The sequence below is a fragment of the Leguminivora glycinivorella genome, chromosome 24 (assembly GCF_023078275.1).
Source record: "Leguminivora glycinivorella isolate SPB_JAAS2020 chromosome 24, LegGlyc_1.1, whole genome shotgun sequence".
Lineage (NCBI taxonomy): Eukaryota > Metazoa > Arthropoda > Insecta > Lepidoptera > Tortricidae > Leguminivora > Leguminivora glycinivorella.
Window position 1 is genome coordinate 7,864,276 of NC_062994.1, and position 132,759 is coordinate 7,997,034.

Consider the following 132,759-nt stretch of genomic DNA (forward strand, 5'->3'; position numbering starts at 1 on the left):
AGGTTCGCCGTTTAGCCAGCCCAAAACTGCTGTACTGTCAGACCAGCAGACCGTTTTGATTTGGTTTTCTGACAGAGATAGCTTGACCTTCTCCATGAGGGCTGATAGAAGTAGAGCTGAACACAGTTCTAGTCTCGGCAAGGACACAGCTTTTTTCGACGGTACAAGTCTTGATTTTGCTGCTATCAGTACCGGCGGTGGCGGCGTTGCTTTTTTGTCGTCGGTGGAGATAACACGGCAGTAGATTGCGCATGCGTATGCTTTAGTTGATGAGTCACAATAACCGTGTAGTTCGATTTCTTGATTCTTGCAGGTATTTAGCCAACGCGGGATTTTGATATCTTTGATAACTTGGAGGTCTTGTGAAATTGTGAACCATTCTTTCTTGATATTTTGGGGTATTTGATCGTTCCATCCGATGTCATTTGATATGACATTTTGAAACAGTAACTTCAGTTTCGTGGTTACTGGTGACAGCCATCCCAGAGGGTCAAATACTTGTGCTATATTCGACAGCAACTCTCTCTTCGTCATTGTGATTGATGTTTGAGTTGGGAGTGGTGCAATTTTTAGTTGGAAACTGAATACATCTTCCTGAGGATGCCAGCGTAGACCCAGCGTTTTCGTTGTTTCTTGATCTTTAAATTCGAACGTTTCTTGCTGATCTTGAGTCTTACTAGCTCCTTGCAATAGTTCGGGCGTGTTTGATGCCCATTTGCGAAGATTAAATCCTCCTGATTTTAATAAATTGATCAAATCTTGTTTCATTTTCTTCGCTGATTCGAGATCGTGACAGCCGTGTAGCAGGTCATCCATGTAAAAACTCTCTTCAACGACTTTAGCCGCTTGAGGATAGTTGTGGCGTTCGTCGTTGGCCAGCTGTCTTAAAGTCATCATAGCTAACCATGGAGCAGCCTTGGTGCCATATGTTGTTGTTGTTAGAGCGTATTCACGGAACCTTTGATGTTCATTGTCTCTCCATATGATTTTCTGATATTTTTGATCTTGAATGTTCATACCAATCATTCTAAACATTTTTTCAATGTCTGCCACGTACGCCACCTTATATTGTCTCCACTTGATGATGAGTGACAATAAGTCGTGTTGTAAATTGGGTCCGCTGTACATGATGTCGTTCAGACTTGTCCCATTTGACGTTTTGGCAGACGCATTGAAGACCATCCTATGAGATGTAGTTGCTGACTCAGGTCTTTTTACGCAATGATGTGGCAAAAAGCACTCCTGTGTCGAGTTGGGTGGCCCGTCGACTTCGTCTGTACATTCGCGCATGTGGCCTAAACTAATGTATTCTTGTATAAACTTCTTGTACTCCTTTTCGATATTTTGATCCTTTCGAAATTTCATCTCGAGTTGCCTGAACTGTGCTATGGCTATGTTCTTTGAGTATCCAAGCGCATCTTCCTTCTCTGGCTTCAACGGCAATCGAACAACATATCTTCCGTCCTCTTGTCGAAAAGTAGTTTCGCGGTAGAAGTCTACACAATGTTGATCTTCTGATGACAAATTTGATGTTTCATTGATGTCTTCAATGGTCCAAAAGCGCGAGATATCACTCATGTTGTTGACGATGGTGCAGCCTTGTTGATACGATGGCAATGGGACCTTTCCGTTAATGATATACCCGAGTTTCGTTTTCTGGGCTACGGGGAGGTCATCGTCTTTTACTATGGTTCCATTTTGGACGAATTTGGCGTAGATTTCTGTTCCTAATATGATATCAATCTGTCGGCTGATGTTGTAATCCGGATCTGCCAGTGGTAGTCCTCTTAAATATGACAAATCGGGCTTGACGAAGGTTTGATTCGGCAGTGGCAGAGTGAGTTTATTCATGATAAATAACTCGGCGTCAAATTGAAAGTCACAATGCAGTGATGACAAAGAGACGTTTATAACGCCGTTACAGGAGTTTCCATTAATTCCCAGGCCGTACATAGTGTCATCACAGCTTTCCCGGGGTGTTTGGAGAAGTTGAGCCGCAGCCTCCGTGATCAATGACATCTGTGCTCCAGGATCAATAAACGCCCTCAAAGTGTGATACTTTCCATCTACTGCCCTTACTTTGATGAGGGCGGTAGGTAATAAAACTTCTATATTTTTTCTACATTCTTGCGTAATACTTGCAACAGTTTTGCGCTTATTAAGTGGATCGGAAGTCTCTTGTTTCTGACTGTAGGCATCATGCACGAGCGTGTTATGTCGTTCATGACACGTGCGGCATCGACTCGTTGAAAAACATTCCTTATCGTAATGATTATAAAGGCAATTTTTGCATAGATTCAATCTTGCAATAGTGCTTCGTTTGCTTTCTGGTCTTGCACTTTGAAATGTTTCGCAATTAAATATGCCATGATTTTTATTACAAACCGGGCAATGTTTTCTTTGATAATAACTTGATTTAACATCATTTGATTTATTTTGTGATAATGATGAATCTTTTATGCCCATAAATGATTTGTAATAAGGTTTTCTTGGTGCTTCTGATTGATGAGATGTTTTTGGTGTATCCAACTTGCGGCGGCTCGCTTCATATGATGTAAATTTCATTTCTAGAAAATCTAGGAAGTCCTTTAAGGTCGGCAAGTCACGTGGGTTCTTCAATGATTCGACGTACTCCGTATGACTTTCCGGGTCCAATTTTTGTGATAGAATATGGACGATAAGGGGATCCCATGACACGATGTCCACGCCTAGGTTCCTGATGGCGTTTAGGCACTCGTTGGTGGTGTCATGTAGGCGCTTGATTTGTTGATATGATTGTTGTTGCATTGTTGATAGCGAAAGCAGGTTGTTGAGGTGTGCGGTGAAAATTAGTTTCGTGTTGTTGTACCTGTGGTTTAGGATATCCCAACAGGTTTCATAGTTTTCTGAGCTGATGTTCAGATGTTGAATGAGTTTTTCAGCTTCACCTTTAACCTTATTTTTCAAAAATTGCATCTTCTGTGCATTAGACATCGAGCGGTTATGATGTATGGCTTCATTAAATAAATCCTTGAATGAAACCCACTGTTGATAGTTTCCACTAAAGGGTGGGATGTCCATGACGGGGTTGATTTTTCACGGTGGACCATGGACCATATTTTGGAATTGATAGATTTTTTCATATCTTGGAATTTCTTCTCATATTTGCAAAACGTTTGATTATAAGTTTCGTCGTTTTCGAAAAGTTCACTGTCGATGTCCCAGTGAAGAGTGTCAATAGTTGTCCAACGAGACTGTACTGATTTAAGTAAATCTTCCAATTCCCACTTTTCATTTACTGTGGAGAGGTCGATGTAATGTAGAGTACGTGCGAAGGCCTTGAAGTTGCTCTGTTGCTTTCTCATCTTTTCTGACAACTTGGCAGCATCGACGCTTGGTTTTTCGGTGATATTGAAAATAGGTGCAATTGCGAAAGCAGAATTGATTGTAGCCTGGGTGGCCGACCTTTCTTGATCTACAGATTGATGGGTAGGGACGGCGCGGCTTTGAAGATCCGATGGCCCAGGTTGCTTTTCTTCATTTTTGGTTCTTTCTTCAGCCCAGTTGGGCATCTCTGACGAAGGGAGTGGTGAACGTTCTGTTGGTTTCGGTGAAATTGGTCTCGGTCTCGGTGATAAGGCAGCCTTTTGAACTGTATCCAAATGATCAAGCAATAAAGACCGAGCTGATTCGTAGAAGGATTTGGTTTTGATGTATGTTTTTTCGGCAAAAGAAGTGCAGTCCTCGTTCTGGTTAATTCTAATAACTTTGCATGATTGCTTTGAAACTCTTGCCAGAACCCGTCGAGGCCGGCCAACTTGTTATTGATGTTAGACATAGTCCGACGGCTTGGACCATCTTTCTTGTAGTTCTCAAATAGCCTGTTCATATTGGCCATGAGCTGATTTTGATTACTGCAAATTGCTTCCATTTCCTTGTCTAAACTCATCTTGATTTATTGATATATGTAGTAGAGTAGATTGATAATTTGATAGTGAGTATTAATCAAAATATTTGACAATACTGTGGCCACTGATGTATGATATTGATATTGATTACCTTGGTTAACTGATTAAAAATTGATGATAATTTGATAATAGCTGCAGCACTATAATGATGATTTTACAAGTTCGAGATTCCTCTTACTTGAATTGATAGTAGACGTCTTCTGTTGATCTTGATATCTTCGATGATGAACTGATTTTTCTATGACAATGAATATAGTCAGGCTTTGATGATTCACTACGCCTGTTTCATCCGCACGGTGAGACCCGCTTGTGGGAGGCCGATTGGACGAAATCACTGTCACAGTCACTGATGGCTTCGAAGGACCATTAAGATGTACGAGCCGTACACCTTAGATGATATGATTCTTGATGGTTGATTGTAGTCTTGATAGAAACACTGATTTTGATACAGTTATAAATTTATTGATAACCAAGGTATATTGAGTACTAGCTAGGAGCACGTATAAACGTAAACTAATGCATAAATCGATGTATGGCGTAATCGCAAATACAGCAATTAAAATAAAGTCATAATTATATTAATTTTAATGCTGACGCGAGAAATGTGCGATGCTTGCATTTTACAACCCGTGACCACGAACATAATGTGATGTCCGAAACGTCCGGCCAAATATAAAAATGTAAGTGTTTACGCGATTAAGTCCCGTTTTGTTCTAAAATTATGAGTGCAAATCGTGTTAGTATAAATCAATTACATTATAATATGTCATTAATTATTGCCGTGGCCCTGAATCTTGAGTAGTTTCATGTGCTCTGTCTACCCCGTTTAGGGAATATAGGCTTGAATTTATGTGTATAACATTAATGTTTTATACAAATGTCACATATTTGAAAATAATTGGAAAATAAACAAAAACGAACCATATTTTAATTGTTTACACAATTTCTTACATTATTCAAGATTTTAGAGATTATTATTAGAGGTAATTAATAACCTTATGTATGGCTATTTATCGATAAAAGGATTGTCGATGTTTTTTGTTTGTCAAGCACTAACAACTTCACGTTCGTGCCAGCAAAATATCTAGGTATACAGATAATGTAGTTGCCAGGAATTTGGAATACCTACGTAGTTACTCGATAGTGTTGTTTTTTTGTATATCTAGTAATAATTAATATTCTCTCTAACCAGCCAGGTATTCCCATACCTTTTTTCATCGCATCGTTAGCGTTATCGTTTTATGGTAGGTAAAGTAATTACTTAGGTCCATGAATTATTTAACTTTCAAAAAGTACCTACGTCGCAGCTTAAAAATGTTCATATCAGTCATAATCGTTTCTTATATATTTTTCAAGATTTTATTACAAATGTGCTAATGTGATTTGAAATAAAGTCGTGAACTCGTGATGCATTAAATATTCATTCGCGATAAAATACGTTTCCATACTTTAATTTTTCATTCAATTGTATACATCTTTATCTATTTGTTACTTTTAGATGTTTCATTTGTATATTATATATATCATTATCTGAGTACCCACAACACAAGTCTTTTATGCTTAATTTAAGGGCATTCCCTGCGCCAATGACCTTCGATTTGAATCCATAATTTCTAATTTCGTTAAGTAGTCCTTTATTATTGTTCAATACTTAGTTGTCCAACGGGTCTATATTAATTCGCATAACTGAATACTACTAATATGAATTGGCATACCGTTTATTACGCATAACGTTTAATACGCATATCATTATTTCGCATAACAGATTTCGTATAATGCTAATGCGCATAATGTAAATTGTTATAACGATGAATTGGTATAAGTATAATAAGCATAACTTTGTTTCGTAGAATGTTTAAATGGCATACAAGAAAATCGATAGCAAAATTGCATTTTATCCACAAGAGTGAAAAGTAATTTCATACAAATTTTAACTTGATGTCTTAAGCTAGCTGATAGAATTTTACCTATAAATGATGATTTTGAATCATAAATATTGATGAAATCGATGGATTTGATTTAGTTTGATGTTTTACAGCCAGTATTTTGTTCGTGTTGGGGTGGTGAAAAATTTTGTGTTTCAAACTCGGTGGCAATGTTTAACGTGCCGTACGAAGGTATTGTGCCTTGATACCCTCGCAACGCTCAAGATTCCACTTTTTGAACCACTCGTTACGCTCGCGGTTCAATATTGGAATCTTCCGCTTGCTCGGGTATCAGTATTGGCACGTGCGATCTGCGAAAATCTGAACGATGAAATAATATTATTTAAATACTATCCATTTTCAATTTCTTTAGTAAGAATATAGACTAAAAATCAATTGTAACTAATCCAATTTTCCATTATTACACTATTTCCATTATTCCATTATTACATGTATCCACTGAACACGCCTATTACATAACTGGTAGACACTTTATTTTCTGAAAAACACTTATGAAAAACGAAAAAACTTAATAAGTAATGTATAAATAAAATAAAGACTCCTTAACTCAAATAATCTTTTTAATTTAAGATTAGCAGTTAAGTTCATAAATGCATGTATGTTTCTTAAAAATAAATAGTTTTCTTTTAATAATGCAAACATTATAAAACATGGAAGAAATTGACCAGTTACATTTGACGACCGGTCTGGCTCAGTCGGTAGTGACCCTGCCTGCTGAGCCGCGGTCCCTGCTGAGGTTCGAATCCCGGTAAGGGCATTTATTTGTGTGATGAGCACAGATATTTGTTCCTGAGTCATGGATGTTTTCTATGTATATAAGTGTGTATTTATCTATTTAAGTATGTATATCGTCGCTTAGCACCCATAGTACAAGCTTTGCTTAGTTTGGGGCTAAGTTGATCTGTGTAAGGTGTCCCCCAATATTTATTTATTTATTTTACATTTGCCCCCTACTCGAGGTTGCCCCGCTGTACCTTAATTACCCCTATTTTTTTCATGCTTAATAAGTGAGACAGTATAAAATTAAACACTCAAAATCGAGCGCTCGAAATTGGAAAATCAGCCCCTGATTGATCCAATCGCTTGCTCCATACAGTTAGTAAGTATGGCAATTCATTTTAGGATAATTAAAGTTATACGAAATAATAGTATGCAAATTTCAATTATGCAGATTCATTGTTATGCGAAATAAGAATTATGCATTTTTAATATTATGCTTATTTAATGTTATGAACAATTATGTTATGCCAAATCTGTTATGCGAATTCAAATTATGCGAATTAATGATAGGCGAAATAGAGGGCACCCGTCCAAATCATTGTAAAGCATTGCTGGAATTACGATTGACAACAGTAAAAATCTCATTTACTTGTAGTTATCATACGTTTTTTTTAAATAAATATTCTATATATTTTTAAACACTTACCAGAAGTAATATATCTAAAAACATGCATAAAAACACGTGTCCAACATCGAAAAAGAAATCGTGTGTCTGTTATACCAGTGGCCCGTTTCTCGAAAGGTACAAGCCTTGTATTACAAGTGTGTTTCCATGACAACCCATACGATTTGACAGTTCGCTCACTTGTAATACAAGGCTTGTTATACCTTTCGAGAAACGGGCCCCAGGAGTCCATTTCTCGAAGCTACAAGTTACTATTTACAAGTGGTTGTCAATGTCTAATATGACAAGTTCGAAAGAGAGATCCGTTGTAACTTGTAACTTTCAGTTTTGAGAAACAGGCCCAACAACCAAAATAAAGTTGTAAGCGGACAGTATGAAGTCCCCTGCTCCTTCTGGACTCCTTGGGAGCTAGGCCAAGAGCAGATGTCAGCATGAACCGCAGTATGCCGATGTACTTGAAATCCAAGGGTGATTTGGCATCACTGAAAACTTTTTAACAAAAAATAAAACCGCCTTCAAAAATAAGCGCGTTACAAAACACGGAGAAACTCAAAAGCAAAAAATAATAAACCTTTGAATTCAGATTTCTTATCGGATTGCAATAATCTAAACATCCAAATTATAAACAAATCAATTATTTTTGGAGTCGGTACCAGACCTGTTCGTCGCCTTGCTCGAAAGCTACAAGGCATTCCTTGTGGCGCCATCTATGTGTGGTGTAGTGTATGCGCGTTCTTAGGCGGTCGCATTTTAATGTACGGGATGGCCCCGTAGTCGAACAGCATTTCTACGACGCGAAACGAAAACGAAACGCCGCGAAAGGTAGTCTGACTCTGTCACAACAATACGCAAGAGCGATAGAGATAGATCTACGAGCGTTTCGTTTCGTGAGCGTTTCGTGATCGTTTGTGCAAATTGGCTACGCACACTGGGCTGTGGATTTGGATGATGGTTTGTCTCTTTAGAATATGATTAAAGTAATTATCTTATTCAATTAAGTGCTGTTCATTCACATTGTTCACATATCCTTCGTTCTTTCTGGTTATTTATGTGACTGGGACATAATGAGAGACATGACTATTGTTTTACGAAATGAGCTAAAACGCGAAAGTTTTGAAATGTAAAAAACATCAGTCTTTATTAGGTACATATATGACTCGTGTACACTTACTACGGCGCAAGGTATCTTACTAGAATTCGCATTCGCACTGTCCTCTAATGGAAACAGAGCCGTAGGCGGGTGTGGAGCCGCGGAAGCCCGCAGCCCCCTGTACAGGCACAGAGCCCGACACGCGGGTAGACCCACGCGCGTCCACAGTTCCATCCACGCCCACGATACCAGTGCCTTCTCCGCCATAAGAGTCGGTGAGAGGCACGTTGATGCTAGGATTTAAACTCGGGGGGCTATTGTTACTAGGCACGCTGGTAGGTCTACAAAAGGGGGCGCCCACACTAACGCTAGGAGTATTTAAAATCGGGGGGCTGATGTAACTAGGCACGCTGGTGGGGATGCAGCTGACGCTTGTAGGGTAGATGGTGGAGTAGTCAGCTAAACTGTAGCTGTCGTAACTAACGGGTAAGCCGTAGCTGGATCCGTATACACAGCTTTGATCTGCGATTGTCTGTGGATATAAAAAAATATATTAATAAAATTAAAAATAAAAATTCATATTTTTTACAAAACACACATATATTTAACTTCTCAGTATTTATTTTCCTTCTTAGGCTAGGTATTTTACAATATGTATATAAAAATAAAATATAAAAACATTTACAAAACAATATAAAAGCATATAAACATATTATAAAAAACCTAACCTAGGGTGCCGCCAGCAGCGAGGCAAGGCCCAAGCTGCCGGTGGTTAGGGCTGCAGAGAGAGGAACCGTCGGACTATCCGCGCCGTGTCCAAGATCACCGCCTTCTGCATCTGGCCCTTGATCCAGCCACCTAGCGTGAGTCTCTTAAGATGTTGGTCGAGACTTCGCTATGAGACCGTTCGCTGAAACGACTATCGATATCGGAACAATGATCATTGATTCATCATCCCACATGGCGGTTATCTCGTGAGCCAAGTCTAGGTACTTACTTATCGCTTACGTATCGTACTTACTTATTTAACTTATTATTACAATAACTAATCCTAAGTTTTACTCATTTAGAATTATTGTATTGTAAGAAAGAACCCGTCTCTACTCGAAGGTGAAGGCCTCATCTAGTTATTTTCAAGCATTTTCCTATGGATATAACAATACAAATATAGATACACACTTCTCACTGAATACACACAATATATTTTTTAAACATGAATCTGATCTGTCAATGTCAAACGTTACGTTTATGTTTGGTCCGATTCATATCTAAATAAAATAGACAAATAACTTAGATTCGAACGCCTGTTAGAATATTAAGAATAATGTTTTAGCTACATTATCATAAGTTCTCTATAATATGCTTAGGAGCGATAAGTATATTAAGAAATGTGTATCTGTTAGTGCATCCTAATTTTTTACGATATCAGCAACCGATATTCTGCTTACATTTAAATTTAGAACATTCTGTTACAAAGAAAGAAGATATGAAGTTCACCGGGCAGTCATTTGTTTCGTTTCAAATATCGAACGTTTTAAAAGTGAACTGACAGTCAAACACTAGCAGGGGCGGCTCACTCCGCGATTCTATCGCCGCGCTACAAGTACATGCCGGCGGCCGCGAGTTCGCGGTCCGTTCACTGGTGACGACCTTCACGCGGCGCAATAGAATTCAATTTCGGCTGCTCGCGTGCGGTCCGTTTGTTAATCTAGGTAAGAATTTAGAATGGCGGCATTTTGTGAATATCAAAGGAGTGAGCCTTCTGTACTTGTACTATTATATATTCTGTGACACTAGTTGATAATAGGCTAGTTTCCTACTAGTCAAATCAGCTTCTTTTTAAGATCTCAAAACGATTTTCTAATATGGAATTATTATACTGAGGAGTGACGTCACGGTCAATTCATCTACTTTATATCTTTCTCTTTGAATTATTAAATAGAAATGATGTTTAAACATAACTACTGCCCATATTTTTCTTCTAATTATGTGGTGCTTTATTTCGTGCACTGCATAAAATATTTTATTTTAAGTATGTGTAGCAAACTAGCCTATTACCTCTTACCTGAATTTGAACAATACCGGTAGCTTTCGATTATACTTGTAGATGGCGTTAAGTGTCACTTTTGACATGGATTTATGGCTTGAAAGTGACACTTAACACCAATATACAAATAATCGATGGCAACAAGGCATTTTTTGTGGCGCCATCTATGTGTGGTGTAGTTGTAGTTGTGGTGTGGTGTAGTTGTAAGGGAAGAGTTGTAACTCCATACATCAGTAAATGCGGGTTATTTGTATAGGCATAGTAGATAAGATAAGATAAGATAAGATATAGGCATAGTTCTGTTATTGTGACATCTAGCGACATTCACGCGTCAACTAGCGAAAATTATCAGTACTGCTACTTGTCAAGAGATGTCGCGACGAAAGAAAAGCTTATCAATTACAATAGTATTAATTAGTATTCCGTTTTCAATTCCTTCTGCTTGTAATATAAATTGTAAACTGTTCTAATATTACATTTTATCAGATGAGACACACTTGTCACCTAGTATCGAGTAGTATTACTGATAATTCACGCTATTTGACGCGTGATTGTCGCTAGATGTCACTTAACTATGCCTATACAAATTACCTGCATTTACTGATGTATGAAGTAACAAATCTTGCCTTACTTATAATATTCCTCTATGGCAAAAAGAGAGTAAATATTTAAATAAGTGAATTATGGATACCGGTACGTAAAGCAAGTTGCTGGCATACACTGCTGGGCTGCTGATTACGGTGTAGCTCCTCCGGGCAACAGAATAATTCACCTGTAAAAAATAAATAAATAACAAAATTTAAATTTTGAAAAAAAAAAATAGGTTATTTTATTATTAAAATATTGAAAAAAACCCACGACCGCGACATAGTAGACCGATTTTCATGAATCATGGCTAAGAACACTCCCGACTAACTCAGTTTTCAGATAAAAAAAAACTAAATATTAATCGGTTCATTCGCTCGGGAGCTACGATGATACAGACAGACACACACAGAGATAGACAAACAGACAGACAGACAGACACGTGAAACTTATAACACCCCGTCGTTTTTGCGTCAGGGGTTTAATATTATAGAACATTAATTACTCAGATTGATTGAGTCCCACGGTAAGCCCAGGAAGGCTTGCTTGCTCTATCCATACTAATATTATAAATGAGAAAGTGTGTGTGTCTGTTTGTTTGTCCGTCTTTCACTGCAAACGGAGGGACGAATTGACGTGATTTTTAGGTAGAGATAGTTGAAGGGATGGAGAGTGACAATAGGCTACTTTTTGTCTCTTAACGCGAGCGAAGCCGCTGGCAAAAACTCTGATATAATCAGAGATCGGACGGATTTGCGACATTCTTAGTGACTTACGTCATTTTAATGACTTTTAGTATGAGATGACGCACAAAAATCCGATCTCTGGATATAATACAGAGTGGGGCCTGTAACAAAGGCGAAGAATTGAACTGTAGGCTATTCTCCTTATACTGATCAACATTTGTTCAGTGACTTTTAAAAATTATGAAGTCTTTAAAATTTTAATTTTTCATACAAAATAAATATTAGCTTCAATGTACGCCATTATTGTTGTCATTGACGTTGTCTGTCACACTTTAGACTTAACAGAATTCGCAATACATTACCTCTTAGAAAAAACTTTCAAGGGTGATAAAAATCAAAATACAAGTTATTTTTAAAAGTCGCCGAACAAAATGTTGATCAGTATAAGAAGAATAGCCTAGAGTTCAATTCTTCGCCTTTGTTACAGGCCCCACTCTGTATATGATATCTGTGATTATTCTATTATTTTACCTGTATTAGGAAAGTGACACAAAGTGCGAATACACTGAGTGATGACATCTTCAACCTTGATGATGATGATGGTCGTCCTTGACACAGATAAACAAACCAAACTCGCCAACGTCAGTCCGTTATGACGAACGTTCAAAAACTACTATTAAAGTAAACAATACCATTTATTTATAAATAAAAACCTAAGTGTAATTATTGATAACTAGCTTTTGCCCGCGGCTTCGCTCGAGTTAAATTCGAATGCTCTATACAAACTTCCACCCCCCATTTCAGGAAATTGGGGTGTTAGAAAGAGACAAAAAGTAGCCTATGTCACTCTCCGTCCCTTCAACTATCTCCGCTTAAAAAATCACGTCAATACGTCGCTCCGTTTTGCCGTGAAAGACGGACAAACAAACAGACACACACATTTTCCCATTTATAATATTAGTATGTGGATGTTGTCAATGCACACGTGGAGTTTCGGTTCTAGTTGTTCTGATATTGGTTTTAGAACGTGCCTTATTAGCAATTACTTAATAATTAAGTAATATTGAAGGATGTCTTAATTTATTTTACTACTTGACCTACTTATTTGTAGTTTTTGGGTCATTCTTTGAGAATCCATACTCCATACTAATATTATAAATTGGAAAGTGTGTGTGTCTGTTTGTTTGTCCGTCTTTCATGGCAAAACGGAGCAATGACTGGATGTGATTTTTTAAGTGCAGATAGTTGAAGGGATTGAGAGTGACATAAATAAATAAATAAATATTGGGGACACCTTACACAGATCAACTTAGCCCCAAACTAAGCAAAGCTTATACTATGGGTGCAAAGCAACGATATACATACTTAAATAGATAAATACATACTTATATACATAGAAAACATCCATGACTCAGGAACAAATATCTGTGCTCATCACACAAATAAATGCCCTTACCGGGATTCGAACCCAGGACCGCGGCTTAGCAGACAGGGTCACTACCGACTGAGCCAGACCGGTCGTCAAAGCTAAGCAACGATATACATACTTAAATAGATAAATACATACTTATAGACATAGAAAACATCCATGACTCAGGAACAAAAGTGCTCATCACACAAATAAATGCCCTTACCGGGATTCGAACTCAGGACCGCGGCTCAGCAGGCAGGGTCACTACCGACTGAGCCAGACCGGTCGTCACATAGACATAGGATTCCCGTTGCAATTCTGAACGTCCTGGCTAAAGTCTTTGAGTCGGCGACACATTGCAAACTACTACCGCAATGTCAGTCGTACATCACCAGTACACAGCATGCATTTCTTCCCAGAAGATCAGTAGCTACAAACCTGCTAACTTTGACCCACACTCTGTCAAGAGAGCTAGACGGGAAAGCTCAGGTGGACGTAGTTTACCTGGACTTTCAAAAAGCATTCGATCGGGTAGATAATGACGTTCTGCTGTTAAAACTTGGAGCCATGGGGTTCACACCCAGGCTCCTAAATCTTTTCGCGAATTATCTATCCGGTCGGAAGCAGTACGTAAAGTATGGTCCGTACGTTTCTGAAAGTTACCCCACGAGATCTGGCATTAGTCAAGGATCTAACTTGGGGCCTTTTCTTTTCGTGCTGCTGATAAATGATCTTCCGGATGACGTGCATCACTGCACAGTACTAATGTTCGCGGATGATGTAAAGCTGATTAAACCGATTCGGAGGCGGGGGATTGTGAAGAGCTGCAACGGGACTTAGAGGCAGTCCATCGCTGGAGTGTTGAAAATAAGCTCTATTTTAATGCCAGTAAATGCGAAATGATGTCATTCACCCGGGCTCGCACAGTACAAATGTTTAATTATACCATAGGCGGCGTTGACGTGTCGCGTTCGGAACAGGTACGCGATTTAGGGGTTCTTTTTGACTCAAATATCACGTTTCGTGAGCATGTCCAGGCCGTGACCAACACTGCGTACAGAAGATTGGGCTTCGTCCTGCGCAATTCCGCGCCTCTGACAGTGGAAGCCACACGCGTGTTATATGCGGCACTCGTGCGTAGTATACTCGAAACGAACGCAGTGGTGTGGAGTCCGCATGAGAGTAAATATATCCTCATGCTGGAACAAGTTCAAAAGGCGTATCTCAGAGCATTATACAAAAAAATACACACGTGCTATCCGTATATGTACCCCACGTTGTTTTTGCAGGGACATCTGGGATACGACTCGCTTCAGTTACGGAGGTTACTCTCTCTGGCGAAATTTACGATCGGGGTTATTAGAAGCACAATAGATAGCGTGGATCTGGTCGAAGCCTTCATGCGCTTATTTGTGCCTAACCAGTACACTCGCGCGCGGCGCCATCCGCTGCTGGCGGAGGGCGCCACGCGCACACGGGCGCACGCGCAGGCGCCGGAACTAGTTTTTTAAAGGTGCGCGGGGCCCGAGGGCCCCGCGGTGTTCTTTTTTTGTTTTGCTTTTGTGCTTTGCTTATGCTTTTGCTTTTTGTTTTTGTGTTTTGCTTTTGCTTTTTGTTTTTGTGTTTTGCTTTTGCTTTTTGTTTTTGAGCTATGCTTTTTTGATTTATTGCTTTGCTTGTTTGCCTTTGCGTGCTTGGGAGCACTCTCTGCCCGCAGCTCGGCCTGCGGCTTCGCGTGCTTGGGAGCCTGTCAGACACGCTCCGGGCCTTCGGCCCTCCGCGTAGTTACTGATGGGGTTGTAGGGAAGTTGGAGCTTAAACACGACCCAATAGTAAAAGTGTCTTGAGTAGCTCACGACGGTTTTCGGTCGTTTCGCTTCTCTAAGGCACTTTTACTATTGGGTCGTGTTTAAGCTCCAACTTCCCGGTCCGCCAGAGAGCCGATCAGGGACGCTCCGGGCCTTCGGCCCTACGCGGAGCTCGGCCTTCGGCCTTCGCTGGGTTTCGTTTCGAAGCTCCGCGTCGGGCCTTCGGCCCGCCGCGTCGCTTTTTAGACACTTTGATTATCGTTCTGCTTGGGAGCACAGTCGGTACGCAGCTCGGCCTGCGGCCTTCGCGTGCTTGGGAGCACTCTGCCCGCAGCTCGGCCTGCGGCCTTCGCGTGCTTGGAAGCCTCTCAGGCACGCTCCGGGCCTTCGGCCCTCCGCGTAGTTACTGTGAGAGTTGTAGGTAAGTTGGAGCTTAAACACGACCCAATAGTAAAAGTGTCTTGAGAAGCTCACGACGGGCCTGCGGCCTGCGGCCTCCGGCCCGTCGTTTCGCTTCTCTAAGACACTTTTACTATTGGGTCGTGTTTAAACTCCAACTTCCCGGTCCGCCGGCGAGCCGGTCAGGGACGCTCCGGGCCTTCGGCCCTACGCGGAGCTCGGCCTTCGGCCTTCGCTGGGTTTCGAAGCTCCGCGTCGGGCCTTTGGCCCGCCGCTTCGCTTATTTAGATACTTTTTGTTATTGTTTTCTTGGGAGCACAGTCTACACGCAGCTCGGCCTGCGGCCTTCGCGTGCTTGGGAGCACTCTGCCCGCAGCTCGGCCTGCGGCCTTCGCGTACTTGGGAGCCTGTCAGACACGCTCCGGGCCTTCGGCCCTCCGCGTAGTTACTGTGGGGATTGTAAGATTTGTAGGGAAGTTGGACCTCCGGCCTGCGGCCTCCGGCCCACCGCGTCGCTTTTTAGACACCTTTACTTATATTTTCTTGCTTGGGAGCACTGTCTGTACGCAGCTCGGAACTTGGACCGGAGCAATGACCGTCGGGCTGTAGAACGCTCCCTCAGGCTGGTAGGGAAATTTGACTTTGTCCCCTCTCGCCGCCGTTTTTGACTTTTCCAAAAATTTTTTTTCTCATTTCTATTTTTGGCCCCCGTTCTTACCAAGTCCCAAATTTGAACGCGCTCGGACCGAAAAAAAAAAAAAATTTCAAAGTCGGCCATTTTGAAATTTTGTAAATGCCATTCGATGGACCACAAATAACTGTACAACATTAGTTCAAGCACTTTTAAACTTTTTCCTACCGTTACGGAGCTATGGGGATTAAAAAAAAACCTCCATACAAACTGGTAGGGAAATTTGACTTTGTCCCCTCTCGCCGCCGTTTTTGACTTTTCCAAAATTTTTTTTCTCATTTCTATTTTTGGCCCCCGTTCTTACCACGTGCCAAATTTGAACGCGCTCGGACCGAAAATAAAAAAAAAAATTTTCAAAGTCGGCCATTTTGAAATTTTGAAATGCCATTTGATGGACCTCAGATAACTGTACAACATTAGTTCAAGCACTTTTAACCTTTTCCCTACCGTTACGGAGCTATGGGGATTTAAAAAAAGGACCTCCATACAAATTTCAATTGGCCTTCAAAGGGCGCCATTTTGAATTTTTCAAAATTTTCTTTTTGTATACTAATCTTGGGGTGGCTGTCTACCCGTGTGCAAAATTTCAGCGCGCTCGGACCATTTTGAAATTTTTCAAAAAAAAAAAGTCGGCCATTTTGATTTTTTTTTAATGCCATTCGATGGACCTCGGGTGACTGTATAACATTTGTTTGAGCACTTTTCACTTCTTTGTACCGTTACGGAGCTATGGTAATTAAAAGAAAAACCTCCACTCAAATTTCAATTGGCCCTCAAAGGCCGCCATTTTGAATTTTTCAAAATTTTCTTTTTGAATATAAATCTTGGGCCACCTTCCACCCGTGTGCCAAATCTCAGCGCGCTAGGACCATTTTGAAAATTTTCAAAAAAAAAGTCGGCCATTTTGAATTTTTTTTAATGCAACTTTTTTCTACTCGGATACCTGTATGACATTTGGTCGAGCACCCCCGGCTATCTCTTACGGTTTAAAAGTTGCCATACAAAATAAAAGTGGCCAGTTTTCCCACATTTGTAGCACTTTTCAATTTTTTTTTATTTCATTCGAATCAAGGCCACTTGGAGATTCTATGACCAAAATTTGAATCTCTACGACAAACTTGAAAAATCGTCAAAAAAAAAGTCGGCCATTTTGAAAAAAAAATGGCGGCGTCAAAAACTGCCCAGGGTCCTCTATGACATTTGGTCGAACACTCCCCGGCTAACTCGAGCCGTTTGGCCAGGCCGTCCAACATTTTTTTACCCGGAACCGGTAGACCGACGGTCTGATCTATCCGGGGTCGCAGGACCAAACTCTATACGACCACACCAAACACTGCCACCTTCAAATCCCCCTTCTGCCTATTTTTTGAAAAATGTCAGTCGGGTTGTAGCTTTATATTATATAGACTAGTTTTTTAAAGGTGCGCGGGGCCCGAGGGCCCCGCGGTGTTCTTTTGTGCTTTGCTTTATTGTTTTTTGCTTTGCTTTATGTTTTTTTGCTTTGCTTGTTTGATTTATTGCTTTGCTTGTTTGCTTTTTTGCTTTAGCCTTTGCGTGCTTGGGAGCACTCTCTGCCCGCAGCTCGGCCTGCGGCCTCGCGTGCTTGGGAGCCTGTCAGACACGCTCCGGGCCTTCGGCCCTCCGCGTAGTTACTGTGGGCGTTGTAGGGAAGTTGGAGCTTAAACACGACCCAATAGTAAAAATGTCTTGAGAAGCTCACGACGGGCCTGCGGCCTGCGGCCTCCGGTTTCGCTTCTAAGACACTTTTACTATTGGGTCGTGTTTAAGCTCCAACTTCCCGGTCCGCCAGAGAGCCGATCAGGGACGCTCCGGGCCTTCGGCCCTACGCGGAGCTCGGCCTTCGGCCTTCGCTGGGTTTCGTTTCGAAGCTCCGCGTCGGGCCTGCGGCCCGCCGCGTCGCTTTTTAGACACCTTGATTATCGTTCTGCTTGGGAGCACAGTCTGTACGCAGCTCGGCCTGCGGCCTTCGCGTGCTTGGGAGCACTCTGCCCGCAGCTCGGCCTGCGGCCTTCGCGTGCTTGGGAGCCTGTCAGACACGCTCCGGGCCTTCGGCCCTCCGCGTAGTTTCTGTGGGGGTTGTAGGGAAGTTGGAGCTTAAACACGACCCAATAGTAAAAGTGTCTTGAGAAGCTCACGACGGGCCTGCGGCCTGCGGCCTCCGGCCCGTCGTTTCGCTTCTCTAAGACACTTTTACTATTGGGTCGTGTTTAAACTCCAACTTCCTGGTCCGCCGGCGAGCCGATCAGGGACGCTCCGGGCCTTCGGCCCTACGCGGAGCTCGGCCTTCGGCCTTCGCTGGGTTTCGAAGCTCCGCGTCGGGCCTTTGGCCCGCCGCTTCGCTTATTTAGATACTTTTTGTTATTGTTTTCTTGGGAGCACAGTCTGCACGCAGCTCGGCCTGCGGCCTTCGCGTGCTTGGGAGCACTCTGCCCGCAGCTCGGCCTGCGGCCTTCGCATACTTGGGAGCCTGTCAGACACGCTCCGGGCCTTCGGCCCTCCGCGTAGTTACTGTGGGGATTGTAGGATTGGTAGGGAAGTTGGACCTCCGGCCTGCGGCCTCCGGCCCGCCGCGTCGCTTTTTAGACACTTTTACTTATATTTTCTTGCTTGGGAGCACTGTCTGTACGCAGCTCGGAACTTGGACCGGAGCAATGACCGTCGGGCTGTAGAACGCTCCCTCAGGCTGGTAGGGAAATTTGACTTTGTCCCCTCTCGCCGCCGTTTTTGACTTTTCCAAAAATTTTTTTTTCTCATTTCTATTTTTGGCCCCCGCTCTTACCACGTGCCAAATTTGAACGCGCTCGGACCGAAAATAAAAAAAAAAAAATTTCAAAGTCGGCCATTTTGAAATTTTGTAAATGCCATTCGATGGACCTCAGATAACTGTACAACATTAGTTTAAGCACTATTAACCTTTTTCCTACCGTTACGGAGCTATGGGGATTTAAAAAAAAACCTCCATACAAACTGGTAGGGAAATTTGACTTTGTCCCCTCTCGCCACCGTTTTTGACTTTTCCAAATTTTTTTTTCTCATTTCTATTTTTGGCCCCCGTTCTTACCACGTGCCAAATTTGAACGCGCTCGGACCGAAAATAAAAAAAAAAATTTTCAAAGTCGGCCATTTTGAAATTTTGTAAATGCCATTCGATGGACCTCAGATAACTGTACAACATTAGTTCAAGCACTATTAACCTTTTCCCTACCGTTACGGAGCTATGGGGATTTAAAAAAAGGACCTCCATACAAATTTCAATTGGCCTTCAAAGGGCGCCATTTTGAATTTTTCAAAATTTTCTTTTTGTATACTAATCTTGGGGTGGCTGTCTACCCTGTGTGCAAAATTTCAGCGCGCTCGGACCATTTTGAAATTTTTCAAAAAAAAAAAGTCGGCCATTTTGATTTTTTTTTAATGCCATTCGATGGACCTCGGGTGACTGTATAACATTTGTTTGAGCACTTTTCACTTCTTTGTACCGTTACGGAGCTATGGTAATTAAAAGAAAAACCTCCATTCAAATTTCAATTGGCCCTCAAAGGCCGCCATTTTGAATTTTTCAAAATTTTCTTTTTGAATACTAATCTTGGCGCGACCGTCCACCCGTGTGCCAAATCTCAGCGCGCTAGGACCATTTTGAAAATTTTCAAAAAAAAAAAAAGTCGGCCATTTTGATTTTTTTTTAATGCAACTTTTTTCTACTCGGATACCTGTATGACATTTGGTCGAGCACCCCCGGCTATCTCTTACGGTTTAAAAGTTGCCATACAAAATAAAAGTGGCCAGTTTTCCCACATTTGTAGCTTTTCAATTTTTTTTTATTTCATTCGAATCGAGGCCACTTGGAGATTCTATGACCAAAATTTGAGCTCTCTACGACAAACTTGAAAAATCGTCAAAAAAAAAAGTCGGCCATTTTGAAAAAAAAATGGCGGCGTCAAAAACTGCCCAGGGTCCTCTATGACATTTGGTCGAACACTCCCCGGCTAACTCGAGCCGTTTGGCCAGGCCGTCCAACATTTTTTTACCCGGAACCGGTAGACCGACGGTCTGATCTATCCGGGGTCGCAGGACCAAACTCTATACGACCACACCAAACACTGCCACCTTCAAATCCCCCTTCTGCCTATTTTTTGAAAAATGTCAGTCGGGTTGTAGCTTTATATTATATAGACTAGTTTTTTAAAGGTGCGCGGGGCCCGAGGGCCCCGCGGTGTTCTTTTTTGTTTTTTTTTTTTTTTGTTTTTTGCTTTGCTTTTTGCTTTTTTTTTTTTTGCTTTGCTTGTTTGATTTATTGCTTTGCTTGTTTGCTTTTTTGCTTTAGCCTTTGCGTGCTTGGGAGCACTCTCTGCCCGCAGCTCGGCCTGCGGCCTCGCGTGCTTGGGAGCCTGTCAGACACGCTCCGGGCCTTCGGCCCTCCGCGTAGTTACTGTGGGCGTTGTAGGGAAGTTGGAGCTTAAACACGACCCAATAGTAAAAGTGTCTTGAGAAGCTCACGACGGGCCTGCGGCCTGCGGCCTCCGGCCCGTCGTTTCGCTTCTCCAAGACACTTTTACTATTGGGTCGTGTTTAAGCTCCAACTTCCCGGTCCGCCAGAGAGCCGATCAGGGACGCTCCGGGCCTTCGGCCCTACGCGGAGCTCGGCCTTCGGCCTTCGCTGGGTTTAGTTTCGAAGCGTCGCTTTTTAGACACCTTGATTATCGTTCTGCTTGGGAGCACAGTCTGTACGCAGCTCGGCCTGCGGCCTTCGCGTGCTTGGGAGCACTCTGCCCGCAGCTCGGCCTGCGGCCTTCGCGTGCTTGGGAGCCTGTCAGACACGCTCCGGGCCTTCGGCCCTCCGCGTAGTTTCTGTGGGGGTTGTAGGGAAGTTGGAGCTTAAACACGACCCAATAGTAAAAGTGTCTTGAGAAGCTCACGACGGGCCTGCGGCCTGCGGCCTCCGGCCCGTCGTTTCGCTTCTCTAAGACACTTTTACTATTGGGTCGTGTTTAAACTCCCAACTTCCTGGTCCGCCGGCGAGCCGATCAGGGACGCTCCGGGCCTTCGGCCCTACGCGGAGCTCGGCCTTCGGCCTTCGCTGGGTTTCGAAGCTCCGCGTCGGGCCTTTGGCCCGCCGCTTCGCTTATTTAGATACTTTTTGTTATTGTTTTCTTGGGAGCACAGTCTGCACGCAGCTCGGCCTGCGGCCTTCGCGTGCTTGGGAGCACTCTGCCCGCAGCTCGGCCTGCGGCCTTCGCGTACTTGGGAGCCTGTCAGACACGCTCCGGGCCTTCGGCCCTCCGCGTAGTTACTGTGGGGATTGTAGGATTTGTAGGGAAGTTGGACCTCCGGCCTGCGGCCTCCGGCCCGCCGCGTCGCTTTTTAGACACTTTTACTTATATTTTCTTGCTTGGGAGCACTGTCTGTACGCAGCTCGGAACTTGGACCGGAGCAATGACCGTCGGGCTGTAGAACGCTCCCTCAGGCTGGTAGGGAAATTTGACTTTGTCCCCTCTCGCCGCCGTTTTTGACTTTTCCAAAAATTTTTTTTCTCATTTCTATTTTTGGCCCCCGCTCTTACCACGTGCCAAATTTGAACGCGCTCGGACCGAAAATAACTGTAAAAAAAAAAATTTCAAAGTCGGCCATTTTGAAATTTTGTAAATGCCATTCGATGGACCTCAGATAACTGTACAACATTAGTTTAAGCACTATTAACCTTTTTCCTACCGTTACGGAGCTATGGGGATTTAAAAAAAAAACCTCCATACAAACTGGTAGGGAAATTTGACTTTGTCCCCTCTCGCCACCGTTTTTGACTTTTCCAAATTTTTTTTTTCTCATTTCTATTTTTGGCCCCCGTTCTTACCACGTGCCAAATTTGAACGCGCTCGGACCGAAAATAAAAAAAAAAATTTCAAAGTCGGCCATTTTGAAATTTTGTAAATGCCATTCGATGGACCTCAGATAACTGTACAACATTAGTTCAAGCACTATTAACCTTTTCCCTACCGTTACGGAGCTATGGGGATTTAAAAAAGGACCTCCATACAAATTTCAATTGGCCTTCAAAGGGCGCCATTTTGAATTTTTCAAAATTTTCTTTTTGTATACTAATCTTGGGGTGGCTGTCTACCTGTGTGCAAAATTTCAGCGCGCTCGGACCATTTTGAAATTTTTCAAAAAAAAAGTCGGCCATTTTGATTTTTTTTTAATGCCATTCGATGGACCTCGGGTGACTGTATAACATTTGTTTGAGCACTTTTCACTTCTTTGTACCGTTACGGAGCTATGGTAATTAAAAGAAAAACCTCCATTCAAATTTCAATTGGCCCTCAAAGGCCGCCATTTTGAATTTTTCAAAATTTTCTTTTTGAATACTAATCTTAGCGCGACCGTCCACCCGTGTGCCAAATCTCAGCGCGCTAGGACCATTTTGAAAATTTTCAAAAAAAAAGTCGGCCATTTTGATTTTTTTTTAATGCAACTTTTTTCTACTCGGATACCTGTATGACATTTGGTCGAGCACCCCCGGCTATCTCTTACGGTTTAAAAGTTGCCATACAAAATAAAAGTGGCCAGTTTTCCCACATTTGTAGCACTTTTCAATTTTTTTTTATTTCATTCGAATCAAGGCCGCTTGGAGATTCTACGACCAAAATTTGAGCACTCTACGATAAATTTGAAAAATCGTCAAAAAAAAAAGTCGGCCATTTTGAAAAAAAAATGGCGATGTCAAAAACTGCCCAGGGTCCTCTATGACATTTGGTCGAACACTCCCCGGCTAACTCCAGCCGTTTGGCCAGGCCGTCCAACATTTTTTTACCCGGAACCGGTAGACCGACGGTCTGATCTATCCGGGGTCGCAGGACCAAACTCTATACGACCACACCAAACACTGCCACCTTCAAATCCCCCTTCTGCCCATTTTTTGAAAAATGTCAGTCGGGTTGTAGCTTTATATTATATAGACTAGTTTTTTAAAGGTGCGCGGGGCCCGAGGGCCCCGCGGTCTTTCTTGTTGCTTTTTTGTTTTTTTTTTTTTGCTTTGCTTGTTTGTTTTTTTGCTTTGCTTTTTTGCTTTTTTGTTTCTTTGCTTAGCTTGTTTGTTTCTTGTTGCTTTTTTGTTTTTTTTTTTTGCTTTGCTTGTTTGTTTTTTTGCTTTGCTTTTTTGCTTTTTTGTTTCTTTGCTTAGCTTGTTTGTTTTTTGCTTTACTTGTTTGCTTTTTTGCTTTAGCCTTTGTCTGCTTGGAAGCACTCTCTGCCCGCAGCTCGGCCTGCGGCCTTCGCGTGCTTGGGAGCCTGTCAGACACGCTCCGGGCCTTCGGCCCTCCGCGTAGTTACTGTGGGGGTTGTAGGGAAGTTGGAGCTTAAACACGACCCAATAGTACGACCCGTCGTTTCGCTTCTCTAAGACACTTTTACTATTGGGTCGTGTTTAAGCTCCAACTTCCCGGTCCGCCGGCGAGCCGATCAGGGACGCTCCGGGCCTTCGGCCCTACGCGGAGCTCGGCCTTCGGCCTTCGCTGGGTTTCGAAGCTCCGCGTCGGGCCTTCGGCCCGCCGCTTCGCTTGTTAAGATACTTTTTGTTATTGTTTTGCTTGGGAGCACAGTCTGTACGCAGCTCGGCCTGCGGCCTTCGCGTGCTTGGGAGCACTCTGCCCGCAGCTCGGCCTGCGGCCTTCGCGTGCTTGGGAGCCTGTCAGACACGCTCCGGGCCTTCGGCCCTCCGCGTAGTTTCTGTGGGGGTTGTAGGGAAGTTGGAGCTTAAACACGACCCAATAGTAAAAGTGTCTTGAGAAGCTCACGACGGGCCGCGGCCTGCGGCCTCCGGCCCGTCGTTTCGCTTCTCTAAGACACTTTTACTATTGGGTCGTGTTTAAACTCCAACTTCCCGGTCCGCCGGCGAGCCGATCAGGGACGCTCCGGGCCTTCGGCCCTACGCGGAGCTCGGCCTTCGGCCTTCGCTGGGTTTCGAAGCTCCGCGTCGGGCCTTTGGCCCGCCGCTTCGCTTATTTAAATGCTTTTTGTTATTGTTTTCTTGGGAGCACAGTCTGCACGCAGCTCGGCCTGCGGCCTTCGCGTGCTTGGGAGCACTCTGCCCGCAGCTCGGCCTGCGGCCTTCGCATACTTGGGAGCCTGTCAGACACGCTCCGGCCTTCGGCCCTCCGCGTAGTTACTGTGGGGATTGTAGGATTTGTAGGGAAGTTGGACCTCCGGCCTGCGGCCTCCGGCCCGCCGCGTCGCTTTTTAGACACTTTTACTTATATTTTCTTGCTTGGGAGCACTGTCTGTACGCAGCTCGGAACTTGGACCGGAGCAATGACCGTCGGGCTGTAGAACGCTCCCTCAGGCTGGTAGGGAAATTTGACTTTGTCCCCTCTCGCCGCCGTTTTTGACTTTTCCAAAAATTTTTTTTTCTCATTTCTATTTTTGGCCCCCGCTCTTACCACGTGCCAAATTTGAACGCGCTCGGACCGAAAATAAAAAAAAAAATTTCAAAGTCGGCCATTTTGAAATTTTGTAAATGCCATTCGATGGACCTCAGATAACTGTACAACATTAGTTTAAGCACTATTAACCATTTTCCTACCGTTACGGAGCTATGGGGATTTAAAAAAAAACCTCCATACAAACTGGTAGGGAAATTTGACTTTGTCCCCTCTCGCCACCGTTTTTGACTTTTCCAAATTTTTTTTTTCTCATTTCTATTTTTGGCCCCCGTTCTTACCACGTGCCAAATTTGAACGCGCTCGGACCAAAAATAAAAAAAAAAATTGTCAAAGTCGGCCATTTTGAAATTTTGTAAATGCCATTCGATGGACCTCAGATAACTGTACAATATTAGTTCAAGCACTATTAACCTTTTCCCTACCGTTACGGAGCTATGGGGATTTAAAAAAAGGACCTCCATACAAATTTCAATTGGCCTTCAAAGGGCGCCATTTTGAATTTTTCAAAATTTTCTTTTTGTATACTAATCTTGGGGTGGCTGTCTACCCGTGTGCAAAATTTCAGCGCGCTCGGACCATTTTGAAATTTTTCAAAAAAAAAAGTCGGCCATTTTGATTTTTTTTAATGCCATTCGATGGACATCGGGTGACTGTATAACATTTGTTTGAGCACTTTTCACTTCTTTGTACCGTTACGGAGCTATGGTAATTAAAAGAAAAACCTCCATTCAAATTTCAATTGGCCCTCAAAGGCCGCCATTTTGAATTTTTCAAAATTTTCTTTTTGAATACTAATCTTAGCGCGACCGTCCACCCGTGTGCCTAATCTCAGCGCGCTAGGACCATTTTGAAAATTTTCAAAAAAAAAAGTCGGCCATTTTGATTTTTTTTTAATGCAACTTTTTTCTACTCGGATACCTGTATGACATTTGGTCGAGCACCCCCCGGCTATCTCTTACGGTTTAAAAGTTGCCATACAAAATAAAAGTGGCCAGTTTTCCCACATTTGTAGCACTTTTCAATTTTTTTTTATTTCAGTCGAATCAAGGCCGCTTGGAGATTCTACGACCAAAATTTGAGCACTCCACGATAAATTTGAAAAATCGTCAAAAAAAAAAAGTCGGCCATTTTGAAAAAAAAATGGCGGCGTCAAAAACTGCCCAGGGTCCTCTATGACATTTGGTCGAACACTCCCCGGCTAACTCCAGCCGTTTGGCCAGGCCGTCCAACATTTTTTTACCCGGAACCGGTAGACCGACGGTCTGATCTATCCGGGGTCGCAGGACCAAACTCTATACGACCACACCAAACACTGCCACCTTCAAATCCCCCTTCTGCCTATTTTTGGAAAAATGTCAGTCGGGTTGTAGCTTTATATTATATAGACTAGTTTTTTAAAGGTGCGCGGGGCCCGAGGGCCCCGCGGTGTTCTTTTTTGTTTTTTGTTTTTGCTTTTGTTTTTTGCTTTTGCTTTTGCTTTTTGTTTTTGAGTTATGCTTATGCTTTTTGTTTTTGAGCTATGCTTGTTTGCTTTTTTGCTTTAGCCTTTGCGTGCTTGGGAGCACTCTCTGCCCGCAGCTCGGCCTGCGGCCTCGCGTGCTTGGGAGCCTGTCAGACACGCTCCGGGCCTTCGGCCCTCCGCGTAGTTACTGTGGGGGTTGTAGGGAAGTTGGAGCTTAAACACGACCCAATAGTAAAAGTGTCTTGAGAAGCTCACGACGGGCCTACGGCCTGCGGCCTCCGGCCCGTCGTTTCGCTTCTCTAAGACACTTTTACTATTGGGTCGTGTTTAAGCTCCAACTTCCCGGTCCGCCGGCGAGCCGATCAGGGACGCTCCGGGCCTTCGGCCCTACGCGGAGCTCGGCCTTCGGCCTTCGCTGGGTTTCGAAGCTCCGCGTCGGGCCTTCGGCCCGCCGCTTCGCTTGTTAAGATACTTTTTGTTATTGTTTTGCTTGGGTGCACAGTCTGTACGCAGCTCGGCCTGCGGCCTTCGCGTGCTTGGGAGCACTCTGCCCGCAGCTCGGCCTGCGGCCTTCGCGTGCTTGGAAGCCTCTCAGGCACGCTCCGGGCCTTCGGCCCTCCGCGTAGTTACTGTGAGAGTTGTAGGTAAGTTGGAGCTTAAACACGACCCAATAGTAAAAGTGTCTTGAGAAGCTCACGACGGGCCTGCGGCCTGCGGCCTCCGGCCCGTCGTTTCGCTTCTCTAAGACACTTTTACTATTGGGTCGTGTTTAAGCTCCAACTTCCCGGTCCGCCGGCGAGCCGATCAGGGACGCTCCGGGCCTTCGGCCCTACGCGGAGCTCGGCCTTCGTCCTTCGCTGGGTTTCGAAGCTCCGCGTCGGGCCTTCGGCCCGCCGCTACGCTTATTATGACACTTTTAATTATTGTTCTGCTTGGGTGCACAGTCTGTACGCAGCTCGGCCTGCGGCCTTCGCGTGCTTGGGAGCACTCTGCCCGCAGCTCGGCCTGCGGCCTTCGCGTGCTTGGAAGCCTCTCAGGCACGCTCCGGGCCTTCGGCCCTCCGCGTAGTTACTGTGAGAGTTGTAGGTAAGTTGGAGCTTAAACACGACCCAATAGTAAAAGTGTCTTGAGAAGCTCACGACGGGCCTGCGGCCTGCGGCCTCCGGCCCGTCGTTTCGCTTCTCTAAGACACTTTTACTATTGGGTCGTGTTTAAGCTCCAACTTCCCGGTCCGCCGGCGAGCCGATCAGGGACGCTCCGGGCCTTCGGCCCTACGCGGAGCTCGGCCTTCGGCCTTCGCTCGGTTTCGAAGCTCCGCGTCGGGCCTTCGGCCCGCCGCTTCGCTTATTTAAATACTTTTAATTATTGTTTTGCTTGGGAGCACAGTCTGTACGCAGCTCGGCCTGCGGCCTTCGCGTGCTCGGGAGCACTCTGCCCGCAGCTCGGCCTGCGGCCTTCGCGTGCTTGGGAGCCTCTCAGACACGCTCCGGGCCTTCGGCCCTCCGCGTAGTTACTGTGGGGGTTGAGGGAAGTTGGAGCTTAAACACGACCCAATAGTAAAAGTGTCTTGAGAAGCTCACGACGGGCCTACGGCCTGCGGCCTCCGGCCCGTCGTTTCGCTTCTCTAAGACACTTTTACTATTGGGTCGTGTTTAAGCTCCAACTTCCCGGTCCGCCGGCGAGCCGATCAGGGACGCTCCGGGCCTTCGGCCCTACGCGGAGCTCGGCCTTCGGCCTTCGCTCGGTTCCGAAGCTCCGCGTCGGGCCTTCGGCCCGCCGCTACGCTTATTAAGGCACTTGGGGTGAGCAGTTTGACCGCGTGGGTTCGCCCCGCGGGCCTTGCGGCCCGCCGGGCTCACGTGCCGGCCCCTCTCAGGGACGCTCCGGGCCTTCGGCCCTACGCGGAGCTCGGCCTTCGGCCTTCGCAGGGTTTCGAAGCTCCGCGTCGGGCCTTCGGCCCGCCGCTTCGCTTATTTATATACTTTTTGTTTTTGTTTTGCTTGGGAGCACTCTCTACCCGCAGCTCGGCCTGCGGCCTTCGCGTGCTTGGGGCCTCTCGTACACGCTCCGGGCCTTCGGCCCTCCGCGTAGTTACTGTGGGGGTTGTAGGGAAGTTGGAGGTTACACACGACCCAATAGTAAAAGTGTCTTGAGAAGCTCACGACGGGCCTGCGGCCTGCGGCCTCCGGCCCGTCGTTTCGCTTCTCTAAGACACTTTTACTATTGGGTCGTGTGTAACCTCCAACTTCCCGGACCGCTGGCGAGCCGATCAGGGACGCTCCGGGCCTTCGGCCCTACGCGGAGCTCGGCCTTCGGCCTTCGCTTGGTTTCGAAGCTCCGCGTCGGGCCTTCGGCCCGCCGCTACGCTTATTAAGACACTTGGGGTGAGCAGTTTGACCGCGTGGGTTCGCCCCGCGGGCCTTGCGGCCCGCCGGGCTCACGTGCCGGCCCCTCTCAGGGACGCTCCGGGCCTTCGGCCCTACGCGGAGCTCGGCCTTCGGCCTTCGCTGGGTTTCGAAGCTCCGCGTCGGGCCTTCGGCCCGCCGCGTCGCTTTTTAGACACTGATAATTATTTTGTTTGGGAGCACTGTCTATCCGCAGCTCGGCCTGCGGCCTTCGCGTGCTTGGGAGCCTCTCCGTCACGCTCCGGGCCTTCGGCCCTCCGCGTAGTTACTGTGGGGGTTGTAGGGAAGTTGGAGGTTACACACGACCCAATAGTAAAAGTGTCTTGAGAAGCTCACGACGGGCCTGCGGCCTGCGGCCTCCGGCCCGTCGTTTCGCTTCTCTAAGACACTTTTACTATTGGGTCGTGTGTAACCTCCAACTTCCCGGACCGCCGGCGAGCCGATCAGGGACGCTCCGGGCCTTCGGCCCTACGCGGAGCTCGGCCTTCGGCCTTCGCTCGGCTCCGAAGCTCCGCCGTCGGGCCTTCGGCCCGCCGGCTACGCTTGTTTAGACACTTTTGTAAGGAAATTGTACGGGAGCACTTTCTGCCCGCGGCGAGGCCTTCGGCCTCGCCTGAAATTACTTGGAATTGGCCCGGGTGGGAGCCCAAAGTCGAGCTCCGGGCCTGCGGCCCTCCGCGGGGTCGGCCTTCGGCCTCCCACCCTGAAGCTCGCCCTTCGGGCTCGCGAAATTACTTGAAAAATTGATTTTGCCATAACGGCGGCCATCTTGGATTTTCGAAAAAAATTTTTTGACATTTGTAATCTGGGGGCCCATACCTCTCCGCATGCCAAATTTGAGCGCGCTCGGACCAACTTGAAAAAAAAAAAAAAAAAGTCGGCCATTTTGAATTTTTTTTGATGCAACTTTTTTCTGCTTGGGCTCTTGTATGACATTTGGTCGAGCACCCTATAGCTATCTCTTACGGTTTAGGAGTTGCCATACAAAAAAAAAGTGGCCAAATTTTCCGCATTTGTAGCATTTTTCAAAATTTTTTTTTATTATTCGAATCTAGACCCTAGAGAGATTCTATGACCAAAATTTCAGGTCGCTGGGACAAACTTGAAAAACGACCAAAAAAAAAAGTCGGCCATTTTGAAAAAAAAATGGCGGCCTCCAAAACTGCCCAGGGTCCTCTATGACATTTGGTCGAGCACCCCCCACCTAACTCCCCCCGTTTAGCCAGGCCGTCCAACATTTTTTGACCCAGGAGTCGGAGACGAAAATCCATATTTTTCCGGACCACGCATCGACCAGCTCTATACAACCCCACATCGACCCCCCACCTAACCCCCCCCGTTTCCAAATAAAACATCTATATATGAAATGAGTCGGGTTGCAGCTATATATAATATTAATTAACTAGTTTTTTAAAGGTGCGCGGGGCCCGAGGGCCCCGCGGTGTTCTTTTTTTGTTTTGCTTTTGTGCTTTGCTTATGCTTTTGCTTTTTGTTTTTGAGCTATGCTTTTTTGATTTATTGCTTTGCTTGTTTGCTTTAGCCTTTGCTTGCTTGGGAGCACTCTCTGCCCGCAGCTCGGCCTGCGGCCTCGCGTGCTTGGGAGCCTGTCAGACACGCTCCGGGCCTTCGGCCCTCCGCGTAGTTACTGTGGGGGTTGTAGGGAAGTTGGAGCTTAAACACGACCCAATAGTAAAAGTGTCTTGAGAAGCTCACGACGGGCCTACGGCCTGCGGCCTCCGGCCCGTCGTTTCGCTTCTCTAAGACACTTTTACTATTGGGTCGTGTTTAAGCTCCAACTTCCCGGTCCGCCGGCGAGTCGATCAGGGACGCTCCGGGCCTTCGGCCCTACGCGGAGCTCGGCCTTCGGCCTTCGCTGGGTTTCGAAGCTCCGCGTCGGGCCTTCGGCCCGCCGCTTCGCTTGTTAAGATACTTTTTGTTATTGTTTTGCTTGGAAGCACAGTCTGTACGCAGCTCGTTTAAGCTCCAACTTCCCGGTCCGCCGGCGCGCCGATCAGGGACGCTCCGGGCCTTCGGCCCTACGCGGAGCTCGGCCTTCGGCCTTCGCTCGTTTTGTTTCGAAGGTCCGCGTCGGCCTTCGGCCCGCCGCGTCGCTTGTTTATGCCTACGGCCTTCGCGTGCTTGGGAGCACTCTGCCCGCAGCTCGGCCTACGGCCTTCGCGTGCTTGGGAGCCTCTCAGACACGCTCCGGGCCTTGGCCCTCCGCGTAGTTACTGTGGGGGTTGTAGGGAAGTTGGAGCTTAAACACGACCCAATAGTAAAAGTGTCTTGAGACACTCTAAAGTAAGTGTCTCTAAGACACTTTTACTATTGGGTCGTGTTTAAGCTCCAACTTCCCCGGTCCGCCGGCGAGCCGATCAGGGACGCTCCGGGCCTTCGGCCCTACGCGGATCTCGGCCTTCGGCCTTCGCTGGGTTTCGAAGCTCCGCGTCGGGCCTTTGGCCCGCCGCTTCGCTTATTTAGATACTTTTTGTTATTGTTTTCTTGGGAGCACAGTCTGCACGCAGCTCGGCCTGCGGCCTTCGCGTGCTTGGGAGCACTCTGCCCGCAGCTCGGCCTGCGGCCTTCGCGTACTTGGGAGCCTGTCAGACACGCTCCGGGCCTTCGGCCCTCCGCGTAGTTACTGTGGGGATTGCAGGATTTGTAGGGAAGTTGGACCTCCGGCCTGCGGCCTCCGGCCCGCCGCGTCGCTTTTTAGACACTTTTACTTATATTTTCTTGCTTGGGAGCACTGTCTGTACGCAGCTCGGAACTTGGACCGGAGCAATGACCGTCGGGCTGTAGAACGCTCCCTCAGGCTGGTAGGGAAATTTGACTTTGTCCCCTCTCGCCGCCCTTTTTTGACTTTTCCAAAAAATTTTTTTTCTCATTTTTATTTTTGGCCCCCGCTCTTACCACGTGCCAAATTTGAACGCGCTCGGACCGAAAAAAAAAAAAAAAAATTTCAAAGTCGGCCATTTTGAAATTATATAAATGCCATTCGATGGACCTCAGATAACTGTACAACATTAGTTTAAGCACTATTAACCTTTTTTCTACCGTTACGGAGCTATGGGGATTTAAAAAAAAACCTCCATACAAACTGGTAGGGAAATTTGACTTTGTCCCCTCTCGCCACCGTTTTTGACTTTTCCAAATTTTTTTTTTCTCATTTCTATTTTTGGCCCCCGTTCTTACCACGTGCCAAATTTGAACGCGCTCGGACCGAAAATAAAAAAAAAAATTTCAAAGTCGGCCATTTTGAAATTTTGTAAATGCCATTCGATGGACCTCAGATAACTGTACAACATTAGTTCAAGCACTATTAACCTTTTCTCTACCGTTACGGAGCTATGGGGATTTAAAAAAGGACCTCCATACAAATTTCAATTGGCCTTCAAAGGGCGCCATTTTGAATTTTTCAAAATTTTCTTTTTGTATACTAATCTTGGGGTGGCTGTCTACCCGTGTGCAAAATTTCAGCGCGCTCGGACCATTTTGAAATTTTTCAAAAAAAAAGTCGGCCATTTTGATTTTTTTTTAACGCCATTCGATGGACCTCGGGTGACTGTATAACATTTGTTTGAGCACTTTTCACTTCTTTGTACCGTTACGGAGCTATGGTAATTAAAAGAAAAACCTCCACTCAAATTTCAATTGGCCCTCAAAGGCCGCCATTTTGAATTTTTCAAAATTTTCTTTTAGAATACAAATCTTGGGGCTACCTTCCACCCGTGTGCCAAATCTCAGCGCGCTAGGACCATTTTGAAAATTTTCAAAAAAAAAAGTCGGCCATTTTGATTTTTTTTTAATGCAACTTTTTTCTACTCGGATACCTGTATGACATTTGGTCGAGCACCCCCCGGCTATCTCTTACGGTTTAAAAGTTGCCATACAAAATAAAAGTGGCCAGTTTTCCCACATTTGTAGCACTTTTCAATTTTTTTTTATTTCAGTCGAATCAAGGCCGCTTGGAGATTCTACGACCAAAATTTGAGCACTCCACGATAAATTTGAAAAATCGTCAAAAAAAAAAGTCGGCCATTTTGAAAAAAAAATGGCGGCGTCAAAAACTGCCCAGGGTCCTCTATGACATTTGGTCGAACACTCCCCGGCTAACTCCAGCCGTTTGGCCAGGCCGTCCAACATTTTTTTACCCGGAACCGGTAGACCGACGGTCTGATCTATCCGGGGTCGCAGGACCAAACTCTATACGACCACACCAAACACTGCCACCTTCAAATCCCCCTTCTGCCTATTTTTGGAAAAATGTCAGTCGGGTTGTAGCTTTATATTATATAGATAGGCTACTTTCTGTCTCTTTCTAACACCCCTCTTCCCTAAAATGGGGAGTGGAAGTTTGTATGAAGCATTCCGCAATTTTCGAATTTAACGGGAGCAAAGCCACGGGCAAAAGCTAGTATAGTATGAATTTTCTGAGATGAACTTTTCGCTTTAGCCGTAATCTGTTAAACAAAGGCCTTTGTGTCTATTGTTGACGGCGGCTAGCTCCCGTTTAAACGGCACGTGCTATAGTCTCAGTGTAGTTAAAAAGCAACTATCATGATAGTAATAAGGTTCAAATCCATAAAAACCCCTTTCGGAGATAACATGTTTTGTCATCTTCAAAAAAAGTTACCTGCATACTGCAAACTGTTTAATAAATTTGAACCTTATTGCTGTCATGATAGTTGCTTTTTAATAACACTGAGACTATAGCACGTGCCGTTTAAAAGGGAGCTAGCCACCGTAACCAATAGACACAAAGGCCTTTGTTTAACAGATTACGGCTAAAGCGAAAAGTTCATCTCAGAAAATTCATACTATATAATATATACTTACAACACAAAGTAAGTACAAGGCCCGAGCAGACGCTTGGAGCGGAGCGTTCGGCGGGGCGGGCGAGGGTACAGCGACCACTCAGGACACTTTGTAATGTGAGCATTTCTTTTTTTTTTGCCAATAATTTTTTTTTATTGTTTTAGGGAATTTTAGGTCAATTGTACTCAGAATCACGAGTACTTTCAATCTCACTGGGAGACAAAAAGTGTTCCAGAATTTCCATACATTTTTTTACTTTCCTCTTTTGTTACCCCATACAACATGTACGGAAATTGGTAACAAAATAAGAAAAAATTGTATGGGACAATTTTTTTAACTACTAGAATTGAAAAGGCTAGTAATTCTGAGTAGAAATAGCATTTTTTTTTTCAAAAATATCACACTTCATAAAAGTGGCAAAAAAAAAAGAAATGCTCTTGTATGAGCTTCAATTGTTTGAGATGCACGCCGCAGCCCCGCCCCCTGCACGCCCAAGGGACCGTCAACACTCAAGAGACGCATGTCCGCCGACGCGGAACGGACGTCAGCGCCACGCCGCCTGAATGTAATTTTAAAAACCGGCCAAGAGCGTGTCGGGCCACGCTCAGTGTAGGGTTCCGTAGTTTTCCGTATTTTTCTCAAATACTACTGAACCTATCACGTTCAAAACAATTTTCCTAGAAAGTCTTTATAAAATTTCCCTACCTACCTATACCTACTTAAAAATGAAAGGGGGGCTCCTTTCCATTTTAGCATTTTCGCTACCGTATCCTCTTAAGAACTTAATAATTCAAGACGTAATTGTTAGTGTTGTTGTGAATTTAGAATATTGTAACCCCCTTATTCATAAACGTTCACTAAAGTTATCAAGCCGATAAAGTTCGTTTGTCCCTTTCCGGCGTATTGGTGTGATAGAAAGGGACAAACGAACATTATCGGCTTGATAACTTTATGAATAAGGGGGTTAGTGTTTTGTCACTAATAAATATGTAAAAAATTTAGAATTATTTTTACAAGCTTTTATTCAAATTGCCTTGTTAGTATGTTAGTTTGGGTCAAAACGTAGAAGCTTAATTTGACCCAGTTTCCGGTTTACTACTACTACTCGTAAATCTTCTTAATGTCGATGTCATTGTCATATGAATACTTAAAAAAAAATACAGAAAAGGAGAAAAAAAAATCTTAAAAAGAATTTGCCACAAGCTTTATTTCTGTTTCAAGCTTTTATTCAAATTGCCTTGTTAGTATGGATCAAAACGTCGAAGCTGAATTTGACCCAGTTTCCGGTTTACTACTACTACTCGTAAATCTTCTTAATATCGATTTCATTGTCATATGAATACTTAAAAAAAAATACAGAAAAGGAGAAAAAAAAATCTTAAAAAGAATTTGCTACAAGCTTTATTTCTGTAAATAATTGAAAATAAATTACCAATTTATTCCTTGTTTTTGCATTAAACACAGAAACTATCCTAGCTGTGGCATTTGTATAAATATAAATCATCTCTCATAAGTTTAACAATTCTTAGTTATAGGAACAATCACTGTACAATTATGTGTTACTATTTTTTTGTTTGTATTTATATTATTTATAAGTGTGGTCACCGCCAGGCAGTCATCTGGACCCAGCCGTAGTAATGTAATGGGTGTAAAAGGTGGCTCGATCATAATGTTGTTACAAGTGCAGCTTGGCATACCATTATTCGTAAGTATGATGTTTAATAAACATCGCATGTTTATAAAATCTGGAACTACATGGTCTGACCAATAAACATTGTTTATTGGTCAGACCATTTTCCACTTATAGTGAACTGTAATTTAGGTTAACATCAAAAATAATTTGACTATAATTGTAGTAAAAATAATGTTCTGTGGGAAGAGAGAGAGATATAGAGGAAATTATAAGTGCGGGACAGTCCTTGTGGTCACCGCCAGGCAGCCATCTGGTCCCAGCCGTAGTCGAGCTTCCACCAGGTCTGCTTGGGCCGCTTCGTGCGCGAGGTCATTGACACCACCCACTGGGACGAAAACCGGATCCGCTTGGTCGTCGGCGAGTGGATCGTGAACTCATGGTAGTTCTCGAATATTCCCGCCACTAGACAAACAATAGTGTGGTTTTAACGCCCAGTGTATAATTGAAAAACGAGCAAGTCAAAGGATTCTATAGTTGAACCACGAGCAAAGCGAGTGGTTAGAGAATGGGATCCTGAACTTGCGAGTTTTTCAACAATAACAACAACAAACACACGAGTGTAACACAAAAATTTTCCCCTCACTATAGCGAGGAAACTACATGATCCATTGAAATCGTATCAATTAAGGGGTGTCGCCTTGCATCAAATGAGGTAGTTCTAATTTGTATTATATGTTATTAGAGATGAAATAGTAATGTCAAATCCAAGTTTTCCACCTCGAAAGCCCATGGGGTCATAATTAAATTCATGAAAATCCGTAAAATTTTATGACTTTTTCTGACTTTTGTTAAATTTTACCACCAAAAACTTTTTGAACGGCAAAAGTGGCTATGAACAATTTGATGTCTACTAAATTATCGTTATTATGAATATAATTTTGTCTTGGTAAGCCATATATTTACTAAGATACAGCCATTCAAAGTTTTGCACAATTTCGACAAAAGGGAAAAGTAGTTGGAGCTGTTCGGAGGTGTATAATCTTTTTTAATCCATACTGAAGATGAATTCTTACGGAGTCCACAAGGCTTCATTTCTCAACCGAAGCTGGAACCACCAACAACTCAGGTTCTGCTTAAAATGAACAATTCTCTGTACTTACAAAGAAGGTTGTACCAGCAGTTCTGGTTGCGAGAAAGTAAGTGTCAACAGCTCAGCTGTTTGCACCTACTGCAGTGGACAATTTTGCGGTAATGTACCAGGTCTGGTGTTTACCAATGTTGGTAAACTACTCGTTGATGATCCACCATCAGATGATGATTTTGACCTTCCTGATCAGTTGACAGAGACATACTACCTCGGTAAGCTTTCTCCTAAAGGAGTGCTGTGGATTCGAAGGTCCAGTCTAGTTCATTTATCGTTAACTACCTTATTTCACTAACTAACCCTACTTCATATTGCGAACCCTTGAGAAGCCGAATCTTCGAAACTATTTGGCGTACCAAGACCAAATTAGTCTCATTTAATTACAAATTGTGTCTACTTTAAATTGTGTATAGTGACTTTTGCCGTACCGTGGGTACTTTGTTGAAAAAAATCACAAATGCTGAAATTTTTAAGGTTTTCGTGTATTTAATAATGACCCCATTGGCTTTCGAGGTGGAAAACTTAGATGCTGCATCACTATTGCATATACAACAATATGAAACACCAATTAGAACTACCTCATTTGATGCAAGGCTGAATGTACGATTTCAATGGATCAACAACGCAAAAAATGCGTGTATCACTGCTTCCAGTAGCTACACAGGTGGTTAATCATCTTTATTACTAGATTCACCTACTTTTATCAATTTTAAAGCAGTTAATTTGACTTTATTCAAGGTCAAATTAGTTTACCCACTAGTGGATAAAATGCGTTTCTACCCGCTGGTATTAAAGGACAAAACACGTGTTTCCGAGCTAGTGAGGGGAAAAATACATACAAAAATACATACTAGAGGTGCACCGAATATTCGGTTACTATTCGGTATCCGGCCTATTCGGCCCTTATTTTAATATTCGGCCGGATACCGGATAGTGACGTACTATCCGGCCGGATACCGGATGTGCTATTTTTGATTGAATGATTTTGGGCTAAACAAATTAAATGTAAAAAAAAAAACATTTAAACAAAAACGGATTCCGCGCGAAGTTCACTACGAAACAAGTCAAAACCTGCACGACGCGCCCGCTCCCTGCTTAAATTGTAGGATTGTAGGTAAAATTCTGCTTTCCGAATATTCGGCGGCCGGATACCGAATATTCGGCCGATGGTTTGGCCGAATATTCGGTATCCGGTATCCGACCAAACAACTATTCGTTGCATCTCCAATACATACAATCACGCCTGTTTCCCAGATCTCCATTTGCTACGATCCTGACAAAACACTTTCCCTTCACTCAGTTTCATAAAGCTGAGTTTAGACCAGCAAGTTATTGCTGCATGTTTTGACGCAACTATAAGTAAGACTGAGTGGCAAATATCTTTATCTCTTTCTTGCATATACTTACTTCTGTTTCAAAAATTGCAGCAATAACTTGCACGTCTAAACTCAGTTTTACGTTCCTCATACATGCCAAATAAAATGTCAGGGAAATTAGATGTTTTTTCGCAACTGGGAGCCGATTTTTGAATGTCGACCATTCGATTTCATGAATTTCGTTGAATAATATCACCACTAGTAATTTAAATTTGATCAAGGACCATATAATACCTACGGGACTGACAAAGCCCATACAAAAAAGCGTACCCTTGAAATGTATGGCCCTTTTAGGCTTAGGTTTTGCAGCCTGAAAGTGGCCAAAATCATATTTTGCACAAATATTTTTGCGTGTTTTAATTTTTTATAGGAACAAATAACATATTTGAGCAATTCTTTTTTTTGCCAATAAAAAAGTTTTGTTTGTTTTATGGAATTTTAGGTCAAAAATATTGTACTCAGAATCACGAGTAGGTACTTTCAATCTCACTGGGAGACAAAAAGTGTCACAGAATTTCCATACATTTTTGTTACTTTCCTCTTTTGTTACCCCATACAACATGTACGGAAAATGGTAACAAAATAAGAAAAAAATCGTATGGGACAATTTTTTTTACGAATAGGATTGAAAAAACTAATAATTCTGAGTAAAAATAGCATTTTTTTTTTCAAAAATATCACACTTCATAAAAGTGGCAAAAAAAGAAGAAATGCTCATTTCCATATTTTTTATTATTTATTTCCAATGTAGTTATGATAGTATTTAATAGATGGCGCTAAAACTTGAGATACGATTCTTAGTATGAATATTGTAAATTCTATATGAATTATTCTTACCCGGAGTAAAAAAAAACCTAAAAAAAATAACTTACTCTTAAGTTTGTGCTTCTTCTCAATCTCATGGAGCATATTCTCGAGATGGTTGATAATCCAGTAATAGTTCTCGACGTATTTGAGGAATGTGATAAGGTCCGTCGTGTGAGCGTCGAAGTTGTACAGGTCTGTGGTTAGCGTAGAGTTGTAGATGTCTATCATTCTCCTGTAGCACTCCTGTAAGCACAGAGGCAGAGTATAAAACCAGTAATAATACAAAGAAAAAATGACCAATGCCAACGAATGACCAATGCAATGTACGGCAACGCCATCTCTGTTCGCTAGCTCGTAATCACATGTGTTGATTCAGTTAGGAGGTCGAACTAGTTTCGGTTCTACCTCAGAGATGGCGGGGGGCGCCAAGCTCTCGGTAATTGTGTCATATACTTGAAAATTTCGACCCTTGCTTTCGTGTACCGATGGCCGAGTGGTTGACTGGTTGAGGCATCCGTCCGGTTAACGGAGTACACTGGTTCGTATCCAGCGTGGAACACAATAACAATTGCATTTCTCTAGCACTTATTTTTTATTAAAATTTAATTTTAAACGAGTTGGTCCTGATTTTCTTTTCAAAACAACAAAAAAATTTAAAAAAAATGCACGTCGGTCAAAAAAATTTTAGGAAAGCGTGGTGAGATAGGGAACAACCCTACCTATCCGCCATTTATCCTACATATCCGGCGCGTACTAGAGATTAACGCCGCTGATTAACTACTGAGTCATCTTTATACTTACAGGCCCTTATACAAATATATGAACGTGTTTCTTCTATCTAAATCAACTTCTGTGGTAGATACTATCGGCCTTAGTGCGTTTTCACATTGTTCGGTACATTGAAGCCGCCATCTTTGATTTTTGCCTTTGAAATCCTTCCGACATCCGATCGGATATTTATTTATTTATTATTTGGAGAACCAACAGCTTACAATTCAGAATAAACAATATCACTACATAGTATAAAACAAAGTCACTTTTTCTGTCCCTATGTCCCTATGTCCCTTTGTATGCTTAAATCTTTGAAACTACGCAACGGATTTTGATGCGGTTTTTTTTAATAGATAGAGTGATTCAAGAGGAAGGTTTATGTGTATAATAACATCCATTAAATAGTGGAGAAGTACTGTTATTTTTGAGGTTTCTAATGTGATGTCGTAAATAATTACATGCGGGTAGATTATATTTATTTGTCTACCCCGAACATTTATATAAATTAATATCGGGTAGTTTTGTGTTGTTTACATCTCCGGTGACATTTTGCTGGGACGTCAGTCTTCCGCGACCACGGCCAGTGCAACCTGGCCGAAACGTTGGGAAAAAAGGTAAAAATAATGTTAATTAATCGCATTCGACCTGTATGTGACTTTAAATATGTGTACAAAGCGCGAGAACTTAGTGTTATCTTGAAAAGGGATAGGGATAGCGATAGGGATAGCGATAGGGATAGCGATATCACTACATAGTATAAAACAAAGTCGCTTTCTCTGTCCCTATGTCCCTTTGTATGCTTAAATCTTTGAAACTACGCAACGGATTTTGATGCGGTTTTTTTTTAATAGATAGAGTGATTCAAGAGGAAGGTTTATATGTATAATAACATCCATTAACACTTTCGCTACCAAGAACCCGACTGTCGGGTACACCGCTCGTAGAAGCGTAGCCGATTACATGGGTTTCCCCGTATGTAGCGAAAATGTCGTAGCGCCGCGTAGAGCCCGGTTTCGAAAGTGTTAAATAGTGGAGAAGTACTGTTATTTTTGAGGTTTCTAATGTGATGTCGTAAATAATTACATGCGGGTAGACTATATTTATTTGTCTACCCCGAACATTTATATAAATTAATATCGGGTAGTTTTGTGTTGTTTACATCTCCGGTGACATTTTGCTGGGACGTCAGTCTTCCGCGACCACGGCCAGTGCAACCTGGCCGAAACGTTGGGAAAAAAGGTAAAAATAATGTTAATTAATCGCATTCGACCTGTATGTGACTTTAAATATGTGTACAAAGCGCGAGAACTTAGTGTTATCTTGATAAGGGATAGGGATAGCGATAGGGATAGCGATAGGGATAGCGATATCACTACATAGTATAAAACAAAGTCGCTTTCTCTGTCCCTATGTCCCTTTGTATGCTTAAATCTTTGAAACTACGCAACGGATTTTGATGCGGTTTTTTTTTTAATAGATAGAGTGATTCAAGAGGAAGGTTTATATGTATAATAACATCCATTAAATAGTGGAGAAGTACTGTTATTTTTGAGGTTTCTAATGTGATGTCGTAAATAATTACATGCGGGTAGATTATATTTATTTGTATACCCCGAACATTTATATAAATTAATATCGGGTAGTTTTGTGTTGTTTACATCTCCGGTGACATTTTGCTGGGACGTCAGTCTTCCGCGACCACGGCCAGTGCAACCTGGCCGAAACGTTGGGAAAAAAGGTAAAAATAATGTTAATTAATCGCTTTCGACCTGTATGTGACTTTAAATATGTGTACAAAGCGCGAGAACTTAGTGTTATCTTGATAAGGGATAGGGATAGCGATAGGGATAGCGATAGGGATAGCGATAGGGATAGCGATAGCCATAGCGTTAGCGATAGCGATAACGATAGGGATAGAGATAGGGATACGGATACGGATACGGAAACGGATACGGATACGGATAATATGGGTATCGTTAGAGGGATACGGATAATCGGTCGGCGGTCTCTTACAATCAAAGTGCTCTAAGACGATCGTTGTTTGCTTGCTTGAAGATTACGTTTGCGATAAGTATAAGCAAAATGTAAAAAATTGTAAGGGATAATAGAAAAAAGTACTTTTTACCCACCGATCATATAGTGTCGAAATACGGGCTATGTGGGATGTTTATAAAGGTTTCCCCAGCGTATATAGAATTACCTACGCTGTGGTCGATGTGTAATATTTCTACAATCATTGCAAGCAAAAGTATTATGTGCAATCGAAATAATCGCAGATAAATATACCAGAGAAACCTAAGGATCCAAATGAAAATCTTAATGAATACTTTTATTACGCGGGCGAAGCCGCGGGTAAAAGCTAGTAAACAATATAACCCTAGTAACAAACAGCCAATTATAGGTTCCCACCAGTAGTAACAGGTTATCAAACAAATGGTGGTTAGTACTACATTACTATCTACGTGTATCTCACTGACACGTGATGATTATTACGTCTTGGAAAAGCAAAACTTAGTACTAAATTAATATATAAGTACATCAACAAGTTATACCTGTATAGTATTCTACATTAACAATCTATATATAATATGTTGTCGCTCGTGGCTATCTATATATAATATTGCTAAAAGGCACTTACTTCCATGGTCCTCAAGACAAAGCCAATTTCGAAGCCAGGGGTGTTGATGTTGTTCTGCCGTATCGGATCCGTCTTGTTCATCTCATACTCGATCTCCAGCAGTGTGGAGCGCACGAAGTTTATTATCATATCCTGTGTGCCCATTGTAGTAGTACCCTCCGCCATGGGGTCTCATCCGGAACAGTGCAAAATTATTTCCAAATAGAAATCATAGATGGCGCTAAGTGTCACGATTGACGATTATTATTTTTTTATCAAATAGATTTAAAGGTATTTGAAGCGTCATAAATTAAGTACATTATAAATTAAATACAAACATCGATGACAACACAAATTTAATGCATTATCTTAGAAATTTTCAAAGAAATAATATCACGTAATATATTGCTACTGACTATGACGCAACAACGTGAACAACCTGCGCGCGACAGTATCGAGCTACCTAAATTTTATTGCATATTGTCACTAGATGGAGGTGTCACTATCTACAGTATACTGCCAACGAAACGGTGCGATTGTGTGCGTTCCGTTCATTGAGATATATGTAGTATGTACTACGTACTATAGGCGACGTTGCCAGACGGAAACTCTGCACAAGCTGACAAATGCGCGGAGTGCGCGAAGCGGTAATTTACGCGTAGTCCACCATCAGATGTGACACATTATTATATTCCGCCTGTCAAAATTATTTATTTATTTATTTACAACTTAAAAAATACAAAGTAAGCGATCACTGCCGCCCATGGACACCCGAAACACCAGGGGTGTTGGAGGTGCGTTGCCGGCCTTTAAGATGGGTGTACGCTCTTTTCTTGAAGATTTATCTTCTTCTTTAAAATACAAATATATACTTATATATAATAAAAGTGCGGTCAGTTTTTTTGGACAAAGCGTAGGTATCCATTGTTCTCTTTTTTCATGACCAGGCCAAAGAAAACAGCAAAAAGTGAGCGTGCTAAAAATACAATTTTACTCAATAACTATTAACAATCAATAAACAAATTAACTTTTTTTTTATATTATAGTAACATAATTCATAAAGTAGTAAGTAGTTACGTAATAATTTTCCAAATTGAAATAAATATATTTCGCAAATCTATTAGAGGTGAAACACATTAGTAGGAACAATGAAAATGGCACATCTGCGCGGTTAACTTTTTAGTCTATGATTGCGTCACCAAAATCGCGCAGCCTCGCTCCGGCTCGCGTGTTCGTAGAATATTCAGCTGTCAGCCGATAATATTTGTTTGTGTACGTTAATAATGTAGGTATACGTTTGTAGTAGTGTGCGTGACAAAAATGTCGTCTATTTCTATTAAACAGCTGCCAATGATCGAAACTCAAATTAGTTGAACAATTTCCATTGAAAAAAAAAGTTTGTAATGCATCGGTCCGAATTGTGGATACTAGTTTTATCATCTTTTAGTATATACAATTGAATGTAAAATTATTTATTTTGCCTGACACTCTTGAGTATTTTTTATGCCGTTATTTTAATTTTACAATATAATATTTGGAATATAGTGCTTATAATTATTAAATATAAAATATTTTTTAAATACTTTTTGATACAAAATCATACTTCATTGATTTGGAACAATGCTTTTTATCGGACCTACAGTCAACCAATTGGAACCCTAGGCCACTGTAGAACTATGTCATAGTAACGTTATAAATCAGATTGTAAGAAACCTCTTACTGCTTGTCATTTTGACATGGTTGTAGAGTGGCCTAGGGTTCCAATTGGTTGACTGTACATCCGACACTATCGGAAGCGTTTATCGGATGTAGGATGTCGATCTGACACCCGATATCGGATCGGATAATGTGAAAACGGCCTAAGCATTAACCGTTAGTGCGTTTTCACATTATCCGATCCGATATCGGATGTAGGACCGATATCCCATACATTGAAGCCGCCATCTTTGATTTTTGCCTTTGAAATCCTTCCGACATTTGCCACATGCACGACCGATGCGATGCATGCGAAATCAAACCTTATCGATATGGAAGTATGAGACGCGACGATTGCCGACTGGCTAGGATTTCCGAACGCACACGAATGCGCGCTCGGTCGCCGATCTGCGGCGGAGTGGGCCTAGACCTCGACGCGACGCCGCACTTGCGTCGCGCGAAGCGCAAGAGCATTTTAAAACATTATTATTGTACAAATATAATTATTTATTAACCACATCACCCCCCCCCCCCCCCCCCCGACCAAACCAAACCAAAACACACAACATTTTTGCATTTTTCCCCTCGCTAGGTCGGAAACACGCGTTTTGTCCTTCAATACCAGCAGGTAAAAACCCACTAGTGGATAAAGTAATTTGACCTTGAATATAGTCATGTAGTGAATCTAGTGATGACGATGTTTTACCACCTGTGGAACTCCTGGAAGTAGTGATAAACGCGTTTTTTGCGTTGTACTTTCTTCGCTATAGTGAGGGAAAATGTTGTTGTGTATCGTGGTTCAACTATAGAATACTTTCGCTTGCTCGTTTTTCAATTCCACACTCGCCGTTAAAATACAACTTTGCACTCTTGTATAACAAATAACTATGTATTTTATATTTTTGAATATATTTTTTCAAACTGGCACTTAAAAAGAGTTTAAACGTTTTTTTTTTTCTAAAAACCTAAATTTTTCAACAAAGGTTTTACTTTTCACTTTTCGACATCTATCAATGAGAAAGGACCTTTTGTAGTAAGAAACAATACGATTTTTTTATTTAAAAACGATAATGTAAAACCGGCCAAGAGCGTGTCGGGCCACGCTCAGTGTAGGGTTCTATTTTTTTTATTTAAACTTTATTGCACAACTAAAGAAACATGTACAAATGGCGGACTTAATGCCAAAAGGCATTCTCTACCAGTCAACCATTGGGTTAAACAGAGACATATATGTTGGCGCAGGAGAAATAATAGCTGACAGAGACAAATATAATCGTGACATCAAACATAAATTTACTAAACTCAGATTGAATACTAATACTTATATAAATTTATATAAAGATAGACTAATATATATAATTACATATATATGATGGTGAACATTATTTGAATTCTTCTGCCAGAAGATGCTTGCGGAGCAGTCGTTTGAAAACGAGTTTGCTTGGGGCTTGTCGAATAGAGAGGGGTAGAGAATTCCAAAGGCGGATTGCCTCGACGGCGAAGGAGTTAGAGACGAAACCAGAACGGTGAGAAGGAATGGAGAGTTTGAGAGAGCGGGAGGAACGTAGTTCACAGCCTGGACGGGGGTAATGAAAGTGAATTTACATTTCAGATAACTGGGAGAGTAGGGCTCGAACAAAATGGAGAATAACATGCTCAGGATTCTAAAAGACCTACGACGACGAATGGAAAGCCAATTTAACTGGCGACGATATGAAGAAATGTGGTCGTATTTGCGTAGGCCGAAGATAAATCGAATGCCATTGTTAATAAGACGGTCAAGTTTGTTGAGATGCTCCTGTGAGATATTGGTCATGCACGCGTCTGCATAGTCAATGACTGGTAAAATTAGCGCTTGCACGAGTAATTTCTTAGTACCGACTGGAAGAAAATTCTTAAATTTATAAAGATAACGGAGCGTTCCACACACCTTACGACTGACTTCAGATACCTGGTCATTCCAAGTAAGGCTTGAGTCTAAAACAAGGCCGAGATCTTTCACTTGCTTAGATATTGGAATGACGGTGCCATCAAACAGGATCGGTGCAACGGCAACAGCACCGAGCTTTACCAGCTGATGTTGGCTTCCTAAAACAATAGCCTGACACTTCGCTGGATTGACGCTGATACCGAAGCTACTGGACCATTCAGCTATGTAATCCAGGTCGTCATTAATCAGCGAAATGGCAGTCTATGTCTTCTACAGGAGCTTGAGTGTACAGCTGCAGGTCATCTGCATACAAGTGGTAAGAGCTACGGATTTTGGAGGTGATTTGATCAATGAAGACGGAGAATAAAAGAGGAGAAAGAATCCCACCTTGTGGTACTCCAGTGTTCAGATCACACCAGGCAGATAAGGAACAACTGGATTTGACTGCCTGAGCACGGTCAGCAAGGTAGGACACAAACCACTCGGTCGATTTTGGCGAGACTTTCAGATGAGAAAGAATCGCAACAAGTAAGTCATGATCCACCGCATTGAACGCATTGGAAAAATCAATGAGCACCAACACCGTTACTCTCGAATTTTCCATGCCGTTTCTTACATCTTCAACCACATTGAGAAGTGCGGTGGTGGTGCTGTGACCAGATCGAAATCCCGATTGAAAAGAAGAGAGCAGGTTATTACTATGAATAAATTTAGAAATTTGACTATGAGCTGCTGCCTCAAGAATTTTTGATAGAAAAGGTAGAATGGAGATAGGCCGAAAATGATTGACTGAACTAGGGTTAGATAATTTAGGTAGTGGAATGACAAAGGCCCTCCGCCAGCATGAAGGAAAGACCCCAGAGAGCAGAGAAGTGTTGACAATATGTGTGAGAATAGGCAAAATGCAGTCGAGAGTAATCATGACTCTACTCACATTATCGTGTCCAACCGCTTTAGACCTAACCGACATAACTATCTTTTTGATCTCATCTTCAGTGACAGAGGTGAATGTAAAAGTGTCAACATTTGGGAAAGGTAAAGATGCGATATAACACAAGGTTTTGAATTTTATTAAAGAATTGAGAACGGGTGTCTGAGAAAAATGTAAATTTAAATGATCAAGAGAAAAAGGAAGTGAGTCAACATCGGCCTTGGTTTTACCAATTCCGAGTGACCGGAGAAATTTCCATGTGTCCGCGGGTGAAGAAGTCGTAATGTTGTCGTGTATGTAACGTCGTTTCGCCGCTCTTACCACCTGGTTGCAGCGATTTCTGGCAACTTTAAAAAGCCGCCAGTTTTCGTCACACCGATTCCGCTTGTAAGCGCGGAACGCTCCGTCCCTCCTCATCATTGCCTTACGCACGTCACTAGATATCCAGGGAGCTGGTGACCTCTTTAGCCTAACTGGTCGAACCGGAGCATGATCATCAAACAGTTTCAGAAGAACAGAGTTAAAGTGAGAGACTTTATCATCAACAGTTTGTGCCAGCAATGTGCCCGACCAGTCAGCCAAAGTGGCATCCTCCTTAAGTTTTTGAATATTAATACGCGCGAAGCCACGTAAGTGAACTACTACTGGTTCCGGTTTTGGCGGCTTGATTTTGTATGAGACATATATCAGGTCATGTCGTGAAAAGCCAGGTGCTAACATTTGACCGAATTTTACTACGTGATCTGGCGACGATGTGAAAATCAGGTCCAGCCAGGAATCAGAGGAGTCGATATTGTGGTGCGTTGCGTCCAAGGGCAATAAAGAAAAATCAGATGACGTGACAATGGATCTTAGCTTGCGCGATCTGGAACTATCTCTCAGAAGGTCTGTATTAAAATCACCCATTACAATGTGATGAGCACATTCAGTACCAATACCAGACAGAAGCACCTCGAGTGTTGAAAAATAATCAATCATTGGTGGGCAGTAAACTGTCCCCAACATAATGCGCACACCAAGAAGCTTCACCTCAACGATTAAGTATTCCATGGAACCGGAATATTGAGAGGGAGAGGAATCAATTATTTTATAAGGAATGTCCGCTCTGAGATACATGGCCACTCCTCCGCCGCCTTTGCCTGTTCGATCGTTACGTAATAGGATGTAACCAGGAAGGCTGCAGGAGGTTGAGGATATATTAGGTTTTAGCCAACTTTCACTGATAAGAATGGCATGTACGTTACACGAAGAAAACGAATCTAGAAAGTCAGTGAAGTGGCTTAAGATACTTTGAGCATTTATATGGCACACATTAAAAACATTTTTATTATTTTGAAACTCGCCCCTCAATGACGTACCAAGGTTAATCGAGTCATCAAGTGAGTGAAACGAGTTAGACAAGCTGCAAGCAGAATAAAATGAGTCGTCACATCCATCAGTAGACATACAAATAAATAAATATAAAAGAAATAAAAATAATATATAAAATATATATTTATAAGAGGGTTCCGTAGTTTTCCGTATTTTTCTCAAAAACTACTGAACCTATCAAGTTCAAAACAATTTTCCTAGAAAGTCTTTATAAAGTTCTACATTTGTGATTTTTTTCATATTTTTTAAACATATGGTTCAAAAGTTAGAGGGGGGACGCACTTTTTTTCCTTTAGGAGCGATTATTTCCGAAAATATTAATATTATCAAAAAAACGATCTTAGGAAACCCTTATTCATTTTTAAATACCTATCCAACAATATACCACACGTTGGGGTTGGAATGAAACAAATATCAGCCCCCACTTTACATGTAGGGGGGGTACCCTAATAAAACATTTTTTCCAATTTTTTATTTTTGCACTTTGTTGGCGTGATTGATATACATATTGGTACCAAATTTCAGCTTTCTAGTGCTAACGGTTACTGAGATTATCCGCGGACGGACGGACGGACGGACGGACGGACGGACGGACGGACGGACGGACGGACAGACAGACATGGCGAAACTATAAGGGTTCCTAGTTGACTACGGAACCCTAAAAACGGCCTAAGGGTTACCAAGGCTCGATCGGCGCGCCTAGTGGACGCCAGGCTTAAATTGTCTGGTCTTGGTGTTTTAATAATTTTATGTGTTTATAGTCGTAATTTATTTGCGAAGTATTAATTTTATATCTGTATTTTTAAATTACACTATGTTGTGGTACCGGGAAGCATATTTTAACTTAAAAGGACGTAATGACAACATTTCATACCATGTTTCAGAAAATAAATAGTTTCGGAGTTTAAATTAAGTTTGCAGTGTTTGCACAATTTTATGAATAAAAATATTACTCTCGAAAATGTTTTATCAAATACGTACTTTACATTTTGTTCATTATGTTTACTACATGTACATTCTTAGCTATTATACTTATGTATTTCTTACATAATAATATTCATTTCCATATTTCTAATTAACTACGCGCCTGCTTTAGAGTGCTTTAAATTTTAACAAATCAATGCATCCTTTGGTCGGGGGCTGGGGCCTCTCAACTCAAGGTCGCCGGCGCCGTGGTCGCGGAGCGCGGGGCGTGGGGCGCGGGGTGGGGCGCCGCGGATCTCGTTCATTCAATTCCGCTTGCATGTATTGCGGACAGAGCGAGTATATTATACGTACGCGGCGAGCACACATACAAGCCGCACGGCAACGCCATCTAGTAATGTTCGACTTTAAACGTCCATGTGACGTTATAGGTTTAGTGCGTGAAAGCTAAAACAGATGTCGCAAGATGTTGCAGTTTGATGACTATTTCGACGTAGGATACTGATAAGAGTTTTGTTGGCCACGCGTGGCTACTGGCGCCATCTAGCTCTTTGAGTGTGGATTAAATTTAGCCTACAGGTCTAGAATACTTAGGACGGCGCCCATTTTTAGTATGGGATTAGGTATCTGTACTAGTATTATTTGATCTGTGCCTCCGCGCACCAACCGGTGGCTGCAACATTCAAATGTATAATAAACTAGCTTTTGCCCGCGGCTTCGCACGCGTTAGAAAGGTACAAAAAGTAGCCTATGTCACTCTCCATCCCTTCAACTATCTCCACTTAAAAAATCACGTCAATACGTCGCTCCGTTTTGCCGTGAAAGAAGAACAACAAACAGACACACACTTTCCCATTTATAATATTAGTATGAATACAGGGTAAGATAAAAAGAACCTTTCAAACTTTGCGTAGTGACTTTTGAGGTCATAATGAACAACTTTTATTATGGGACCAATGCTGGAATCGCGAAAAATTTTTGGCTGTTTCATACATTTCGACTGTCATGATGCCGCTCATTTCTATGGAAAATATATCGCGGGAGCTCGACAAAAATCAAAACTGTTATCGCTTATCCTGTTTCCTGTGTGTCCTGTATAAGTATTTGTACATTATGTATATCGTTGTCTGAGTACCCACATCACAAGCCTTCTTGAGCTTACCGTGGAGCTCAGTCAATTTGTGTAAAATCTCCTATAATATTTATATTTATGACTGTCTAGTGTCTATATTCCGGTCAATATAAGTTTAATAGATATTTCTTTACAAATTCTTTTAGTTTTTCTTAATCTGAAAATGAATAAATGTAAAAACGTGACGAAACTAATAGTGCAAGCTTGGAACAAATTACCCTCTGAAGTTGTGAACTCTACCAGTGTTAATCAATTTAAAAATAGACTAGACAAACTATCTAAGAATTGAAATCGTGCAAAGTGAACTAGACGTACCAGCATCAGCTGCCTGTCTAAAACGAAATAATAATTATAATAAATCTTGGACACGGCGCGGATAGTTCGACGGTTCCTCTCTCTGCAGCAGCCCTAACCACCGGCAGCTTGGGCCCTGCCCCGCTGCTGGCGGCACCCTAGGTTAGGTTTTTTTATAATGTGTTTATATATTTTGTATTGTTTTGTATGTGGTTTTGTATTTTACTTTTATAATCATATTATAAAAGAACTAAGAACTGAAATGAATAAAGAGAATAATAATAATAATAAACTTACAGAATAAGCAGAAAAAAACAACAGCTCCCAACATTGTTCTTGATTATTTTAAGTATTATAATTACGATAATTAATGACCTAATCAAATACACCCAAGTGTGAAATTGCATTTTAAATTAAGTAGGCACTTTTTTATTGGTACTGGGTTACCAAGACGTTCAGTTTAGGTCAAGAGAAAGGGACACAGCTATAGCTATACCTCCGTCTCTCTCTCTCTCAACCTAACCTGAACGGCTATAGCACTTCATGCTAACCCCCCGTCATTTTATCAAGTCTAGATGCGGACAATGTGCCAAAAGTATGTAGACACGATTTTATTGCTTATATGCGGTATGATTTAGTAAACCCTTATTAATTTTTAAATACCTATCCAACAATATATCACACGTTGGGGTTGGAATGAAAAAAAAAACAGTCCCCACTTTACATGGGGGGGGGGGAGGGGTTACCCTAACAAAACATTTTTTTTCACTTTTTATTTTACTACTTTGTCGGCGTGATTGATATACATATTGGTACCAAATTTCAGCTTTCTAATGCTAACGGTCACTGAGATTATCCGCGGACAGACGGATGGACGGACAGACAGACATGGCGAAACTATAAGGGTTCCTAGTTGACTACAGAACCCTAGAAACTGACAATAGACGCTAAATAACACCCCACTCAGCATTTTCTGTGAGCGCTGGTGGCCTAGCGGCAAGTACGTGCGAGTTTCGTTCCGGAGGTCGCGGGTTCGAACCCCGGCTCGCACCAATGAGTTGTTCGGAATTTATGTGCGAAATGTCATTTAATATTTACCAATCGCTTTTCGGTGAAGGTCGAAAACATCGTGAGGAAACCGGACTAATTCCAATAAGGTCTAGTTTACCCTTCGGGTTGGAAGGAAGGAGATGGCGGTCGCTTTCGTAAAAACTAGTGCCTACGCCAAATCTTGGGATAAGTTGTCAAAGCGGACCCCAGGCTCCCATGAGCCGTGGCAAATGCTGGGATAACGCAAGGAGGATGATGACTCAGCATTTTCTGTGAGGACAGGACAAAATCTAAGTTTAGTGGGTTAGTGCCAATTGGGTATTTTTCTCTGTGTCTGTCTGCATCTACGTAAAGTGAATGTTTAAAATCGTATCTCACATTCCATTCAGTTTATAACACTTTAAACAATTAACTTGCCTTATATAATTACTCTTTCTCGAGTCTCGTAATAGATGTATAATAATGTGGCAGATATGCCACGAAATATTTTCAGTACAGATGGTGTTTTTTTACGCACTAGTGCGAGAAGTGGTTCATTATATGTCAGGTCGAAACTTCGGAGGGCCATCTGTACTGAAAAATGTCGTACGATTCACGTGCGTTTTTCGCACTTGTATCGTAACTTACTATTTCTTATGTAAATGAATGAGCATTTCTGTACCATTAAGTATATTAATAAATTTCTTACTTACGTAACAATACAATTATACAATATACAAACTTATATAGATTGCATATGGATCATAAAGCTCTGGTAATAGTAGGTACCTAAATATTAATGTGGCCACTTAAATACACAAATCAAAATATTACATAAATGTAAATACATTTCTTCCCAGTACTTACTGTACCGCTACCCTAAGGTTGTCTGAAACAGATCACTCAGCGATAAGATCGCCTGTTATCTGCCTCTATTTATAATCAATAATTTTATCTCTGCTGTATATTTTGCCGAGGCGTGTCAAGTGTGTCCATAAAGAGTACATATTAATAATATCTACTTATCTACCTAAATAAGCTAATTTTTATTTCTGTGGGTCTAGTGAAAAAGGGTATAACTCAAATTGACTCGGTGAAAAAGGTCATAAGTCCGAAGTGGGATTTATAATATGTTCCATCAGATTATTAAGGTAGTGGCGTATCTGGGGCTGTCTTCTGCTGCGCACACGACGATGAGACAATGCGTAGGATTCGGAGCGGAACGCTCGGGTTGCTATTGTCCAATCCTGTCTCAATGTTCATGTTACACTGCAGGATGCGTACAAGTTTTTACTTCTTGTTTAACCTTAGTCGTCCAATTTTGCAAACTACTTTTTTGTTTACCTACTTTTTAGCTGCGGGAGTATTCCACAAAGAGAGTTAGCTGACTTAGGCGAGACGACTAAAAAAACTAATTAACTAGTCCGTCAGTTAGATTATCAACATACATCGGGGTTTTGGGAGCGGGAATGAATTCGTGTATATAACTCTGTTTATAGTAACTTGAATTACTGAAATATAGATTAAACTGTGTATCTGGCTCCAAATGTACCTAGAAATGTTAAAGTAATGTCTGTTGTTCATCGTTTTCACCCTTTTTGGGCTAGTGAAAATCATTCCCGCTCCCAAAACCCCGATGTATGATTATCAATGAATTTTAGACACGTGTTTTTTTTCTTTTTTCTCGTAAACGAAAAATGATGACAGTACAATGCGTTGAAGTATCGAGTGACGTCACGCCTAGGTACAATTTTTACTTAGAAGTGACGTCACAAGCTACCGCTCCGGAACTTTGACGCTCTATATCTTTGTATTTTTCCATTAATTAGAAAAAGCGAAAAATATGTGTTCAGTATTATTGGACGATCTAACTGACGGACTAAACAGGATTCCATTTTTTTATGTAGTCGTCATTCCTAATGGGGTACCAAGGAAAGTTTCTGAACTATACATTCTCAGATGATTTGAGTATCGAATTATACCGTTTTCCCGTTTTACTGAAATAATTGTTTTAATCCCGCATCCATGAGAATCTTTCAAAGTGAAAACTTGCATTGAAATGTGTAAATTTCCAGAAACTTCCCAATTTTTTTAAACGTTCTGCTACATTGTTAATCCCCGGTACTTTCGAGCAAAGGCGGTGTGATCATTATTACTCTCGCGCTCGCGTTAGAAAGAGACAAAATAGCCTATTTCACTCTCCATCCCTTCAACTATCTCCACTCAAAAAATCACGTCAATTCGTCTCTCCGTTTTGCCGTGTAAAACGGACAAACAAACAGACACACACACTTGCCCATTTATAATATTATTATGGATATTGGAGCAATCACAAAAGCGCTGGTGGTTCAGCGGTAAGAGCGGCTTCAATCCGGAGGTCGCGGGTTCGAACACTGGCTCCTACTAATTCAAATCATTTGATATTTGCCAGTCGCTTTTCGGTGGAGGAAAACATCGCGAGGAAACCGAACTAATTCCAATAAGGCTTGGTTACCCTTCGGGTTGGAAGGTCAGATGGCAGTCGCTTACATATAACTATAGTGCCTCATACTCCAAATCTTGGGATTAGTTGTCAAAAGCGGACCCCAGGCTCCCATGAGCCGCCGCGAATTCCGGGATAAAGCAAGGAGGATATTGGAACAATCACACTGCTTTATAATGTCTTGAAATTTACATTTTAAAATACTTCAATCGATAGCATAAACGTCACAGGAAGTGTAAATTTTCGTTTCTAGAAAGTAATCGTTAGTTAATTCGTTCACTTTCTCGTAACGTAACGATCGAGTAACGTATCCGAAAACGTCAAAAAGTTTTGGTACAAACAGATTTTTGAATAATTAGATAATTGAATAATATGTAATTATTTTATTGACCCGGCCAGCGTCGAAAACAACTCGAACTTATGTAGTTTTGTTGCTAGAACTAAAGACAGCGTGGTGAGGAAAAAAATATAACGAAATAATATAAAATGTAAAAAAAAACAGGCTGTAATTACCTTCAGGCTAAAAATATATATAAAACATGACTTTTTTTACATAAATCGCCTATTAGCTAATTTATAGTCGTTTTTGAGTAATGAAGTACTATTAATTATAGCTTATTAAATTGGAATTCGGTTAAAAACCAAGAAAATCTATCGATGTAATATAAATCTCAGTTCTTGACTACCAGCGTCTAATACGTGATAGACGTCATTTAAATAATGTCAAAGAAAATTTGCACTAGAGTGGTCAAACAAACTTAATACTAAAACGTCATTTTTTTTTATGGAATAGGAGGTAAACGAGCAGACTTGTCGCCTAATGGTAAGCGATCACTGCTGTCCATGGACACCCGAAACACCAAAAGTGTTATTATTGTAATTAATCTTTTAAAAGTTGTTATTTTCTTAAAGTCATCTATTGATACAATTGAACGACTGGTTTAGCCTAGAGAGTAGGAACCCTGTCTACCAATCGGGGATCGAATCTATTAAGAGCATTTATTTGTGATATGAGCACAGACATTTTGTTTCTGAGTCACGAGTGTTATTTATGTATGTATTTTTATCGTTATTTAAGTAAAATATTAGCTTTCCTGAGCATTCCATAGGCGTCAATTAGTGTAAGAATAGGTATCCCTATTATATTTATTTATTTTTTTAATATTTGGCCACCTGCAGCAGTTATACATCGTAAACATTTTTTTAATTACCTTTTACTTCTATGTAAGTAAAAGGTAATTAAAAATAATAATCTTACTCATAGTCTGCATACCTCTACCCTCTATAAATTAGTGTCAAACTTCATACCCTACATTAGTTGTATTAGATCATCTATGGCGGCTGTCTAGTCTATAGCGTCTATTCTATGGCGCGTGCCGGTAAGGCACGCGATGGCGCGACGAGCGGCGCGCGCGCACCGGATTGTAGAGTACGGATACGTCTTGAGATATCTTATAAGACGCAGATATTTTTTTTTTACGGCAACCAGTAATAGTGGCTTTGTGTAGTTATAAAATAAATAGAGTTTTTTATACGTTACTCGATATTAGAAATGGCAAAAATACTTTTTGCGTGGAGAAAATGAATGGATATTAACTGAAACCGAAAGTTTACAAAAAAGGAAAATGTATGTTATTTTCCGTTTCTCTTTATCGACTAAAGTGTTATGTAGTATTGTTCATATCACTTTGTAATACCTAAAGTAAAATCAAATGTAAATTTTAACTTCTTTTCCTCATAGCCCTGAGTTCAAGTCTCACCCGAGACAGATATTTTCCACTTTTAAATTTATTCTAAGCCAAATGTCAATTTGTTTCCCATTCAATAACACATGTAAATCATAAATATTAATTGCTATCGAATGGAGTCTATTTATTGCACTAATTTAAGCAAAGTTTACAACAAAATCTTGTAAAAATTAAAAATCTTAAAACCGTTTCAGTATTTTTAACTATGAATCGCCCGAGAGACTGAAAGGTTGCGGGATCCTCGGAAATGAATCGAAACATGTCGAGCGTTATTTCGACTAGATTAGAAGCGTCAGTAACCCGCTTAAAATATTGTAAATATATTAGGTACTTACAAATCTCGTCGTGATATCTTAAGACTCGTCCGCCGCCGTGTTCGCTGCCCGCCACTCCCTCGTGCCCACCAAACCATGCAGAAAACAAAAGCAACGGAAATATGCCTCCAGTCGACGACAAGAAATAATGCGAGACAGTTTTCTAACCAAAAACACCGTTACGAAAACCCATCCGCTCCGAAACTCGGCTGAACGCGCGAAAGTCAAAGCCCGCGACGTATTAAAAAATCAATCTGTCAAAATTACCCGCGAATAAAAAAACAAGCTGTCAAAATTACCGCGTTCAAAAACTTTAAAATTAGTGATGAACGTATGATTTATGAACGAAAGTTTGTGTTGTAATTTGTGAATGAAGTTTTTCAATCATGGATGGCAGAGTGGTGTTACTTTTTGCTTTCTGCACATGGCATGCGAGTGCTCAGGAGTACTTTAGGATGGTGAGCATTTAGAAAATTATGATTCAGATTAAAAGATAGTGTGTTTACGCGTGAGGAGTTTACACGCACATTTCTAATAGAATAAATAAATAAATAAATAAATATTAGGGACACCTTACACAGATCAACTTAGCCCCAAACTAAGCAAAGCTTGTACTGGTGCTAAGCAACGATATACATACCTACTTAAATCGATAAATACATAGAATACATCCATGACTCAAGAACAAATATCTGTGATCATCACACATATAAATGCCCTTACCGGGATTCGAACCCAGGACAGACTTTACTTCCTGTATTTGATTTAGAGATGGGCCGAATATTCGGTAAATATTCGGTATTCGGCATATTCGGCAACTTTTTAATTGTTCGTATTCGGCCGAATAATTCAGTTGCATTGCCGAATATTTACCGAATAAACAAACTAATTAACTAATGAAGATCTTACGTATTCCATTGGATTATAAGCTCTTATTTTAGTATCTTTTTATGGAACTGCTAAAAAACGAGAAAACTATGCGTCAAAATATAAATACAATTCTTTTTTTTTTTAATTAAAAAACCGTAGTTTAAGAGTTGAGAAGAATTCGGAGTTGTTATAAATAAGTTGTAGTAACATATGTAACCATTATCAATCATTTAATGGTTTTAATGAACATACCCTATAATAATATAACCGAATATTCGGCCGAATGTTCGGTTTGGCAAGAGCTGAACCCAATGTTCGGCCGAATATTCGTATTCGACAAAGTTCATATTCGGCCCATCTCGAATTTGATTAAATATTATATTTAGGCAGATTGTGATAATTATTCAGAAATTTCAGCATTATAATGGCATGGCAAGATACAGAGTATAAGCAAAGTGAGTATGGACTATCAACTGCAAAAGTATATGGCGAATTTATCAATGAATTCATTTATAATTTCTCCATACGCTTTTGCAGCTGACAGACGAGCTCAAGCTTATACAAGATCTGTCTTTTTAATTTAAATTATGACTATAATACCACTAGATTTATCGAAAAAAAATTGTCCATTCAGAACAACTCTGTTAAACGATATTGCGAAAAAATATTTAAAATCGAGGTTCCGCTCTCGACTGTTTCCACCTTCAAAACTTAATCAATCGTAACGAAATTTGAAAATCTGAATAACAATGAAATTTAGTTTTTTTTTGCTAATAATTTTGAATAAAACACCTTTTTTGCGCCATAATCAACAAGACCGTTTTTGGAAATTTTTGATTGGCTCTAGCGTCTTTAAAAATAAGAATATTAAAAAAATAAAAACGGGCTGACACAGATAAAAATAATAATAATCTGTGTTGAAAAAATCAGTGCTCTATCTTCAAAAACCAGGGAGGAAATAGTCGAGAGCGTTTGTATGGAGAATTGACCCCTCCTGTATCGTCTTAATGAAGCGCGCCACTAGTTGTGCAATGCAATAAATAAACAGTGATTGAATAAATTAATCATCAATAATCACCGTAATCGTAGAAATTTTGTCCACTTAAATCGCACTGACATTAGCAGGCAATCTACTTTTTTGTCGATTTTTTTTCAGTCCATATCTAACATACACTGAGTGAAATTTGTATCATGTTTTTTATAGGTATCGTTATGCAATAAATTATATAGATATTTTATTGCACGGAGCACGCAATATTTGAACAGTTTTTATTTATAAGGCTATAAGGAACTTAATAAATAAAAAACTTATTAAATAATGTTTAGAAATAAGTTTTATTTTTGACATGCATGAAATTTAATGTAGGTAATTACTTTTAATTTAATATGTAAGTGTTTTGGTTAAGTACTGTAAACTTACGTATTTGAATAAACAAATTAAAATTAAGAATAATTATATTATTTTTATTCTTTGTGTTGAAGTAGAGGTGACTGTACTTATAATATTTTACTAAAAATTAACATGATATTTTTATTGTCATATAAAACAATCAAAGTAAAAATATACCTATACAAAAGACACTGAACATAACCTACTTACAAAATAAAACTTAAAATAATGAACTAAAACTACCTAAAAATAAAACTTAACGTAATAAACTAAAACTACCTAAAAATAAAACTTAAAATAATAAACCTTGCCCGCGTGGCAAGGTACCCATCACGCAAGCAGCATTCCCGCGCTGTATTGCGATTGCAATCCTTTGCGCGAGAAAACTGCCCGCGCGAGGGTCCCCCGTTGACTCTCTCAACCGCCTGCCCAGGGTGGCTAGCCGAATGGCACAATCGCTCACGAAACGCTCACGAAACGAAGCGCTAGTAGATATCTATCTCTATCGCGCTTGCGTATTGGCGCGACAGAGCCAGCGGCGTATCGCTTTCGTTTGGCGTCGGAGAAATGCCATTCGGCTACGGGGCCAGCTCTCTGCAGAGCCCGCGCGCACCGCCGCCCCACGGACCGAGTGTCTCGACACCAAAAGCTACAAATTCGTAGTTGGTGCCGAGACAGCTATATTTATTTCTTTTGAAACGCTCTCGGGCGTCAGCCGCCGACCTGGCATTTTTAGTGTTAAATGTCCTCCGTTAAAAGTTGTTTTTTTTTTATAATTAGTATGAACTGTTATACCTTGTCAGCCCACAGGCATCTTTTGGACGAGCTCACTCCATTGTAGGCCACGTCTTTGCTTTTGGCTAGTCTGTGGTCAAGAGTAAGCCCGTTTATTAAAAAAAAATATATTTTCATCTCACTTGCACACTAAATGTACTATTGCACGCAGGCGGAGCGGGAGTTATAGAAGAATCGTTCTCCTGTTCTTTAGAGTTATTAATTTTCTAGTAGGTACCGTGTGAGGGTGATGAAAAAACATTGTGTGGAACTCGGGGCGTATGATTATTGCAAACTCGATTATTTAAATCGCTCCCGCAATCCGTCGCGATTTAACTTACTCTCGTTAGGAATATTCAACTTCCACCCCCTATAAAGAACATTTTAATCGGGTTATTTTTTTTATTTTCGAGTTTCGCGGGATTTGTATACTTGGAAAAAATTGAAAATATTTTTTTGGTTATATGTACACCGAAGAGGTGTTATACAGTACCAGTATAAGACTTTACCTGGACTTGGAGGCAACGGATTTTTTTATTAAAGTAAAAGGGGCATCTGATTCTAAAGGTGAATGGGCATTTTGTACCATGGATGTATACAGGTGGGACATGGCTAAGATCCTAATACAGAAAATGTCGAATACAATGATTCTACTAAATATTTTTCGCCAAAAAAGCAGTGCCTCATAATAACAATAACGTTTTGAGTCACGGTCCTAGGCCCTCTAAATGTCAAGCGACACTGTTGCCAACCTTCACGGTACACGACCATAGATTCACGAAACATCACCAGTATAACCTGCCCCCCACTCTCTTGCCAACTATACGAAGTTACGTACCAGATTTTATAGTAACAATTAGGAAATTAGTAATAAAAGTAAGTTGACCGACTTGCCAAATTGCGTAGCTGAATTAAATATGTAAAACCTTGCACGGTCACGACATATGTTCGTTTAACGGGCTGTGAAAATAAATATGAAATAGAGGTATAAAATTCTACCGCAACACTGTGGTTTCCAATGAAATACTCTTAATAAGTATGTACAAGCAAATTGAGCTAACTGTGAGGTTAGGCTAGATTGTGTTGCCTATGTCACAAATATATGAAAGAGGCGCGTTCCTAGCACACATTCTAAGCTCGTGTAGGTGAACGCGTACCATGCTTGTATGAGTGAGGTATGAAAGGTTGACTGTTCGCGTTTTGACAGGCGGTAACTGTGTGGTAACCGAGAGGGGGTGGGCGGCGCTTTCAGCGGAGAGTGGGAGTGGCCATCGCATACTGTACGAATAGTACTCTTTATTATACTGTGCCTATGTGAACAGTTCCCGAATACTTTGTACATAGCCACGTCAGCAAATTTTAATTGATCCTATTTTGTTACCAACATTTAGTGATATAAGTCCAATTTCGTAAGATATACAGGATGTAACATTAATGCTGGTGATCCATTTAAGAGCATAACCGGTATCGAATAGCGGTTACGAATACCACTTCCTTTTTTTTAAATAAACACCATGAAAATTAAAGGTACTATAGAAGGTAATGTATAAGCCGTAGGATTTATCTTCGGCAATTATGTTACATAGTGTATACAGGATAATTGTTATAATTAAGGAAATATATATACTAGAGAACCTTAATGACCAAATAAAACTTACTAAAATCTCAATTCATGATATAAATCTTGGTAACAAAAAAGGAATAATAAAAACAAATTTAACTTTTTCCTTAATTTTTGTACAAACTTTTCGAGAACTGCTGATGTACAGTGTGCCCGAACGATCGGATGGATATTTTGAATACCTACTAGTAGGAATAAAATTTTGTTGGGTTCTAACATTTGTTTGTTACATGATATATATCAATACTCGTATTGTAGTGTACGAGTATACCCATAACGCAATCCTTCTTGAGCTTACCGTGAGACAGTATTTAATTTGGATAAGAATGTCCCAGAATAACGTTCATTTATTTTTCAATAGCAGAAACTAAGACAACATTTATGAGTCAAAAAAAATCTGGTTTTAATAGATTACATTTTATTTACTTATTAGTTCCAACTATCAAGATGTTTTGAGTCTGTATTTTTTACTGTAGTGTGTACTACGTCCCACCTCTCTAGTGACATAGCCTAGACTATAATAAGCATGTTATTTATGTTATTTTAGACATTATAGACTTATACTACGAGCTTGTTGTTTACATTTACATCACACATTACATGGCGACCCTGCCCACAAAACACTACAGACATGATGTATCCCGTCCTCCGGCAGTGGAACACACAAATTAGAATAGAATAAAAATGTATTTATTCAAAAACACAAACAGAAAAAAGGGAAATTGTACAAAAAGACATAAAAACAGAAGGTTAAATCTCATCATAAGTATTGCTGGCGACTTCCAGCGTTAAATTGGCTAATAGGTAATACAAAAAACGGTTTATCTCAGCACCAGAACAACTTTGTCCTTTACAGATCATGTCAGCAAGGTCGGCGTCTCAATTATGATATAATAAAGGCGTCATTTCTTTAATTCGTTTCCTGTCATTTAAGATCGTAGCGTGACTGAAAACGTCTGAACAAGGCGCAAGTGCGCATATTAGACAATGTTTGATGCCTGTGCCCTAATGCACAAACGCTCACGAAACGCTCAAGAAACGAAACACTCGTAGATATCTCTCTATCGCTCTTGCGTATTGGCGCGACAGAGCCAGGCTACATTTTGCGACGTTTCGTTTTCGTTACGCGTCGTAGAAATGCCATTCGGCTACGGGGCCTGTGTGCCCGAATGCACAAACGCTCACGAAACGCTCATGATAATATTTCTTTCGTAGCTATCTATCTCTACCGCTCTTGCGTATTGACGCACTAGAGCTAGACTACATGTCTGCGGCCTGCGGCGTTTCGGTGGCGTTTGGCATCGCGGAAATGCCATTCGGCTACGGTGCCTGTGCAATAACAGAGATGTATAGTCTCCGTAGTTAATAATAAAAATAAAATTAGGGATGTAAAAGATCCTCGATGTTATAATAATAAAACTAAAAAACTAATAGGGACCCCATCGCCCATTGGTTTTACCAGTGCAATCAGTCAACGCAGGGCAGCTTGTGGCGAGCTGTTGGGGAACAGCGACCCCACGTACCCGAGTGCTCCTGGGGAGTTCTGTTACCCGTAAGGCGGGTGGGTGGGACAGTACTCTCTACCTCTGGCTTGCCTTGGCTGGCCGTCCAGAGTGGAGTCGTTAGGGCTACATGCCCCAGGGGTGGAAGTGAAAATTTGCATAAGACGCGAGTTGGTACAGTGGCTTAACAGCCACTGGGCAGAAAGCGGTGTACACCTCTCGACACCCTTGAGTTCTCACACCGGTGTTGCCCTTGAGCCATCTTGAATGTCGCTTTTTGTGGGGGCCCATCTTGTGGGGACGAGTCACCGTCTGCCGGAAATAAAATTGGATACCGTTTTATTAGGCACGCGTCTGGTTTTTTATCCATAGCCCAGTATTTAGTCCATCACTTTCACCAAAATAGACCAGTTCATTTTAGATTCCATTAACTCTCAAATAGTCCTTACACCCTGGCGGGTGTTGCCCTCTGCGCGTGTCCCATGATACGGGCAAGGGCAACATCCGCTCGGTGTACCCCTTACATTTCATTAAATCTGTCGAAAGGGCCTCTACGCGTTGGCTTCGGCCCCGCGCACGTCTCCCAAAGGTCCGGAACACCATTGTTCCGTGATGGGAAAGACAACTAATAAAAACTGGAGGTGTAAAGTCTGTAAAGTAGATGTAGATGGACGCTTATATAGAGTTTTTGCGCAATACACGTGCATCATTTCCATGTCTGTGTACACGTTAACGACCAGCGAGTCGTGTCATCCCGCTCGCACACAACAACTGTATGCTCAATGAGCTATTTGTTTTGAAGTATGTTGCGATGTGGCTAAGACGTATCGTTTGCCAAATCTAACGATTAATTTCGAATTGGTTGAATCGATTAGGCCCTATGTACAAGGAGGCGCTTAAACAAATATACGATTTCTATCAACTTACTGAAATGTCATTTGAATCGAAATGACAGACTCTGCCACAGCACTAGTTTAAAAATAAAAATGAATGATAAATGGCATAATAAGTAAATCCTGCGTTATAAATTAATATCGTAAAATACTCACTAACGAAGATCCGCAAAAATGTAACATGACTGTGTAAGATTATGTTTAAAGTAAGCGAAATATTGTTTTTAAGTACTTGATTTTTTTTAATATTATTACAAGATTTTATTTAAAATTTCATTCGTACGTTTTATGGACGCTGTCATGTGTCAAAAAGAGGTTCTTACAGCTCTGGGACAACTCCGACAATAACAACTGCGACAACTACGCTGACGGCGTGTCCGCTGTTATATGCAGCGCCAGCATTAGAATGTAGGTAACACGTGTGAACTACTTACGCCGCATCGTTTACGTCATTGCATTATTTTATAAAAGCATGTATCTAAGAAAATTTAGTCTAGTCTAGTGAGTAACGTCTAGCTGTTTAATTAGCTCTTAAAATCCTTGTAATATTTAGTGGTGTTGAACGGTATAATAAATAAGTGGTGTAAATTGAATTTTGAGTTTTGTTTGGAAGAGACTCCCCCGGAAGCTGCCCTATAACAAATTGGTGGCAGCGGTGGGATAACGCAAAGAGACAACTCGTAGAGTCGCGTCGCGTTATTCCGAATCCAAGGCCAGCTTCCAGATCGACGGTTAGTCTCAGCCTCTCGCTGAGCCCGCATCATAACGAGATCGACGGTCAGCCTTAGCATCTCCGCCAAGCCCGCATCTCAGCCCCGGATCGACGGTCAGCCTCAGCATCCTTGCTGAGCCCGCATTCGGAACACCCCGTTCAGCCCACACCAGGTCGACGATCAGCCTCGTACACAGACGAGCCCGCACCACACCTAACGCAACGCTTCACGGCAAAACCTCAAAGCATCCAGTTACTGACATCGCCAAGGATGTTCCTGCGCCTAATCATCTTCCTGTGAGTCAATTTCATTATTATCAGTGAAAGTACTTAAGTTTCAAAAGAAAACCAAGTTCAAGTGAATAAGTGCTCAACGTATACTCGCCGTTAAACTTAATTTTACATAATTTAATTAGTACTTACCTATATCTATAATTTAAGACTTACACCTGTTGTCCTGTACGCATAACTAACTTTAATGTCATTAGTGAAAGAAGAACAATCTGAGGACAAATTCGAGTCTGAAAAATCGAGTTCGTTTTCCACAGATAGTTCATCTGACACCGAAAACGAAATTAATCAAGTTCCAGAAATTTCCAAAATCAAAATGAGTGAAAAAGTAACTCTATCTGTTTTGACCAAATTCATCAAACCCTATAACGGGGATCGCGAATCACTTCCGGCGTTTTTAACAAATTGCGAAAACGCCATAAGCCTAGCCAGTACAGAACAACAGAATGTATTATGTAAATATATTGTGTCACAATTAGAAGGCAAAGCTCAACTAGCGTGTTGCCTAAAAACCTTCACATCATGGGCCGAAATAAAATCCTTTCTTAAAACTACATTTGGTGAAAAGAAACATTCCATACATTTACTTTTAGAACTTCAAAAATGTAAGCAACTTATCACTGAATCAGTCACAGATTATTCGCTGCGCGTCGAGTCATGTTTAACTAGAATTTTAGCCGATATTCAATACTCTTGTCAAGATGCAAAACAACTGCCGGGTCGCATAGCCGCCATGGAAGATCTTGCCCTTAATACCTTCCTTCTCGGTCTAAACCCCGATTTCTCACACATTGTCCGAAGTCAAAACCCTTCTACCCTTAATGAAGGAATCAGTTACGCGATTGAGGAAGAAAAGATATTTAATCTTAACCGTAGCACTCCTAAAACACCTAAAACATGCAACGTCTGTCGCAAACCGGGCCATACCTCATCTGAATGTTTCCATTCTAAAAAGGAACGTTATTCCTACTACATAAAACCTCGTCAGCATCCCGATTCTTTCAACAGGCCCCCTACAAACTCAGATTATCCTCCAAATCAATTCCCAAATAAACCAAAGGTCTGTGCCTATTGTAAAAATGTAGGACATACAATAAATGAGTGTCGCAAGAGACAATACATTAATAATATGCGCCTTAACAACGGCGGCGCTTCAAATTTCGCGTCAGCAGCTAATGCCGGTGCTCAAAGTTCAAACACACCGGGTAACCAGGTCAATACGCATTATTGCGAAGTGCAATTAGAAACTAATTATGATGATCATTTAAACTAAATAAGATCCCGGTCGCGTGTCTGCCGAGATCACCTTCATTAAAGGACACGACCACTGTCTCTCGCTGTTTCCCAAATTTGTATACCAATCTCACATCTCCTGAAAATCGGAGTCTTACTATTCCTTATTCATCTCAACCACATATAATGCAGTTGAGTCTTACTAAATCCAATACCAAGCCTACATCTCCACAAATTCGGAGTCCTACTATTCCTTATTCATCTCAACCACATATAATGCAGTTGAGTCTTACTAAATCCAATACCAAGCCTACATCTCCACAAATTCGGAGTCCTACTATTCCTTATTCATCTCAACCACATAGAATGCAGTTGAGTCATACTAAATCCAATACCAAGCTTACATCACCACAAATTCGGAGTCCTACTATTCCTTGTTCATCTCAACCACACAGACTGCAGTTGAGTCGTTCTAAATCTCATGACAATCTCACACCTCCTTCCAAAGGGAGTCCTAGTTCCCAGTCTCTATTGAACCTTAACGTAAACAAACTAAGCCCTTCCTCATCTTTAGAATCAATACCTAAATTATCTCTCACTGAATCAAGCACAAAAATGCCCACCGAGTCTAAGAAAGAACCTGCCCCTGCTCTTCACGATACCGTATCTGAAATACCATGCTACGAAATTCATTCATTGAAAAAGGGGATATCTTTGCCTTACACATACTTGACGATGTCTGACTCTGAACAACCTCTCTGTTTCCTTATCGACACAGGCGCTAGTGTCAGTATTATCAAATACTCCAGTTTCAAAGAAAAACCATGCCTTTCCTCTGAGATTATTAAACTTAAAGGAATAAACGACACAGACTCTTATTGTGAAACACTAGGGTCCTCACAATTACAATTCCCTCTCCTAGATGATACTATTTCATACAAGTTTCACGTCATTAAAGACGAAGTCAATCTCAAATATGACGGCATTATAGGTAACGATTTCCTAAAATTCTTCACATGCAACATAGATTATAGAACTAACACTCTGTCCCTACAGGGCCACACTTTACAAATCCATTTTAATCAACAATCTTACATAATCCCAGCTCGATCCGAAGGCGTAATAGAATGTGTTATTTCCAATCCAGATTCTGAACTCGCGGGTATCAAAGAGGGCCTCATTTTAGATCACAAGCTCAAAGACGGTGTTTACTTAGCCAATTGTATAGTTACTATAAAATGCAACAAACGCGCCAACGTATCTATTTTAAATACTACCGACTCTTCCATCGAAATTAAAGAATGTAATGTCACTATTACTCCAATAGATTACTCCGCTCTTATGAGTGACTCGTCAGAACACACTACTTGTGTAAACAATGTAACCTCAGGTCAGTCCAATCGTATTCAGCGCGTGTTAGACCTCATACGTCACGAACATTTGAACCCAGAAGAGAGAAAGTCACTACTACAATGTGTCAGTAAATACGCAGATATATTTTACCTCGAAGGGGATTCCTTGACTCATACTGGGGTATGAGTCAAGGAATCCCCTTGGGGTATGAGTCAAGGAGCTGGGGCTCTGAAACATTCCATTAACACAGGCAACGCTGCGCCTATCAATGCTAAGTCCTACAGGTTCCCAGAATGTCATCGACAAGAAGTTGATAAGCAAATTAAGAAAATGCTAGACCAAAACATTATCAAACCCTCTATATCTCCCTGGAGTGCACCAGTCTGGATCGTCCCTAAAAAAATCGACGCCTCAGGTCAAAGAAAATGGCGCATCGTAATCGATTACAGGCGCCTGAATGACGTCACGGTAACCGAAGTTTATCCAATTCCACTTATAACTGATATCCTTGATCAATTAGGAAAATCTAAATACTTTTCGACATTAGACCTCGTTTCCGGTTTTCACCAAATTCCAATGGACCCTGCTGACTCAGCGAAAACAGGCTTTACGATTCTCAACCCCAGTGGAATATCGGGCCATTTCCAATTTAATAGAATGCCCTTTGGTCTCAAAAACGCACCTTCTACCTTCCAACGACTTATGAACCTCGTCCTTTCAGGCCTACAAGGCCTACACTGCTACATATACTTAGATGACTGTATCATATACTCACATGACCTCGAGAGTCATATCCAAAAACTTCATCTCGTCTTCGACAGATTCCGAGAATATAATCTAAAATTGCAACCCGATAAGTGTGAATTTCTCCGACGCGAAGTGACGTACTTAGGTCATATAATCACCGACAAAGGCGTGCAACCTAACCCCGATAAAGTTAGGGCTGTCACTCAATTCCCTGTTCCGCGAAACGCTAAAGAAGTAAAATCCTTTCTTGGATTAGTTGGATACTACCGCAGATTTATAGACAACTTTTCTCAAATAACTAAACCACTTACCTCCCTTCTAAAGAAAGATGTGACATTTAATTGGACTTCAGAACAAGATCTTTCATTTAATCATCTCAAAGAAAAACTAACTACAGCACCTCTACTCCAATACCCTGACTTTTCACAACCTTTTGTAGTTACGACTGACGCAAGTAACAGTTCAGTCGGTGCCGTGCTTTCACAAGGTCCTATAGGAAAGGACCTTCCCATCGCGTATGCGTCCCGTACGATGAATAAGGCGGAATGTAATTACTCTACTACCGAAAAGGAACTCTTAGCTATAATCTTTGCAGTAAAATGTTTCCGTCCGTATTTATACGGAAACAAATTCAAAATTGTCACCGATCACCGACCACTCACATGGCTTTTTAATGTGAAAGATCCGGGAAGCAGACTTATACGCTGGAGGCTAAAATTAGAAGAATATAATTATGAAGTTATTTACAAGCAAGGCAAACTTAATTCCAATGCTGACGCCCTATCTCGCATCCCGGTACATGCTATAACCCGAAACCAAATTGCAAACACACCTAACCAAGATACTTATGAACAATATTCTAAAAAGCAATTTATTAACGCTACTGGGCAAAATAACACTAAAATTGAAGAGCATTCTGAAAACTTATTGCGGTCTAAAATTAATTCAATCGCATGTCCTACCTCACTAGATTTTGACCCCTCTATGCCGAACCTCGAAGAAATATTAAACAATTTACCAAACCAAGGCGAATTACGTAACTCCGAACGCGAACCCTATACTGTACTGCCATTTCCTAATAACGGAAAGACTTACTATTTCTTATTCACAAAAATAAATCACTACGAGGAAACAAATTATAAATCTATTTTTAACCTGCTCGTGTCCTTACGAGATATTATTTTACAAAACAATCCCACACTCACCGACTTAGCGATATCAGATTTCACAGAGCCATTCACAAAAATCTCTTACAGCAAAATATATAACATGATTTCCTTTATCTTCCATAATACAAACATAAAAATACACATATACAAGAACAAAATGATATACTCTACCCCAGCCGAAGTCCCTCAAATTCTTAAAGAAAATCACGATTCCACCATCGCCGGACACCCCGGAATGAACCGTATGCTTAATCGAATAAAAGCCTCGTACTATTGGAAAACAATGCGCATGGACATCGAAAATTACGTTAAATCCTGTAAACTATGTCAAATCAATAAGCCACTAAGAAAATGCAATAAGGCTCCTATGGTGATAACTTCGTCCAGTACACAACCATTTGAACGTTTAGCACTCGACATAGTAGGTCCCCTTCCGGAAGCCGGACCTCAGAAATTCAAATTTATCTTAACCATCCAAGATGATCTCACCAAATTCTCATGCGCATACCCACAAGTCACAGCTACAAGTGAAGAAGTAGCTCGTAGCCTTGTACATTTCATGGCCCTATTCGGTATCCCAAAAATGGTTTTAACCGATCTCGGCACCTGTTTCACTTCTGACCTTTTTAAACAGATTAACAATATCTTTAAGATAAAATCACTTTTTTCTACACCCTATCACCCACAGACAAACGGTGCCCTTGAACGAAATAACGGGACCTTGAAAGAATATTTGAAATCGTTTGTGAATGAAAATCAGAATGATTGGCACTGCTATATATTTACAGCTATTCTTTGCTACAACACCACTCCTCATAGTGTAACTCAATACACACCTTACGAACTTCTCTACGGACACAAACCTCATATTCCTAATTCTCTGTATGAAACAAGTGATAATCTGACTTACAATGAGTATGTACGAGCCCTTCAATATCGTATGCGCTTTAGCCGTGAAAAAGCCTTAGAGCATATCCTTAAAAGCAAAGAAACTTCTAAAAAATATTACGACTCTCCATCTCGTGAAATATCGTATAAAACTGGTGACCTTGTCTATTTAAAACAACATCATAGACTACGCAAGGCTCTATCCCCAGTGTGGAAAGGCCCTTACAAAATAATCAAAATCAATAACAAACATAACGTCACTCTTTGTATTAACCGCCGTCATACCAAGTATCATGTAAATGAAATAAAACCCGCTCATCCCTAATTAAACGATCACTTCTACTCAGCATAAATACATTCAACTCTAAATGCAAACGAATTTAAAATAAACATTAAACTCGAGCACATGAACCGAGCCTTACCGGCTCAGGTTACAGAGATAAACGAACAGCTGATCGTTGCCGCGCGTCAACAACCTAGTAAATGTAATAAAGAGTTCATTGATTGCGGCATCCAATTACCTAGATTCTGTCTTGAATGCAATTTTACTTTCCAAAATGAATATTTTACACCCCTCAGTCCTCTCACTCACTAACTTATATAAAGAATTATTAAAAAATAATATCAATTTTAATCATAACTTAGATTTTCCTGTTCCAATAACTTTAGAAAACATACCCACTATAATTAACATTTCTAAATTAACTACTTACTATTTTAACCGAAAGCTAGTTTCTGTTTTAAGTTTCCCATTGATTTATTCCGAAAAATACACCATTTATAAAGCTCTCCCTTTGCCTATACCTCACGAAGTAGAAAATCCTAACAATTTCTCTCTCATACACCCTTCTAGCTCTTTCATGGCGATAACCGATGATAAGTTACATTACGCACTATTTGAAAATCTAGATACATGTACCACAGTCAGTAGCGAATATTCCATTTGCCCGTTAATAACTATTTACTCTAGCATAAACAACCCATGTTGTGAAATACTGAAGTATCGAAATCTTTACCCAAAGAATGTGATTCTAAATTGATTGAATTGTTATTAAATTGATTTGGCATGTCCTAAATAACAATAAATGTATTTATATAACCAAAACCTCACCTTAATGTAAAATGTAATGATAAATGATAATATAAAAAAAAAATGCTATATTTGGCACTGGTATTTTAAAATTAAGATACGATTTGTATTGGATACTCCAAAGCTATCAGTACCTCTAAAAATGTATTGATCCCAATAATATGCGATCAAATTTCAATGAAGATGACTGCTGTAAGGTAAGAAAGGAAAGTTCAATAATACAGTACCTGTACTAACACCCATCTCCCTCAGTAATAATTATAAATCTCGACTATTTAAAATCCGCATCTCATAAACTAGACAGTTTAGAAAACGACATAGATAACTTACAGCAGCAATCTCACCTTATGAAATATGGTTAGATACATACTATTCTAGTGTTACCTTATCTTTAGTTGGTTTTATGATGCTAAGCTTTATATTTAAGTGTTTCAAGTGTTATTATATTAATGGTAATTATAAGCGTTCAGCATCTAACTATTGTACTCAAATATTTAACCAGCGAATGAAAGCAAAAGTAAACCTCATAATAATGTTAACTCCATCGAAATGACAGAAGTTTCCTTTGTACTCAGCTTCATCTATTTGAGATAAAGCTTCGTCTTATCGGGGGGGCTGTTATATGCAGCGCCAGCATTAGAATGTAGGTAACACGTGTGAACTACTTACGCCGCATCGTTTACGTCATTGCATTATTTTATAAAAGCATGTATCTAAGAAAATTTAGTCTAGTCTAGTGAGTAACGTCTAGCTGTTTAATTAGCTCTTAAAATCCTTGTAATATTTAGTGGTGTTGAACGGTATAATAAATAAGTGGTGTAAATTGAATTTTGAGTTTTGTTTGGAAGAGACTCCCCCGGAAGCTGCCCTATAACAGTATTATATGCTTTGATGTGATGAAAGTGTGAAATGCGTGTGATAAGCGCCGAAGCATATCTAATAAACACAATTATTGCTTCCCATCCTGTATGCAAAACAGTGATCAGACAAAAAACAGGCGAAATGGATGTCGTATCACGCACTACAAAGTGTAGCGAAAACAATAATTCAATAATTAACAAAAATATTCAAGTAAATTTGAGGGAGCAATTCTGACAACGGGAAAAGCTAATTATTTAAATAGATTAGATTAGGTAACTTTATTTGGGCCATTTTTTTCAAAGTTGTTCACCCCACTTTTTTTGTAACATGGGTATTTTTTACGCGATTCATACTTACGAAGAATCGCGAGGTCTTTCGATCCTGTTAGGAGAAACAAAATGTCCCAAGATTTCCATAAATTTTTTCGAACCTTCCATTCCGTTACCGCCATACAAAATGTATGAAAAAATGGTAACGGAATGGGAAAAAACCTTGGGACACTTTTTTTCTCCTATTAAAATTGAAAGAGCTCGCGGATCTGAGTGGAAACCACATAAAAAATTCGAAATCCAAAAAAAAAGTGGGGTGGACAATTTTGAAAAAAATGGCCCATTTGGAAATTACATGATATTTTAACTTAAAAGTAACACAAATTCACAAAAATAATAATATTTGAATATTTACATTATTTACTAGAGTGGTAATATAATATATCCAGATCGTATATAGATACAAGGTTTTTCATCACCTAACAGCAGATGGTGTTAATCTAATGAAGTACAGTCGAGATATGTGTACATTTTTTCACCTTATTGCGATGAGTTAGGATGAAGAAATGTACACATATTAAAGAACTCGACTGTACTTAGATGTTTTAAGAGTATTTTAGCGATAGTTTATATTGCTGCGCTATGGTTTACTCAGGTATTGGCTGTTGTATTTATATCTGAATATTTTTCATGCAATGTAAATGTATGTATATCACGTATTATGCCTATTGACTGAGTGTTTGTATTATTTTTTTTCTTGTAATGGTGCTAAAAATAAAGCGAACACAATTCTATTTCAGGGCTCAAACAGTAACACCGCAGAAGCGCAACAGTTCCTAAGAGAATATGACCGAGAAGCATCAGGGATGTGCTACAGGTAACAACTTCATGTTAATTTGATGTATAGCGGGGCGATTTGGAATAACAACACCGGCACTGACGTTAGAACAAAGTTTGTTTTGTATCGGACAAAGTACACAAGGTTTGGTTATTAAACAAATGAATCCAAGCTATATTAGTTAAAACGTAACAGTTTAAACACAATTAAAGAGACAAAGGGTCGTAGGGTCTGACATGCGCAAACGTGTACGTTCGCTAGTAAAGCTACCGGCCACTGTCCCTACAAATGCGCAGCGCTGCCAGCCGCTACGTGATTGAACAAAACAAGTTACACACGATATCCAGCTAAGGTTGGCCCGCGGCTTTTACCGTTAGGAAGCGAGACGGGGGTCTACCTCTGTTGGTCCTATTTGGCAGTCTTCTATTCTCCCTCAGACTGACTCGTACCGTCTCTCTGTCCTCTCTGAGACGCGTTAGGCGTAAAGCCAGTGTCACACGCTATAGATTTTAATCAAAATCTAGAACTCTTCTTCTTCCTAGTCTTCCTACCCTTACCCCACGTCATGTGGGATCAGTACAACATGTCCTCCTCTTCTTCTCTATCTGTCGTCATTTCAACACTCACTAATTTCCTTCTTTCTCATATCTTCTTTCATACGATCCATCCATCGTTGTCTGGGTTTACCCCTTCCACTCCATCCCTCAACAATCTTTTGCCTATATTATGAGATTTGTCAATCAAAATGTAGATCATTCCTTTGTTATCTGTAACGATAACGCGCTAGTCAATCAGTGCTAACCCGTTATACTTATTTGCGTATTTTATACATGCAGTTACTATTTAATTTCAATATTTTTAAGAAGTAGCTGTACGGTAACCACCTCTATAGAAGTTAGGAAATTCTTCTGGTTGTATCCTTATTACCCGTTATACGTACCTATGTAAAATAGGGTACGCAGCACAATGTCGAAAATCATATGTCCGAAGTACGAAATTCCGAAAGACATGATATCGAAACTCAAAATTGCTAAAGATGCATGTCCTACTACACTTTTAATTGACCGATCTCATTTTCGAAATTCAATATTCCTTTGTCCAAAATGCCTTACACCAATACTTCGAAAGCCGATATATCTAGATCTTAAAATTGGGCGTCATCCATATATTACGTCACAGTGTAGGGGGGGGGGGGGGGGGGGGGGGGTCATACTAAATGTGACAATCCCTGTTATAGGGATACAAAAAAGCGTGACATAGGGGGGGGGGGGGTCCAAAAACCTGAAATTTGGTGTGACGTAATATGTGGATGATCCGTTGCTACTTTCTAAAATCCTAATGATTATTTTTCGAAGAGAATTACCATATTTACTTCATGTTCAGTGTAGGAACTTGTAGGGTTCGGTAATACTTAGTTTTCCATAAGACATAACAAGCTTAGAATAAAACTTGAAAATCTTATAAAGGTGTATTTTTAATATGTTTCAACAGACTTCTTGGACATACGACATTTTTCGAAATTTCGTAATTAATTTTTAAACTTAGGTCAACTAAACGTGGGAAAAATGTCGATAGTATTTTCGTACATTAGCTAGCAGTATTGTCCTTTCGGCTTCTTAAAAATAGGCCAATTAATCATAGGACATGCATCTGTAGGAATTTCGTACAATAGCAATTTTGATTTTCGATATCATGTCTTTCGGAATTTCGTACTTCGGACATTTGATTTTCGACATTGTGCTACGTACCCGTAAAATACTTACCTACCTAACACCTCAATACTAGAGAGCTGACAAGTCGCCGGTGGATGTGTCACAGTTGTTAGCTCAATGAGCATATATAGCAGTGTCCATCTCCATGTGTGTACGTGTGGGTTGAAATACAAATTGCCCGGCAAGTCCGATTTCCTTCCTTCCTATATCCGTGATTGAAACAAAGCTTTTAAAATTTCAGAGTAACAATATCCCAATGGAAGTTCGTGACCAACATAACCGAGATGAACCGCCGACGGATGCTTGAGGAGCTCGCCATCAGCTCCAAGTTCGAACGGCTGTCGTGGCGGAAGGCTGCAGCCTTCGACGGCAGTCGGCTGCCGGACGCTCAGGGCCGGAGGCAGTTGGCCAAGATCGTGCAGGGCAGCAGAGCTGCGTTGCCTGATGATAAGTTTGCTGAGGTGAGTTTAAAGGCCTCCTAAACTCATTAATCAATCCATAATACCCAGAAAGGGGATACCCCCATTTGCCAGAATTTCATTTGCCATAATTTTATTTGCCACCATATTCAACAATCATAATATTGTTTCTCATAACATCTTATGCCATAATCATTGTTTACTATATTAATCAAGTGCCAGAAACTTTGTTTCCCATAAAGTCAGTTTCCATAATGTCATTTGTCAGAATCATCGAAATCAGTAATTACCACATTCCATACCATCATTTGTCATCCAAATTAGCGACCAGAGAAGTCAATTTCCATAATGTGATTTGGCAGAATCATCAATATGAATCATAAATTCGTCATTATCACAGAGACGACACTACTAGAAGCACTAGAGAATGAAACTGCCATCAGAAAGTAGGTTAGGTTAGGTTAGAACTGTGACCCCCTGGAAAATGAAACTGCTATCAGAAAGTAGGTTAGGTAATAATATGGACAACAATTAATATGGCAATAATTGCTTATGGCGTTTGAATATTATATTAAACCATATTATTGCACTTAATAATATGGCTAACAAATAGTATGGCATTGTATGATTATGGAAGGTAATGTTCGGATAAACAACCAGTATGTCATACAATTTTTATGGTAAACAAATCATTTGGGCAAATGAAATTCAGGCAAGTTAGATTCGGGCATATGAATATTATGTTAAATGACTGTCGGGCAAACAATAGACAACCCCCAGAAAAACTAACCTTCAAGCGACTGAATGGCACAGGACCGAAACAAATAGCGAAGTCTAGTGCTGGAGACATCAACTTCAGGTCGTTTCATTTTCTTATTTCCGTGGCCTACAAATGGTCTCGCCTGAAGACAAACGCTGACTTTATGGTTAGCAATATGCCGAGTTGGAACCATTTCGTGGTTACTAAATTTACTTAAATTATGATGAGTGTTTGTTTACCTACGCCGAGATCGAAGAGTTAGTGGCCGAACCCAATATCATCGTCGAAATGAAAGCCCACAGACTTCGCTGGTTCGGTCACTTAGAATGGGAAACGATCGGGCTGTCAAGAGAGCGTTCTTGGGTCGACCGGCTGGTGGCCGTCCGGCGGGTCGACCCAGGTATCGCTGGGAAGACAGTGTGGTGGCGGATCTGCGTCGGCTTCAAGTCAGTGACTGGCAAGAGGCTGCGCAGGATCGGGGCATCTCTTGTTTCGGAGCCCAAGATTCACTTTGGATCACTGAGCCAAAATAGTTAGTTTGTTTACTTATTGCTAAATGTTGTATTTGTTTCAGATCCAGCAACTGATAGCGGAGATGAAGGAGGTCTATAACTCGGCAAAGATCTGTCCTTACGGACAGAAGCCGTTTGACCCCCACGTTCCCAGGATACAGTACCCCAGCACAGGATATCAGGTAATCGGTGGCATCAGGTGCCGTAGCCGAATGGCATTTCTGCGACGCGAAACGAAAACGAAACGCCGAGGAAGATAGTCTGGCTCTGTCGCGCCAATACGCACGAGCCATGGAGACAGATATCTACGAGCGTTTCGTGAGCGTTTGTGCTATTCGGCTACGCGGGCAGGTGTTATAATACTTTGATACTCGTAATCCATGATAATTAAACTGTAGAAAATGACTTTGCTAATCAGCGAAAAAATTGTATACCACGTCGGTGACAAACAGGCATACGATCCGCCTGATGGAAAGCGGTCACCGTAACCTATGGAACTGTAACTGTAGTTGATCGGGAATAACTCAGTGGGGACCTCATCCCACAGCCGGAGCGTCCGCGGGAGGAAGATCCTCTGAAACCGCACGGTGCGCGACTATTTAGGTTGCAAGGTGTGTGGATGAGCGCCCTGTCGATGGCGAGCGGTGCGATGATGAAAAGTGGACGTTGGCATCATGTCAAATAGTTACCTTAAAACACAACCCATTGTACAGGCGATAGAACACACATAATGAAGCGAAGTCTCTCCTTAGACTTAAGGGTTCAATACCGCTTGTCAATCAGTGCTAACCCGTTATGGGGACCTTATTTCACAGCCGGAGCGTCCACGGGAAGAAATTTAGATTGCAAGGTGTGTGGATGAGCGCTTTGTCGATGGCGAGCGATGCGATGATGAAAAGTGGACGTTGGCATCATGTCAAACACTTCCCTCAGAACACAACCCATTGTATAGGCAATAGAACACTTGTCAATCAGTGCTAACCCGGTTATACTTACTTGTGAACCGATTCTCTTGCTTCCAGGATCAAATGACTTCCTCCTACACTCAACCGTACTACGAAGAGTCCCCCTCCTACTGCGACATGCAGCTAGATCCGGAAATATCCCGGATTCTGGCCCATTCCCGGATAGAGTCGGAGCTGCTATACGTGTGGCGGAGCTTCCGGGACAAAACCGGACCGAAGCTGAAGAACCGGTTCATGAGATACGTGCAGTTGGCTAACCAGGCCGCTGTTGCCACAGGTATCTCTCTCTTCTCTCTCTCTCACACACACACGCACACATACACAAACACACACACAATAATGGTCTCATACAAAAAAGTTTACCAAATATCACATTAGATGGCGCTGTACCACGCGCACGAATTCCTACATACATCGCGCTATTGAAGAAGGAATTTACATACAACATACAACATACATACAATCACGCCTGTATCCCATGAAGGGGTAGGCAGAGCACATGAAACTACTTAAGTTTCAGTGCCACTCTTGGCAAATCCTTGGGGTTGACAGAAAACGAAACTGTGATATTGCAGTGACAGGTTGCCAGCCTCTCGCCTATGCCACAATTTAACCCATATCCCACAGTCGCCTTCTACGACACCCACGGGAAGAAAGGGGGTGGTGAAATTCTTAACCCGTCACCACTACGGGAAGGAATTTATTGACATTTTTATCGGGTTCGGAAACTTAAAGAATAGGCTAGTTTCCTACTAGTCAAATCAGCTTCTTTTTAAGAACTGTCAAAACGATTTGTTAATATGGAATTACTATGAAATACTGAGAAGTGACGTCACGGTCAATAAAATTCATTTACTTTATATATCTTTCTCTTTGACATATTAAATAGAAATTATGTTTTAAAATAACTACTGTCCATAGTTGTCTTCTTATTATGTGGTGCATTATTTCGTGCACTGCATAAAGTATTTTAAGTTTAGGAAACTAGCCTATTGAAGATTCTTTGCCTTTTTCGTGGATTCGCTCTTACCTACCGACTCTTAACGAGGGGCACCTATGGCTAAAGAATCTGTCAATAAAAAAAAACTTTTTTTTTCAGGATACAGAGACGCTGGCGAGCAAATGAGAGCAGGCTACGACGACCCTTCTTTCAGAGCCAGCGTAGAAGAAACTTACAATCAAGTACACATTTCTAATCCTTTCTAATTTTTTTTGATAATTCCTTCTATTAGGTACCTATCCTTTTTGTATTTTCAACATAGAAAAAAACAAAGATTAAGTACTTCTTTGTTTTTGTATGCTGTTTTACCTCATAAATAACTAGCTTTTGCCCGCGGCTTCGCACGCGTTAGAAAGAGACAAAAAGTAGCCTATGTCACTCTCCATCCCTTCAACTATAACCACTTAAAAAATTACGTCAATTCGTCGCTCCGTTTGGCCGTGAAAGACGGACAAACAAACAGACACACACACTTTCCCATTTACAATATTAATATGGATATGTCGTTATAATATACAATATCTACGAGGACATGAAAAATGCGCGTTTCCCAGACATAAGATATTCTGTTGTACGTTTCAGGTGGCGCCACTGTACAAGCAACTGTTCACATACGTACGCAGACGACTGGTGCAGAGATATGGAGAGACCACAGTGCGATCTGACGGCCCTATACCTTCACATCTGCTAGGTAAACAATATCGAGGTTATAGGAGGGTATATCGAGGTTGACTGGTAGAGAATGCTTTAAAGCATTAAGTCCGCCTTTTTGTACTGCAAGATTTTTCTTTTGTGCAATAAATATTAAATAAATAAATAAATCCCCACTACAGAAATCCCTCCTGAAAGTCCCATGTCCCTCATGAGTAGCATCATCAATATCATCATTATCATCACCACTGAAAATTAGACCGATCTTATATCATATATGTGAACAAAGATGTATCGAACGTATCGAAGTTGATCTTCCATTGACGTGAGAAAAATCATGAATAGTATAAATAAAGAAACACAGAAGACTATAGAATTGAGGAGTTTGAAGAGTATTAAAAAATGATTTTTTTATGACATAAATAATGCGGCGTTTCTAATTGGCGGTGGAATATTATTCCAGCATCGCGACATTTATGCATGTCGAATAGACGTAGACTCCTGAGCAAGTGAGCACACACTTACGCCGTGGCTTGCGTGGGCGACGGTCGCGCGATGGTCGCGCGACGGCGATGCGATGCATACGAAATCAAACCTTATCGATATGGAAGTAGACGATGCGATGAGACGCGACGGTGACGGTCGTGCGACCGTCGCCCACGCAAGACACGGCGTTAGCTGATTTAATTTATTAGAGCTGTAATAATATCCTCTTCTTTTCTTAGTTTTTGTCGCATTTTTAATGTACTTTTAGTTTTTTATATTTTTTTCAATATAAATTATTGAACGTTTCAGGCAATATGTGGGCGCAGAACTGGAAATCAATCATGGATTTGGTGATGCCGTTTCCTCAATCCCCAAATATTGACGTGACTGCTGAAATGCTAAGACAGGGCTTCACTCCATTAAGGTTGGTTTCAATACGAGTACATTTTGTTCTCATGAATAAATCAATCAAATCAATTATTTATTCGTTATAACAAAGACATATACATATAACTCCGTATAGACGGATAAAGTCTAAGAAAAAAACGTACCTCAAAGCCATAGAGAAAAAGGTACGGTGACCTAGAGGCGTTACACCTTTGAGGAACGCTCGGCTAGATTCAAATTAAAAAAAAAACAGGATTCAAAATTATTTATTAGATGGCGCTAATTGACATTTTAACACATATCAAGTTAACAATATGGGCCAAATTGTCAAAACTGAGGTTCAAAAGTTTTAAGCCTGTGTCGAGAGATGGCAGTCTATGCACTGGGATTACACATTTTACTCTGACAGTAACTCTCTGTAATACTCGGTCCTCTTTGATCATAACTACATATGAACATACACAAGTACAAAAACAAAACAACAAGAAAAGAAATTAAAACATATAGGTAAGTTGCCACGAAATGGTCCCTACTCAGCATAACGTTAACCCAAGAGTCAGCGCTGGTCTTGCGGCGGCACCATTTTGTTGGCCACGAACGCAGCTGTAGACACGGTCCTGTCAAAACTGAATGCAGCGGCGAGTGAATGGCGACAAGCGGCGACTGCCACGCCATCTAGTCTTCCAAAATAGTTGTTATCATAATTCAAAAAAGTACAAGCAATGGCTGATCCAAGATAATCGGTTGAGCCCAGATTTTGACCAGTGGAAATTTGAATTCACACTTGAGTTCAAGTCATAGAGGAATAAGTAAGGGAAGAGTTGTAACTTCATACATCTTAAGCAAGTTACTTGTATATGCATAGTTAAGTGACATCTAGCGACAATCACGTGTCAATCACGCGTCAAATAGCGTGAATTATCAGTACCACTACTCGATACTAGGTGTCACAGTGTCTCGTCTGCCTAAAATTTTATATTAGAACAGTTTACAACTTGTATTACAAGCAGAAGGAATTGAAAACAGAATATTGATGAATACTATTGTAATATTGAACAATTCCCGAAAAGTTAGTACATTTGGATCACGTCTCCGATTTTGATAAAAATTGGTAGCCTGATAGAGTCCATGATGCTGAGCTGAGCTATCAAAATCGGAGACGTGATCCAAATGTACAAACTTTTCGGGAATTGCTGTATTAGCTAAAAATTGGTGAGCATTAGACTTTTCGTTCCTCGCGACATCTATTGACAAGTAGCAGTACTGTCTCTAGATGTCACTTAACTATGCCTATACAAATAACTTGCATTTACTGATATTGGAGTTACAACTGCTCTTCCCTTACTTATTCCTCTATGGTGCAAGTGTGCACATAGCTCGCGACGTGAGCTGCCCTCTGTGAACCCAGCTATAGTAGATTTTTTTCCAATTTTACAGGATGTTCCAAATGGCCGAGGAGTTCTACACCTCAATGGGACTCAAACCCGCACCACCTGAGTTCTGGCGTGGCTCGATGTTGGTGCGACCGGCCCAAAGGAGTGTGCAGTGCACCGCCAGTGCCTGGGACTTTTGTAACAGGATAGACTACCGGTAAGTGGCAAATGAGCACACAGACTAAAGTTACTAGAGTGAATATAGATTATCGGTGAATGGCTATCCGTTGGTAACGTGACTAAAATGACTAAGTAATAAAGTCTAGTCAAGTTTAAATCTAAGATAAGTTACTTATCGTCACTTATCTTAGTTTAGTAATAAAGTTACTAAAATAAGCTAAGTGACGAAGACGACTAAAGTGACTGAGTTCACTAAAGTGACCAAGGTGACTGAGTAAAGTAATCATATTAAACTGACAATAATGTCTTTTGGGAATTAGTGACTGATTCGCTAAGGTTACTGAAGTAACTAACTGACTAATGTTACTAAAGTGACTAAAAACATGATATCCATACTAATATTATAAATGGGAAAGTGTGTGTGTCTGTTTGTTTGTCCGCCTGTCACAGCAAAACGGAGCGACGAATTGACGTGATTTTTAAGAGGAGTTAGTTGAAGGGATAGAGAGTGACATAGGCTACTTTTTGTCTCTTTCTAACACGAGCGAAGCCGCGAGCAAAAGCTAGTAAATGATAGAACTGAAATGACTAAAACGGCAAATAAAGCCTACTAAACGTTTTCAAAAATTAATAATTTTCATTTTTTTGTTTTGGTTACAGCATCAAACAATGCACGGAGGTAACCATGCAAGACTTGATCTCGACGCATCACGAGATGGCTCACATACAATACTACCTGCAATACGCTGACCAGCCACAATTGTTCAGAGATGGAGCTAACCCTGGTATATTTCACTCTAACTAAAAATTATTTCACTAACTATTAGGCACTGCTCCCACCAAAAGGGTAACAAGCGATGAGCCATCGGACATAGAAACGAACAAAAAATAAAAACCGGCCAAGAGCGTGTCGGGCCACGCTCAGTGTAGGGTTCCGTAGTTTTCCGTATTTTTCTCAAAAACTACTGAACCTATCAAGTTCAAAACAATTTTCCTAGAAAGTCCTTATAAAGTTCTACTTTTGTGATTTTTTTCATATTTTTTAAACTTACGGTTCAAAAGTTAGAGGGGGGGGGACGCACTTTTTTTTCCTTTAGGAGCGATTATTTCCGAAAATATTAATATTATCAAAAAACGATCTGTGCAAACCCTTGTTCATTTTTAAATACCTATCCAACAATATATCAGACGTTGGGGTTGGAATGAAAAAAAATATCAGCCCCCACTTTACATGTAGGGGGGGTACCCTAATAAAACATATTTTTCCATTTTTTATTTTTGCACTTTGTCGGCGTGATTGATGTACATATTGGTACCAAATTTCAGCTTTCTAGTGCTAACGGTTACTGAGATTATCCGCGGACGGACGGACGGACGGACGGACGGACGGACGGACGGACGGACGGACAAACAGACATGGCGAAACTATAAGGGTTCCTAGTTGACTACGGAACCCTAATAGTCGCTCCCGTGTGCATGAAAGAGACGCGATGATACCGCGAGCGAATATTTCTAATTCGTTTCTAATAGCTCACTACGTACTCGCTTTCGGTGAGACCAGTGCCTAGGATACTGTGGGGTATTTGTAACTGCCCGCCGATAACACATCGTCACTACTTTTTAAAAAAACTCGTATCTTCGTCTGTCAATGAAAAGAAAATTGTAGTATGTATGGAATGCATATAGACTTACTGCGTTTTAACTTTGAGGAGAAGCATGAGATACGAGATTTTTAACACGCTTTTATTAGGTCGTCGTGTATGTAACTATGTATGTAATGGAATCTAAGGAAGCTAATTTAACCATCTTCCAGGAGTCGTAGCGTAATGAAAATTGGCAGCTATATGTAGTTCCGATGACAATACAATAATATGGTACTGTTGAGCTGATCTGATGATGGAGTCGGAAGATATGAACTGGAACTACATGATGGAACATCGTATCATAGCCGTTTTTGGGTTTCTTAGAAAAGTCTTGTAATGAACTTTGACTACAATTAGGTTTCAAGGTCTGATGATGGAGCCGGAAGATATGAACTGGAACTACATGATGAAACATCGTATCATAGCTGTTTTTGGGCTTCTTAGGAAAGTCTTGTAATGAACTTTGACTACAATTAGGTTTCAAGGTCTGATGATGGAGCCGGAAGATATGAGCTGGAACTACATGATGGAACATCGTATCATAGCTGTTTTTGGGCTTCTTAGAAAAGTCTTGTAATGAACTTTGACTACGATTAGGTTTCAAGGTCTGATGATGGAGCCGGAAGATATGAACTGGAACTACATGATGGAACATCGTATCATAGCTGTTTTTGGGCTTCTTAGAAAAGTCTTGTAATGAACTATGACTACGATTAGGTTTCAAGGCCTGATGATGGTGCCGGAAGATAAGAACAGAAAAAAGGGGGGGGAGGGGCTCGAGGGGGAAGCATGAAAGAAAGATCAACGTAGTATTTAAAATAAGTTGGGTTAGCGTTTTCTTGTGACCTTTCAGAGCAAACAAAGGGGGCTCGGGGGCGAAGCCCCGCATAAAAGAAAGATCAACGTTGTATTTAAAATAAGTTGGGTTAAGGTTTTCTTGTGATCCTTAAAAGCAAAGAAAAGGGGGGCTCGGGGGGGCGAAGCCCCCCGCATGAAAGAAAGATCAACGTAGTATTTAGAATAAGTTGGGTAAGCGTTTTCTTGTGACCTTTAAGAGCAAACAAGGGGGGCTCGGGGGGCGAAGCCCCCCGCATGAAAGAAAGATCAACGTAGTATTTAAGATAAGTTGGGTTAGCGATTTCTTGTGACCTTTAAGAGCAAACAAAGGGGGGCTCGGGGAGCGAAGCCCCCCGCATAAAATAAAGATAAACGTTGTATTTAAAATAAGTTGGGTTAGGGTTATCTTGTTACCCTTAAGAGTAACGAAAAGGGGGCTCGGGGGCGAAGCCCCCGCATAAAAGAAAGATTAACGTAGTATTTAAAATAAGTTGGGTTAAGGTTTTCTTGTGATCCTTAAGAGTAAAGAAAAGGGGGGCTCGGGGGCGAAGCCCCCGCATGAAAGAAAGATCAACGTAGTATTTAGAATAAGTTAGGTTAGCGTTTTCTTGTGACCTTTAAGAGCAAACAAAGGGGGCTCGGGGGCGAAGCCCCCGCATGAAAGAAAGATCAACGTAGTATTTAAGATAAGTTGGGTTAGCGTTTTCTTGTGACCTTTAAGAGGAAACAAAGGGGGGCTCGGGGGGCGAAGCCCCCCGCATAAAAGAAAGATAAACGTTGTATTTAACATAAGTTGGGTTATGATTTTCTTGTTACCCTTAACAGTAACGAAAAGGGGGGCTCGGGGGGCGAAGCCCCCCGCATAAAAGAAAGATTAACGTAGTATTTAAAATAAGTTGGGTTAGCCTTTTCTTGTGACCTTTCAGAGTAAACAAAGGGGGGCTCGGGGGGCGAAGCCCCCCGCATAAAAGAAAGATCAACGTTGTATTTAAAATAAGTTGGGTTAAGGTTTTCTTGTGATCCTTAAGAGTAAAGAAAAGGGGGGCTCAGCTGGCGTTTTGTTCTAAAATTATGAGTGCAAATCGTGTTAGTCTAAATCAATATAAGATCAACGTAGTATTAAGAATAAGTTGGGTTAGCGTTTTCTTGTGACCTTTAAGAGCAAACAAAGGGGGGCTCGGGGGGCGAAGCCCCCGCATGAAAGAAAGATCAACGTAGTATTTAAGATAAGTTGGGTTAGCGTTTTCTTGTGACCTTTAAGAGGAAACAAAGGGGGGCTCGGGGGGGCTTAGCCCCCCGCATAAAAGAAAGATAAACGTTGTATTTAAAATAAGTTGGGTTAGGGTTTTCTTGTTACCCTTAAGAGTAACGAAAAGGGGGCTCGGGGGCGAAGCCCCCGCATAAAAGAAAGATTAACGTAGTATTTAAAATAAGTTGGGTTAGCCTTTTCTTGTGACCTTTCAGAGTAAACAAAGGGGGCTCGGGGGCGAAGCCCCGCATAAAAGAAAGATCAACGTTGTATTTAAAATAAGTTTGGTTAAGGTTTTCTTGTGATCCTTAAGAGTAAAGAAAGGGGGCTCGGGGGCGAAGCCCCCCGCATGAAAGAAAGATCAACGTAGTATTTAAGATAAGTTGGGTTAGCGTTTTCTTGTGACCTTTAAGAGGAAACAAAGGGGGGCTCGGGGGGCGAAGCCCCCCGCATAAAAGAAAGATAAACGTTGTATTTAAAATAAGTTGGGTTAGGGTTTTCTTGTTACCCTTAAGAGCAACGAAATGGGGGGCTCGGGGGGCGAAGCCCCCGCATAAAAGAAAGATTAACGTAGTATTTAAAATAAGTTGGGTTAGCCTTTTCTTGTGACCTTTCAGAGTAAACAAAGGGGGGCTCGGGGGGCGAAGCCCCCCGCATAAAAGAAAGATCAACGTTGTATTTAAAATAAGTTGGGTTAAGGTTTTCTTGTGATCCTTAAGAGTAAAGAAAAGGGGGGCTCGGGGGGCGAAGCCCCCCGCATGAAAGAAAGATCAACGTAGTATTTAGAATATGTTGGGTTAGCGTTTTCTTGTGACCTTTAAGAGCAAACAAAGGGGGGCTCGGGGGCGAAGCCCCCCGCATGAAAGAAAGATCAACGTAGTATTTAAGATAAGTTGGGTTAGCGTTTTCTTGTGACCTTTAAGAAGAAACAAATGGGGGCTCGGGGGGCGAAGCCCCCCGCATAAAAGAGAGATAAACGTTGTATTTAACATAAATTGGGTTAGCGTTTTCTTGTGACCTTAAAGAGGAAACAAAGGGGGGCTCGGGGGGCGAAGCCCCCCGCATAAAAGAAAGATCAACGTTGTATATAAAATAAGTTGGGTAATGGTTTTCCTGTGACCCTTAAGAGCAACTAAAGGGGGGCTCGGCAAAAAAGAAATACTTAAATTTTGTTTGAATTAGTTGAAATGCGACAATATTTTCTAATCGAGTCAAACAAAATCCCACTAGCTGAGAGCTTCAAAACAATGTATGGCGAAAGTTATGTCTCTCTAATGTCTTCAAAAAGTCCGCGATGGCACATGTCTTGTCTATATTGTCTATCTTTTACGGATAACTTACTAGGTATAAACATTTTTATGATAATACCGTAATAAGAAGGTAGCCGCTAGTTATTATTAAGTAGCAATTAGCAATAAGTACACGTTAAGCCACAAATGGCATGTAAAATCCGCCTACTTGAAATAAATTTATGTATAAATGTTAAAAGTATTTCATTATTAATGACTAAAAAGTATAAAATAAATTAATAGTTTAAAAAACACTATAAAACACGCTTTTATAAATGCATGTAAAAGCCAAAAATAAATTATGGATCGTTCAAGTTGTCTCTATTTGTGAGCTGAAGTTTAAAAACTATGTGCTTTTAATTATAATATTTGATTGTAAAAGCGTGGGGCGCTGGAATAGGAAAGAGTTTCTTGTAAACAAATACTAATCCGAACTTCCTGGCGAATGTTGCATAAGAACATAACGTTTACATAATGCCGCCTAAGGGTTACCAAAGAGAACCAAAGATATCTCATCCACGAACAAGAACTCTGCATCCTGTCACTGTAGACACTTTCCCCTTTTGTACTTTGATTACCGGAAAAAAGCGGCGTTCTAAGTGTCGGTGACTGTCGACTCTCCTCGCTACTAGCGCATATTTTGTCTGAGTTCGACAAACTGGTACCTACTTTGAACACTGACTTTTAATTGATTTGACTGTTTAATGTAGAACCTACTAGTCATGCTGCAACTCCAGTTAGCGCGTCAATCTGTGTAACCTCCTTCCCGTAACATAGCATAATTTGATTTATCAGCAAGTTATACAAAAAGTCTTTCCTGTTCCAGCGCCCCACGCTTTTACAATCAAATATTATAATTAAAAGCACATAGTTTTTAAACTTCAGCTCACAAATAGAGACAACTTGAACGATCCATAATTTATTTTTGGCTTTTACATGCATTTATAAAAGCGTGTTTTATAGTGTTTTTTAAACTATTAATTTATTTAAAAGTAGTGACGATATCTGTTAACTGTGGTTGCATTGATGCAACTGGCCCTAACTGTACATTATTTCAGCGTTCCACGAGGCCGTGGCCAACGCAGCAACGCTCTCCGTCTACAACTTGCCTCACTTACAGCGCGTCGGACTGTACCAGAACAAGTAAGTGAGTAAGGCTGCCAGAGCTCAACGAGGGTGCGGTGTGCTGGTGACGGGACGACTTACGGAACTAACTTGTTCCGTCTATTGTCCTTTGAGTCGTCGGCAACCCGAACCCTCCTCCTTGGAGCTTGTACACTCCTTTTTGCTGTGTACTTAACACAGCAAAAGGGAATGTACAAGTTTCTAATGGGGTGGCAACGCGCATGTGACACTGTTTGAGTTGCAGGCGTCCATAGGTTACGGTGACCGCTTTACATCAGGCGGGCCGTATGCTTGTTTGTCACCGACATAGTATTAAAAAAAAAGTAAGATTTACTCAAGTTTTCTCCTTGTACTAAAACACTATCCGGTCGGATACTACGTAACTATCCGGCATTCGGCTGGATGGTAAAATGTGGCTAGGCGTTTTCCAAAATAAATCTCGAAAATCGAATTTCACCAGATCTGGACGTGGGGTTCCCTTTATCTTGCAGAATATCGATTGTCCGAAATACATTTGGCATAGCAGCTTTCGCAGAACCATTTTTACCCGAATGATACTTTTGCATAATTGTACAAATAGCATAACTGTCACATCGCATATCATTCATTTGGCTGAATTCTGGATAGCAGAATACTAATATTGTCGATTTTAATATGGCAGAATTGTATATAGTATACATTACATTTCACCGAATTAGTAATAGCATACTGCTAATATCGTCTACCTTAATTTTGCAGCATTTTATGTCGCATAATACTGTTCCTGACTGTAATTTTATTTTGCACCGAATAGACGATCCGCCGAATTTATTTTGACATGTTGCCAGAAATGTAGATTAGGTTAGAATCCCTATCCAGACAAAATACTCACACGACACAGAAATCTTATATGTCACAGAGTCGGTTTAGGTGCGACGACGAGCGAAGCGAGGAGGAGCGTGTTAGGTTGACAGTGAGTAAACCAGAAAACCCTTTTTAATGTAAAAAATAAACAAAACATAAGTGCCATTATTCTGCGCATCAACATTATGCCAATGTATTATTCTGCAATTGTGCGAAATGACAGAATGCCAAGTCAATAGAATGCGACACAATTTTCGACAAAACAATTAATCGATTATACGACTATTATACAATTTACCATTATGCCATTGTATTACTCTGCTTTAAATAATTCTGCAAAATAACAGTATGCCAAGAAATTTATGCAAAAAGTCATTTTGCGAAAAGAGGATTCTGCCAAGCGTTGTTATGCGAAGGTAAAATATGACAAAAAAAATTATGCAAGATAATGGTAATCCCTGGACGTGTTTAGGCTCATTCTTCTCAGAATCACGATGCTTTTGTCGTCACAAAACCGACAGTGAGTTAATTTTTGTTAACAACATTCGCTAATTGGGGTGTCCCAAATTCTGAAAATGCCCATTAACGTCTTGTTTGAAATATCATGCGAAATTGTCAAACAATTTAAAGCGACAAGGTACAGAAATCATCAATTACTTATGCCGGTGACTTAACATGGAAGTCGTACAATTTATGGTATATTTTAAAGGAACAGCATGCATTTATGTACGGAACAGTGACATTTGGTGCAGTGGAACTGCTGATGAAGAGTGAGCCGCCCCTGGTTAGAGTTCCGTTCTGATAATCATTCTCATCTGTAAGTACTTCAGAATCATCCAAATTTCAAAATTGGTTCAGAAATGACGGAGATATCGAATAACAAACATTAAAAACTATACAGACGAATTGATATTATTCATGAAACCTACCGATCCTTACGAAATTTTTGAAATAATTAGAAATCTTAAAAACACTACTAGCACGGGCTATGATACTGTTACAACAAAAGTAGTTAAAGCAGTAGCAAACACAATTTCCCCGGTACTAAGTTTTATACTGAATAGGTGTATAGAAGAAGGATCTTTCCCTGACAGCCTTAAAATTACAATTATTAAGCCGTTATTCAAAAAGGGTGACAAGATGGACATGAATTCGTATAGACCTATAGCTCTGTTGACAATATTTTCTAAAATCTTCGAAAAGGCGATTTACAATCGATTGTATACTTTTTTCGCATGTAATAAAATTTTGTGTGATGAACAAAAAGGTTTCAGGAAAAATCTGTCCATTACTACTGCCATACATGACTTTTTGCAAAAAATATACACGAGGATGGATGAGAGCCGTCCAGTTTATGCAGTCTATATAGATATGACTAAGGCCTTTGACTATGTTGACCACAAAATACTGCTGGACAAATTATACCTATATGGTGTAAGAGGTAATGTGCATAGTTTGATAGAATCATACCTAACCGGTCGAACTCAACGCACAAACATAACCAGAATATCACATCTTACCAAGATTGAATCCGAGCATTTTTCTGATGACAGTTTGGTTACGTATGGAGTGCCCCAAGGCAGCATATTAGGGCCTTTGCTCTTTTTAGCATATATTAACGACCTCCCAGGAGCTATCCCACATCCAACAGTGTTGTATGCTGATGACTGCACTATTGTGCTTAATGATAGGGATGAAATATCTGGTTGTTTAGATAGATTAGTACACTGGTTGGAAGAGAATAATTTGAAAATTAATTTGCAAAAAACAACAATTATGAGCTTTAGACAAAGAAAAACCGAAGACTTGACTAGTGTGACATTTAGAGATCATAATATAGCTATTACTCATTCTACAAAATTTCTAGGTTTACATATTGACGATAAAATGAATTGGAATACACACACTGACATTCTTTGTAATAAACTAGTTAAATACTCATACAATTTATTTATGTTAAATAAAGTCGTTAACCGTACTGCTATTATTTCCGCCTATCATGGCCATATTTCTTCAGCTTTAAGGTATGGAATTATCTTCTGGGGGAACTCCAGCCATGCCACTGATGTCCATAAAGCTCAAAAACGGTGTATTAGATCCATTTGTAAGTTGAAACGCACTAACAGCTGTAGACCATATTTTAAGCAACTTAAAGTGTTAACTGTGTTTGATTTATATATTCTAGAAACAGCTATGTTTGTTAAAAGAAATATGCATCTGTTCAGGCACCTTACGGGGGCACGAAATTGTGACAAAATACATCCAGTACCTGGTAAATCGGCTCTTTTTCAAAAAAGTTTCTTTTCAATGGCGCCGAAAATATATAATTGTTTGCCGAAATCGCTGAGGTTGACGGATAACGAAGTTGTCTTTAAGAAAAACCTGATTGAGTTTTTAAATGAGCACTGTTTCTACTCAGTAACAGATTTTCTTAACTTTAATAACTGCAATGACTGATCTCATGATCTAATATTAATAAATAAAAACGGTTAACACATGTTTGCTTACTGTTGTGACCATAGACAATCGGATTTTTAAATTTGACTCCCCTATTTAATTATTTAATTTTTTTTTATTTCATGTTTCTGTTTTTTTTTTTCCAATTCAAATTTTGATTTACCTATATTGTTTTTGTGTTAGTTTTATTTTGACATTGAATGTATAACCGTTCCGTTCTGCCTAGCTTTGTAACCATTAATACCTTTAATGTGAACCTACCCTATTTTTTGACATGATTTACAATTTATTGTTTTGCAATTTCCGAAGGTAGGTTACTTACATGTTGACATTTTATAACTTCAATTTTTAATCTGTTTAAGTATCTTTTGCATGCCTGTTGGTCGAATACACTGACGCTTCCCTAGTTTTAAGACCTATTATGTATTTACGTGTATTCTTGCAAAATAAAAAGTTTGAAGTTTGAAGTTTGAAGTTTGATAACATAATCCAACATTTGAAAGTATTTATCACCAGAACCCCAAAGGAAGGCGGTTTTTTTTTCTTAAAAATTATATTATATTTATTGTATTCCACAGGTCCCACGATCCATATGAAGTGAGCATGAACTTCCTGATGACCATGGCTTTGGAAAAAGTGGCGTATTTGCCATTCGCGTTTATGGTGGACCAGGTAACATTCATATTACCTACTCATAACAATAAGGAAATTGCCTGTCCTTAAAATAAATAAATAAATATAAATACACACACACACACACTATCATACTCACTCCGACACTTGCACAGTTTATATATAAGTTGTTTTTACACCGTAGACGAAATTTTTCATAATGTTTAATATCTAGGCTTACCATTTTTATTGTACCATTATATTTAGTTTTAAGGCTTCAATTCAAACACAATACCTGTATTGTTTTTTTTTAATAAATATATGATATGATATGATATGATATCATTCGTTAAAGTAGTTGCAGAAATTGATCATTAGCTTAAGGCACTGGTCCCACCGCGAGCTAGTAAACTATGAGATATCGGCTATAAAACGAACAAAAGATAAGCACTCCCGTGTAAATAAAAGAGACACGGCGATGTTTACAGTTACTCGCCCAGCGGTGAGCTATCAATATCGCCGTGTCTCTTTTATTTGCACGGGAGTGTTTATCTTTTGTTCGTTTTTATAGCCTCATAGCTTACTAGCTCGCGGTGGGACCAGTGCCTAATAATTAGTTTTAGTCTAGGTAAGATTCATTGTAAACTCTCGCTATATCTGTATTCTTCGCATCGCCATTTTGATTAATCTTCTGGTACTTCACTGAGCCCCCACGTCACAGGCTTGACCTAGTGTGAGGGCTATTGCTAACCATACTGTATTTTATCTCTGAACGTAACTATACCTACTGTTTAATCCTATATTTATTTTGTATTTATGTCTGATAATGAAATAAAGTTTTTGTATTTTGTAAATAAATAAATATTATAGGACACTCTTACACAGATCGACTGAGTCCTACGGTAAGCTCAAGAAGGCTTGTGTTGCAGGTACTCAGACAACGATATATATAATATACATAGAAAACATCCATGACTCAGGAACAAAATATCTGTGCTCATCACACAAATAAATGCCCTTACCGTGATTCGAACCCGGGACCGCGGCGTAGCAGCAGGGTCACTATACCACTAGGCCAAAGTCCAAACCGGTCGTCCAAAATAATTGTAATAATTTCGATACAAGTGGCGAAAAGAGGAAGTTCGGAACGAGTGGCGATAAATTGAAACACGACCGAAGACAGTGTTTTAAATCGTCACTAGTTACGAATCTCCTCTTCGCACGTGTATTGTACGACATTTTTCAGTACATGTGGCCCTTTGAAGTTTTTACACCATAAGGTGCATTAGGGTAATTCCGAATGACAGAATTAAATGCTCGGATAATTCCGAAAGGGGAATCTTGATATGATGCAGATAATGGTGATTTTTATGCGAATTTCGTAATTAGACGACATTCGGAATTACCCTAATGCACCTAACACCATAGAAGAATAAGTAAGGGAAGAGTTGTAACTCCATACATCAGTAAATGTGGGTTATTTGTAGTGACATCTAGCGTCATTCACGCGTCAAATAGCGTAAATTATCAGTACCACTAGTCGACACTTGGTGCCAACAGTATTGTCTCTGCCAAAAATGTACGAGTTCAAAACATAGTACTGATTAATTAATACTATTTTAATATTAGCCAAAAATTGTTGAGCATTAGACATTTTGTTCGTCGCGACATCTATTGACAAGTAGCAGTACTGATAATTTACACTAGTCGACGAGTGATTGACGCGTGGGACGCGTGGGTGACGCTAGATGTCACTACAAATAACTTACATTTACTGATGTATGGAGATGGAGCTCTTCCTTTACTTATTCCTCTATGCCATATATCATATTTACTTACTTACTGTAAATTAAAATTTTGAAAAAAAACCATCAACTTAGTGGAGCGATTTTCATAAAACATGGCTAAGAATACTCCCGACTAACTGAGCTTTCAAAAAAAAAAAGTCTAAATCGGTTCAACCGTTCGGGAGCTACGATGCCACAGACATACACGCACACAGACAGACAGACACGTCAAACTTATAACACCCCGTCGTTTTTGCGTCGGGGGTTAAAAATAATAGGGTGGACAAAAGTAAACTATTTATTTTTACAGTGGCGGTGGACAGTCTTTGAAGACGGTGTTCAAAACATGAATTCAAGATGGTGGCAAATGAAACTACGATACCAGGTATGTATCTCTGATGTATGTAAGTCAACCAATTTGAATCCTAGGCCATTCATCATCATTTGAACCCTGTCTCATTTAAACCGTGTTCTATTTGCCATAAGAAGTCACATTGACGTTTACTGTGCAAAGGTTCTGCAGTGGCCTATGATTCAAATTGGTTGACGGTACACATCTCACCGCCATTCATCATCATTTGCCTGGTCTTATCCCAGACATTAGGAGTCGGCGCAGCATGCCTTCCTCTTGTATACCTCTCTATCACCCGTCACCTCATCTAACATGCTTCCGTTTCATATCATCTCAGCATCCACACAGTCCACTAGGTAGGGCATAGCGAATGATATTCCGCTTTGTGTGGTAGGGCACAGCACAGCGGATATCATCTCGCTCGAATCTAGCCCAACTGGGGAAATACCTCCGCCATACAGAAGACCGCTGCCAAATAGCACTAGACCCTACTCATAGTGTTGTTTTCCTGCCGGTGAGTAAGACTGCCAGAGCTCAACGAGGGTGCGGTGTGCTGGTGACGGAAGGATCTATGGAACGAATTTATTCCGTCTATTTTCCTTTTTGTCGTCGGCAACCCGAACCCTCCTTGGTACTAGTAGACTCCTTGTTGCTATTGCTGTGTACTTAACACAGCAAAAGGGAGTGTACAAGTTTCTATTGGGTTGGCAACGCGCATGTGACACTTTCCAACTGCAGCTTTTGAGCAACAGCAACTTTTGAGTTGCAGGCGTCCATAGGTTACGGTGACCACTTTCCATCAGGCGGACCATATGCTTGTTTGCCACCGACGTAGTATTATAAAAAAAAAGTCCCTCCACCTTTCTTCTCGGTTTTCCTCTCCTGTGACTTCCTTCCAGATTCATTCGTAATTTTAACAATTGCGTTTCACTATAGATTAAATATAAAAGACCATACCATCCTATACATTAAAATGCGACCGCCTAAGAACGCGCTTACACTACACCACACATAGATGGCGTCACAAAAAAAAATTCTTGTAGCTTACGATTTATACTTGTAGGTTAAGTATCACTTTTGACATAGATTTATGGCTCTAAAGTGACACTTAACGCCAATCTACAAATAATCGATGGCAACAAGGCATTTTTTGTGGCGCCATCTATGTATGGTGTAGTGTATGCGCGTTCTTAGGCGGTCGCATTTTAATGTATGGGATGGTATGATTTTCTTATATTTAATCTATGGTTTCACATGTAAGATATTTATTAGATTTCAGATTTTTAAATTTTATTTCAGGGTGTGGTGCCTCCTATATCGAGATCAGAAGCCGATTTTGACCCTGGATCTAAATATCACATCATTTCAGACCAAGTAAGTCATATCGTTTGTCCGTGCTTGATCTAAATACCATATCTGTGTCCCTTTGATAAATCCAAAAAGGCCATTTTGAAAGGAAGAATTAGGCAAAAACATCATTAGTCATGTTAATCTATAGATTGTCTGCGCATGACGTAAATCGAATTGAGCACAAAATTTTCTGACATTTAAGTAAAAAAAGCATAAAATTCATCATGTCAGTGATTGACTCCGCATTAAGTTAAGTTAGGTTCTATGACGTCACTACACGTCTGACAGCGTTTTTTTTTTTTATCTATAAGTAAAATTTATTATATTTAAGAAAGTGATAAAAAAGACATCAAAAATGACATCACTAATAAGTTATAAACCAAGTAAATTAACCTAAATCTAAATATAGCCTAAATGCCATGTTATAGCATTTTAGGTGGCCAAAGTTAAAATAAATATTACTTACACACATTTTTGATCGAAAATACGTACCCACCATACACTTTTAACACCCAAAATCTATAAAAATTGGTTTCTTATGTCAAATCTTATGTCAAAGGAAACAATCATTTCTTGTGCCAAATTCGATAAGAGTCTAGTAGCCTATTAAAACGTTTTCTAAGAAGATATAGTACATTACATCAGAGGCCGGGAAAATGAGGATTTCCGGCCAAGTGGGTATATACGGACGAGCGAGCGAGGCCGGATAGGGATACGAGGCTGGGAATCCGTTTTCACGCCGAGGCATGATGTATAGTGCTTTTCTCAAACATACAATGAAATAAAAAAAAAATGCTCTAAAGGACAATATTTTATAAAAAAAAGTTACTTTGCAGGCCTAGGCCCAAAAAATAATATGAAATCCCTTTACAATTTCTCCTCTCGAGTTGTTGCGCCCAAAAAGCGATACTTCCCAGCCCATTTTAAGGAACGTAAAGACAATATTTCATTGCATGTTTGAGAAAAGTTATTTTTTTCTAAATGTATGCAATTGTTTGTTCTACAGGAATACATCAAGTACTTCCTAGCCACGATACTAGAGTTCCAGATTTTCGAGCAGCTCTGCAACGCGGCCGGGCACTCTGGACACCTGCACGAGTGCGATGTGTATAGGAGCAGGGAGGCTGGCAGAGTACTTAGGTAAGATCGACATTAAGACGATACAGGAGATACTTTGTTGGAAAAATCAGCATGCTTTGTAAACCAAAGAAAATGTTAGGTAGCCACATAAACGCACTTAAAACATAATTTTCAGTACAGATGGTGTTTTTTTACGCACTAGTGCGAGAAGTGGTTCATTATATGCCAGGTCGAAACTTCAGAGGCTCATCTGTACTGAAAAACGTCGTACGATACACGTGCGAAAAGGAAATTCGTAACTCGTGTCGATTTTTTGTCGAAATTCGTAACTCGTTCGAACTTCCTTTTTTACGCACTTGTATCGTAATAATGTACTATTTAATGTTTGAATAAAAAGTCAGATGAATGTTCTGGTGCGTTGGGAATTCATTCTCGTTTCGAGCCTACTACTATTAACATCCTAAATTGTATCAGTGTCTTCCGTTCTCCGTTCATGTAATAAACCATCTTCATAACCAAGTCATCGTTTCCTTTTATCAATAATACAAATCCATACAAATGCTCTCGACTATTTCCTCCCTGGATTGTGAAGATAGAGCAATGATATTTTCAACACAGATTACTATTTTTATCTGTGTCGGACCGTTTTGATTTTTTTGATATTTTTAGTTTTAAAGACGAAGAAGATCCCATCAAAAATTACCAAATAATTAATTTATTTAGCATTTTCGCTCCTGTAGCGTCTAAATATTTAAAAAAAACCGACATAGTGGGCCGATTTTCATCCATCATGGCTAAAACATCAGAGATCTCTCGACTAATTCAGCTTTCAAATAAAAAAAACTAAATCTAAATCGTTCATCCGTTCGGGAGCTACGATGCCACAGCTACACACACACACAGACAGACACGTCAAACTTATAACACCCCGTCGTTCTTGCGTCGGGGGTTAAAAACCACACTCGCGTTAATCCCTGGTTGAAAGTTGTCATGTCATAGGCACATGACAAGATTATCAAAACTGCTTATTTATGTAATAAAAGTTAAGAGTAGGTCACTCAAAAACACCACTTCATTAATGAATCAGCTCAAGAGCATAAAATAGTATCACTTATGAATTATATGTCTCATTTAATATAGGGAAGAGTTGTAACTCCATACATCAGTAAATGCGGTTTATTTGTATAGGCATAGTTAAGTTACATCTAGCGACAATCACGCGTCAACTAGCGTGAATTATCAGTACCACTACTCGATATTAGGTGGCAACTGTGTCTCGTCTGCCAAGAAAATAATATTAGAACAGTTTACAATTTATATTACAAGCAGAAGGAATTGAAAACAGAATACTGATTAATACTATTGTAATATTAGCTAAAAATTGGTGAGCATTAGACTTTTCGTTCGTCGTGACATCTATTGACAAGTAGCAGTACTGATAATTTACGCTAGTTGACGCGTGATTGTCGCTAGATGTCGCTTAACTACGCCTATACAAATAACCCGCATTTACTGATGAATGGAGTTATTAACTCTTCCCTTACTATCCTCATGCTACAAGCACAGTATAATAAAGAGTACTATCGTACAGTATGGCCACTCCCGCTCCCCGCTGAAAGCGCCGCCCACCCCCTCTCGGTTACTTCACAATTACCGCCTGTCAAAAACGCGAACAGTCAACCTGTCATATCTCACCCATACAAGCATGGTACGCGTTCACCTACACGAGCTTAGAATGTATGTTAAGAACGCGCCTCTTTCATATATTTGATCGCCAGTGTTCGAAATGTGCTACGAGTCTAGCAGTAGCCAAAAGAAAGAAGAAAATTGACGTTTTTGCCCTTAATATGCACCATTATAACACACTTACTCTTAATATAATAGCTTAATTTTAGGCATATTATAATCATAAAGCAATTTAAAATAAAACCCGATAATATCTAAGGGCCAAAACCTATATTTAAAGTATTTAAACCTCATCCAGAGGTGTTAGAATGATTTCTAATCTCTATTAAAAGACAATTTGTGAAGTCTTTATAATCATCATTATACAGTTGTTTTGTCTTATAAAGTTGAATTAAAATATGTAGCAATATATTTTTGATGGAGTTTAGACGACGACGGGGTGTTATAAGTTTGACGTGTCTGTCTTTGTGTGTCTGTCTGTGGCATCGTATCTCCCTAAAGGATGAACCGATTTAGATTTAGTTTTTTTTTTGAAAGCTGAGTTAGTCGGGAGTGTTTTTAGCCATGTTTCATGAAAATTGGTCTACAATGTCGGGGGTTTTTTCAAAATTTTAATTTTGTAGTAAGGTTATATTTGACTAAATCATAATAGAAATGTGTCTACTGACCGACATAAAAAAAATAGTCACGATTTAAGTTACCTACACATTTACAATTCTTGTGCTGGTAGCCTAGCGGTAACTTTCGTTCCGGAGGTCGCGGGTTCGAACCCCGGCTCGCACCAATGGGTTTTTCGGAACTTATGTGCGAAATGTCATTTGATATTTGCCAGTCGCTTTTCGGTGAAGGAAAACATCGTGAGGAAACCTGACTAATTCCAATAAGGTCTAGTTACCCTTCGGGTTGGTCTGCACGGGAAGCATGGTCGCGCGATAGACGATAAAATAGCAGGCCGTCCCTATCGCACTTACAAATAGTCGGCCTGGCTGGAGCTCAGCTTTAGAATAAATTATATTTACATTAGAGATAGGCCGAATATTCGGTAAATATTCGGTATTCGGCATATTCGGCAAATTTCTCAATGTTCGTATGCGGCCGAATAGTTCGGTTACATTGCCGAATATTTACCGAATAAACAAGTAAACAAATGGCGTAAGTTGTTTCGTAGTTCATCGGATAATGACATTCTATTTCAGCATTCTAAGGTCCCTTTGGCAGTAAAGAGAATGCGTTAAAATATAAATATAATAATTTTGTGAAAAAGTAAAAATAACGTAGCACGTAAACGTAACATAAAAACAAAAACCAAAATTTTTTGTTTTACAACCGGCGTTTTAACTTAAGAGCTTTAAAATATGGCGCAAGTAGAGATGGGTCGTGGGTAAATACCCAATCTACCCACCCAGGTATTTACCCGGTAAATACCTATCTACCCGGTATTTACCCGTATCTACCCAAATTGACGGGTAGATTCATTTCATGTTGGACATGCTGATTTGTGTTAAAATGGAGATAAATACTAAGTTAGTGGTTGTATTTTTATACACAATTTAAAACAAAACTCATCAGTCAAATAGACAATTGACAACGTTTCAAAATTTTCAATGTCCCTAAATCGAAAACCATTTCGAGATATACGCTTGTAGATCACATAAATATTTTTTTTAATTTTTTTTTTCCGTATTTTTAGTATAAAAAATCATAAAAATAGTTTAAAGGGGAAGTGACGTCAAATAGCTGATTTAGAGCTGCCACTATAAGAAAAAATCTTCCAGTTGGGATGTCCCTTGAGTTTGACAGTGACACTTATCACAGTTCGTAGCAAAGATATTAAAAATTTCATGGCTTAGTCTATGGTTCGTAGTCATTCACTATGGGTTGACAGTGACACTTGACAGTCAAACATACCGGACTGTTTGAGCTGACTGTTAAAACTTTATTTTTTTTTAAAGGTTTTGTCGTTTTCTTAGGTGTATGAAACAACACATGTGACGTCACGAAGCTGCGTCTTGACGTTTGTAACTTACGCTCTTTCTGCTCGAAGTAGTAATAAGAAGGGATTTTCTCATTAAAATAGCAGTTTTTGGAAAAATAAAAAAATACGTGTATCTTTTAGTATTAAGTTCTTTCAAACCAAACAATAAAAAGTAGTACTCAAAAATATGAAATGTTGTCAATTAAGTTTACAGAAGTTTTAATGTATATTTTTAAAAATAATTAACAAAATATGTTTTATGTGTGCTTTTTAGATTGTAGAGATGGGCCGAATATGGACTTTGCCGAATACGAATATTCGGCCGAACATTCGGTTCAGCTCTTACCGAACCGAACATTCGGCCGAATATTCGGTTACGCCATATTTTTAAAGCGAATGTTATGATTAAAACTATGAAATGATTGATAATTGTTATACATACTACAACTATGTTCTTATGATTTAGTGGATAACTAAAACTTAGTTAAAACAACTCTGAACTCTTCTCAACTCTTAAACGACGGTTTTTTTTAACTTTTTTACAAAACAATTGTTTATATTTTGACGCATTTTTAGTAGTTTCTTTGAAAGCTACAAAAATAGGAGCTTATTATGCAATGGAATACGTAAGATCTTCATTAGTTATTTACTTTGTTTATTCGGTAAATATTCGGCAACGTAACCGAACTATTCGGCCGAATACGAACATTGAAAATCTTGCCGAATATGCCGAATACCGGATATTTACCGAATATTCGGCCCATCTCTAGATTGTATTAATTAGTCGTATTTATACGATAAAGATAAACTTCCTAGTACTGGTTGGGGGGTTATGGTGGGGTTAGGGGGGTAAAATGTATTTTTTTCATATTTCATGGAAACTATCATTAATATCGAAAAGTATTGTATGTACGAACTAAAGTAGACACAATTTCCTACAAAAAAGTTTATATGCATTTTTGTCATAAAACATACTATGTATGAGTTATGAGCTTGAAAAAGATTTTTTTTAAATATTTTTATTCACATATTTTTATTTACAGTTTTAATTTATCAAACTTATAATTTATACTAAAAGCATTTGAAATTATTTCCGTATGTCAGAGAATGATATTACACGATTTTTAGGGTTCCGTAGCCAAAATGGCAAAAACGGAACCCTTATAGTTTCGTCATGTCCGTCTGTCCGTCTGTCCGTCTGTCCGTCTGTCCGTCTGTCACAGCCGATTTACTCGGAAACTATAAGTACTACAGTGATGAAATTTGATGGGAATATGTGTTGTATGAACCGCTACAAAATTATGACACTAAATAGTAAAAAAAAGAATTGGGGGTGGGGCCCCCCATACATGTAACTGAGGGATGAAAATTTTTTTTTCGATGTACATACCCGTGTGGGGTATCAATGGAAAGGTCTTTTAAAATGATATAAAGTTTTCTAAAAAACATTTTTCTTAAAGTGAACGGTTTTTGAGATATCAGCTCTCAAAGTCGTAAAAAGTATGTCCCCCCCCCTCTATTTTTATAACTACGGGGTATAAAATTCTAAAAAAAATAGAGGTGATGCATGCTAATTAACTCTTTCAACGATTTTTGGTTTGATCAAAGTATCTCTTATAGTTTTTGAGATAGGTTGATTTAACTGTAATTTTGGCAGGTGTATAAATTGACATAATAAGTTTATTATATTTGCTGCTACGGAACCCTTTGTGCGCGAGCCCGACTCGCACTTGGCCGGTTTTTATAGTTGGAGTGATACACTAAAATCACATTTTATCTCATAGCAACCTATTCGTTCCCAATTTGAATAAACATTATGTGTACAATTACAAAGACTGACTTAAATTAATTTATTTTAGCCCAAACACCATTTAAAAACGTCAAATTTGGAAGAAAAATGAAAATACCCGCGTATTTACCCGCGGGTAGGTAAATATCGGGTATTTACCCGGTAAATACCCACCGTCGGGTATTTACCTGGGTAGTTACCCACCCGTAGGCGCAACCGAATATTCGGCCGAATGTTCGGTTCGGTAACAGCTGAACCGAATGTTCGGCCGAATATTCGTATTCGGCAAAGTCCGTATTCGGCCCATCTCTAATTTACATTTTGTATACGTATACGGGTATAGTCGCTATTAGATATATCTGATACTTGCGCGATAGACCAACTTTAGTTTTTTTTTAGCCGCCATTTTACTAAAATCTATTTTCTTCATATTGAAGGTCCGCGTGGTGACGGACCCTGTGTGGTGGCGGTTTAAGAATTTCACCACCCCCTTTCTTCCCGTGGGTGTCGTAGAAGTCGACAGTGGGATATGGGTTAAAATGTGGCGTAGGCGAGAGGCTGACAACCTGTCACTGCAATGTCACAATTTGGATTTCTTTCTACCCCTTTTTGCCAATAGTGGCACTGAAACTTAGTAGTTCTTGTGCTCTGCCTAACCCTTTATGGGATACAGGCGTGATTATATGTATGTATGTATATTGAAGGTGTTCCTGTGCTTTTTATTATTACATACATACAATCACGCCTGTATCCCATAAAGGGGTAGGCAGAACACATGAAACTACTAAAGCTTCAGTGCCACTCTTGGCAAATAAGCGGTTGAAAGAAAACTGTGACATTGCAGTGACAGGTTGCCAGCCTCTCGCCTACGCCACAATTTAACCCAATTTAATTTGATTATTATTATAATATAAGGTTGCCAAAGGCAAAGGTTATATGAGCAATTATGGTCGCGAAATGATATCCGCCTAAGTGCGATAGGAATTCGCACTGCTTCCCGTACAGGTTGCCGGATTATATGACGGAAATTAGTGCTTGGCTAACATAAAATTATTTTGTCACCAGTGAGCTGATGCAGCCAGGCGCCTCGAAGCCGACTTCGGACGTCATCCGAGCCATGACGAGAGGCAAAACTAACAGGATATCACCCGAGTCTTTAGTCAAGTAAGTTACTAAGGGTGAAGCTTGAGTGCACGTTCATATTAGGCACAAAACTTAATTTAGATAGAAGAAACAAATTCATATATTTGTATAGGGGCCGAGCGTGTCAAATTTTGTACTGAAGTTGATTCTTGCCTATAATTTTAAATATGTCTCAGGCTCTTGATTATTCATAATTTTTGTGTTGTTGCAATTGAATATCACGTAACGTGGCATTTTTTATGTTTTGGTTGACTTCAACTTACAAAAATTGACACCCGAAAGCTGCAAGCTGCGAGTAAAGACGGACAACTCAGTGGATTTCACTGAGTTCATTTGACATGCTAAGTAGATACGTTTGCTTGATCTATGGTATATATGACATCTGTGATATTAGGCGTGTAGCGTGGGGCGGGGCGAGCGGCGTCCGTGTCTAACCCTACCTTCCCTATTAGATAGAACTGATAACTACATAAAAAAAAAAAAAACCCCCCGACTGCGACATAGTAGACCGATTTTCATGAAACATGGCTAAGAACACTCCCGACTAACTCAGCTTTCAGACAAAAAAAACTAAATCTAAATCGGTTCATCCGTTCGGGAGCTACGACGCCACAGACAGACACACACACAGATAGACAGACAGACAGACAGACAGACGGACGGACGGACGGACGGACGGACGGACGGACGGACGGACGGACGGACGGACGGACGGACGGACGGACGGACGGACGGATGGACGGACAGACAGACAGACACGTCGTCGTTTTTGCGTCGGGGGTTAAAAAAATGGCACTCTAAATAGACTAAATAGTCCGTCAGTTAGATCGTCCAAAAATACTGAACACATATTTTTCGCTTTTTCTAATTGTAATTAATGAAAAAATACAAAGATATAGAGCATCAAAGTTCCGAAGTGCCCCCACTACTAGGCGTGACGTCACGCGAAACTTCAACGCACTGTTCCGAGTGTTCCGTCGTCAGTTTTCGTTTGCGAGAAAAAAGAAAAAATACGTGTCTAATAAAATTCTTTTATAATCTACCTGACGGACTAATCACTTTTTATGTATGTAATGGAATCTAAGGAAGCTAATTTAACCATCTTCCAGGAGTCGTAGCGTAATGAAAATTGGCAGCTATAAGTAGTTCCGATGACAATACAATAATATGGTACTGTTGAGCTGATCTGATGATGGAGTCGGAAGATATGAACTGGAACTTAGAAAATTCTTGTAATGAACTTTGACTACGATTAGGTTTCAAGGTCTGATGATGGAGCCGGAAGATATGAACTGGAACTACATGATGGAACATCGTATCATAGCTGTTTTTGGGCTTCTTAGAAAAGTCTTGTAATGAACTTTGACTACGATTAGGTTTTAAGGTCTGATGATGGAGCCGGAAGATATGAACTGGAACTACATGATGGAACATCGTATCATAGCTGTTTTTGGGCTTCTTAGAAAAGTCTTGTAATGAACTATGACTACGATTAGGTTTCAAGGCCTGATGATGGTGCCGGAAGATAAGAACAGAAAAAAGGGGGGGAAGGGGAGGGGCTCGAGGGGGGAAGCATGAAAGAAAGATCAACGTAGTATTTAAAATAAGTTGGGTTAGCGTTTTCTTGTGACCTTTCAGAGCAAACACAGGAGGGCTCGGGGGGCGAAGCCCCCCGCATAAAAGAAAGATAAACGTTGTATTTAAAATAAGTTTGGTTAGGGTTTTCTTGTTACCCTTAAGAGTAACGAAAAGGGGGCTCGGGGGCGAAGCCCCCGCATAAAAGAAAGATTAACGTAGTATTTAAAATAAGTTGGGTTAGCGTTTTCTTGTGACCTTTCAGAGCAAACAAAGGGGGCTCGGGGGCGAAGCCCCCGCATGAAAGAAAGATCAATGTAGTATTTAGCATAAGTTGGGTTAGCGTTTTCTTGTGACCTTTAAGAGCAAACAAAGGGGGGCTCGGGGGCGAAGCCCCGCATGAAAGAAAGATCAACGTAGTATTTAAGATAAGTTGGGTTAGCGTTTTCTTGTGACCTTTAAGAGCAAACAAAGGGGGGCTCGGGGGCGAAGCCCCCTCATAAAAGAAAGATCAACGTTGTATTTAAAATAAGTTGGGTTAGGGTTTTCTTGTTACCCTTAAGAGTAATGAAAAGGGGGCTCGGGGGGCGAAGCCCCCCGCATAAAAGAAAGATTAACGTAGTATTTAAAATAAGTTGGGTTAGCGTTTTCTTGTGAGCTTTAAGAGCAAACAAAGGGGGGCTCGGGGGGCGAAGCCCCCGCATAAAAGAAAGATCAACGTTGTATTTAAAATAAGTTGGGTTAGCTTTTTCTTGTGACCTTTAAGAGCAAACAAAGGGGGCTCGGGGGGCGAAGCCCCCCGTATGAAAGAAAGATCAACGTTGTATTTAAAATAAGTTGGTTGAGGGTTTTCTTGTGACCTTTAAGAGTAACGAAAAGGGGGCTCGGGGGCGAAGCCCCCGCATGAAAGAAAGATCAACGTAGTATTTAGAATAAGTTGGGTTAGCGTTTTCTTGTGACCTTTAAGAGCAAACAAAGGGGGCTCGGGGGCGAAGCCCCCGCATGAAAGAAAGATCAACGTAGTATTTAAGACAAGTTGGGTTAGCGTTTTCTTGTGACCTTTAAGAGCAAACAAAGGGGGGCTCGGGGGGCGAAGCCCCCCATAAAAGAAAGATATACGTTGTATTTAAAATAAATTGGGTTAGGGTTTTCTTGTTACCCTTAAGAGTAACGAAAAGGGGAGCTCGGGGGGCGAAGCCCCCCGCATAAAAGAAAGATTAACGTAATATTTAAAATAAGTTGGGTTAGCGTTTTCTTGTGACCTTTAAGAGCAAACAAAGGGGGGCTCGGGGGGCGAAGCCCCCCGCATGAAAGAAAGATCAACGTTGTATTTAAAATAAATTGGTTTAGGGTTTTCTTGTGACCCTTAAGAGTAACGAAAAGGGGGCTTGGGGGGCGAAGCCCCCCGCATAAAAGAAAGATCAACGTAGTATTTAAAATAAGTTGGGTTAGGGTTTTCTTGTGACCCTTAAGGGTAACGAAAAGCGCCCCCCGCATGAAAGAAAGATCAACGTAGTATTTAAGATAAGTAGGGTTAGCGTTTTCTTGTGACCTTTAAGAGCAAACAAAGGGGGGCTCGGGGGGCGAAGCCCCCCGTATGAAAGAAAGATCAACGTTGTATTTAAAATAAGTTGGTTAAGGGTTTTCTTGTGACCCTTAAGAGTAACGAAAAGGGGGGCTCGGGGGGCGAAGCCCCCCGCATGAAAGAAAGATCAACGTAGTATTTAGAATAAGTTGGGTTGGCGTTTTCTTGTGACCTTTAAGAGCAAACAAAGGGAGGCTCGGGGGGCGAAGCCCCCCGCATGAAAGAAAGATCAACGTAGTATTTAAGACAAGTTGGGTTAGCGTTTTCTTGTGACCTTTAAGAGCAAACAAAGGGGGGCTCGGGGGGCGAAGCCCCCCGCATAAAAGAAAGATAAACGTTGTATTTAAAATAAATTGGGTTAGGGTTTTCTTGTTACCCTTAAGAGTAACGAAAAGGGGGCTCGGGGGCGAAGCCCCCCGCATAAAAGAAAGATTAACGTAATATTTAAAATAAGTTGGGTTAGCGTTTTCTTGTGACCTTTAAGAGCAAACAAAGGGGGGCTCGGGGGGCGAAGCCCCCCGCATGAAAGAAAGATCAACGTTGTATTTAAAATAAGTTGGTTTAGGGTTTTCTTGTGACCCTTAAGAGTAACGAAAAGGGGGGCTTGGGGGGCGAAGCCCCCACGCATAAAAGAAAGATCAACGTAGTATTTAAAATAAGTTGGGTTAGCGTTTTCTTGTGACCTTTAAGAGCAAACAAAGGGGGGCTCGTGGGGCGAAGCCCCCCGCATGAAAGAAAGATCAACGTAGTATTTAAGATAAGTTGGGTTAGCGTTTTCTTGTTACCCTTAAGAGTAACGAAAAGGGGGCTCGGGGGCGAAGCCCCCGCATAAAAGAAAGATTAACGTAGTATTTAAAATAAGTTGGGTTAGCGTTTTCTTGTGACCTTTAAGAGCAAACAAAGGGGGCTGGGGGGCGAAGCCCCCGCATAAAAGAAAGATCAACGTAGTATTTAAGATAAGTTGGGTTAGCGTTTTCTTGTGACCTTTAAGAGCAAACAAAGGGGGGGCTCGGGGGCGAAGCCCCCCGTATGAAAGAAAGATCAACGTTGTATTTAAAATAAGTTGGTTAAGGGTTTTCTTGTGACCCTTAAGAGTAACGAAAAGGGGGCTCGGGGGCGAAGCCCCCCGCATGAAAGAAAGATCAACGTAGTATTTAGAATAAGTTGGGTTAGCGTTTTCTTGTGACCTTTAAGAGCAAACAAAGGGAGGCTCGGGGGCGAAGCCCCCGCATGAAAGAAAGATCAACGTAGTATTTAAGATAAGCTGGGTTAGCGTTTTCTTGTTACCCTTAAGAGTAACGAAAAGGGGGGCTCGGGGGGCGAAGCCCCCCGCATGAAAGAAAGATCAATGTTGTATTTAAAATAAGTTGGGTTAGCGTTTTCTTGTGACCTTTAAGAGCAAACAAAGGGGGGCTCGGGGGGCGAAGCCCCCCGCATGAAAGAAAGATCAACGTTGTATTTAAAATAAATTGGTTTAGGGTTTTCTTGTGACCCTTAAGAGTAACGAAAAGGGGGGCTTGGGGGGCGAAGCCCCCGCATAAAAGAAAGATCAACGTAGTATTTAAAATAAGTTGGGTTAGGGTTTTCTTGTGACCCTTAAGGGTAACGAAAAGGGGGGCTCGGGGGGCGAAGCCCCCCGCATGAAAGAAAGATCAACGTAGTATTTAAGATAAGTTGGGTTAGCGTTTTCTTGTGACCTTTAAGAGCAAACAAAGGGGGCTCGGGGGCGAAGCCCCCCGTATAAAAGAAAGATCAACGTTGTATTTAAAATAAGTTGGTTAAGGGTTTTCTTGTGACCCTTAAGAGTAACGAAAAGGGGGGCTCGGGGGGCGAAGCCCCCCGCATGAAAGAAAGATCAACGTAGTATTTAGAATAAGTTGGGTTAGCGTTTTCTTGTGACCTTTAAGAGCAAACAAAGGGAGGCTCGGGGGGCGAAGCCCCCCGCATGAAAGAAAGATCAACGTAGTATTTAAGATAAGTTGGGTTGGCGTTTTCTAGTGATCTTTAAGAGCAAAAAAAGGGGGGCTCGGGGGGCGAAGCCCCCCGCATAAAAGAAAGATAAACGTTGTATTTAAAATAAGTTGGGTTAAGGTTTTCTTGTGATCCTTAAGAGTAAAGAAAAGGGGGCTCGGGGGCGAAGCCCCCGCATGAAAGAAAGATAAACGTAGTATTTAGAATAAGTTGGGTTAGCGTTTTCTTGTGACCATTAAGAGCAAACAAAGGGGGCTCGGGGGCGAAGCCCCCCGCATGAAAGGAAGATCAACGTAGTATTTAAGATAAGTTGGGTTAGCGTTTTCTTATGACCTTTAAGAGCAAACAAAGGGGGGCTCGGGGGGCGAAGCCCCCCGCATAAAAGAAAGATCAACGTAGTATTTAAAATAAGTTTGGTTAGGGTTTTCTTGTGACCCTTAAGAGTAACGAAAACCCTCGCATAAAAGAAAGATTAACGTAATATTTAAAATAAGTTGGGTTAGCGTTTTCTTATTACCTTTCAGAGCAAACAAAGGGGGCTCGGGGGCGAAGCCCCCGCATAAAAGAAAGATCAACGTTGTATTTAAAATAAGTTGGGTTAAGATGTTCTTGTGATCCTTAAGAGCAAAGAAAAGGGGGGCTCGGGGGGCGAAGCCCCCGCATGAAAGAAAGATCAACGTTGTATTTAAAAAAAGTTGGGTTAAGGTTTTCTTGTGACCTTTAAGAGCAAACAAAGGGGGCTCGGGGGGCGAAGCCCCCTGCATAAAAGAAAGATAGGTTGTATTTAAAATAAGTTGGGTTACGGTTTTCTTGTGGTCCTTAAGAGTAAAGAAAAGGGGGGCTCGGGGGGCGAAGCCCCCGCATGAAAGAAAGATCAACGTAGTATTTAAGATAAGTTGGGTAAGCGTTTTCTTGTGACCTTTAAGAGCAAACAAAGGGGGCTCGGGGGCGAAGCCCCTGCATAAAAGAAAGATAGGTTGTATTTAAAATAAGTTGGGTTACGGTTTTCTTGTGGTCCTTAAGAGTAAAGAAAAGGGGGGCTCGGGGGCGAAGCCCCCCGCATAAAAGAAAGATCAACGTAGTATTTAAGATAAGTTGGGTTAGCGTTTTCTTGTGACGTTTAAGAGCAAACAAAGGGGGGCTGGGGGGGCGAAGCCCCCATAAAAGAAAGATAAACGTTGTATTTAAAATAAGTTGGGTTAAGGTTTTCTTGTGATCTTTAAGAGTAAAGAAAAGGGGGGCTCGGGGGCGAAGCCCCCCGCATGAAAGAAATATCAACGTAGTATTTAAGATAAGTTGGGTTAGCGTTTTCTTGTGACCTTTAAGAGCAAACAAAGGGGGGCTCGGGGGGCGAAGCCCCCCGCATAAAAGAAAGATAAACGTTGTATTTAAAATAAGTTGGGTTAAGGTTTTCTTGTGACCCTTAAGAGTAAAGAAAAGGGGGGCTCGGGGGGCGAAGCCCCCCGCATGAAAGAAAGATCAACGTAGTATTTAGAATAAGTTGGGTTAGCGTTTTCTTGTGACCTTTAAGAGCAAACGAAGGGGGGCTCGGGGGCGAAGCCCCCCGCATGAAAGAAAGATCAACGTAGTATTTAAAATAAGTTTGGTTAGGGTTTTCTTGTGACCCTTAAGAGTAACGAAAACCCTCGCATAAAAGAAAGATTAACGTAATATTTAAAATAAGTTGGGTTAGCGTTTTCTTATTACCTTTCAGAGCAAACAAAGGGGGGCTCGGGGGGCGAAGCCCCCGCATAAAAGAAAGATCAACGTTGTATTTAAAATAAGTTGGGTTAAGATGTTCTTGTGATCCTTAAGAGCAAAGAAAAGGGGGCTCGGGGGCGAAGCCCCCGCATGAAAGAAAGATCAACGTTGTATTTAAAAAAAGTTGGGTTAAGGTTTTCTTGTGACCTTTAAGAGCAAACAAAGGGGGCTCGGGGGCGAAGCCCCTGCATAAAAGAAAGATAGGTTGTATTTAAAATAAGTTGGGTTACGGTTTTCTTGTGGTCCTTAAGAGTAAAGAAAAGGGGGGCTCGGGGGGCGAAGCCCCCCGCATGAAAGAAAGATCAACGTAGTATTTAAGATAAGTTGGGTAAGCGTTTTCTTGTGACCTTTAAGAGCAAACAAAGGGGGGCTCGGGGGGCGAAGCCCCCTGCATAAAAGAAAGATAGGTTGTATTTAAAATAAGTTGGGTTACGGTTTTCTTGTGGTCCTTAAGAGTAAAGAAAAGGGGGGCTCGGGGGGCGAAGCCCCCCGCATAAAAGAAAGATCAACGTAGTATTTAAGATAAGTTGGGTTAGCGTTTTCTTGTGACGTTTAAGAGCAAACAAAGGGGGGCTGGGGGGGCGAAGCCCCCCGCATAAAAGAAAGATAAACGTTGTATTTAAAATAAGTTGGGTTAAGGTTTTCTTGTGATCTTTAAGAGTAAAGAAAAGGGGGCTCGGGGGCGAAGCCCCCCGCATGAAAGAAATATCAACGTAGTATTTAAGATAAGTTGGGTTAGCGTTTTCTTGTGACCTTTAAGAGCAAACAAAGGGGGCTCGGGGGCGAAGCCCCGCATAAAAGAAAGATAAACGTTGTATTTAAAATAAGTTGGGTTAAGGTTTTCTTGTGACCCTTAAGAGTAAAGAAAAGGGGGCTCGGGGGCGAAGCCCCCGCATGAAAGAAAGATCAACGTAGTATTTAGAATAAGTTGGGTTAGCGTTTTCTTGTGACCTTTAAGAGCAAACGAAGGGGGGCTCGGGGGCGAAGCCCCCCGCATGAAAGAAAGATCAACGTAGTATTTAAGATAAGTTGGGTTAGCGTTTTCCTGTGACCTTTAAGAGCAAACAAAGGGGGGCTCGGGGGCGAAGCCCCCTGCATAAAGAAAAGATCAACGTAGTATTTAAAATAAGTTTGGTTAGGGTTTTCTTGTGACCCTTAAGAGTAACGAAAAGGGGGGCTCGGGGGGCGAAGCCCCCCGCATAAAAGAAAGATAAACATAGTATTTAAAATAAGTTGGGTTAGCGTTTTCTTGTGTCCTTTCAGAGCAAACAAAGGGGGCTCGGGGGGCGAAGCCCCCCGCATAAAAGAAAGATCAACGTTGTATTTAAAATAAGTTGGGTAATGGTTTTCCTGTGACCCTTAAGAGCAAATAAAGGGGGGCTCGGCAAAAAAGAAATACTTAAATTTTGTTTGAATTAGTTGAAATGTGACAATATTTTCTAATCGAGTCAAACAAAATCCCACTAGCTGAGAGCTTCAAAACAATGTATGGCGAAAGTATGTTTCTCTAATGTCTTCAAAAAGTCCGCGATGGCACATGTGTATATTGTCTATCTTTTACGGATAACTTACTAGGTATAAACATTTTTATGATAATACCGTAATAAGAAGGTAGCCGCTAGTTATTATTAAGTAGCAATTAGCAATAAGTACACGTCAAGCCACAAATGGCATGTAAAATCCGCCTACTTTAAATAAATTTATGTATAAATGTTAAAAGTATTTCATTATTAATGACTAAAAAGTATAAAATAAATTAATAGTTTAAAAAACACTATAAAACACGCTTTTATAAATGCACGTAAAAGCTAAAAATAAAATATGGATCGTTCAAGTTGTCTCTATTTGTGAGCTGAAGTTTAAAAACTATGTGCTTTTAATTATAATATTTGATTGTAAAAGCGTGGGGCGCTGGAACAGGAAAGACTTTCTTGTAAACAAATACTAATCCGAACTTCCTGGCGAATGAAGTTGCATAAGAACATAACGTTTACATATGCCGCCTAAGGGTTACCAAAGAGAACCAAAGATATCTCGTCCACGAACAAGAACTCTGCATCCTGTCACTGTAGACACTTTCCCCTTTTGTACTTTGATTACCGGAAAAAAGCGGCGTTCTAAGTGTCGGTGACTGTCGACTCTCCTCGCTACTAGCGCATATTTTGTCTGAGTTCTGAGTTCGACAAACTGGTACCTACTTTGAACACTGACTTTTAATTGATTTGACTGTTTAATGTAGAACCTACTAGTCATGCTGCAACTCCAGTTAGCGCGTCAATCTGTGTAACCTCCTTCCCGTAACATAGCATAATTTGATTTATCAGCAAGTTATACAAAAAGTCTTGCCTGTTCCAGCGCCCCACGCTTTTACAATCAAATATTATAATTAAAAGCACATAGTTTTTAAACTTCAGCTCACAAATATTTTTAGTCGTCTCGCCTATTGAAGCTCATACAAGTGCTGAGTGGACGCTGCGTAGGGTGGACTGGACGCACGCTCGCCCGCCCCGCTACCACAAGTAATGCACTGTGGGACCAGAGGACCGATTTTTTTAATTTCGCCGTTCATGTCTGTGGAAATCATAGTGATATAATTGGAAAAAAAAAATGCTAGTAATTTTAAATCTAGCGGTAATGACCACTCGTTTTCGATACTGGGTCAACTTTTTCACTTTTCCACCCCACTTTTTTTTGGATTTGGAATTTTTTTATGTGGTTTCCACTCAGAATCGCGAGCTCTTTTAATCCTAATGGGAGAAAAAAAGTGTCCCAAGGTTTTTTCCAATTCCGTTACCATTTTTTCATACATTTTGTATGGCGGTAACGGAATGGAAGTTTGAAAAATTTATGGAAATCTTGGGACAATATTTTTCTCCTATCAGGATCGAAAGACCTCGCGATTATTAGTATGAATCGCGTAAAAAATACCCATGTTACATAAAAAGTGGGGTGGACAACTTAAAAAAAATATAGTGGAGACATTATTGAACGAGATTCAGGAAGGCCTCTAGTGCCTAAAATGGTGAAATATCACTATTCTTAACTATATGATTGTGTCCCAGGTACTTCCGCCCGCTCGAGCTCTGGTTGCGGGTTCAAAACCGGGATGAGCCACTCATCGGCTGGAGCTCCAACTATCACGATGTGGCTCTGTTCGCGCCGCTACGGGACGCCGCGGGACGCGTTGCGGCGTCACTGACGCTGCCCATAGTCTTAGTTGTTATGTCATGTTTGCTTAAATAAAGTTCTTAAAAAAAACTGTTTTTTTTTTCTTTATACATACATACAATCACGCCTGTTTCCCGGGTAGGCAGAGATCACGGATTTCCATTTACAACGATCCTGACAAAACCATTTTCACTTCACACACTTTCATAACGTTTCTCATACAGGCTCGTCGGTTTCGAGTACTTCTGACCTGGCCTTTTTGCAATATTTCCCCCATTTGATTAAGAAAAGTTCGCCTAGGTCTTTCACCTCCAACTGACCCTTCCACTCTTTTTTCATATACTTTCTTCGTTAATCTCCTATTATTTTTTTATTCTTGCAACAAGACGCTAACAGCCAAGCTACAGTGGTCCATCGGCGGAAAGTTGCCAGTCTGTCGGTGTTTTACACGTTGCACTTCGGGGAGTGTGCTCAAGAGCTACGCGAGCTTATTCCACCGTCCCCATTCTACCATCGGACTCTTAGACGCACGGCCGGTCTCCATCCTTACTTGGTAGATATTCCGCGAATTCGCACGAAGCGCTTTGCTTCTTCTTTTCTTATGCGCACTGCCAAGGAGTGGAATTCCTTGTCTTGCCGGCGGCTATATTTCCGAGCTAACCCGGCAACCTTCAAATCAAGAGTGAACAGGCATCTTCTGGGAGAGCTCACTCCATCGCAGGCCACGTCTTTGCCTTTGGCTAGTCTGTGGCCAAGAGTAAGCCCATTTATAATAATTAAAAAAAAAATGGCATCAATCTCCAGTCCAGTCCAATTTAAAGTGAAAATGACGCTATCTGTAAAAATGCGTACTATAGGTAGCTAAATCAAGGTAGGTAACCATGGTTACGGGTTCAGAACCGCGACAAGACGCTAATCGACGTCGCTCTGTTTGCGCCGCTCCGGGACGCCGCGCGCCGCGAGACGCGTCACGGCGTCACTGACGCTGTCTATAGTCCTCGTGGCTATGTCATATTTGTTTAAATAAAGTTCTATAATAAAAGATCTCTTTTATTTTCTAGTTCCTCCAACAATCTTTTTAGGGTTCCGTAGTCAACTAGGAACCCTTATAGTTTCGCCATGTCTGTCTGTCCGTCCGTCCGTCCGTATGTCCGTCCGCGGATAATCTCAGTGACCGATAGCACTAGAAAGCTGAAATTTAGTATTATCAATCACGCCTTTAACAATCAATAAACAAATTAACTTTTTTTTTTATATTATAGTAACATAATTCATAAAGTAGTAAGTAGTTACCTAATAATTTTCCAAATTGAAATAAATATATTTCGCAAATCTATTAGAGGTGAAACACATTAGTAGGAACAATGAAAATGGCACATCTGCGCGGTTAACTTTTTAGTCTATGATTGCGTCACCAAAATCGCGCAGCCTCGCTCCCGCTCGCGTGTTCGTAGAATATTCAGCTGTCAGCCGATAATATTTGTTTGTGTACGTTAATAATGTAGGTATACGTTTGTAGTAGTGTGCGTGACAAAAATGTCGTCTATTTCTATTAAACAGCTGCCAATGATCGAAATTCAAATTAGTTGAACAATTTCCATTGAAAAAAAAAGTTTGTAATGCATCGGTCCGAATTGTGGATACTAGTTTTATCATCTTTTAGTAGATACAATTGAATGTAAAATTTTTTATTTTGCCTGACACTCTTGAGTATTTTTTATGCCGTTATTTTAATTTTACAATATAATATTTGGAATATAGTGCTTATAATTATTAAATATAAAACATTTTTTAAATACTTTTTGATACAAAATCATACTTCATTGATTTGGAACAATGCTTTTTATCGGACCTACAGTCAACCAATTGGAACCCTAGGCCACTGTAGAACTATGTCATAGTAACGTTATAAATCAGATTGTAAGAAACCTCTTACTGCTTGTCATTTTGACATGGTTGTAGAGTGGCCTAGGGTTCCAATTGGTTGACTGTACATCCGACACTATCGGAAGCGTTTATCGGATGTAGGATGTCGATCTGACACCCGATATCGGATCGGATAATGTGAAAACGGCCTAAGCATTAACCGTTAGTGCGTTTTCACATTATCCGATCCGATATCGGATGTAGGACCGATATCCCATACATTGAAGCCGCCATCTTTGATTTTTGCCTTTGAAATCCTTCCGACATTTGCTACATGCACGACCGATGCGATGCATGCGAAATCAAACCTTATCGATATGGAAGTATGAGACGCGACGATTGCCGACTGGCTAGGATTTCCGAACGCACACGAATGCGCGCTCGGTCGCCGATTTGCGGCGGAGTGGGCCTAGACCTCGACGCGACGCCGCACTTGCGTCGCGCGAAGCGCAACAGCATTTTAAAACATTATTATTGTACAAATATAATTATTTATTAACCACATCAGCCCCCCCCCCTCCCAAACCAAACCAAAACACACTACATTTTTGCATTTTTCCCCTCGCTAGGTCGGAAACACGCGTTTTGTCCTTCAATACCAGCAGGTAAAAACCCACTAGTGGATAAAGTAATTTGACCTTGAATATAGTCATATAGTGAATCTAGTGATGACGATATGTTTTACCACCTGTGGAACTCCTGGAAGCAGTGATAAACGCGTTTTTTGCGTTGTACTTTCCTCGCTATAGTGAGGGAAAATGTTGTTGTGTATCGTGGTTCAACTATAGAATACTTTCGCTTGCTCGTTTTTCAATTCCACACTCGCCGTTAAAATACAACTTTGCACTCTTGTATAACAAATAACTATGTATTTTATATTTTTGAATATATTTTTTCAGACTGGCAAATTTTTCAACAAAGGTTTTACTTTTCACTTTTCGACATCTACTTATCAATGAGAAAGGACCTTTTGTAGTAAGAAACAATACGATTTTTTTATGTAAAAACGATAATGTAAAAACGGCCTAAGGGTTACCAAGGCTCGATCGGCGCGCCTAGTGGACGCCAGGCTTAAATTGTCTGGTCTTGGTGTTTTAATAATTTTATGTGTTTATAGTCGTAATTTATTTGCGAAGTATTAATTTTATATCTGTATTTTTAAATTACACTATGTTGTGGTACCGGGAAGCATATTTTAACTTAAAAGGACGTAATGACAACATTTCATACCATGTTTCAGAAAATAAATAGTTTCGGAGTTTAAATTAAGTTTGCAGTGTTTGCACAATTTTATGAATAAAAATATTACTCTCGAAAATGTTTTATCAAATACATACTTTACATTTTGTTCATTATGTTTACTACATGTACATTCTTAGCTATTATACTTATGTATTTCTTACATAATAATATTCATTTCCATATTTCTAATTAACTACGCGCCTGCTTTAGAGTGCTTTAAATTTTAACAAATCAATGCATCCTTTGGTCGGGGGCTGGGGCCTCTCAACTCAAGGTCGCCGGCGCCGTGGTCGCGGGGCGCGGGGTGGGGCGCCGCGGATCTCGTTCATTCAATTCCGCTTGCATGTGTTGCGGACAGAGCGAGTATATTATACGTACGCGGCGAGCACACATACAAGCCGCACGGCAACGCCATCTAGTAATGTTCGACTTTAAACGTCCATGTGACGTTATAGGTTTAGTGCGTGAAAGCTAAAACAGATGTCGCAAGATGTTGCAGTTTGATGACTATTTCGACGTAGGATACTGATAAGAGTTTTGTTGGATCACGCCTACAAAGTGGTAAAATAAAAAGTGAAAAAAGATGTTTTGTTAGGGTACCCCCCTACATGTAAAAGTGGGGACAGATTTTTTTTTTCATTCCAACCCCAACGTGTGATATATTGTTGGATAGGTATTTAAAAATGAATAAGGGTTTACTAAAATCGTTTTTTGATAGTATTCAAACGACTATCAAAAAACGATTCAGGAGCGACTATTTCCGAAAATATGAATATATTTTCGGAAATAGTCGCTCCTAAAGGAAAAAAGTGTGCCCCCCCCCCCCCCCCCCTCTAACTTTGACAAAAGTAGAACTTTATAAACACTATCTAGGAAAATTATTTTGAACTTGATAGGATGATAGGTTGAGTAGTTTTTGAGAAAAATACGGAAAACTACGGAACCCTACACTGAGCGTGGCCCGACACGCTCTTGGCCGGTTTTTCGATTGGACGTCGCCTCACCGAGAAGACATTCTTAAATCTTTTGACCGTGGCTTCGTATCTTGGGTTCCTCAATAGCGTCACGGGAAATATTTTTGAATAATTATGATAACCTCTTTTATTGCCTAAATCAATATTATAGGTCAAGAAGGTACAGCGGGACAAATCGCGACTGGAATGGTAACAAATGGATCCCCATTTTTTTTTTCATTATTACACTATCATTTATCAAGCTGTGTTCCACATGTATCCGGGCAATTGCACGTAACTGTAATGTAAGTGACCACTTCATTGCATGTTTTTTTATTTATGATGCAAATTGAAGTCTTAATTTATCTCTAGATAAGCCTACTTAGATATATTGATATTTTTAATCCTTAGATATATTGATATTTAAATTAGCACCATGAATAAAAAAACATGCAAATAATTGGTCACTTACATTACTCTGTTACATGGAATTACCCATCCACTGAACGCGCGTGCAATACATTGAAACCAAGGACCATTTAATACTAGACTGATATAGCCCATACAAAAAAGCGTACCCCTGAAAAAAGCTTAGTTTTTGCTTTAAAACTAGATGGCGTTGTTTCGTAACCCGGGAGTGGAAAAAAACATATTTTCACACATATTTTTACTTGTTTTTATATTATACTATGAATAACTATCAAAAAACTTTATTTTAATATCAAAATATTGGCTCAAAACACAATTTTTACAAATTATATTTTTTGGTCGGCCTCGACGTAGTTGTGATCGCTTCGCTGGCTAAGTTTGTTCGCATGTTGTCTAATTATTGCCAAATAAAATGACTAGATGACGTTGGTGGACTAGGAAAATGTCACATCCGTTTCGTTGTTCATTAATATAATATACTTAGTGATAATAAACCTATATGTTGAGCTCAAATACGTTCAACAAAACGCAATCATTGTGCCAACAGATGTGACATCTGACATCCATGTCACATCACAAATGTCATTGTATGATTTATTGAATAAGAATATTCATAATATATGGATATTCAATATTTTAGAATCGCAGCAGCAGCAATGCGAGTAGAGATACAGAATTAATAACTGTATAAATTAATAATTGTATGACCAATGACCTCATACATAAAATTACCAGTTTAGGTGACAGAAGGCGAATCCAATTTGTAAACATTAAATGTGCTAAGGAAAAGAATCTTTCCGATTTTCAACGGGACACGGCTGAAGGGGCGAGCTGGTTTCGACTGCGCCCATGCATCTCAATTGTCCAGAAAGTTCATTCGAAGATCATTTTGCTTATAATAATCTGAGTAATCACAGTGAATGGTTTGACAGTATTTCAGCTAACATGTAGAGAGACTTGCTAGCTTCGTCGGTCAGGCTTCGTCTTGGACACAACGCGGATAGTTAGGCCGCCAGGTGTGGCACTTTGGATTACGTTTTTATAATAAATTAATGATAGTTTGTTTTGTTTTGTAATATATTTTCTACTCGTATACTACTCGTTTGGTACTCGTATAAACCTAAACTGAAATAATAAATGAATAAAAGGAAATAATTAGTGAAACTCTGACATAAGTAATAATTAATGAGACTAAATGCGTTTTCACATTATCCGATCCGATATCGGATGTAGGACTGATACCCCATACATTACAGGCGCTATCTTGGATTTTTTCCATTTAAATCCTTCCGACATCCGATATCGGATCGGATAATGTGAAAACGGACTAAGACAATAGATACCTTGTTAGTGTTATATACCTATGCCTATGTATATCCCACCAAAAACATTCTGTAAAAAATAGCCGTCTCGATGGAGCTGCTTGTTTATCTCTAAAAAGTAATGAAATCTACATAAAGTTCCTTACTGCGATTTCTTTATTATTATAGTTAACTAGCCTTTGCCCGCGGCTTCGCTCGCGTTAAATTCGAAAATCTCTCCACAAACTTCCATCCTCCATTCTAAGGAAGTGGGGGGATATAAAAAGAGACAAAAAGTAGCCTATGTCACTTTCCATCCCTTCAACTATCTCCACTTAAAAAATCACGTCAATACGTCGCTCCGTTTTGCCGTGAAAGATGGACAAACAAACAGACACACACACTTTCCCATTTATAATATTAGTATGGATGTTGTGTGACTTGGCCGTTGAAGTGTAGCGGTGCTGGCGACAGATTGGTGCAATGGTGTCATGGAGCACCTGGTTATAAACTTCTTTATACCCTTGTGTATAAAGAAGTTTATAAGTTTCATATTCGATGGTCCGAGCTAAGGTTCGTAAAGCCATGAAGCCGAGCTGATAATCATTGTCGCTAAACGCCGATCGAAACGCAGTCTGAAGTGGGTGATAAACGTACGATACGAGCAGGTATGCGTACTTATGGCTCGACGACCTTTTTCGATTGTGTGTCACCGTAAGTACGCGTAAAAACCGCTGCGCATAGTAGTCGACCATCCAACGCGTACTTGCTCGTACGCCTGTCACCCACTTGACGTCGCGCCAACACTTTATGGAAAAAGCGGGTTTTCGACAATTACCAATAAGATTTTAGACATTCAAAAATCTTCAATAATACTCAACTGTTTCGGTCGCACTCGTTCAAATATAGGATAGGATTGGTATGAGCGAGACGGTCAGGAGATTGATTGTCAACATGATATCTATCATAAACACCGTTCGAAATGGCCTCATTAAAATCTAAATTTTAAATATATTGAAAGTAATATTACTAATCATTGACGTCACGCTCAAAATGAAAGAGATAGAAAATTTGACAGTATGATACTCTTTTGCATGATTGTCATAATTCAAAATAAGAACGATGGCTTGCGTTGTAAACAGGGACTGAAACATGACACGGGCCCCTAGCGTCATCTATATACTTTTCACTGTATCACTTGTAATGCCGTTGAACTACCGCGTGCGTATTTAAAAAAAAAAACGACATTTTTATTCAAATGACACTCTTAGTGACATCTAGTGACATAGATTTACGGCTGCCAACGGGGTACGGTATTTAGTATGGACTCTGCTGGTCCTTTATAATCGTCCTTGGTTATACTTTTACAATTGAGAGGATTTAAATATGAAAGGATTCGAACCCGCGTCTTCGGGATTCGAACCCGCGTCTTCTGCTTACACGGCGAACGTCTTGACAATTAGACCACTCGAATACCTCTGTCCGCGGTGTTTTCAGTGAAAGGAAATACTAAATCCGGTGTTCTTAGGATATGTTTAGGAAACTCAACGATAGAGGGCGTGAAAAACAATTATATGCCGTAGATGTCACTGCTACCCCCGCAAACTGGCTAACGACTTGTCGTAAACTGTATGTGTTTTTTGATGTCCAAATTTTTCGCTAGATGTCGCTGTACCACCTGCAAACTAAGTAGCGAACGACATTCTATGGTTGAAGTAATGTAATTAAATTGTAAATTGTATCTTGTAATTGTATCTTGTGGGTTAAATTGTGGCGTAGGCGAGAGGCTGGCAACCTGTCACTTTAATGTCACAGTTTCGTTTTCGTTCAACCCATAGTTCAACCCCTTATTTGCCAAGAGTGGCATTGAAACTTGAGTAGTTTCATGTGCTCTGCCTACCCCTTCATGGGATACAGGCGTGATTGTATGTTTGTATTATTGTCATCTCTTTTGGCAAGAAAGTCCGTGTAAAAATAGTGATTTATGTGACTGGCTGGTGAATGATTATATAATATGACTCCGTTACTATAGGTACTGGATGGTGTAACTAGAGAGATTTAATGAAATCATTATATTTGTTTTCTAGTTAAGTGAATTTATTTATACCTACTTCATCGATGGCACTAAGTATGGAAGATAAATTCATAATTCTGTTATGTAAAATAATTACATCTGTTTTCAAACTACTTATATTTAATTGCTATGGACGATGACCAACTGTGCCAACGCCTAGGCCTTTCTAACTTTCGGTTTTGAATTCTAGGTTTTGATTTTCACTTTCGTTTATAATACTTTTGGCGTGCTGATTTTTGAATACTGACTACAAAATTTCTTGCTAAACTGTTTTTTACCGAACCAACCAAGTTGTGACCAAAGAAAATGCGATCAAGCTGGGAATCGAACCATCTATCGCGACTGGGCCCATGGATCTCCAGCTATCGCGACAACATCTCTACCGCCAATCAAACTTTGAAACGCACTATGCGTGACTGACATCCCCCCTCATCAAAAAATACTCAAAAGTCTCACAAACATAATAATATACCTACTAATTGTGAGTCCGCGGCAGTCGGCAGTCACATTCTGAAAACCGCGTTGTCCATGCGCGTGTCAAAAAAAAACGAACATTCGAAAAAAGAACACAAGTTTTTTAAAGATGCGTTCGTTTGTTGTTTTCTTTTTAATTTTTTCGTGCGCATTCGCGTATGAAAAAGGTTTCCTGCCAGCATTGGAGGCCAAATTAGAAGAAAGACTGGCTGAATATACTGGTTATGTTTCAAAATGGTTGCAAAGTTTCAACGACGAACATTTAGGAAGACTGCAATGGGAAGATTTTTGCACTACGACGAAATGAAAACGAAGTTGGTGGAAGATGAAAATCGTAAGTACCTACTTCTATATCCTTACGCCCCGAGTGCCATAATGTTTTTCATACTTTATATCCTTACGCCCCGAGTGCCATAATGTTTTTCACACTATCCTTACGCCCCGAGTGCCATAATGTTTTTCATACTATATCCTTACGCCCCGAGTGTCATAATGTTTTTCACACTATCCTTACGCCCCGAGTGCCATAATGTTTTTCATACTATATTCCAGCATCCAAAGGGCGTGGCATGAAGAAGATGGGTATGGCCATGATGCCGCTGATCTTCCACATCGGAGCGACGAGCACGTGGATGTTGCTAACAACCGTACTGGCCGCCAAGTCGCTGGGCGTCGGTCTTATGCTGCTCGTCTTCAAGATTGCTGTCACTTCTGCTAAGGTATGATATTATACAGGTGAATCAACTTTTTCTTGTCTGTTATTGCCATGGTTACGGTCCCCTGAGTCACGCTGGTTTTATGCAAAATTATGCTACTAAAATTATGCAAGCATGCATATAGTCCTTGTTTGTAGGTGGCAAATTAAGGAAATGGCTTGTTAACACCAGAAAAATGCATGTCTGCATAGTTTAAGTAGCATAATTTTGCATGAAACCAGCGTGACAGGGCCGGGACCGTAACCATGGCAATAACAGGCAAGAAAAGTTGATTCACTCATACACAAATGACCATTATTCCAGTGAAACGTGCTACTTTCAATCCGGAGGTCGTGGGTTCGAGCCCCAGCTCGTAGATACCAGTCGCTTTTCGGTGAAGGAAAATATCGTAAGGAAACCCTTCGTGTTAGAAGGCAGTTGCTTTCGTAAAACTAGTGCCTACGCCAAATCTTGAGATTAGTTGTCAATGTAATGTGTTTTAATGCCTGGATAACGCAAGGAGGATGATGACTTGATGAGCCATTATTCCAGAATCGAGTAAAATTCAATTATTATTAACACACAGGAGTGGAATGTCCTGCCTGAGTCTGTGTTTCCACATGAGTACAATCCAGGTCTCTTTAAAGCAAGAGTAAATAGGTATCTCATAGGTAAGCGTGCTCCACCGTAGATTGCATCATCAAGTGTGTTTATGACAACCTATACGATTTGACAGGTCGCGTTTCTCGAAAGCTTGTACTAGCCTTGTACTCGACAAGTGCGCGAACTGCCAAATCCATAAAAAAAAAAAGCTGGGTTGTCATGGAAGCACTTGTAATACAAGGCTCATAGGTAAGCGTTTCTGAGAAATCATCACTTACCATCAGGTGTGATCGTGGTCAAACGTCTACCTATTCATACTAAAAAAAAAAAAAAACACATGTAACCTCGTTCAAAATTATAGGTGCGTACCGGCTAAAATAAGTATTTTGATTAATCTAAATTTTTTGCTGCCTCTTAGATAAGTTGTGGTGTTGAGACTATTTTTTACTTCAAATTAGCGAGAAAACGAAAGTCAACACATCCGTTTTTGATTTCTAGTTTCAATTTCTTTTTTTTGTTGGACGATCTACATTTTGTGAAACCGGCTAAGTATATATTAGTGAATTACTTTTACATTTCATCCTAAATAAAAGTTTTTGAGTAGGTACGAGTGTTACGGCAGTTCAAGAATTTCGATTGTACATTAATTTATTAGTTTTATTACCGTGTTGCGAAACTTGCGAACTTACTGTAAATGAATTTTAAAAATATTTTAAGCGGGTTACTCACGTGTTAAGTCGATATAACGCTCGACATGTTTCGATCCATTTCCGAGGATCTTTCTCAAGAGTAGCGACCCCGCCTTTACATGTCGAGAGCGCGACGCATACTGCGGGCGGTTTCTCTGTGTGCGAGGCTACTCTTGAGAAAGATCCTCGGGAATGGATCGAAACATGTCGAACGTTATATTGGCTTAACACGTGAGGAATCCGCTTAATAAATATGTTTGAGTCTCACGGGAGTTTTATAGTGTAAATTAAGTCTTTAAAATCCAAGTGGCTCATTCAATTCAAAGTCATCTCATACTCTTAATATCAAAATATCTATATAAATATTGCTTTTTTTAATGTCAAATACTAGAAGACATTTATTTATTGTGCCAAATTAAATATGAGTCTAGTAGCTTATTCCTTAAAGTGCGTTTTCACATAGATCAAGCAAACGTATCTTCTTAGCGTGTCAAATGAACTCAGTGAAATCCACTGAGTTGTCCGTTTTTAATCGCAGCTTGCAGCTTTCGGGCGTCAATTTTTGTAAGTTGAAGTCAATCAAAACATAAAAAATGCCTCGTTACGTGATATTCAATTGCAACAACACAAAAATTATGAACAATCAAGAGCCTGAGACATATTTAAAATTACAGGCAAGAAACAACTTCAGTACAAAAGCCTACAAAATTTGACACGCTCGGCCCCTATACAAATAGATGAACTTGTTTCTTCTATCTAGTTCTGTGGTTTTCACATTTATCCGATCCGATATCGGACGTAGGACAAATATCTCAATCATGCTCCTCCAAGACTTAACCAATAAAAGTATAGATATAAATGACACATCGCTAAAAGAGCCATCAAATATTCAATTACAGTAGATTAAATCACAGTTCAATTTATAAATGCCTAAACTTGTGCTGTTAAAAGTGAAACTGCGGTGAATAGGCGATTCAATCGAACACAGAACTAGTTCATACAAAAAAGTGACAATGAGAATGAGCTACTTAGAAAACCATGAGGCGTTATATTGACTTGTAGGATCTAGTAGTGACATTTTGGATCGTCGGTTAGTAACTTATTATTAACAAAGACCTATATAACTTCGTAAAGACCGATAAAGTCTAAGAAAAAAACGTACTCCAAAACCGTACAGAGAAAGGTACGGTGAGCTAGATGGCGATACACCTTTGGGGTACGCTCGGCTAGATGGCGCTAATATTAATATTTGACATTTTAAAACATATCAACCTAAGAATATGGGCCAAATTGTCAAAACTGAGGTTCGGATGATTTTATTAAAGTTTCTCATGGTTTCGGAGTTTCGACATGGGTTGTGGTCGTGCTAGATAGGTACTCCCTGGCACGACCGCACTAAGTTTTTGAAGTAATTTACATAGTACAATTTCAAAACACTTGTTTAGTATTCATTTAACCATCAAATTAAACATAAATATAGTGTGGTCGTGCCAGGAAGTACCACCTATCTAGCACGACCACACCCCATGTCAAAACTCCGAAACCATGAGGGTATTTTTTTTTAAAAGGTAAGTACAAAAAAGTACATTTTTTTTCGTGAATTTGTACTGCAACTGAAATTTAAAATCTCATTAAATATAGTGTGGTCGTGCCAGGGAGTACCTACCTAGCACGACCCCGGGCCCTATGTCGAAACTCCAGAATCATAAGGGTACATTTTTTTTAAACGTCAGTACAAAAAAGTACATTTTTTTTCGTGAATTTGTACCGCATCAGAATTAATAAAATCATCCGTGGTCGTGCTGTATAGTATCACACAAAAGTTTTAAGCTTGTGTCGAGAGATGGCAGTCTATGCACTGTGATTACACATTTTACTTTGACAGTCTCCTCGATCCTCTTTGTAAATAATCTGTGGTTTAAGCATGAATGCGTTCGATTTTGTTGTATAGGTACTACCAAATTTTTACATCATTTGAATTTTCATCGGTTTAGTATTTAGTCAGAAAAAAACTTATGGGCTCCCAGCGTTAGGCAAATGCCATCGCAATGCATTTTTTAAAGTTTTATAGAATTCTGTGCGCCTAAATTACCTACTTATTGTTTTTTTTTTTCATTTATTTTGTTTTATTAAAGATCCTTTAGTTCAAATACAATCAATTTTTATAAGAAACTAGCCTCTTACTCTTACTCTTAATTATTAAAAAAAAATACTGAACACGTGTGTGACATGCTTTACCACTTCTTAATGTTATTTGTTTTGATATGCCGTCAAACACTTGACAATCACTTTAATGTTATGATTAAGGTCCACTCACACTAATTAATTCATTTATTATGAATGGAAACAATTTTTTTTTTTATTTAACAAAAATCGATATACATGGTGGTTCCTGATGATGAACCTGCGTGTCGAATTTAACGGAAAACAAAAAAAAACACGGGTATATATACCGGTGCTGACAAAGTCCATACAAAAAAGTGTACCCTGAAATGTTTGAGCCAGTTAGGTATAAAACCAGATGGCGCTGTTTCGCAGCCTTGAAGTGGAAAAAACATTTTTTTTAATAAAAATGATTTTGACCACTTCCAGGCTGCGAACAGTGCCAGTTCTAAGCCTACAAGGCCCATACATTTCAGAGGTACGCTTTTTTGTATGAGCATTGTCTGTCCCGTATTAAATCGTTCTTGATAAAACTTTTGAACTTAAATTTGACCTTACCTTAATTATGTTTCTTTGCAGTTGGCGGCTTTCTTCACACACCTGAAGCACAGCAAGCACGGCCACCACGATTGGACCCCCGCCTGGGTCCCACATTATGAGCACCATGGTACGTAACTAGAGTCAGGCCATGATAAGGTACCAATGACATTCATAGCCCTGCCTCTGATAGGGTTAACCGTCATAATTTCATCGAAATTTGATGTTTAAAATAACAATATCTAGGCGACCGAGCTTCGCTAAAAAACTTTTATAAATACAAAAAAAAACTTTATTTCTGTCCGGGACTGCGCTACGCTCAGTCGATGCGCGGTCGGCGAAATCAACGACCATATTTTGCGTTTACTAACGCGAAAGAAAAACGCATAAAAACTTAAAAATTCGCGTTTTCCGGGATCTAAGGCCTAGATCGATTTTTCACCCCCGAAAACCCACATAACAAATTTCAGCGAGATCGTTAGAGCGGTTTCCGAGATCGACAGTATATATAAATACATAAATATAAAAGAATTGCTTTTTAAAGGTATAAGATTTGCACTATACCATTACAAAACTATACCAACACATGACATCGCAGTTACAACGGTTTCCATGGTGATTTTAATCATTTTGAAGGTGCTAAGAAAAAAATTGACACTAAAGTAGGGTAGTTTTCTTTTTTTGGTACGTATAATAAAAATATTAGAAAATGCACCTAGACTAGAGCACTGGACGTATGCACAATTTTAGCACTTTATTTAACTAAGTATTATCATATAATAAAATTATTATGTCGTAGATTAACATTAATTCCAGATAAAAATTCGAGAATCTTACCAAAATATTGTTATTTTTTATTAAAGCAGTAGATACACTTTTTAATTCTACACAGTTTTAACTCTTATTTTTAGATATTTCATTTTGGAAATTGTCTTAGCGAATACATTAGTTCTACACTGCACTTTATTTAAAAACGTATTTATATTTCCTTAAAAATGATAACGATTTTTTTAAATAAATGAATTATTAATACCTACGTTATCAGAATTTTTATTTTTGTATATATATATTTTTTTAATTTTAAGCTATTTTTGGTAACAATTTGAAATATGTATGTATTATAATATATCATTCATTAGTCAAATATTACATTTGAATACTATGCACTTCTACACGCTTTTTAACATGGCTAAGAACACTCCCGACTAACTCAGCTTTCAAAGAAAATAGTACATTACTACAGAGGCCGGGACAAATGGGGTTGCCGGCCGAAGACATATAGACGGATAGGTCTGAGGCGGTCAACCCCATTTCCCGCCGAGGTATGTATAGTGCTTTTCTCAAACATGGTATGAAATAAATAAAGTCTACTGAAAATAGTAACTTTGGATGGCTGTATCTCCTAAACGGTGCGTCGTAACGCAAAAATAATCGAATTTTCGTTCCCCTTTAATGCCCCGTATACGCCTATAAAAAAACAAAAAATTAAAAAAAAAATTGAAAAAAAACGAAAAAAATTTTTTTTGTATGAAAACGCACCCAAAATCAAATATTGTCTAGGGCCCGTACCAGTTGCAGTCGGCACGTCTATAAAGCCCCTTATAGTTTTTTTTTTAATTGGCTAAATACCTGGATGTTATGTCACCATTATCTGTGTTTGGAAATTAAAAAAGAAGACTTTGCAGAAAAAAAACTAAATCGATTCATCCGTTCGGGAGCTACGATGCCACAAACAGACACACACACAGACAGACAGACAGACTCGTCAAGCTTGTTACACCGAGAAACTTCAAACTTATTTTTGCGTCGGGGGTTAAAACTAACGTAACGTAAAAAATCCTGAATTAGCTAATAATCGTCATTATCTATCATATTGACTTATGTGTTTGCAAGAAAGGGACAAAACATTTTTTATCAGTTCAGTAATTTGCTAAGAATATTTATTTTTTGTTTCAGGACATTAAGCGGTCGCCGAGATTAAACAAATTATAACTAAGCTTTAAATAAATAAGAAAAATATAATACCATCAAATGTCTACAGTAGAAATAAGATCGAGTCCACCTTAAAATAAAATTTGTATGACCTTAAGGTCCCTAGTACGTTAGTTCGTTTGGGTGAATCAACTTTTTCTTGCCTGTTATTGCCATGGTTACGGTCCCCAGAGTCGCTGGTTTTATGCAAAATTATGCTAGGCAAGAATCGTCAGATTTATTTTATTTTATTTATCGTATGGCAAGTTTACAATCATACATGCAAATCACAACTTAAATTTAGCATTCCGTAAATAGTCGCTAGCGTCGCTCGTGAGGTTGATGTGGTCACATGTTATTATTTCTTAATTTTATAAAATATGAAACTGGCTAAATGTAGATTTATTTGTGTGTCGATTTGTATAAACGTGATTTGACTGTATTGTCAGGTTGTCTTTTATATAAATTACAGGAATTATTGTAATTTATGTAAAATAATTAATATGTATATTAGTAAGTAAGGTTATTTATTGCCTAAATTATAAGAAAAGTAGAAATGCATTTATAAGAATATTAGTTTTAAAATTATTTTTTAAATAAAGAATGTGTTTAATGTTGGTTTTTTTTTTTTTTTGTTTATGTAACTTTCTAAATGTAAACATTAGTGTCGAATCTATGCTCGCGAAAGTGCGTTTCCAACTTTCCACATTAATCTATCGGATGTAGGCCCAATCATGATCCTCCTTGCGTTATCCCGGCATTTGCCACGGCTCATGGGAGCCTGGTGTCCGCTTTGACAACTAATCCCAATATTTGGCGCAGGCACTAGTTATTACGAAAGCGACTGCCATCTGACCTTCCAACCCGAAGGGTAACTAGGCCTTATTGGAATTAGTCCGGTTTCCTCACGATGTTTTCACCGAAATGCGACTGGCAAATATCAAATGCCAAAACTTAGTTGGCATTATTACTACCACGCATAGCATATACGACACATTTGGCAGAATATTGTTTCACAGAACATTACTTTGGTTTAGCATAATTGTATGTATCATAATAATCGTAAAGCATACTAATACAAGAGCAGAATTATGACACGCTATCGAAAAGGAATTACTGTCTCAGAGCCCCCGTTAGGTACGACGACGAGCAAAGCGAGGAGGAGTGTTAGGTACCTATTTTGCATCCCCAACACATCTGATTAGCTATCAAAAAGCAAATTGCAACTTTTTGCCGCCTAAATATTATGCACAAATATTATCTGCGAAAGTACTATTCAACTAGAAGACTATTACCTATGCTCATCAACATTATGCCAACGTACGATTCGGTATTATAAAAATCTGCGAAATGATTTATGCCAAAGTATATTCTGCGTAAGGTATTTCTGCCAAACGTGACTTGTGCCAAGAACTATTTTGCAAATCAAATATACATGCGAAAAAAGTTTCTGCAAGGTAATACAATACAATACTCTTTATTGCACACCTTGATAAAATACAACAATACAAAACATGGAAGCAACACGAACAAAGGTAAACAACAGGCGGTCTTATCGCTAAAGAGCGATTTCTTCCAGACAACCTTAAGGTAGCGGAAATTGATAAATTTACATAATGTCAGTAGGTGTCAGCAAATTCGAAGAAGTAAACTTATCGCACAATATAGACAAAAAATTTAACATACTTACATAAACATACATATATAAAGATAAATAACTAAATGCATAAATATATAAATAAAATATATATAAATAAATACACATAATATGTGTATTTATTTATATATGTTATATTATAACAGTACCAGGTTATTTAGAAGGAGTAATCAGACAAAAATATTACGGAAGAGATAAAAAATGGAGTTTAAGTAGTCTCTTGAAAGAGTTAGGAGACTGAGCACGTCTATGTCATGAGGTAGGGAATTCCAAAGTCGCACAGCTTGAAAAGTAAAAGAATGATTATAGAACTTTGAAGAAGAGGAGGGGACAGAAAGAATTAAATTCTGGGCGCACCTAGTAGAACAGAGATAACTAAAGCGAACCTGTTTCATGAAAATCTGTCCACTATGTCGCGGTCGGGGGTTTTTTGAAATTTTAAATTTTGTGATTAGGTTAGTAATGTTATATGCCTAATTTATACCAATCGCAGTAGTGGGACCGTGCTCCTGCCATCTCGAGGTAAATTGGAAACTTATCTACCGTTCCCGCACGTTTCCATAGAGCGTGCTGCCATCTTGTGAGCTACATTAGAAACATCACATTTACGCCTCGCGATAAAAATCGAGGTCAGTCTAAATCAAATGGACAAACGCTATTGATAATATGGTTATCGTAGCTATCTCTGTCGCTCTTACTTATTCGCGCGACAGAGCCAGACTGGCGTTTTGATCGTATCTAGTTGTTGAACGCTCACATTGATCTCGATCTCGACCTCGTCGACCTACTGTTGAATAAATGCATAGCAAAACCAATAGATGGCGTCATAATCAGCATTACGTTACTCATCTTTAGAGATATACAATCGCATAATTAAACAGATGTCACTTTATTAAGTATATCGCACATGTGCGACGTTTTGAGTCATGGGACTCTAACAGAACAAGCGTCTATGATGAGCGGCATATATAAATAAATAAATAAATAAATTTAATAAATCATGAATAATAAATAAATAAATAAATAAATAAATAAATAAATAAATATAAAACTTACGGCAAATCAACTTTTCCTTGACCAACTTTTTGGTGCATATTTCCTTCGGGATTTCATTGAATATTTTAACAAATAATATCTGTGATGCTTTATCACATGTTTAGTTACGTCTTCACTCATAAAATTCACTATTATTTGGTGCAAAACAGGTTGGAAAAGCGTATTTACCAACAAGCTACATTCACATGGACGGAATACTGACACTGACAGTTGTCAACTAAGTTGACAATGATTATTTATGAAGCATACTATTTGAAAAATATTTAGGATGCAATATTTAATGTAACATTTAGAAAGAAATCTGATATTTTGCCTCAAATTTGATTTACAAAACTGGTTAAAAACCTTTGATAAAGTAATATTTGCATATTTATTTATACCACGATATAAAATGTTTCATTACGTACTAGAAATCAATATCAATAGCTCTGTCTCTCTCTAAAACACGTGCAATCATGCAGGTGTTACTACTGATAGGTAAACAATTATTTGCTGAGAGAACATGGACGTTAAATGTATAAGGTGTACGGCTTAGTAAACAAAGCAGTCTGCATTACGTCTGTAGTGTGTCTGCAAAACGTCTGCAGTCCGCGTTATGTCTGTAAAACGTCTGTAGTGTGTCTGCAAAACGTCTGCAGTCCGCGTTATGTCTGTAAAACGTCTGTATTGTGTCTGCAAAACGTCTGCAGTCCGCGTTATGTCTGTAAAACGTCTGTATTGTGTCTGCAAAACGTCTGCAGTCCACGTTATGTCTGTAAAACGTCTGTAGTGTGTCTGCAAAACGTCTGCAGTCCGCGTTATGTCTGTAAAACGTCTGTATTGTGTCTGCAAAACGTCTGCAGTCCGCGGTATGTCTGTAATGTGTCTGCAAAACGTCTGCAGTCCGCATTATGTCTGGATTAAAGGCTATAAAAGAGTCGGAGCGAGCCGACGCGCGGGATTCCTATCTACAAGACTTAACAGTGTCTTTGGCTTTCGTGTGTTATACTGGTGAGTGAAGTTGTTCTGCTATTGTTTCTTTGTTTGTTTTTACTTGGAAATTATTCTAAGTGATTGTAAACTTTGAAATTGTGTCTGTTTGATTGTGCGGGGATAACATCGTCGTACAGTTGAATTTAGACCTGTGGTGGAATTGCTTTACCGTCAGTTGTGGGGTTATTTTAGTATACTATTTATAGTGTAGTGTTACATTTAAATTGATGTATATAGTGAAGTTTTCTGTGCTTTGTTTCATCATGAGCGCCATCAAGCATTACAAAGCCTGGATCGATGTATGGCTGGTGCTTGGAGATAAGTCTGTGTTTGGTTTTGTAGGGAGTAATTCTTGCAAAACTAAGCTTAGATTATAGCACGTAAAGGAAACTTCACTCGTTTGTTTAGTTGGTCAGTAAAATTGAACTTAGTAATTTTCTACGGGATTATTTTGTGAAAGTTATAAGCCAGATCATTGTTTGTGACAGATTGTTGTCCGGCTAAGCGCTTTATACCTTCCGGTGTTAAACATAAGGCGTTTAGGGGGTCTTTTCGTTTCAAGTGGAGGCTTGGGCGCCTTTATTTATACTTACAAAAGGCGTACTTTCACTCACTGGTCTCAAAGAGTCCAACTGTTAGATGGAAGTGAGGACTTTCACGATTGACAAAAGACATTAGGAGTAATCCTTGCTCACTGAAGTCGGCAGTATTTGGGGCTGGGGTCCTATATATATATATATAATTATTTACTCGGTGCTCTGGTTCATGCTGGCGTTGGTCGCTGGGGATTTCGATTGTGATCGATCCATATCTAAGTAAAGTTTGATCGCAGCTGGGTCTCCTATGTGGCTGGTACTGGTGTGTCCTAGAATACTGGATATATACACGGATAGGGCGATCTACTCTCTGCTACCCTAGCCTGCGGGCAAAAGTAGAGGGGGGGGTCTAACCAATACAAGCCTATAGGTTGCTTATCTCAGCTTCGCTGGCTGAACTGTACAGCTTATGGTAGGGATACACTTGTGCATATTCTGAACACAAGATCTATGGTAAGTGATGGTCTGTGTTTCAGATTTGCTAGAGTAGGGAAAACGATAGGATTAGGGTAGCGTCACACACTATTTCTATGAAAGTAGGGTTCTTTTATGATTGGTCTTAAACTATAATTGGTCAATGTGTATTTATATGGTTAAAATGGACTTTAAATGTGGTGTTTACTATCTTATAATATGTGGTAAAACTGTCAATCTAAAAAATCTCTTATTACTTAATTTATCTGAGTGAAATGAATAATTGTGGTAGCAATTTCTGATCTTTTGGTGTAGCGATGGAACGCTAAGTGTTGCTAACTGGTTTTTCAAGGTAAATTCTATCAAGTTGGCTAGGGAAACTAACTATCTTTATAATAAAAGGATTGCTTTTGTTATAGGGACCAGTGGCATGCGAGCGCCGTCCACCGATGGAAAGTCAAAGCTTAGAAGAGTTAGTAGACTTACTTAGTTCTCATAAAAGTTAGCGACTGCTCGGTGTTTCGTTAAAACATTAGAAATATCGAGAAGTTATGGTCTATTCTCAGTATTGGGGAAAAGGGGGGTTTAGCTAGGGAAAAAGAAACAAAATAAAAAAGGGGGTTAGTTCATAGATAGATAGCCCTTCAGGCTTACTTGCTTAGGATTCCCGATAACGTGGTTTGATTGGGCTTAAGGATTCCAGACGGTATCGCAAGTTCTCACCCCAAACCGGAATCGAAAATAGAGCGTAGCCGATGATTACTAAAATATTTTTTATTATTTATTTCATATATGCTTCACTCACTAATTTCTATACTATATGTCTCACGGAAGTATAACGTCTATCATCACAGACTATACCTATAATAGTACAAGTACAGCAGGCAAGTGCTTTGATGTTCACGAAATGCCGCCTTTTTAAATGCCTACAAAATTTGTACAAAGAAACCAGCCGCACGTGCGCATCGTCGGATGATAGGGTTGCCTATGGATTAAAACGAATTAATTACTCAGATAAAATTGTATACTATTATATTTAAGTCTTGGGTACTTTCTAGGCATGTGTAGTATATATTACAGTATTTTGGTTTATGTTCCAACATCACAAGCCTTATTGATCTTTTCCGTGGGACTTAATCAATATTAGATCTGTGTAAGAATGTCCTATGGTGCATATTTTATTCATGGTGTCTATTTAACTTAGCATTGTTAGCCATTCCGCACGAGGACATCGCATATGAACCTTTAAAAAAATTCGCGACGTAAAATAACAATAGAAAGTGCGAACGTGCGTTCCGTGAGAACGCGCGTGCCACCCCTGATTAGGCCGCGAACTCGCGGCCGCCGGCATGTACTTGTAGCACGGCGATAGAATCGCGGAGTGAGCCGGCCCTGGGAGGTTACCATGACGTGCTAAAGCCGTTCAGTTTAGGTTG

The 132,759-nt window shown here is 40.2% G+C and overlaps 4 protein-coding genes across 5 annotated transcripts; 2 read left to right on the forward strand and 2 right to left on the reverse strand.

Annotated features, from left to right (window-relative positions):
* Nucleotides 1-8,350: 8,350 nt before the first annotated feature.
* LOC125238554 lies at nt 8,351-12,356 on the reverse strand. The gene is made up of 3 exons (XM_048145892.1): nt 12,238-12,356; nt 11,127-11,207; nt 8,351-8,920 (listed from the first exon to the last, which is right to left on the reverse strand). Exons 1-3 carry the CDS (start codon nt 12,283-12,285, stop codon nt 8,489-8,491), a joined length of 561 nt encoding a protein of 186 aa, XP_048001849.1. The 5' UTR covers nt 12,286-12,356; the 3' UTR covers nt 8,351-8,488.
* A 22,177-nt stretch (nt 12,357-34,533) lies between these two features.
* Nucleotides 34,534-50,085, reverse strand: LOC125238722. Of its 2 annotated transcripts, none has more exons than XM_048146135.1 (4): nt 50,073-50,085; nt 41,520-41,689; nt 38,176-38,353; nt 34,534-35,245 (listed from the first exon to the last, which is right to left on the reverse strand). In XM_048146135.1, the coding sequence occupies exons 2-4, from the start codon at nt 41,682-41,684 to the stop codon at nt 35,076-35,078; spliced, it is 513 nt and encodes a 170-aa protein (XP_048002092.1). In that variant the 5' UTR covers nt 41,685-41,689; nt 50,073-50,085; the 3' UTR covers nt 34,534-35,075. The 2 variants fall into 2 exon arrangements, with proteins under 2 accessions (XP_048002092.1, XP_048002093.1); XM_048146136.1 differs by lacking the exon at nt 50,073-50,085 and adding an exon at nt 49,797-49,849 and having other exon boundaries at nt 41,520-41,651.
* A 5,437-nt stretch (nt 50,086-55,522) lies between these two features.
* LOC125238772 (angiotensin-converting enzyme-like) lies at nt 55,523-111,650 on the forward strand. The gene is made up of 17 exons (XM_048146208.1): nt 55,523-55,806; nt 71,812-71,888; nt 73,803-74,022; nt 75,315-75,434; nt 76,275-76,494; nt 77,317-77,399; nt 77,800-77,908; nt 78,664-78,778; nt 80,179-80,331; nt 80,955-81,079; nt 86,371-86,455; nt 90,316-90,409; nt 92,447-92,521; nt 93,788-93,862; nt 94,845-94,978; nt 101,434-101,532; nt 111,466-111,650. Exons 1-17 carry the CDS (start codon nt 55,735-55,737, stop codon nt 111,644-111,646), a joined length of 2,037 nt encoding a protein of 678 aa, XP_048002165.1. The 5' UTR covers nt 55,523-55,734; the 3' UTR covers nt 111,647-111,650.
* An 8,349-nt stretch (nt 111,651-119,999) lies between these two features.
* LOC125238556 lies at nt 120,000-126,798 on the forward strand. Its single transcript, XM_048145894.1, has 4 exons — nt 120,000-120,304; nt 120,523-120,689; nt 124,700-124,787; nt 126,614-126,798. Exons 1-4 carry the CDS (start codon nt 120,205-120,207, stop codon nt 126,619-126,621), a joined length of 363 nt encoding a protein of 120 aa, XP_048001851.1. The 5' UTR covers nt 120,000-120,204; the 3' UTR covers nt 126,622-126,798.
* The last annotated feature ends 5,961 nt before the right edge of the window (nt 126,799-132,759 follow it).

Coding starts and splice junctions, on each gene's coding strand:
- LOC125238554 (XM_048145892.1), bottom strand. CDS start 12,285: ATGTCATCACTCAGTGTATTCGCACTTTGTGTCACTTTCCTAATACAG. Junction 11,208..12,237: donor GTGTCACTTTCCTAATACAG/GTAAAATAATAG, acceptor TATTTTTTACAG/GTGAATTATTCTGTTGCCCG. Junction 8,921..11,126: donor GCAACTTGCTTTACGTACCG/GTATCCATAATT, acceptor TTATATCCACAG/ACAATCGCAGATCAAAGCTG.
- LOC125238722 (XM_048146135.1), bottom strand. CDS start 41,684: ATGGCGGAGGGTACTACTACAATGGGCACACAGGATATGATAATAAAC. Junction 38,354..41,519: donor TTGTCTTGAGGACCATGGAA/GTAAGTGCCTTT, acceptor CTGTGCTTACAG/GAGTGCTACAGGAGAATGAT. Junction 35,246..38,175: donor GAAGAAGCACAAACTTAAGA/GTAAGTTATTTT, acceptor TTGTTTGTCTAG/TGGCGGGAATATTCGAGAAC.
- LOC125238772 (XM_048146208.1), top strand. CDS start 55,735: ATGGATGGCAGAGTGGTGTTACTTTTTGCTTTCTGCACATGGCATGCG. Junction 74,023..75,314: donor CTGATGATAAGTTTGCTGAG/GTGAGTTTAAAG, acceptor TATTTGTTTCAG/ATCCAGCAACTGATAGCGGA. Junction 93,863..94,844: donor ATCACATCATTTCAGACCAA/GTAAGTCATATC, acceptor TTTGTTCTACAG/GAATACATCAAGTACTTCCT.
- LOC125238556 (XM_048145894.1), top strand. CDS start 120,205: ATGGTTGCAAAGTTTCAACGACGAACATTTAGGAAGACTGCAATGGGA. Junction 120,305..120,522: donor GTTGGTGGAAGATGAAAATC/GTAAGTACCTAC, acceptor ACTATATTCCAG/CATCCAAAGGGCGTGGCATG. Junction 120,690..124,699: donor TTGCTGTCACTTCTGCTAAG/GTATGATATTAT, acceptor GTTTCTTTGCAG/TTGGCGGCTTTCTTCACACA.